Genomic DNA, 144,179 nt, shown 5'->3' with positions numbered 1-144,179 from the left:
AAACATGGTTTGCATGATCATTGATCTGATTACATAATCTTTATTACATTTGCTTTCTTTGCTGTTTTTTTTTTTACTTTTTTAATAAAATAGCACCATGAAGTGCCATTCCTCTTGTGTATTTTGAGTGTTCACTTAATATTAATATTATTTTAATTATATATATATATATTATTTATTTATTTATTTATTTATTTTCCTTCTATTGAGTCTAGTCTTACCTGTGGTCTGCCCGGTGCCACTCCCCACCTTTGCTGTATCAGACAGGAAGCTGGAAATTCAGCTGTAAGAATAAGGCTTAGGAGCTTCTGGCTCTCCATTGCAAGTATTGGATACAGGGAGAAGCACCCACGGGACTTTATGGGTTTTAAAACAGTTTGACTACTTAATAATAAAGTTTAGATTACATTTTTTCTATGTGGAGGCCAAAAGATGGATTGGATCTAGCAACATGCCTAGATTTTTGAAAGAACAGGCTGCGGTCAGTGTGTTAATTAATTGTTCGGATGCATTATTCTGATGCATAGTTGGGAATTTGGTAATTTATATAATTTAGTTACTGTTCCAAAGATCAATGTGACTCTTTTTTGTTATTTATGAAATGTTTATCTGTGATCCACTTTTCTACCTCTGTGAACTGGTCTTGGAGCACAGCTTCAAGCTGTAGTAGATGTAATTTGCTAGCTTAGATTATGGTGTTGTCTGCCTGCATGTGTACAGTTGAGGCTTTGCAGTTGTTGGGCAGATCATTTATGAATAGTGTGACTAGTAGGGGGCCAAATATGGATCCTTGGGGAGCACCACATGTGACTAGGAGAGGGAGGAGGCAGTGTCAGAAATGGACACATATTGTGATCAATCCGATACATGTGATTGAAACCAGGTTAGTGGATGATCATCAATACCCTGACTTTCTAAGTTTTTGCAATAGAATGCAATTGTCTATTGTGTCAAAAAAATTGGCAAACTCAATGAAAATAGCTTCCGCTAATTTGTTTCCTTGCTCCATGCCAGTTTGGATGTCATTGTAAACTTTTAAGAGGGCAGTTGTAGTTGAGTGATGTGGATGAAGGAATGATTGATCAATGGTTAGATAGTTGATAATACTTATGTAGTTGTGTGTAAACACATTTTTCCAAGATTCTTGACAATACAAAGAGCAATGATATCGGATAATAGATACCAAAGTATTGTCACCACTTTTATGGGTAGGTACTTTTCTTGCAGTCTTCAAAGTTTGAGTATGTATCCAGACAGCAAGGATTAATTGATTATGGTTGCGACAGGTTTAGCAATTGACAGCACACTGAGTTCTGGGGCGACCACGTCTGGCTGTCTGGATGACATGGTGAGAGCTGTGACAATCACAACATTTACCTATATACCTAATAGACCAAAAAAACTGTTTCATTTATACTTGTATTGAAACATTTAACCAAACATGTGTTTGATGAGACACTAGATTTAGTAAAAGGCAAGCAAATTCAACTCAATTTGCAGGCTGTTGCTATTCCAAAATTTTGTTCTGGTAATTTTGCTCTTTCAACAATGTAGCATATAATTCTCTAATTTGGTATCTGTTGGAAAACAAATTGTTTTACCTATGCAATGCTTAGTGAATATTCCCCTAGGCATACAGAGCTATTTATTTTATGTTACAGGGTGTCCGTCTCATGCCCTGCTTTCTACTTCTGTGTTTCTTATTACGTAGCTAAAGTATTACTGTATACATAGCTTGAAAGACCGAATGGTCAATAGACCTGATTATAATACAAGATACTCGTGCTTTGAAAAAGGTTAAACTCACATTTGTTAAACATACAATATTTTTGTGTTCTTGCACCTGACACCAGGTTTCACTATCTTCTATAACCATCCTGCACTTGAAAAAAATAGCATTCTTTCTAGCACCTGCAATTTTTAATTGTATTCCTAAATCTAAGACTGTCACGTGCATCAGTTAACAGGAGACTAACTAACAGCATTACGTCATGTTATATGAAGAATTATACTTTCGGGTTCTGAGACTCCCATGATTGTTATTGAAATATACACCCCTAGACAAACTGTGTTTTATATATATGATGTACTACGCATTAAACCTTTGAATGCTTATTGATAATCCATCTGAAATAGTGTGACTTTTTTAAGTATTCTCAGCAGCTGATTACAGAAACAAAGGGAAGCAGAAACGTGTTAGTGCATAAGTCCATAGCATCGTAAGGGTTTGCAGACCCTGTTGTGATTTCCAGCCTAACAATTGGGGGCTACGTCCTAGGGGCGGGATTGTGGTACCTAATGGTGAGTACAAATATATTGACTTATTTCTGTGTTTCTTTGTCTACTCACATGGGTGTCACAGTCTCCTGTCTTGAACCTGTCTTGAGCTGAGAGAGAGAACTGTCGGTTGGACAGAATCTCTGAGTAAGAGGTTGAGAACGTGATTGTCCATTTGCCTCTGAGGTTGATAACGGCATAGGCCATTTGCCTCTGTACCAGATTTAATATAGACTTAGGAGTTCTTGAGATCTGGTTGTTCAGAAGTGGGAACAGGATAGGCCACCCATCTCGACATCTAGTTAGTCAGGGAGACTCTATGTGAGTCTATATATGGAATTATTGTCTGTTTAGTTAGTCAGTAGGGGATTTATAAGCTTGGTAAACTCTGTCCCCTGGAATCAGTGGAGAAGTTTCTCCTACGTTATTGTGTATATTTCTTTCTGCTTTCCACTGTCTCTTATTATTTTAAAGAGCGTAAGATTTATGACTTGCAGTTGCACATTTTACCGAATAGGGTCTGATGCAATTGTACTACGAATGTATGATTTGTGTGTTTGTTATTAATAAACTCAATGAGCCCAATATTTTTCCTTTTACGTTGGGGCTAGGAATATATGTTTGCAGTGAAAGAATTTGTAATCTGAATGAGTGGTTACATTTTAAATGAGCCTGGTACATTTTTATGAGACCAGGACTTTGCCTTAAATTAGAAGAACACATTTAGGGATAGTTCCATAAGTCCAGCTATGTGGACAGAGTGATACACCAAACAGCACTCAAGATTGTTAAAGATCCCATTTTCCTGAAAATGTATAAAGACCCATAATGCTAATCCTCACTAAAGAAATCATGTATATTACAACTGTTGGTGTGTCACCACCCTCCCTTCCTGGGGCAACGGGAGGAAGACAGATGCCTGATGAAACAGGGGATAAAACATGATAAAATGAAAAAAATATTTTAACTTAAGGGTATGACATTAATAAGTTGCACAATACTAACTCCCCATTTCATTAGGTTAATTTTTTTAGGGAATACTCCCTCTTGGGTTGTAAAAAGGCCTACCACTAATATATCTGTGATTTAATGTGTTATTTTAAATTGTAAAAGTGGACTCAAATGTTGAAGGAGATTTGCTGAGGTTTTTATTCCTTGTGACCACAAGTGTAGACTCCATGTGCGTTAAGACTGAGGTTTTGGTTTGTAGTCTGGATCAGAAAAGCACGGGCAATGGTAGAAACTGAATTTGTCTGGCCCTTGGATACTCAACATGACTTGTCAATCAAAGGTCTGCCAGACTGTTTTAACATGGTGTAGCGCAAATATTTTGAATCTCTGAGAGTCCAGAAAAAATGCAGATGTCGCCTGTTCCAAACGTTTATTAGGTTGATGTAGCTTCATCTGAGAGAAATACATTTATTGATAGAGTACAGACCTTCTGTGGCCAGAACAGCCAGCATATATGCAATTGGTAAATAAAAGTTGAAATTAAAAATCAAAGAAAAAAGCACGCTATATAATGGGACCCATTCTTTTTTTTTTTTCATCTTTATCTAGACATACAATCAGATTCACATCATACAATCAAGTGTGTATGATCAGAATAGTTTACAACTGTTTAAATAATCATATAGTAGATAAATGTCAGTATGTATTGAAATCTGTAACCTTACAACAGACCATGTAAAAAAAAATAAAATGATTTTGGATGGTTACTGGATCTATCTGGAGCAGAGATAATTCCAACAGTATAGAGTCAAGTCAATATAAAACATGGAGAGGAGGGGAAAAAGGAGAAAACAAAAAGAATAAAAAAGAAAAAAAGGAAAAAAACTCCATCCTCCAAAAATTAATACATAATTAAGACTTTTCCTTTTTCCTTTTTTCTCACTATCTCTCAAGGCTCTGTAACTCTTGGATAATCTTGGGGCTAGTTCATTCACATGTTATATTAATCATTGATGTGGCCTATAACTTTCATAAAGTGAAATCCATGGATCCCATTTTTTTTGTATACACTTAGATTCTTTGTTTTTTTTTTATCAAAGAATAATTTGTCTGCCTCTCTCTGGAAATTTTGAATTTTAATTTTATTTCGATCCCTAGTGGAGCGGTGTTATTTCTCCAATGTCTAGCTAGACATATTTTCACTGCTGCAAAGATAGTAACACATAGGTATCTATCATATCTTCCTGTAACAGGTAAATTAATATGGAACAACATGCTTGTGGCTTAAAGGGACACTCCAGGCACCCAGACCACTTCTGCTCGTTGGAGTGGTCTGGGTGCCAATTCCCACTACTCTTAACCCTGCAAGTGTAATTATTGCAGTTTTTTTAATAAACTGCAATAATTACCTTGCAGGGTTAACTCCACCTCTAGTGGCTGTCTACTAGACAGCCACTAGAGGTCACTTCCTGACTCATAGCACAGATTATCTGTGCTAGAGCGTCGCTGGACATCCTCAGGCTGTGTGAGGACCTCCAGCATCGCTCAATTCCACATAGGAAAGCATTGGAAATCTTTTTCAATGCTTTCCTAAGGGGAGACCTAATGCGCATGCGCGGCATTGCCGCGCATGTGCATTGGGTCTCCTCGGTCGGTGGGCGGGATCAGTCTCGCCCACCGGCCGACGGAGACAGTAGGAGGAGCAGCGTGGAGGAGGAGACAGCGACGAGGGACATGTCGCTGCCTCTGGTAAATGACTGAAGGGGTTTTCACCCCTTCAGTAACCGGGGATTGGGGGGATGGAGGGAGAGGGGACCTGCAGTGTCAGGAAAACAGATTGATTTCCTGGCACTGGAGTTTTCCTTTAAGACTATATTCTAATGAGAAGAGGGCTATTAGCTGTTCTTCTACAAATATTTTGATAAGAGTCAGTCTCGGGCATTCACACCAAATGTGAATTTTTGTGCCTGGATAGTTTTGGCAATGCCAGCAAAAATTATGTGGATTTGAGTCAAACTTTGCAAGGTGTATAGGAACCATATACCATCCCTGTATTAACTTGAAGTATTTTTCATGTAGACTGATACAATGCATGGCGGTTCTCGTGATTCGCCAGGCATTGTTCCAAATCTCTAAGGAAGCAGTAAAAGTGCAGTCTCTCTCCCAGCTGGAAACAGCTTTAGATTTATTTGAGACAGTTCTCTCTAGAATTTAGAATTTTGCCAATTGTAGCAATTGTTTTAGAGTCAAGTTTTGTAGTATGAAGAGTGTCTATTATTTCTGGATGACTTATTAGATCTGAAGTAAGAAAATATTTAATCCTAATATATTATATATTTCTCGTGATGGTAGACCATACTTTTCCTGTAAGTTGGAGAAAGATCTTAAGGATTCGCTATCATAGTGTCACGATCTCCATTGTGACATATGGAAGGCAAGGTGTGCTAATCATCCTGGTGGCTTCAGGGGATTTGAACTCTGAACTCTGGTCCTGCTCTCTTACCTCTGAGCCACTCATCTACTCTTGGTTTTTGCCTATGTCCAGCCTTGCCTTATCTCTGAACTTTACTCGTGGCTGTTCATGTTTATCTAGCCCACCTGAAGCAGATGTTAATCACCTTGGTATTTAAGCACTGCCTCACCCTGATAACTTTGTCAGTTCATTGTATCCTGATTCCTGTTGTTCCTGACTGACTTGGTTTTTGACTCCTGTTTCTGTATATTCGCTATTGCCTGCCCTGATCTTTGGAAACTCGCCTGACTACTCTCCTGGATTTGCCCTTGTCTGTTTCCTCGTACCTGGTTATTGTTCCTGCACAGCCTCCGTGCACAGACTCACAGACCAGGTGAATTCTTACCTGACCACCTCGGTGTGTGTCTATTTGCAAGAGTGAGCACACATCTCTGCACTTCAGACTCCAACCAAGGTAAGACCGTTACACATAAAGATCTGAAATTATTTTTATATCATAATGTTGCCATTGTAAAATATCTAGGTCTTCTATATACAAAGGAAGAGACAAAATATGAATAGCTCTACTGTTATAATTTATGGTTTGTTCCTTTTCAGTAATCTTTCTGAATCTAAAAAAACAGGTCATCAATCCCGATATTATTTGATTTGATATTTTGAGTTGTCTAAAATGTTTATAGTCCAGCCAGAGGAGAAAATAAGGCTCAATCCCTCTTCATTTACTTCCTTTATAGATTGTTCCATCCCACATGTTTATGTCTTTTAATGTTTAACATAAATAGATGGAATAATTTTTTTGTAGGTCTGGATATCCCAGTCCTCCTGAGTTTAAATTTATTTTGAGAACATAACAAGGTACTCTTGGTTTTTTAGCACTTCAAACATATGAAGATAAAATAATTTCCATTTCTTTTATTAGACTAGATGGAACTGGGATCAGAATAGTTTTATACAGATATAGAATTTTTGGGAGAAGATATGATTTAAGTATATTTACTCGTTTGAGCCAAGAGATCGCTAGACCGCTCCACCTAAGATCTATCATTAAATCCATGTAGTTTTTATACATCGTGAACTTTGAATCTGAGCAGAGTATAATTCCTTAATTCCTAAGTATTGTATTTCTTTGTTGGACCAATTTAATGTTTCATAACTTTCTTTGACAGATAGATAATTAGTATTAGAAATGTAAAAGGGCATAATTTGAGTTTTTGAAAAGGTGAGCTTATAATTAGAAAATAGACTAAATGTCTGTGATATCCTAAGAACTTCTGGAAAAGAAAGTTCCAGAGAAGATATTGTTAGGAGAATGCCATCTGCATAAAGGGAAACCAGGTGGTCTTTTCGTCCATCCATTATTCCTTTAATTGTAGCTGTCTTTCTTAATAGAGCTGCCAAAGTTTCCACTGTAAGGACATAAAGGAGGAGGGCTGATGGGCAACCCTGACGGGTGCCATTTCAAATTTTCAAGAATTAAAGAAAGGGCCAGTAATCCTTGCAGTAGGAAACATGTATAGCGCCATAGTCCTTTCAGCAAATGTGCCTCTAAGTTCAAACGCTTGTGGAATCTAAGCCATAAATCTCCAATTTACCCTATCAAACGCCTTTTTGGAATCTAAGGCCATAATAATAGATGGAGTTTTCTTATAGTGAATTTCATCTATGATGTTAATGACTCTGCGGGTGTTATCCTCCCCTGATCTGCCTACTACGAAGCCAATTTCATCAGGATGTATCAAATCTAAGATAACTAGGTTTAACCCCTTAAGGACACATGACATGTCTGACATGTCATGATTCCCTTTTATTCCAGAAGTTTGGTCCTTAAGGGGTTAATCTCTGTGCCAAGATTTTAGAGTATATTTGTATGTCTAACTTAATTAATGAGATTGGTCTATAATTGGTCTATAATTGGTTACCATAGTAGGGTCTTTAACTGATTTTAAAATGGGTGAAATAGTGGCTTCAAGCATTTCTTCATTTAATCCAGGAGTAATCTTAAATTGTAAGATTTGATAAAAAAAAAGAGCTGTGAAGCCATCAGGACCCGGTACCTCCCCTCTCCCTTCCCCCCTACCCTTCCCCTTCATATCATTAATTGCATTCCTGATTTCTATCTGGGAAAAAATGTTTGTTAAGTATATTTCTTTTTTCTAAAGATAGTATTGAATAATACCATCTTTGTTTAAGATGTGTTAATGTAAAGTTAGTTTGTTCTTTTAATTTGTTCTTAAAGGACCACTATAGTGCCAGGAAAACATACTCGTTTTCCTGGCACTATAGTGCCCTGAGTGTGCCCCCACCCTCAGGAACCCCCTCCCGCCGGGCTCTGGGATAAGGAAAGGGTTAAAACTTACCTTTATTCCAGCGCCAGGCGGGGAGCTCTCCTCTCCTCCTCCGATCCTCCCATTCGGCTGAATGCGCACGCGCGGCAAGAGCTGTGCGCGCATTCAGCCGGTCTCATAGGAAAACATTATCAATGCTTTCCTATGGACGCTTGCGTGCTCTCACTGTGATTTTCACAGTGAGAATCACGCAAGCGCCTCTAGCGGCTGTCAATGAGACAGCCACTAGAGGATTTGGAGGCTGGATTAACCCATTTATAAACATAGCAGTTTCTCTCAAACTGGACCTGGCACCCAGACCACTTCATTAAGCTGAAGTGGTCTGGGTGCCTAGAGTGGTCCTTTAAGCTCTTGTTGAATGATTATTATTTCGCTACATATTTCAGGAGAAGGAAGTAGCTTGTTTGCAAAGCGAATATAGAGATCAGCTAATGATTTACCTTGTTTTTGTTTCATATAGATTTCCTGTTTCATCAAACACCCCTTAAGGAAACAATTCAACAAGCACCAAAGGGTGAGATCTGAGGCAGCTTTATTATCATTCTCTTGAAGAAAAACTTCAGCAGCCTTCAATAACTCTTTCTTATTAGACTCAGAAGTTAATATAACATTGTTTAATCTCTATTTTGAATGACTCTTATAATACGGATTATTTTTTAAAGACATAAATACAGGAGCGTGGTCTGACCAACTTCTATTCCCTATTTGTGAGTTAATACCAAGGTCTAAAGATGTTGCTTTCATAAAGAAAAAGTAGATTTGGGAATATGAGTCATGAGGGTTTGAAAAAAAAGAAAAATCCTTTACTCCAGGGTGTTGTTTTTGCCATGTCATATAAATTGTATCTATATATAAACTTTGCTAGGGCCTTCAATTGAGTCAGATCTCTCTTGTTAATTTTAGTATTTGTAATTAATCTCTTTCTGTCTAGTTGAGTACAAGCTATACGATTTAAGTCTCCTGCCAAAACAAGAGTACCCTTAGAAATCTGTTTGACTACTTACATCGGGGTAGTCAACCTTTTAATACCTACCGCCCACTTTTGTATCTTTGTTGATGGTAAAATTTCCTTACCGCCCACAAGTGCCACAGTAATACATTTTGAAGCACAAGTGCGATTTGATTTATTTGTTTATATTTTTTTGAAAGGAGGGTTTAAAAAAAAAAAAAAAAAAGTACTTAAATGTATCTATTATTTTTCTTCCATTTTCCCTCTTTTTTTCTATGTGTGTCTGGAAGGTGCGGTGTGTGTGTATGTGTATGTTTGTGTGTGACGGGTGTATGTGTGTGTGTGCGAGAGAGGTGTGCAGTTTGTGTGTGAAGGGTGTAGTGTGTGTGTGTGTGAGGTGCAGTGTGTGTGAGGGGGCACTGTGTGTGTGTGTGTGTGTGTGTGTAAGGGCTGCAGTGTGTGTAATGGGCTGCAGTGTGTGTGTGTGCGGGGTGTAGTGTGTGAGGAGGCAGTCTGTGTCTCTGTGTGTGTGGGGGGGCAGTATGTGTTTGTGTGTGAAGGGTGCATAGGGTCTGTGCTGTGTGTAGGTGGGTGAGATGTGAAAATCTATCTAAATGTCTTCACTAGTGATGTACCGAACTGTCCGCCGGCGAACAGTTCCAGGTGAACTTAGCGTGTTCGCGTTCGCCGCGGCGGGCGGACACATGCGCAGTTCGATCCGCCCCTATTCGTCATCATTGGGCAAACTTTGACCCTGTGCCTCTCGGTCAGCAGACACATTCCAGCCAATCAGCAGCACTCCCTCCCTTCCACACCCTCCAACCTCCCTCCCAGCATCCATTTTCGATTCATTCGGAAGATGCATGCTTAGTGAGAGGAGGGAAAGTTTAGCTGCTGCTGATTAGATAGGGAAATTGATAGCTAGGCTAGGGTATTCAGTGTCCACTACAATCCTGAAGGACTCATCTGATCTCTGCTGTAAGGACAGCACCCCAAAAAGCCCTTTTTAGGGCTATAACATCAGGCTGCTTTTTTTTTCCTGTGTAATGTAATTGCAGGTGCCTGCCTGCCTGCCAGCTTCTGTGTGAGGTTCACATTGGATACTGTGCCTATTTGCCCAGTGCCACCACTCATATCTGTTTTAACAATTGGTTAAGCTTTACATTTAAAATAAATATTTTTTTTTCACTGTAAGAGAAGAGCAGTTGCCTGCCTGCCAGCTTCTGTGTGAGGTTGGATGCCTTGCCCATTTGCACAGTCAGTGCCACCACTCATATCTGTTTTAACAATTGGTTAAGCTTTAGATTTAAAATAAATAATTTTTTTTCACTGTAATAGAAGAGCAGTTGCCTGCCTGCCAGCTTCTGTGTCAGGTTGGATGCCTTGCCCATTTGCACAGTCAGTGCCACCACTCATATCTGTTTTAACAATTGGTTAAGCTTTAGATTTTAAATAAATCATTTTTTTCACTGTAATAGAAGAGCAGTTGCCTGCCTGCCAGCTTCTGTGTGAGGTTCACATTGGATACTGTGCCCACTAGCCCAGTGCCACCACTCATATCTGTTTTAACAATTGGTTAAGCTTTAGATTTAAAATAAATAATTTTTTTCACTGTAATAGAAGAGCAGTTGCCTGCCTGCCAGCTTCTGTGTCAGGTTGGATGCCTTGCCCATTTGCACAGTCAGTGCCACCACTCATATCTGTTTTAACAATAGCTTAAGCTTTAGATTTTAAAGAAATCATTTTTTTTTCACTGTAATAGAAGATCAGTTAGTTGTCTGCAAGCGTCTGGGTGTCAGGCCTACTTCAGCGTGTGCTCTGCAGACCTGTGCCAGCGTGCTTTGACAGTTGCCAATCATATCTGGTGTCTCTTTAGCGTGCTTTTACAAAGAAAAAAGGTTTCCAGTGTAAGCTAATAGCAGACAGTCAGTGTCCTTCAAGCGGCTCTGTCAGGCCTTCCTTCAGCGTGTGCCCTGCACAACCCTGCCAGCGTGCTTTGACAGTTGCCACTCATATCTTGTATCTCTATAGCGTGCTTTTACAACCAAAATTTTGTTTCCACTGTAATAGAAGAGCAGTTGCCTGCCAGCTTCTGTGTGAGGTTCACATTGGATACTGTGCCCACTAGCCCAGTGCCACCACTCATATCTGTTTTAACAATTGGTTAAGCTTTAGATTTAAAATAAATATTTTTTTTTCACTGTAATAGAAGAGCAGTTAGTTGTCTGCAAGCGTCTGTGTTTCAGGCCAACTTCAGCATGTGCTCTGCAGACCTGTGCCAGCGTGCTTTGACAGTTGCCACTCATATCTTGTGTCTCTATAGCGTGCTTTTACAACCAAAATGTTGTTTCCACTGTAATAGAAGAGCAGTTGCCTGCCTGCCAGCTTCTGTGTGAGGTTCACATTGGATACTGTGCCCACTAGCCCAGTGCCACCACTCATATCTGTTTTAACAATTGGTTAAGCTTTAGATTTAAAATAAATATATTTTTTTCACTGTAATAGAAGAGCAGTTAGTTGTCTGCAAGCGTCTGTGTTTCAGGCCTACTTCAGCGTGTGCTCTGCAGACCTGTGCCAGCGTGCTTTGACAGTTGCCACTCATATCTTGTGTCTCTATAGCGTGCTTTTACAACCAAAATTTTGTTTCCACTGTAATAGAAGAGCAGTTGCCTGCCTGCCAGCTTCTGTGTGAGGTTCACATTGGATACTGTGCCCACTAGCCCAGTGCCACCACTCATATCTGTTTTAACAATTGATTAAGCTTTAGATTTAAAATAAATATTTTTTTTTCACTGTAATAGAAGAGCAGTTAGTTGTCTGCAAGCGTCTGGGTGTCAGGCCTACTTCAGCGTGTGCTCTGCAGACCTGTGCCAGCGTGCTTTGACAGTTGCCAATCATATCTGGTGTCTCTTTAGCGTGCTTTTACAAAGAAAAAAGGTTTCCAGTGTAAGCTAATAGCAGACAGTCAGTGTCCTTCAAGCGGCTCTGTCCGGCCTTCCTTCAGCGTGTGCCCTGCACAACCCTGCCAGCGTGCTTTGACAGTTGCCACTCATATCTTGTGTCTCTATAGCGTGCTTTTACAACCAAAATTTTGTTTCCACTGTAATAGAAGAGCAGTTGCCTGCCTGCCAGCTTCTGTGTGAGGTTCACATTGGATACTGTGCCCACTAGCCCAGTGCCACCACTCATATCTGTTTTAACAATTGATTAAGCTTTAGATTTAAAATAAATATTTTTTTTTCACTGTAATAGAAGAGCAGTTAGTTGTCTGCAAGCGTCTGGGTGTCAGGCCTACTTCAACGTGTGCTCTGCAGACCTGTGCCAGCGTGCTTTGACATTTGCCAATCATATCTGGTGTCTCTTTAGCGTGCTTTTACAAAGAAAAAAGGTTTCCAGTGTAAGCTAATAGCAGACAGTCAGTGTCCTTCAAGCGGCTCTGTCAGGCCTTCCTTCAGCGTGTGCCCTGCACAACCCTGCCAGCGTGCTTTGACAGTTGCCACTCATATCTTGTGTCTCTATAGCGTGCTTTTACAACCAAAATTTTGTTTCCACTGTAATAGAAGAGCAGTTGCCTGCCTGCCAGCTTCTGTGTGAGGTTCACATTGGATACTGTGCCTACTTGCCCAGTGCCACCACTCATATCTGTTTTAACAATTGGTTAAGCTTTACATTTAAAATAAATATTTTTTTTCCACTGTAATAGAAGAGCAGTTAGTTGTCTGCAAGCGTCTGTGTTTCAGGCCTACTTCAGCGTGTGCTCTGTAGACCTGTTCCAGCGTGCTTTGACAGTTGCCAATCATATTTGGTGTCTCTATAGCGTGCTTTTAAAACCAACATTTGTTTTTCACTGTTATAGATTGAATAGCAGTTACTTGTCTTCAAGCGGGTGTCTCAGGCCTACAGTGTGTGCTCTGCAGAACTGTTCCAGTGCACATTCCCAATCATATCTGGTGTCTCTATAGCGTGCTTTTAAAACCAAAATTTGTTTTTCACTGTTATAGATTGAATAGCAGTTACTTGTCTTCAAGCGGCTCTGTCAGTCCTTCCTTCAGCGTGTGCTCTGCAGAACTGTTCCAGTGCACATTGCCAATCATATCTGGTCTCACAGTAGCTTGCACGCATAGTACCACTAATCCCCAAAAAAATGACAGGCAGAGGCAGGCCACCCCGCAGGGGCCGTCGTGGTCGTGGTGCTGTGATTCCCTTTTGCCCTAGAATAATGCCCAGTTTTCAGAAGCCACGTACCCTGAACTTGAAAAGTTCGGAGGACTTAGTTGACTGGCTAACACAGGACACCCAATCTTGTACAGCCTCCGCTCGGAACCTTGACGCACCATCCTCCTCCAGCTTAGCTTCAGGCACCTCTCAAGATAGCACTCACCCGCCTGCCGCCACCACCAAAACTAGCACCACAGCCGCTTTACTTGGTATGTCAGAGGAGTTATTCACACACCCGTTTGAAGAAATGAGTGATGCGCAACCATTATTGCTAGAGGATGTAGATAACAGGGATATGTCTCAGGCAGGCAGCATTAAACACATGGAGGTACGGTGTGATGATGATGATGTTGTACCCGCTGCTGCTTCCTTTTCTGATTTGTCAGATACAAGCGAAGCGGTTGATGATGACGATGCGTCCATGGATGTCACGTGGGTGCCCGCTCGGCAAGAAGAAGAACAGGGCGAAAGTTCAGATGGGGAGACAGAGAGGAGGAGACGAGTTGGAAGCAGGGGGGGGTCGTCGCAAGGAGCTAGTGGCACAGTCAGACAGCATGCATCGGCACCCGGGGTCAGCCCGACAGCACGCCAATCAACGCATGCTGTGTCCACCACCAGAATGCCGTCATTGCAGAGCTCAGCAGTGTGGCATTTTTTTTGTGTGTCTGCCTCGGACAACAGCGATGCCATTTGCAACCTGTGCCAAAGGAAACTGAGTCGTGGGAGGTCCAACACCCACCTAGGTACAACTGCTTTGCGTAGGCACATGATCTCACATCACAAACGCCTATGGGATCAACACATGAGTACAAGCAGCACGCCTACTCTAAGCCGCCATCCTCCTCCTGCTCCAGCATCTTCAGCCACGTCAACCACTGCTGTCCTTCTTGCCCCCTCTCAACCATCCGCCACTCCGTCTCCCGCCTTGAGCAGTTCCCGCTCATCTGCCCACAGTCATGTGTCTGTCAAGGACATGTTTGAGCGTAAGAAGCCAATGTCACCAAGTCACCCCCTTGCCCAGCGTCTGACAGCTGGCTTGTCCGAACTATTAGCCTGCCAGCTTTTACCATACAATCTGGTTGAGTCTGAGGCGTTCAAAAATTTTTTAGCTATTGGGACACCGCAGTGGAAGGAACCCGGCCGGAATTTCTTTTCACAAAAGGCAATCCCCAACTTGAACTCGATTGTGCAAAAGGAAGTCATGGCATGTCTGGCACACAGTGTTGGGGCAAGGGTCCATCTGACCACTGATACCTGGTCTGCAAAGCATGGTCAGGGCAGGTATATCACCTACACTGCGCATTGGGTAAACCTGCTGACGGCTGACAAGCAAGGAATGCGTGGCATTGCAGAGGAGTTGGTGACACCGCCACGAATTGCAGGCAGTCCTGCTGCCACCTCCTCTACTCCTCCTACTCCATCCTCTTCCATAACCTCCTCGGCTGAGTCCTCTTGTGCCGCTGCTTCTTGCTCCACATCAACGGCACCCCCCCAGCTCCCCAGGTACTATTCCACATCCCGGATACGGCAGTGTCACGCCGTCTTGGGTTTGACTTGCTTGAAAGCAGAGAGTCACACCGGACAAGCACTCCTGTCCGCCCTGAACGCACAGGTGGAAAAGTGGCTGACTCCGCAGCAACTGGATATCGGCAAAGTGGTGTGTGACAACGGAAAAAATTTGATAGCGGCATTGAAGTTGGGCAAGTTGACACATGTGCCGTGCATGGCACATGTGTGTAATCTGATCGTACAACGCTTTGTGCATAAGTACACAGGCTTACAGGACGTCCTGAAGCAGGCCAGGAAGGTGTGTGGCCATTTCAGGCGTTCCTACACGGCCATGGCTCACTTTGCCGATATCCAGCGGCGAAACAACATGCCAGTGAGGCGCTTGATTTGCGACAGCCCTACACGTTGGAATTCAACACTCCTAATGTTCGACCGCCTGCTCCAACAAGAAAAAGCTGTTAATGAATATTTGTATGACCGGGGTGCTAGGACAGCCTCTGGGGAGCTGGGAATTTTTTTGCCACGTTACTGGACGCTCATGCGCAATGCCTGTAGGCTCATGCGTCCTTTTGAGGAGGTGACAAACCTAGTCAGTCGCAACGAAGGCACCATCAGCGACATCATACCATTGTGCTGGATCAGGCTGTAGATGAGCGTGAAGAGGAAGAGGAAGAGTTGTGGTCACCATCACCACCAGAAACAGCCTTATCAGCATCGCTTGCTGGACCTGCGGCAACGCTGGAAGAGGATTGTGAGGAAGAGGAGTCAGAGGAGGATTGTAGCTTTGAGGAGGAGGAGGAGGAGGAGGAGCAAGACCAAACACAACAGGCATCCCAGGGTGCTCGTTGTCACCTATCTGGTACCCGTGGTGTTGTACGTGGCTGGGGGAAGAACATACCTTCAATGACATCAGTGAGGAGGAGGAACGGGAAATGAGTAGCTCGGCATCCAACCTTGTGCAAATGGGGTCTTTCATGCTGTCCTGCCTGTTGAGGGACCCTCGTATAACAAGGCTGAAGGAGAACGACCTGTACTGGGTGTCCACGCTACTAGACCCCCGGTATAAGCAGAAAGTGGCGGAAATGTTACCCAATTACAAGTCGGAAAGGATGCAGCATTTGCAAAATAAATTAAAAAGTATGCTTTACACAGCGTATAAGGGTGATGCCACAGCACAACGGGAATCTAACAGGGGGAGAGGTGGAAGTCATCCTCCTCCTCCTCCTCCCACGACCACGCCGGCAAGGACAGGACGCTTTAAAGACGTGTTGTTGATGGAGGACATGCGGACGTTTTTAAGTCCTATGCATCGCCACAGCCCTTCGGGATCCACCCTCAGAGAGCGACTCGACCGACAGGTAGCAGACTACCTCGCCTTAACTGCAGATATCGACACTCTGAGGAGCGATGAACCCCTTGACTACTGGGTGTGCAGGCTTGACCTGTGGCCTGAGCTATCCCAATTTGCGATAGAACTTCTGGCCTGCCCCGCTTCAAGTGTCCTGTCAGAAAGGACCTTCAGTGCAGCAGGAGGTATTGTCACTGAGAAGAGAAGTCGCCTAGGTCAAAAAAGTCTAGATTACCTCACCTTTATTAAGATGAATGAGGGATGGATCCTGAAGGGACTGACACTGGGCGATACATTCGCTTAAAAAAGGCCTGATGAGATGAGCTGCCTTGGGCTAAAAATGGTCCACACGCTGCTGTATTTTAGCTCTGAATGACGTTTGACTTGCGTGACTTATCCGCCACCAACTAGGGTTCAAGCCGCCATGTTTTAGGGCACTTTCTGCCTGTGAAACAAACATCAATTTTTCTGGCCGCTGCTACAGCAGCGGCTGCAACAATACCACATTTTTCAGGCATGTGTACATGCCTAATTTTTAGGCCCACTGGTGCAGCACTGTGGCTTCAAAAACCAAACCAAAAATTAAAATCCTCCAAGATGGCACCAATATACCAGTGGTCTAAGCATCTTCCCACCTTGGCCTAAAAAGGGGAGGTGATTCAACAATTAAAAATCTCTGCCATTTACACGTCCACTGATAGGAGACGCAGAAGGTATTAAACTGATATGAACAATACTCCACTCCTATCAGTAGGTCCGTCCCATTTTGATTTATGCCCCCCACCCACCGCGCAGGGATGGGGGCCGGGGGGAGGAAAGTAGGCCCCCCATTGTGATTTATGCCCCGCACCCACCGCGCAGGGGTGGGGGCCGAGGGGGGGAGGACAGTAGGTCACCCCATTGTGATTTATGGCCCCCACCGCGCAGGGGTTGGGGAGGACAGTAGCTCCCCCCAGTGTGTATCAGGGGCTTTGAGGACAGGTGTCAATCCATACCTGCCAAGTGACCCTATGTAGGGGGAACAGTCCCTATTCTGCTCTGTGTCAGTGTGTATCAGGGGTTTTGAGGACAGGTGTCAATCCATATCTGCCAAGTGACCCTATGTAGGGGGAACAGTCTCTATTCTGCTCTGTGTCAGTGTGTATCAGGGGTTTTGAGGACAGGTGTCAATCCATATCTGCCAAGTGACCCTATGTAGGGGGAACAGTCTCTATTCTGCTCTGTGTCAGTGTGTATCAGGGATTTTGAGGACAGGTGTCAATCCATATCTGCCAAGTGACCCTATGTAGGGGGTACAGTCTCTATTCTGCTCTGTGTCAGTGTGTATCAGGGGTTTTGAGGACAGGTGTCAATCCATATCTGCCAAGTGACCCTATGTAGGGGGAACAGTCTCTATTCTGCTCTGTGTCAGTGTGTATCAGGGGTTTTGAGGACAGGTGTCAATCCATATCTGCCAAGTGACCCTATGTAGGGGGAACAGTCCCTATTCTGCTCTGTGTCAGTGTGTATCAGGGGTTTTGAGGGCAGGTGTCAATCCATATCTGCCAAGTGACCCTATGTAGGGGGAACAGTCTCTATTCTGCTCTGTGTCAGTGTGTATCAGGGCTGGGCTTTGAGGACAGGTGTCAATGTTAGGTGATTTCTGCCCTTTATGGATTAAAAGCAGACTCTGTATCAACTGTGCAATTCTCCATGGGAGTTTTGCCATGGATCCCCCTCTGGCATGCCACAGCCCAGGTGTTAGTCCCCTTGAAACAACTTTTCCATCACTATTGTGGCCAGAAAGAGTCCCTGTTGGTTTTAAAATTCGCCTGCCCATTGAAGTCAATGGCGGTTCGCGCGGTTCGCGCGGTTCGCCGGTTCGCGAACATTTGCGGAAGTTCGCGTTCGCCGTTCGCGAACCGAAAATTTCGGGTTCGCGACAACACTAGTCTTCACCTCCCTTCTTTTTACCTTTTACCAGGGAGGGGGGATATAATACTGCAAGCCCTGGTGGTCCAGTGTTGGCATGTTCACTTTAGCGTGCAGCTCCTCTATCTGCAGGCTGACTCTCCTGTCCTCCTGCGAGCACAGCACTGTACCAGAGTGTTGCCATGGTAACGCATGGCAACGCTCCAACCAGCCTGCTCGTGTGAGGAACACAGGGCATGCCAGGCCCTTACCTCCCTCTGCTGGAACTAAGTGCTTTGATTTCCTTACCAAGGCTGGCTCTGCATGGGCCGGCAGGGGAGATTAAATGATCTCCACTGCCGGCCTTGGTCTATGGCCATCGAGGCCCATTGGGCGTTTTCTGCAGAACCCACCACCGCCCATCTGAAATCCCAATTCGCCCACTAGTGGGCAGTAGGGACCAGGTTGACTACCCATGACTTACATGCTAGAATCTAAAAAAATAGCTGGATGGTCTGAAGGTGCATATAAGTTCAATAGGGTAAATGAAATATCATTGCTCTTACAAATTAAAATTAATTATCTCCTCATATCATCAGAAAAATGGTGAATATATTCAAACTTGACTCCTGATGAGATTTTTATAGCCACCTCATGTTTTTTCCTAACCAAAAAGCTAGATGTATAAATATTTGGATATTTACACTATTTCCATAATCCATTATCTGTATCTTTCCAGTGTGTCTTTTGAGTAAAAGCAATGTATATGTGGTGTCTAATCAAGAGATCTAAAAGACATGCTCTTTTAAAAGGCAAATTCAATCCCTGTGAATTTATAGTAACAGATTTTAATGACATTTTATCCCATTTGTCCCACCTTCTAGAGCCTCCTTCTCATATGAACCGCAAAACATTTTGACCAGTATCTGTCCAAAAATATTAACACTCATTACACTATGGTGTCTACACGTAAGTGGCATAGAAAATGTTCCATCTCGTGTTATAAAAGAACCACCAGAGACATTGAGTGGCACTGTGTCCGTGAAGAATGATAAGTGTATTATATGTAGATATTAAGATCAATCCCACTACTGCAGTGTGGTAAACCTAGCATAAAGAAGAAAAGGGAGAAGCGGAAAATGATTTTTTTTTAAAAGGCTTATAGATCGATGAAGAGTATTCCTACCCTTTTGCATATAGTATCAAAAACTAGCAAAAAGTTGTCATAGTACAAAAACTCAGCACTCCATTAAAAAAAAAAGTCCCCCTATAGGGCCATAAATTTATATCTTAAATAGTAGGAAAATGTTTTGATATTAGAATCATAGATTTAAAAATTTGATTTAATTAATATATTAAATATGTAAATAAAAAGTATATATTGAGTTGAAAAAAAGGGGGGAAACCCTCTAGAGTCATATATGGGAAGAAATATTCTTAGTTTTTCTCCTTTTTTTTCTTTTTTCTTTTTTCTCATTCCTGGGTTACCATACGGTCTCAAAGGCAACATTACCAAACTGGCAAATTTCAATGTGAAAAAAAAAATCAAATGAAAGCCTTATATTTGACTTTCCAAAACACCATAAAACCTGTACATGGAGGGTACTGATATACTTGGAAGACTTCACTGAACACAAACATTAGTGTTTCAAAGCAGTAAAACGTATTATAACAATAATATCATCAGTAAAAGTGCCATCCGTGTGTGAAAAATGCCAAGAACTTCACTTTTACTGAAAATATAATTGTTGTAATACAATTTACCATTTTGAAACACTAATATTTGTGATCAACAAACTCCATTTGTTTAAAAATACATAGGGATGTGGAAAGAGCGCAGGTAACTTTTTTCCCTTTGGTTTTTACTATCTGTATTTTGGCTGATGTGTACTATATATTAAATAATAAATTTACTATATAATAATGTTTAGCTGTTACATTGTTTCTTTTGCCAAGTGATGTTATATCTTAAGTATTGACTGTCTCTGTAAAGGTGTAATAGCTGTTTGTAAATCTAAATATGCATGAGTGTGTTAATGGTGAACTCAGTATATTGTATAAATCCCAATTCTGTTATCCCAACTGTGTTTTGCCCAAGATAGAGAATGGAGTATAATATTTAATTGGAGGTATTAGTTTAAGATTACATTTGTAATCAGTCACCTTAGTCAGTTTGTTAACTACCCTTTGTAAATATGAATATGTCCTTAGCATAGAAACCTACATTTTTGTCTTACTGTGTTTCATCTGAGAGATATAGAGTGTGTAATCTATTTACTTATTTTGGATTGGTTATGGTTTATCTGCATCTCCATGAATATGCTTTTGCATTGGAAACTCTGCTGGTTGTCCATAGTGTGTATCTTCTACATCTTTTGTTTTCTGTTTTGTGGGATGACAACATGAATCATATTGCAATGATTTTTAAAGGACCACTCTAGGCACCCAGACCACTTCAGCTTAATGAAGTGGTCTGGGTGCCAGGTCCAGCTAGGGTTAACTAATTGTTTTATAAACATAGCAGTTTCAGAGAAACTGCTATGTTTATCAATTAGTTAAGCCTTCCCCTTTTTCCTCTAGTGGCTGTCTCACTGACAGCCACTAGAGGCGCTTGCGTGATTCTCACTGTGAAAATCACAGTGAGAGCACGCAAGCGTCCATAGGAAAGCATTATGAATGCTTTCCTATGTGACCGGCTGAATGCACGTGCAGCTCTTGCCGCGCGTGCGCATTCAGCCGACGGGGAGGAGAAGAGGCGGATCGGAGGAGGAGAGCTCTCCGCCCAGCGCTGGAAAAAGGTAAGATTTAACCCCTTTCCCCTTTCCAGATCCGGGCGGGAGGGGGTCCCTGAGGGTGGGGGCACCCTCAGGGCACTCTAGTGCCAGGAAAACGAGTATGCTTTCCTGGCACTAGAGTGGTCCTTTAAGTATGAATTCTATGTTTTGTAATGAATTGTTGTGTTATATGTTCATGTCCATTGTCCATGAGTTTAAATAGTACAGTGAGGAATATTTGCATGTTATTAATGCAAGCCTGTAGTGTTTTTTTTGTTTTTTTTAACAGGTCACATGCTGTACAGCCGGCAAGAATGAAACCATTGCATGCTATCACTCCAGGAGATTTTTTGAGGATAAAAGCCTTTGCAAGAACAGTTACACCTTACATGAAAGGAGCCCCACAAAATGCAACTGATCAAATCGTGGATCCACATTTCCCATTGTAAAGTGACTAATCCTGAATGTGATTCTTTCATTGGAAACAGACTGGATGGACTAAGCGATAGCTTTCCCTTATAAAGAAGTACTATTATGGGGAGTATTGTCCAGCTCAGAGTTAACTCATTGCTTTGTTTGTGTCAAGAAGTATGTTATCCATATTGATTGGTGTAATGGCATTTTGCTTCACAATTATTCTGTACATTGCATTGATCCTTTTAATCTTTGTTACATGGGTATTTGGGTTTTAGGTACTAAGCAACCTTTCCTCTTAGGTGATAGATAATGGTTTTATTACTCAGCCACAGGCTTATAAATACTGTCATGGTCCTGATACCATTAATAAAAAAAAAAAAAAAAAGGTTAGTATGGTTTATCCAAAGTAAGTTCATCTACTGTACCTCTTTGATCAAAGCAATGGTGAAATTGTATTTTTTAATAATGATCAGAAAAATGTATGCTGAAATGAGTACATTTGTAAGTGAGGCAATGCTTATCTATTTAACTAGTGTATTATATTTGTATTGATAAATTAAAAGCATTTTGCTGGAAGACCTTATTAGATATTTCAGCAAAATAACCCAGACGAGGATAGAAATAAATAATATACTAATTTAACAAGGAGTGAGTTTGTTGTTTAGGTCATCTCGCCCTAGCACTATTCATTATTTGGAACAAAGGGCTGAAGTTAGGATTTTGTAGTAAGAGATTAATCATTTGTTCAATAATTTCTGAATTGTTATGAGGTTTAATAGTGCAGAAAATGTCTTCATATTTTTATATTGAGATGTGTTTATGTTTTTAACATTTGCTATATGAGTATTTTGAAAAGTTATAATTTTAGAAGTTAATCCAAGAGTATTAAACAAATTAATTAGCATTATTAAATCAAGGTTTAAGTTTAGGAACCAAGTTTTATTGGGATTTATCCCCATAAGTATATGTTAAGATTATGTACAGACTTAGTCTGTTAGTCACTTGCTTGAAACATTTTTTAGTACTCATACTGTCCATAAGCGTTTATGTAGAGTGAATGCGTCTCTCATCAATCGGTTTGGCTATTTGCACCTGTTTGCGCTAATAATTGCATGAATAGTGCGATGCGCACGGTTTCGTGCCTTTCTGCACGAACGGGCAGCTAACTGAAGCTTACCGTTCGTGTAGATTGGCACAAAAGAACTGACTTCGCCACAGTACCAGTCCATTTGTGGTTTTCTCCACCTAGGGTGTTCGGCAGTTTGGTCAAGTTAACGAATGTTCGTGAACTTTCTGCAGAACGCTTCACTTAACACTGTATTTCGTGACTTTCCCCGCTTTCGCAGGCTTTTTCCTGTCAGCCACCCAGGGTCTCTCGCAAGACCCGCGGTGGCCATTTTGTTGGTGAAGTTTAGTAGGAGTGCAAATCACAGCAGGCGAAGGCTCTCGTTTTGGACAAATTTCAAGCGGAATTGCAGAGGTGAAGTCTGAGTTGGACCTACACAGGTTGGTGCTATTACCCCTGGGGAGTGGGACTGCCAGTTAGGTATACACTAGTAGCCTGGCAAGGGGTGAGCCCCCATTTGGGAACTTCCCTAAGTGCTGCCTAACGGAACCTGTCCAAGCAGTTTCCAATCTCCTGGGTGAGCCCCAGTGTAAAGGAGAGGCGGAATCATCCGCCACAGCCACCATGCAGGAACAAGAAATATTCCTGGATGCCACGGGGCAGAGAATGTTTGACCCCAGGAACATTCAACACCCCTGCTCCGGGGAATGGGCCCCACAGGTTTATGCATTTTTGGATACGTAAACCCCTGGAAAAACACATCCGCAAGAGGATGAGGGCGCAGTGCCCCAGACCATCACTGCCAGACAAAGTGGCCCTTACACTGGAGTTCGACCAGCTCATGCTGACGTTCATGGAGCAAGGAGGTCGCGATCCGCGCAGGGGGATGGAAAAGTTTTAAAAGGGCGCAAGACAAGCTCCTGGACACGATGGGGCCACTATACCTGGCGAACGAGGCCTACGCCCGAGCGGACTCGTTTACAGCGGACATTGTGCGCGAATGGGCACATGCTATCCGAGAATGGACCCAGAGGGGTTTCTGTTTTCTCGGAAATACCAATACGGCCCTCTCAGCAGAGCGCCGCTGCGCAGCACTTTTCCGCATAGACCCCAAACTGGCTGATCTGGGGGTAAAAGAACTGGGCCCACAGGCACAGGGCAAACTCTTCGGTGAGGCCTTTATGAAAGTGCTGAATAAACATGTCAATGTATTTACCTCGCTGAACAGAGCCCACAAATCCATGTGCAAAGTCTTCTGAGGCAACTTCCTCAAGGGGTGGGTTTTTTCAGGGCTGGTCGGCATTCTGTCCATCAGGCCCTCGCATGGGACACCCATGGTAGTCGAGACGGGTACGTGGGGTCTAACGTAAGACACCAAGAGTTGGCCAGAAGATGAGACCCGGAGTAGGGACGTGACCTCTAAGTACTGACATAAAGTAGACACCACACAAAGTAGCGGGTCGGTAGGGAAAAAGGGATTGAAGACCGATGAGGAGTCGGATTTCGTACGACGCGATACTTGGAAGGTAACACCCTCTGGGGAGACCGAAAAGGCATCAATGTCGAATGCCCGTATGTCTGATACCCGGCGGAACGAGACTAAGCAAAGTAGGAGCGTCAGTTTGGCTGATAGCTGTCGGAGGGAGAGTCTGTGGTTATCTGGCCAGTTTCAAACTGTAGGACAATTTCAACATCCCATAAATGGGAATATTTAGGTCTCAGAGGTCTCTGTAACCGGATGCCCCTTAGGAGTCGGCATACCAGTGGGTCTTTCCCGACGGGTATCCCCAGAACCGGTACGTGTCCGCCGAAATCGCGGAGCGCACGACGTTGAGGGACCGGTAGGACCGGCCCGTGGAAAAAAGATGGGAAAGAAAATTCCGGATGGCTGTTATAGGTGCAGTAAAGGGATCGAGGTTCCGTTCACTGCACCAAGAGGACCAGGAGTTCCACGCTGACAGGTAACATCGTCTGGTTCCTGGTGCCCACGAATCCCATATGAGGTCTCTAGTCGTTTGCGATAAATCTTTGGTCTGCCAGGCACCCCTGAAAGAGTCCAAGCCACTAAAGTGAGGCGGTCTTCCAGGATGAGAGGTTGAGGGTTCCCTCTCGGGTCTGTGAGGAGCGTTGGGTAAGACGGTATGAGGAGAGGATCCATGTAAGATGATGCTAGGAGGTCCGGGAACCATGGTTGGCCCTGCCATAGGGGAGTGATGAGGAGCAGAGACCCGCGTTGAGTCTTCAGGTACTGAATCGTCCTCACTACCATGGCGAACGGGGGAAAAGCGTCCGCGGCCGTGGGCGGCAATGGTTGGAGAAACGCATCTACTGCCTTGCTCTCTGGGTCTGGGAGCCAGCTGAGGTACTCGGTTGTCTGCTTGTTGTTGCGTGATGCGAAAAGATCCAGGTGGAGGGAACCTCTCCTGACCGAGAGGCGATGGAAGATCGGTGGGTCCAGTCTCCAGTTGCTGCTGTCCCGCCAGTGGCGCGAGAACCAATCTGCTGAAGATTTCCTTCGTAATCTCTGAGAGGAGTCTGGACTGCTCTCCTCCCAAGCGGTTGAAGTAGCAAACCGCTGAGATGTTGTCCATCCGGAGGAGAATGCAGCAGTCTGTTCTGTTCCTCGCTAGGCTGCGGATTGCGAACGATCCCGCCAGGAGTTCTAGGCAGTTTATGTGAAGGTTGATTTCATGAGACGTCCAGGTGCCTCCTGTCGACCTGCCTTCGCCCGTGGCGCCCCAGTCCCAGAGGCTGGCGTCCGATTCCAGGACTATGTCAGGTGTGTTCCCGCAGATGTTCAAAGCTTCCATGCTGTCCAACCACCATCCGAGTTCTTCCTTGACTTCCTTTGTTACTGGAATGGTTTGATCGTAGGAAGGGTTCTGGCGAAGGAAGGAGGCCTTCAGGCGTTGCATCGGCCTGCAGTGGAGCGGACCCGGGAAGATTGCCTGAATAGATGCGGACAGCAAGCCCACTATCCGAGCCAGGTTGCGGAGTGGAATGGTACGGCAGCAGATGACTCTGCGCAGTTCCTGATAGCTGCGATCTTTGATGTCGGTAGTCGTAGTGTGCTGGTCTTGGAGTCTCGAAGCCCAAGAATTGTCCCGTCTGGGCTGGAGAGATTGCCGACTTCTGGTAATTCACCACGAAGCCTAGGGATGTCAGAAATTGTGTGGTATATCGTGTGTGTTGTGTCAGTCTGGACCTGTCGAGGAAAACAGTAGCAGGTCATCCGGGGCTGAGCTGAGGCTGAAGGGGAGGCATGTGAACTGCCAGGGTCGGCCTCGCCATTTGAATCTGAGAAATTGGTGGAAGGAGAGGTGGATGGGTACTGACAAATAAGCGTCCTTGAGGTCCAATCTCGTGAACCAGTCTCCGTCTTGGAGGAGGTCTCTCAGAAGGTGAATGCCTTCCATCTTGAAATGCCTGTACACTACGTAAGTGTTGAGCCTCCTCAGGTTTATGACAGGACGGAAGTCTCCGGATTTCTTTTCTACCAGGATTATGTTGCTGAAGAAACCCCTTTGGTCGTGAGCGGGTTCGATCGCTCCTTTCGACTTGAGCTCTCGTAGCTCGTTGTCGATTAGGCAGTGGTCCTCTCTGGAGCACTGTATGGGGTGCGGAGGGACGGTCTGGTATGGGTTTCTACGAAGTCGATGACGTAGCCTCGAACCATCTGGAGGATCCATGCATCCGCGGAGATGGTTGTCCAGTTCTGAAAAGACAGAGAGATACGACCTGCAGTATATGGGGTAAGTGGATCTTGAGACACAAGATCGCTTACCTGTGGGGAAGCGTGCTCTGCCACGGTTGCGAGGTCCTCTGCCTCGGTCAGCTCCTCTGGTGTAGGAGAAGGGTTGCCTGAAGCCCACTTTTGGGTAGAAGGGTTGAGGTCTATGTGAGCGGGGGCCAGAGGGCCAAAATCGGCTGGCTGCTCGGCCCCTGTGACGGCCAGCCCGTCCAAAAACACCCTGACTGGGGTAGCTCCTGAAGACTCGTTTCATGGAAGTCTGAGCCTTATTGAGGGACGTAAAGATATTAACGTGTTTGTTTAGTTCTTTCAGGAAAGCTTCCCCGAACAATTTGCCCTGTGCCAGTGGTCCCAACTCCTTGGTGCCCAATTCCACCAGCTTCCCGTCAATGCGGAGCAATGCTGCCTTACGCCTCTCAGAGGAGAGGGCTATGTTGGTGTTGCCAATGAAACAAAAACACCTTTGTGCCCATTCTCTAATGTCATGCGCCCACTCTTTTACCATGATGGCATCAAACTGGTCAGCCCTTGTAAATGCGTCGTCCGCCAAATACATAATGCGGGAAAGTGGGCCGATGGAGTCCAGCAGTTTGTCCTGGACTCCGCAGAATCCTTTCTCCACACCTCTCTGGGGATCACGACCACCCTGAGACTTGAAGGTGGTCATGACTTGGTCGAACTCCGGAGTTTGAGTTACGTGGTCTGCAGGGGTTTGGGATGCTTCCATAATGTCTTGGAGTGGGAACGGTATTGATCAAATATATATTTGGCACAGGGTGTAGGTTGGGCTAGGGGTCAGGCAGTTGTGTAAGGAACAACGTAATTGATGGTACCAGCGGTACCTGTAGAACCCCAGCAGGTTATAAGTATATGGAAAAAACTAAAGTATGAACACCCCAGCAGGGTGTGTGTAAATTAAATGGCACCAAATCCACCTGATGGCAGCAGAAATGAAAGGGCTTCACCCAGTTTATGTATTACTAGGTGGCACAAAATCCACCTGATCTGTTTTTACAGTGGTTAGCACTGAATAGGGCCAGCAGCCTCTATAGCAGATTAGTGTGTATGGACTAACCTGCTGACCCCTGCCAGGCTGGTGAGCTTGCACACAATAGTATGTGTGGGCCGAAATGAAGACCGGGTCATCCTCTGGAGGGTAGGTCTGTCCGTTTATCAGACCGGGAGGTTTGCGATCGGGTGCCGGCACTGTGGGGATCGCGTGTCACCTAAGATGGCGGCCGTGAATCTCGCAATGTGCGAGATCCAAAATGGTTGCCGGGGAGACGGGAAAGGGGTTTCCCAGCGTGCCGGCGAGATTGAGTGCGGTCAGGAGGCCGCGAGGAGAGCAGAGGGAGGAGGGTGAAGGTTACCCTCAGAGTATGTTGCTGGGAACCAGCAATACAAATGGAGAAAAGTGCCAGGAAAAAAGAAAAGTCCCTGAGGGCAGTGGAAGGAAGTAGGGGGGGAATCCTAGAGGGGAGAGAAAAAAACGGAAAATATAAAGGGGGAACAGGCAAGGACCCCAAAGGATAGATAGGAAAACAGCCCAGCACTAAAAGTCTATAGAAAAACACAATAAAAGCATATAAAAGATTACACACAATTACAGTAAGGGAAGAGCCTGAAACTCTGACCTGTCTGCTGATGGAGCAGTAAAGAAAGAGGGGGAGCAGCCTCATCACTGTGAACACTATACCTCCTATTGCATTTTGATTGGTTAATGTTTTCACTTTTCTTGCAAAGTTTAATGCAAAGTTTAATGCAAAATAGGAATCCTCCTGTCATGTGGTAAAATTACCTTTACAGGGTTAAGTGTCCTGGGACACTGCACCGAGACCCATTCGATAAGCTGAAGTGGCCTGGGTGCCTATAGTGTCCCTTTGATGATGTGTGCATGTATATGTAATTGATTTATGTTATTTGTATATCTCCAACTAAGGAAGCCACAAGAATATAGCAAAACACATTTTGGTGAATATTGTTTACTTTTTAACTTTGTTTTTAACTATTTTATTAACATTAATAATTGTATTTTGAATATTCTTACCTGTCAAGCAGTACAACTGTATCTCGCTTTAAGCCTTTTTGCGGTTGTGACTGATGATCAAACAACCTTTTATGTGATATATATGGTAGAGCCTCCTGGTTGGATCAAGATAATGTGAGGTGGTAATTATTAGACATGTGCAATTTGTTTAGTTCCGAATGCAAATTCGGCCGAATTTCAGAAATTTTCACATTTGGATGCTTCCGAATGTCCAAAGTGACGAATTGGCAAATTTCCGAAGTGCCGAATTACGGAATGCCAAACCAAACCGAAGTGCCAAAGTGCTTCGGATTTCTGAAAAGTGGCAAAACAGGAGCGTGTTGGGGTAGGGTTAGTGATTGGAGTAGGGTTAGTGTAGGGGTAGGGTAACCATAACCCTACCTCTAACCCTATCCCTACTCCTAAACTAACCCTACCCTAACCCTACCTCAACCCCTAACCCTACCTCTAACTCTACCCCTAACCCAACCCATACCCTACCCCTAATCTAACCCTACCACTAACCCTAATCCTACCCTAACCCTAACCCTAAACTTTCCTGAAGACCTGATGTCCCGAAGTGCAGAAGTTCCAAAGTGCCGAACCTAACTGATGTCCCGAATTTCAGAATGCCGAACAGAATATTTTTCCCATGCACATCCCTAGTAATTATTACTTTACAGTCAAGCTTTATTTCCAACAGTCTGCACAATCACATCATATATTTTTCCATGGACTTAGAATATCTGTTTAGTTAGAAGACAACTCCTGCAACATATATTGTAGTGACTCTGGGTGGCCACAATGTGCAAGCACACACACATACAAACAGAGACCAATACATAGAGACACACATACAAACAAACACACACACATACATACACACAGACATGTAGACACATACATACATACATACATACAAACAGAGACACATACATACATACATACATACATACAGACACACAGACGCATACACTCAGACACACATGCATACACAGAAACACATACACACAGACATACACACATACACAAATACACATATACAGAGACATACATATAGACACACATACACTAACATACACACACACACACACATGGAAAATGTTTAAGTCACCCTCCTGTTTCCTACCTTTTAGATGCAGGAGGGTGACTTCCCTGGGGTCCAGTGGTGGCTCAGCATGATGGGAGTCAGAGTTCCCACTTCTCTCTTCCTCCTGCGCGGCTCCCAGTCATTGCTGGGAGGAAGTGACAGGGGCAGTCATATCCTACTGTGCTCTGACCTCATCACAGGGGGCCCGGTCGCGCTGTTAAAGTGCCACAGCGCTGACCAGGCCCCCTGCTGATCAGCCCCTTAATGTGCAGCCCTGGCGGATCTACTGTGTGACCAGGGCCACAACACATGGCAGCGGGCACCCTGGAGTCACATGGGTCTGCAGGGCGGCCTAGCCTGTAAGGTAGCCTTGGAAGACACAGGGAAGAAGATGAAGGTAAATATGAAGGAAAATAAATCGTATTTACCTGTTTTGTCTGCCTTCTGAATGAAACCACTGTCTCATTCAAAGGTTTTGCCTTTGCGTTAGACAGTTGTCTCAAAAGTATGCATGCCCCTTTAATTAAAAAAAAACAAAACATAATGGTCTTCATTGTTTTACAGGGGAAACATTTTCTGTTGTCACCGAGTAAACCAATTATTCATGGATTAATATACACCTTCAACTTTTCTCAATTCATGAGCTGAAAACTTTGGATTAAGCAAATAGAATTACACCATATCTTTGCAGTTATTCCTGGTAAGGCTACATATGTTAAAACTGTTTAACTTAATTAAACTGGCATAGTTTATCCAAGTTATTTTGCATTTAACACGTTACCTTATGGAACCTTTTCACAAAGCATAGCACACACTTGTAAAAACACACACTTGTTTATTAAAGGAGCACTATAGGCACGCAGACCACTTCATCTCAATGGAGTGGTCTGGGTGTCATGCCCATCATTTTAAGCCTGTTATGCAGGAAAGGCAATGTTCACATAGCAGGCTTTAAACGCCTCTGTTTCAGGTGTGATCCCTAGATGTTTTAAAACTACTAGTTCCTGTGACAAACTCCCCTTTTTACAGGAGTTTGCCACGAGCTCCTGGAGGAGTCTGCTTGCCAGCCTCCTGCCCAAAGACTATGGACCCTGTGATAAATAATGTTAAAGTCTCTGTTCGTGCAATTGGGATTATATGGTTAGTTTACCGAACAACCGCACAAACCACCCTGGAGCTTGTTATCACCTACTAACAACTTGGAATGTTTCTCACTGCAGTGTTCTAATTGTTCGTCTGGGTGGACGCAGTTCCTATAGACAACCACGAGGAGGCGGCCATCTTGTTCACATGAACGCAGGCAGCGGTGTTTCGGCATGAATCTCATGGAACTGAAATCGGATACAGAAACTCCTGAACACCGCTGGACTTCCATCATCGCCTGCATTTGGTTCTATTCAATTTAGAAGGGCACTGTTCAGTGTGATCATTTGTCTAGATGAAAGGAACAAGCTCCAGGGTAAGACTATTGACTCTGTTCGGTAGTTTGTTCGTTTTCAAACTACCGAACTAGACCAACCACAGGCTCTGATTCCCTGGAACTGTTTTGGGCATGGTACCATACCTGCGGTCCATCAAATAAATGACTTCCATAGAAATTCTGATCTGGGTGATTTTTTTGTGGGAATATCATGTGGTTTGGGGTACTTTTGGGACTTTTTAGAAATGTATGTTTTTTCTGTGCTTGGAGATAATTGGATCAGTAACTGTACTAATTCTAATCCAATTATGTCCCAAGCAAAGTGGTGGGATTGTGTGTCATGTGTTGGGAGTGTTATTATTGGTTTGTAAGTTTGTGTCCCTGTCCCCAACAAGGTCCGTGTGGGCGTACCCCTTGCATGGGGATTGTCATATCAGGCCAAGTGTGGCACCATTAAAATCTATTCCAGCTTATACTCCAACACGGGTCTTCCTCTTATTGGAGGGAAATAAGATTTACTCCAGCTTGCAGAAGATTCAACGGGGAAAGTTCTTGTAAGGACTAACGCTCCCAGGACTGAGTGTCATCCAGTGCCTGGGGGTGTCTAGAGCTAATTCTCCATTCGCTCCAGGAGGGAGCGGTTCCAGAACCCCAGTCAAGCCACGGCGACTGCGGGCAAGAGTGCTGAGGTTTGTCCCCTGTTCCAGCTAGGAAGCAATCCTTGGCTGAGGTACCCAGCCTGGTTACAGGAAACTCCACTACATTTCCATTATGCATTGTCATTCTAAAGACATTCTAAAGGCATGCAAAGCATCATGCGAGTTACAGTTATGTGTGCCTATAGTGTTTATTTAACAATCTGGGTCTATTTGTTGGGTAAGGGATTTCAGGCAAAACATTTTTCCTGCATCTCACTACAATTGCTCAATGAAGGGGTGGAAAATGATTAAAGTGAAGCAAACCGAGGACTTATGGCTCACTATCCTATAAACATCTAACAACTAACACAATGAAATAAACAATTTGGAGCAATAGCACTAGGACCTTCTGATGATGGAATGGACCTGCATGTGTTATTTATTTTATGAGAGTGGAAGGCAGATATACTTATTATATACTTATGTTTTACAGTTCACATTTTGTGATTTGGTAAATCATAGTTAGCTTATAAGAGTTTAAGCATTGTAAAATATATTCTTATAAAAAGAAATTAGTATATTCTTATAAAAAGAAATTGTATTTTCCAGAAAGAAAGATGAGTAATCAATGGACGAGATATTTTTACAGTTGCATATTGTTGGGGTTCCCAGTGAATTACAGTTCTTAACTCCTTGACCTCCTGACCAGTTGTGTATTTTGGGTATGTGCTGCCCTAGGCATGACAGAACTTGTGCAACCCCTAATTTAAATGTTTCCCGCCCTTTCCTGCCAAGGCTACATCTCTTTCTGGTAAAGACTAACACACACTTTGACTGACAGACTCACACTCTCAGATACACTGACATACACACACTCACTGATTTGACACAATCTGATAAACACACACAATCACTGACTCACTTACAGTAACACACACAGTTACTGACAGACACACATACACTGACATACACACCCAATGATGCACACACACACACACTTACTCACTGACAGACGCACACACACCCACTCACAGACACACACACACTGACAGACATACACAATCATTTAGACAACACACAAACTCACTCACAGACACACACTTACAGAACCACACATTCACTAAGACACACAGGCTCCCTCACAGACACACACACATTCACTGACAGACACACTCACTCCCTCACAGACACACACTCACTCAGACATACAAACTTCCTCACAGACACACACTGACAGACAAACAGACAGACACACACTCACAGACACACACTGACAGATATACAAACACAGACTCACTGACAGGCAAACAGACACACACTGACAGCCAGACAAACACACTGACAGCCACACACATACATACACACATGTTTCCCACCACAAACACTCACAGATTAGTATTTTTATTTTTTTTATTGAAATCCACCCAGCTTCCCTACCTTTGGGAGAGCTAGGTGGATTTTTAACCTGGGGTCCAGTGGGGCTTCTGGCCGGGCTGTTTTGGCAGGAAGGCAGGCTTGCAGGCAGACAGGCGGCTAGTTGATCTCCAAGCGGGAGGTAGGGGAGGGCTGATATGTGAGCTCTCCTTGCTTAGCTCCCTCGCACACCACAGAGTGACGTCATATTTCGGCTCCTGGCATCCCTGCGGGTTACGCGAGGAAGCTGAGCAAGGAGAGCTCACATATCACCGCTCCCTGGCCGCCCTCCTGGAGCTCAACTAGCCGCCTGCCCCAGAGGGTCCAAAGGTGGGCAGCCGGCCAGCTCTTGGGCCCACTTAAAGTGCAGCTAACAAGGCATTTGCCTGGGCATTTGGGGGCAGCGTTTTTTGACGCCCCCTGTAAAGTGCAGCCCAAGGCAAATGCATTTTTGCTAGTCTCTATACCTTTTATGGCTGTCACCCTGTGCATAGAGTTTTCTCTTATCTGAGGGAGGGGATTTTCCCCTCCAGGCACAAAGAACAATTCCCTTAAAACCTGGGCATAGGACAGAATAGGCAGAGGACAATCATCTACAGCAGCCCATGAAGCCACACTACACAGAGTGAGAGGCCAGAGGAGGAAACTCTATGCACTCCCCTCCTACCTGTCACCTGGACATTGTGCCCCTTGAGTTGGTGCACAATAAGGCAGCTGCCTGTGCCTGCTTATGGTCGCCCCAAACCTCACTGTACAGTTAAAATCAAGGATAAGGAAAGGACAGTATGCTAAAATCCGTTATCCATATGGTATTTTAACATAAGGTACATAAGGTATAATGTAAATATTTCACATAGCACTAAATCTGTATGAATATGGAATAACGAATAATGTGGGGATAATTCCCATTAGTAATCTTTTCCTCTTGGAATGTAGAACTGAATACATATTTCTGGAAACACTACAGTATTTTTAGAACATTGCATTCTTTATAACAGTACAAATGAAATACAAAGGAATTCATCATGTTCTATCCTTGTGTTGTGTTAAAAAAAACAAGAGATAAATGTATTCTTTATATCTTGTGTTTCTTCAAGACACAAGTAACTAATTTGGATGTACAATGATGCATTCCCAGAAAATGCTTATTGGCAGAACATTTCCTAAAAAAAATATTCAATATGGGATTTGTTAGAGAAGTAGGAGTTGAAATGCAATAAACACAATTGAAGAACTATATAATAAGAAAATGAAAAAAAAAACTCTGAAAGCAGCTTTATTTGTATTTGTATTTTGCTAAAATGTAGGTGCTCCCCGTGTGACTGCCACAGCATGGTTAAAATATTTGACACCTGTTATGTCTAAATCATTATGTCTATCTCTATAATTAATCTTTTTTATTTTAAGACAGTATAATCTAAAACTTAGTAAGGTAGAGGTATTGAGAATCCCATGCTAGAGATCTAGATATACTTCAGTTTACTTCACTATGTCCTCTTTATTGTAATCAGATATTATGTTGCAAGAGTTGGACTACAGCCCAAGAATGATCTGGATTATTCTCATGTTTATTTGTAGTTATATCATGAACAGCTTTGTATTGCATATAGTTTTATACCCACTGTGGACTTTACGTCTCTTACAATGTTACTGAGCTTGGTCCATATTGGACTTTAACCATTTGTATAGCTGTACACTTGTTCAGTGAATGAATTCTTAACTTTTCCAGTATGACTAAAATTGTAATGCCATTAATTATTAACCCCTTGAGCATAAGGTAATGTTTTGCTTTGTGCACATAGAAAATAAGGCATTTTGTTGATTTGTTTCTGTCCTCGGTTTTATCTCCTCCTGTCCTCTTCTCCTTTCCATCTCATACTTTATGCTTTGTTATCTGATGGTATGTTGACCATGACTTTTCTTTCAGAATTTAATTTTATCTTCTTTTATGCAAGGTCATATGAGGTCACAACTTTAACAAATCTATATATATATGAAAATCTAGAAAACATTATTTTTGCATAAAATTATTCAAATAATAAAATATAAAAATATATTGCACTAAAACATTAGCGGGTGGATTATGCATTGCTTTACATGCAGGATTAATTCATGCAGGTTTCCAGAGTTCAGTGTGTGTTTGTCCATGGGATTTAGTCACTTAACCAGAATTGACAATGTAATTGTAGATTCTAGGTCAGGAGAGGTGAGCTGGAGTTTTTGTTTTCACTTTCTTAAAATGGCCAACTTGACACGGCGCCTTATTTAGTAGATAAAGCCTCATTTTATTTTCCTTATCAACCAAATAAGGCAATACGGCAAACCATTTTTTACTGGGACAGTTTAAGGGACATCTTTTTTTGTGTGTGTGTGTTTTTAGAATTGATATTGGTAATGAAGTGTAACTTTCCCATTGGTGACATTGAGGGGTGGCCTGACTATGTGTACTTCATGGATCCTAAGTTTTACTCAAACCTTTTAAAAATGGTTTAACACGGAATAGAGGGATGATGCCCAGGGACTACTAACACTCTGATCACTATGATGGGATGTAGTGGCTATAAAGCTTAGAATGTCCATTTAAAATGCAAAAGTAATCTCAGAATATTTTGTTGTATTGTCATCAATAAAGTATCAAATTGCAAAGTTGGTTAAAAATGTCAAGACCTTTCCATAATATTTTTTTTTTCAGAAAGATATTTAAAGCAAATTATTCCAAGGGTTTATTTTGTTAAAATTAAAGAAGTTTATATTTGCTTTCTCTTTCTCTTTGTTTTTTTTTTAATTTTAACTTTGCTAATGCATCGGGATTGTCGAAATCTGTTGGATATAGGATACAGCATAGTCACAACTACTTTCTAAATTAATGTACCACTGCAAATATGCTTTAAGAAAACTAAATAAATCTGGCAATCATAAACTAGAACTGGTGGAAGTCAGCAGTGCAAAACAGATGAGCAGAATCCTGCTACTGGCAGACAAATCTGTTTGCTTTATTTCAGTCCAAAGGTACTAATAATGTACAAAACAAATACGTTTCAGCGGCCATGTAGTTGATTTTCATCTTATCTACTGCCGTCAAGATTTGTTGATTTGTGTAAGCTACTTCAAGTATGGGAAACTTCCAAATGGACGATTTTGTAGCTGGTTGTCTTGGAGGTAGGTGACTTTGTTAGTGTTATCTCTGTTAAAATTTGCAGATAGATACAAATAACTGTTCTAGGAATTCTCATGCAGTTTGCCCTTTTTATCAAATTTTTCTGCAGGGGCTTCTAGTGTCATTGTGGGACATCCACTGGATACAGTTAAGGTATATATTCTTTCATGCTTACAAACATTAGTAGTTTCATACATCTGGTTTGCTTTTGTATACTTTTCATTTATTTAAGCAAGATTTCTGGCCGACTAGGACAAGGCAAGATTTATTTATATATTATCATGTTTACTTTGCTATTCTCTGTAAATTCATTATTATCATTGGGTTCCTCTGTGATATTTACAGGAGCACTGTAATTTATCAAACATATGGTTGACAGAGTCAGCTTCAGGTAGTTACATATGTAGAGTAATGTTACTCAAGGCATATCAGAGATTTGATTAACAGCCAGGGTTGTATTGACATTACAACCACCTGTAGACACTGAATTTGTATCCCCCTCCTCCTTCACACAATTTTCTAACCAAAAAGAGTACAACCTGTTTTTTTATGTATGATAAAAAATGTATGCACATAAACACAGAGTAGATGTCATCAAGAGTTTTATGCATAAGTATGTGTGTATGTCTGTGTGTCGATATATTGGCCAGTTATAGTAATTTCAGAGACTGGTTTGAGTACTTTTACTGACTTAGAATTGGTAAACCCATCCTCAAATTCCCATAGATTGTAAGCTTATTAAGCAGAGCATTCATATATCTCCTTTCTATAATTGTTATGCGCTGATGAATATGTTGTCGCTCTACAAATGCTAATAATAATAATTTGTTTCTTTTGTATGTATTTGTGTGTGCAGCAGTGTATGCAACTGTGTGGGTTTTGGTAGCAGGATGTGTAGTAGTATGTGTGTAGCTGTGTGTATTTGGGTTACAGTGTACAATAGGTGGTGTGGGTTTGGGTAGCAGTGTGGGTGTGGATATCAGTATTTGTAGGACTGTTTGTAATAGTGTGTGAGTGTGTGAGCAGTGTAGTAGTATGTGTGTGTACATGCCATGCTGTATACGAAGAGGCAATACTGACCCAAGATCTTTCCCCCTTTTCTACTCTATTTGTTGGAGATCACCATGTTAAGTCTGAGGAGTTAGTAGGCATCTGCAACATGCTGATATCAGGCATGTGCTTGCAGGCAGGTGTCTACCCTGCGTAAAGGGAAATCCCATATGTAACGGAGCTCCCCGTACTCCTACCGAGTACCCTCCGTTGATGGCCGCTTCCTAGCATGCGACGAGGACCATAAGCACCGCACCGGACACCACAACCACCGCAGACTCCGCAACCGCTGTAGCTTGACTGGAGTCTCGCTGTCTTCCTTCCACCCTGGATCAGCTTCTGTCCTCCAGGACCATGTGGGAAAGACCTCTTCCTTCCATCCTGTATGAACCTCCAGCATCCAGGACTGTGTGGGGAAGACCTCTCCTCCAAGGAGAGCGTATCAGGAACAAGCTCTTAACCTGCCTGGCGGTATTCCCGAGCGTGACTCGGGGTTAATTTTCGCTGCCAGAAGCGGTAACCCCGAGTCACGCTCGGGGTAGATAAGATTTACTTACCTCCGCCGCGATCCGCTTCGGGAGGACTGCCTCACAGCCCAGGCAGCCCTCCCACGGCAAATCAGGCCCCCGGGGGCCATGTGATCGCTCTCAAAGAGCGATCACATGGCCCTCTATAGCTGGCTGTGGATCTGCCAGCAGGGGGACTGTTTGAAATATCAGACAGTCCCCCTGCTGGTGGGAAGTATAAAAAAAATAAAAAAAAGACAAGTGTAAAAACAAATTAAATATATTTTTATATATATATATATATATATATATAATATGTATATATATTATATATATAATAGATGTACATATATATATATTATATATAAATACGTATAATTAAAATAATAAATTAATAAAATAATAAAATAAATAAATAAAATATTGAAACAAAATTTAATATAAATTATATATGCATATGTAATTTCATTCTAACTGTATTTTGTTATTAATATATATATATATCGGTAACAAAATACACTTAGAATTACATTCTATATATATCTATATATATATATATATATAAAATACAAATAAGCGCAAATATATATATATAGATAAATACATATAATTACATAAAAGATTACATTAGTATACACGTAGAATTTAAATACCTATAAATGCATATATATTAAAATTCTACATGTATATTTAAATAATCTTTTAACGTAATTTGATTGACATGCCTGACATGGGGGCGGAACTGGGCGGGTAATTCAAATGCAAAAAAATGGTACCGCTTTTGGTACAAAATTCCTGACATAATCATACCGCCAGGGAGGTTAAAAGAGCTAAGTGATTGAAGCTCAGAGCATGCAGAGCATAGCAATCCCCAGTGTGATTATAACAGCTCCCTCCAATAACGAGACAAGGCTACGTTTTGAGGGATCATGAAGAACTCTGGTTTAATTACACACACTCTGCTTTTATGCAATTCTCCCCTGCAAGGGAGATGCCCACATACAATTATACATTACCCAATCACACAATGGTTACATCCCAGAGATTCCCTCCCCTTAGCCTGAGAGGTAACCCAATTATACGTACAATTTAAACATACTTTTTACCCAACTTTCATAACTCTAAAACCATACATCCAATATTAATAACAGTTACATATTATTAATCAGCACATTCCAAATACAAACATACACAAAAATCATTTGAATCCGTTCAGCCGTTCGGGAGATAGGTATAAGTCCTTTATGACCGACCGCAAGCACATTTTCATGCCCAAAACAGTTCCATGGATTTGGGCTGTGCGGTCGGTCTATTTTGCACCGAGAAAAAGTCCCATTTGAACAAGCGTTCGAATCTTCGAACGGGACTTAGTCTCCAGCTGCGGTGTCGAAGAAGGTACGGGTCAGCGGTGTTCGTGCAATTGGGTAGCCGCAAACAGTTCCATAGATTTGGCTGCACACACCGCTGACCGCGTTCAAATAAGTTAAAATGGCCACCGCCACGTGTTCATTTGTCGAATGGCGACCACTTCGACGACTTCGTCTGCATTCGAAGTGCCAGTTTAAAAGTTGTAACCCTGCTCCAAAGCATTTAAAGGGCCAGGAACAGCATTCAAAAATCCATCATGCCCAAATGTAATTCTTACAGGGCAATACATTCCAGGGCCATAGTCGCAGGGCAGGAGGCTAGCAATAAGTCCTCTCCAATGCCCAGTGGCAAATGGCAGTTTGTCACATATCTCCCCTTTGGGGGGAAGACTAACCAGGCACCTGACCCTCTGTCGGTCAGTGCCTACGTTGTCGATCCACCAACCCACAATAAACCAGTGCCAGAGCAGCCCCCCCACAACAACAAAGTGCAAGAGCAGCCCACCCACAACAAACAGTTAATGCACCTGGGTATTTTGCTGTGGTGATGGGGCAACATGCTGTGGGGACTTGAGGGGCAGAAGCCAGCGGTGCACTGCCCTGATGCCATTGCTTCTGCTGGGGTGAAGGAAGTGCAGGCCAGTCCTTTAACAAGGGGGTCGGTAGGGCAGAGGCCAGCGGCACTCTGCCCAGCTGCCAGCTCTTCTGCTGGGATAGCCTACAGGACATCAGGCTCTGGACAAAGGTAGGGCAGAGGCCGCCTGCACTCTGCCCAGCTCTTCTGCTGGGATAGCCTGCAGGACATCAGGCTCTGCAGAAGGGACAAAGGTAGGGCAGAGGCTGACTGCACTCTGCCCAGCTGCCAGCTCTTCTGATGGGGTGCTGGGAACATAGTCTGGCTCAGTAGCAAGGGGAACATGGGAGTCAGTGGGGGTTAACATCTCCTCTGTTAACCCTGGGGCCAAGTTAGGAGTTATCTGGGGAGGGGAATTTGTACTTACCCCCTCCTCCTGTTGTCCCTGTGAGGGTTGTTGGGGATCTGGACAGGCTGTCCAGCATCCCTGTAGGTCAGGCACAGAGACCACGGTCCCATCTGCGCCGTCTGGGAGATTGGTATCTCCCCTTGGTAGGGTAAGCTGCCGCTGGGGAGATAGGGTGCTGTGCTCCTCTCCCTGAAGCACAGGCTGCCGCTGGAGAGGGAGACCGCCTGTCTCCACTCCCGTAACATTGTCCTGCTGCTGGAGAGAGAGACCAACTGTCTCTGCTCCCTGTAGGAGACACTGCTGTTGGGGGGGAAGGATGACACTGTCGGCCCCCTGGACTTCACACTGCCGCTGGGGTGGAAGGATGACACCTTCGGCTCCCTGGACTTCACACTGCCGCTGGAGACTGGGTGTCCATGTCCATACCATTGCCGCACTGTTCTCAGCACTCAGCTGTCGCATTACTTGGGAGACCACCTCGTTTGAAAGGTCTGGGCCATAGCAGACCAACCGCCTCTTTACCTCCTCAATGTAAGCATCGTCTTCATAGTGACGTATCATGTGGGGGTGCTCTTCGCAGGGCTCTATCCATGCCTGCTCCATGCTGCCGTAGGTAGGGACACTGCGCAGTGGCTAGCGTTGCCCTCAATTTATAACTCCAAACGTTACCAGTGTCTCTGAGCTGCTTCTCCTCGCACTAGGACGCCATCCCACTGCTGCCACCAATGTAACGGACGCCTTCCGTTGACGGATGCTTCTAGCGCTTCCTGAGGGCCACAAGCACTGCAGATGACACCACAACCACCGCAGACTCCACAACCGCCGTAGCTTAACTGGAGCCATGCCTTCTTCCTTCCACCCTGTATGAATCTCCAGCATTCAGGACCGTGTGGAAAAGACCTCTCCTCCAAGGAGAGCGTAACAGGATCAAGCTCTCAAAAGAGCTAAGTGATTAAAGCTCAAGGAAATATGCAGCGCATAGCAATCCCCAGTGTGACTATAGCTGTACCCTCCAATCACGAGACAAGACTACGTGTTGAGGGTCAAGAAGAACTGTCTAAAACTTTATTTTACTTGGGACTAGCCCATATGGTCATGACATTAACATTGCTGTGAAAACGCAATAAAATTACAAACAGTCAAATCATAGCAGGCAACATACAGTGACCTATTATAACACAATGGCATATTTTTAAAGGGGTGGGGGAGACAATTGTAGCGGAGAGCTGATTTCTCGCAGCTATTCTCCACTTTAGATCCAAGGAAGGCTCAGGAACAAGTCATTAGTAAATCCACAGCAGAGTTTCCAGCAGGTAAAAAGGTACAGCGAAATCCCCACAGCACTCCCAATAACTGGACGACACACAGTTTCAGGAGTAGAACTGACAATCGTTTATTCCAAGGTTTCTTATAAAGCCTGCTCCCATGCAAGGGAGGGAACTACAGTAATTAGGACAGTAACCAATACCATTCTTGTTACCTCCCACACATCTCCTCCCCTCAGAGTGAGTCATAATCCCCTTAAGTTGTACAGTAATTTACCCCAAACTTGGATGTACCCCTAAACCATCACATATCCTTAATATCAGGGTACCGCTAGGTAGCCCTGATCTGGGTGAATATAATATCCAAAATTCACCCAGATCGGACCAGGGGTTCGGTAGTTACAGGCAGGTGAAGTTTGACCGACCGCACACGAGTTGGTATCCGAAAAGGGTTCCATGAGAATGGGCCCTGCGGTCGGTCTCCGTTCGGCAGTTAAAACAGACATTTATAATTGCCATCCACATTTACATTCACCTGGATAGTGATTCCCTCATTCGGTACTTTATTACTACCGAATGGGGATTCGTTATGTTTCTCCGTTCGGCAGTTACGGAGCTCTGGAGGTCTCAGCGGTGTTTGGTTGTTTGAGTGTCCGATTTGAGTTCCAGGCACTCGACGACCAAACACCGCTGGGATTTTCATGCGTAAGATGGCCGCCGCCACGTGTACGCATGCCGAATGGCGGCCACCCAGATACAATGTTAATGAGCCGGTTAACTTGCGGTTGGAAAGAATGTGAACTTTAATAGCTGGCACCCTTCTCTCTGGGGTGGTCCCTCCGTTCGGTAGTTTCCATAAGTATATAGTACGGATGGAAACTACCGAATACCATACAATTCACATAATACACAAACGAATAGCAATTTCAACATAGGGAAAACATATACGAACACAGTCACACCGGCATTTTGCAGGACAGGCTCACTGCATTCCGCTACACTGCTCCCCCTTGCCCACAAGCCGGCATACACAGTCTGATCCCACACGGATCGGCTTGGGGATGACCGGGGGGCTCACGGATCATTTTTCCAGATCAGTTTGTCGCGACAACCCGTCGGCGTTTCCATTTTGCTTACCCGGGCGGTATTGAATGTTAAAGTCAAAAGGCTGCAGCGCCAAACTCCAGCGCAGCAGCCTGGCATTGTCCCCAGCCACCCGGTTCAGCCAGACTAACGGGTTGTGATCCGTGAGCAGCGTAAAAGCCTGTCCATACAAATAGGGTTGCAATTTCTTCAAGGCCCACACCACAGCCAGGCATTCCTTCTCGATGGCGGCGTAGCTTACTTCCCGGGGTAAAAGTTTGCGACTGATGTAAGCCACTGGATGTTCTCCGCCATCGGCCCCGACTTGGCTTAATACTGCCCCCAATCCAAACATAGAAGCGTCTGTGTGAACAAGAAAACGTTTAGTTGGATTGGGAGCGGCCAAGACAGGGGCATTAACAAGTGCATCTTTCAAGTGTTGGAATGCCTGCTCACACTCCGGGGTCCAGGTTACTTGGCGGGGAAGGTTTTTACGGGTCAGGTCCGTGAGGGGTTTGGCCAGGGCACTATAATTGGGGACAAATTTCCGGTAATACCCTGCTGTCCCTAGGAAGGCTAACACCTGGGTTTTAGTTGTCGGGGTAGGCCACTGTGATACTGCCTCTACTTTGGCGGGTTCCGGCTTCTGCTTACCACAGCCCACTCTGTGGCCCAGGTACTGTACCTCGGCCATCCCAATACTACATTTAGCTGGTTTTAGGGTCAAACCAGCCTCCCTGATCCTGTCTAGAACCGCTCCTATATGGGCCAAGTGTTCCTGCCAGGTATCGCTAAATATGGCAATATCATCGAGATATGCGCAGGTATAGTCTTGGAACCCATCTAGGAGGCGGTCCACCATCCGCTGGAAGGTAGCCGGCGCGTTCTTCATCCCAAACGGCATGACCTTAAATTGGTACAGGCCGAATGGGGTGACAAAGGCGGACTTAGGGATGGCTTCCGGGGCCAAGGGAATCTGCCAATACCCTTTGCACAGATCAATCGTGGTAAGGTATTGTCCCCTGGCCATCCGGTCTAGTAACTCATCGATCCTAGGCATCGGGTATGCGTCGGATACGGTCTTCTCATTCAGTCTCCTGTAGTCCACGCAAAAACGGGTCGTGCCGTCCCGCTTTGGTACGAGGACCACTGGAGATGCCCAGGGACTATCTGAGGGCTCAATCACTCCTAACTGTATCATCTCCTCAATCTCTTTGCGCATATTCTCCCGGACCGCTTCAGGGATGCGGTATGGGGTCTGGCGCATGGGAAGTTGACCGGGGGTGTCTACTCGGTGGGTAGCCAGAGGGGTGTATCCAGGTACATTAGAAAAGGTCTCCTGCTTTTCCTGCAGTAGTTGTTGTACCTCGATACGCTCCTGTGGGCTCAACCGATCCCCCAATACGACTGCTCCTAGATCTCCAGCCAGCTGTCCATCTTCTAACAGATCGGGGAGAGGTAGGCTGTCGCTCTCTTCAGAGGTGGGGGCGCAGATAGCTGTCACCTCCTCTGAACGTTCCTGGTAAGGTTTCAGCATGTTCACATGGATCATGCGTCGCCCCCCATTCCCTGCGCAGTGGCCAATTATATACGTGGTGTCACATCGTTGTTCTACCACTTTATAAGGGCCTTGCCAGGCGGCCTGTAGCTTATCGTGTCGGACAGGTTTTAAAATTAAAACTTTCTGTCCGACCTGAAAGCTGCGGTCCCTGGCGCCCCTATCGTACCAGGTGCGCTGACGCGTCTGAGCTGCCTGTAGGTTTTCCTTTACCGTCTTGGTGAGTGCTTCCAGGCGATCTCGGAGGGCCAACACATATGGTACAATAGGGGTACCGTCCACGCTACGATCTCCCTCCCAGTGCTCTCTAATCAAGTCTAGGGGTCCCCTTACCCTCCTCCCAAATAGCAGTTCAAAGGGGGAAAATCCTGTAGATTCCTGCGGCACCTCCCTGTATGCAAACAGTAAGTGTGGCAGGAATTTTTCCAAGTCTCGGTGAGTCTCGGCGAAAGTTCGGAGCATCTGTTTTAAGGTGCCATTGAACCGTTCGCAGAGCCCATTAGTCTGGGGGTGGTACGGAGCACTAATTATAGGCTTAATTTTACAGAACTTCCAGAGTTGTTGGGTAACCTCTGCCGTGAACTGAGTGCCCTGATCCAAGATGATCTCCCTGGGTAACCCCATCCGGGAGAAAATCTGCATCAGCGCCTCAGCCACCGTCTCGGCATGTATATTCGTTAAAGCTACCGCCTCGGGGTAGCGAGTGGCATAGTCCACTACGGTCAGGATGTACCGTTTGCCCGAGGGGCTAGGTTTCCGGAAGGGGCCTACAATATCTACGGCAACCCTATGAAAGGGTTCCTCAATTATGGGTAGGGGGTGCAGCCTCGCCTTACGCTTATCCCCCCTCTTTCCCACCCTCTGGCACGTGTCGCAGGTATTACAGTACCTGCGTACCTCCTGGCTAATCCCTGGCCAGAAGAAACTTTGGGTCAATCGATATCTGGTACGGCTGACTCCCAAATGTCCGGATAGCGGAATATCGTGCGCTATCCGGAGTAATTCGGTTCGGTACCTCTGAGGTACCACCAGCTGTCTTGTAGCAATGGGGTCTGACCCATCTATCTGTTTACTTGTTTCCCGGTACAATAACTGTCTGTCCCATACAAATCTTTCCCCCTCTGCCCCCGGTTGGATAGAGGTGACCTTGTCTCGGTATACCTGTAAGGTAGGGTCAATGGTTACCTCGGCTACAAACTCATCAGGAGGGGCCCAAGGGATACAGTCTAGGGAAGGGGAGGGATCTCTTACCTGGACCTCCGGCAGTGCGTTGTTTTGTTGGGTGCGGGCCTGTTGCCTGGTGACTGCTGGGTGTGCTTCTTAAGTAGTTTGTGGTTCAAATGCGGAGGTGAGTTTGCCCAGATCATTCCCCAGGACCACCTCAGCAGGTAATTGCGGCATTAATCCCACTTCCACATTCCCGAACCCCGCACCCCAATGCAAATGTACCCTGGCTGTGTCTAGCCGATACACGGCTCCCCCTGCAACCCTGACAGCCACAGTCTTATTCAGTTTGGCTTTGTCCGAAACCAAATGGCTTTGCACCAGGGTGATAGTGGCTCCCGAGTCTCTGAGCCCCTGCATAGGCTTCCCTTCCAGATATACGGTCTGCCTATGGTGCTGGCGGTTATCCGCCTGTGCCTGTAAGGGGTTGGCCTCATGTAGCACTTCCCACTGTTCCACAGTCGTGACTGGAACGGCAGAGCTGTAGGGAAGTGGTACCTCGTCCTGGTAATGATGCGCTGCTGCTCTTGGTGGTGGTGGTGGAGGTCCTGGTCGGATCCAGGTGTTGCGTTCCCTGGACTGCGGACAATCTCGCTGGTAATGTCCCCACTTCTGGCATCGGTGGAATTGCACAGAAGCAGGTGTGCGGTATCTCTGCTGCGCTGCTGCTGGTGCTGGTGGAGGAAGTTGCCTCATTCACCTGGATAGTGATTCCCTCATTCGGTACTTTATTACTACCGAATGGGATTCGTTATGTTTCTCCGTTCGGCAGTTACGGAGCTCTGGAGGTCTCAGCGGTGTTTGGTTGTTTGAGTGTCCGATTTGAGTTCCAGGCACTCGACGACCAAACACCGCTGGGATTTTCATGCGTAAGATGGCCGCCGCCACGTGTACGCATGCCGAATGGCGGCCACCCAGATACAATGTTAATGAGCCGGTTAACTTGCGGTTGGAAAGAATGTGAACTTTAATAGCTGGCACCCTTCTCTCTGGGGTGGTCCCTCCGTTCGGTAGTTTCCATAAGTATATAGTACGGATGGAAACTACCGAATACCATACAATTCACATAATACACAAACGAATAGCAATTTCAACATAGGGAAAACATATACGAACACAGTCACACCGGCATTTTGCAGGACAGGCTCACTGCATTCCGCTACAACAATATTTAACAGAAAATATCTCACGTGCTTGCAGAATTAGCAATATGCAAATCTACCCAAATATGCAAATGAACCAGTTTTGCCATTCAGGCAACAGCATATAGCTGTTGCTACCAACAGAGGGCACTAGACAAGCTCCATAGCCAAATCCACCTAGTTGGTAGCAAACCTCAGCAGGAGAGCAGGCAATACATTTCACAGTACACACACACACTATAAACAATTACATTACACGCACCCTGCACCTATAATGGGTACAGGGTGACTAAAACATAAGAGAAATAAAGCAACCTACATAAATAGTCTGTCTGAAGGTAGAATAGGGGCTTTAAAGCCAAATACATCAAAGAGTCATAGTCACAGGGGAGGAGGCTGGCAAGCAGGCCTCTCCAGGACCAAGTGGTGAAGGGCACTTCGTCACACCATAGATAAAACCAGGCACTAGGATTATACAGCAAACAAAACATGTACTATTCTTAAGGGAATGTTGGGGGTTTTCTTCAAGGCAAAATGACTAGGGGGTTCAGTTCTTGGGGTTTTATCCCTATTTCTCATATCCCCCAACCTCCTAAAGATGATATTAATCTTTCCAATGCCAAAGGTAATATGTAAAGCTTAGATACCCCCTCTACCTAGTAAAATCCCTTCCTTCAACACCAGATTACCAATATTGTTCTCCATATCCATCAGTCATGTCAGACATTCCCTAAATTAATTCTGTCCAGCTATACACTACAATTCATTCATTGTCACAGCCACATTTCACCAATAGTTATTTGCTCCACATGCTGGTGGTGGTGGTACAGGTGAGTTATTTACTTATTGTGCTCATCCTGCACAGGCACTTATGTAGGATTGCCACAGTCTGCTGTATGTATGCATGCCTGGAAGGTTCGTTTCAAGGTACATACCTCTGTGAAAAAGGTGAGCGAGTGGTTTCTCTCGAACCTCAGATTGGAAATCTGTAGAAGCAAATTGCAACACTGAGGTGGACTGACAATCTTGAAAAGGTCTTACTGCTCACTGAGCAGAATTTAGTGGGGGCATGTAGTGGAATGGGAGGTGATGAGACAACTGTGGAACAAGCAGGTATCTGTGTGGCAGTTGGTGAAGAAGGAAGAGAGGGAAGGAAGAGGGAGGGTGTTTCCAGCCCTGATTTTGAACACTTCAACAGATTTGCCGTCTAGAGTGAAGATGTTGGGAGTATCAGCTCAGGAGCGATTGTAGAAGCTACTCCTTCTGACCACTGAGAGACCAGCTCCTCTAGTATGGATGGAATACAGAATGCAGGAAAGGTAGTTGTGATGATAGAGGATACTGTTATTAAAAGAGTAGACAGTGCAAACAGCTGCTCTGATGACATCAATTGGACAGTTTGCCATCCCCCAGGTGCTGAGGTCCAGCATGTTGCTGATAAAGTGGAAGGATTATTGGGAGGGGCTGGGAATGACCCAGCTTTAAAGGTCCATATTGGTTCCAATGACAAAGTTAGAGGACTTTAAAGAATGATACAGAACTAGTGTGGCAGGGAGAGTGTGTCAGGTTGCTTTAATCAAGTGGGGGTTAACGCCTAGTAATAATAGAAATATTGGAATGGAGAGGGAAGAAGGATTGGAGGCAGATAAATGTTAGTACCCCCCAATCCTGACCTTCCCAAGGCTAGAAAGAAACCCAAAGATAAGTAATTAATAAAACATAACTTTTAATAAATACAATGTAAAATTGATTATAGAGTATACATCTCGTAATTAATCATAGAATGCTTGCCTACACCAGGCTAATAAAACCACCCAGTAATGTGAAAAAAAAGGAAAATAGAAACCAAATAATAAATCAAAGTAAATGAAATAAAAAATTACCAAGCAAGTTGAAGCAGAAATTAAGAGTGTACTGCTTTGGTAGGCAAATTGAAGTAAAAGGAAAAGAAACACTAACAACTAGTGGAAACAAATGTAACAGATGTAGTAACAAATAAATACATATCTATTTAGGGTGGTACTCCTAAGAAATAGAGCACATCCAGAGGAGAAATTAAACCGTAATGTAGGGAAGGGATAACCTATAGCTCCAAGTAGCTCCCTAACGTGCCTTCGTGTGTACCCCTTAAAAACTTCTAAACCTTACCCAGCTAAGGTGGAATGTATCAGTGCTTGAAATATGGCTGCTGGAACTTCCCTGGAACCAGAGTCTCTTCTTTTCTGGCAGAACGATAGGTATAGAAAGTAGTGTCAGGAAGCAGGGCCTGTAGTAGTCTTCTCAAGCTCAGTGAAATATAGGGGAGAGAGGAGAAGACACGGATACAGTGTAGTATGTTAAATAGCTTGATAGCGATAAATGAAGAAAAATTGCACTTACAATTTTCTGGAGCTAATATTCAGCTTTGGATATATGCACCTGGATGGTATAATCCCCGTCTAAGGATATGATGATGGTCCTGGTGTACTCTCAGAGGCTTCTTCTGGGTCAAGGTGTTCTGGTGTCAGTGCCAAAAAACGGTATTAAGCAGGGAGCAAAAGTAATATTGCTCAGTATAGGAAGTGTAGGTGGAATAATCCCCACCAAGGATATTACTTGCGAGTCCTCAGGTTCTTAATGATGAAATTGTGATGTTTAAAAGGATAGGCTGGGAGGCTCCCAAAAAGCTAAAATTTGCTATCTTTATTGGAGATTAGTAAAATAAAACAATATAGCAAAAAAGACTGTAGAAAACACTAACGCGTTTCACCTGTTAGCAAGACTTTTACAAAGTGTATTCAAAGTCAAATAATGTGAAAAAAGGAAAATTGAAACCAAATAATAAATAAAATAAAAAAAAAAAAAAAAAACAAGAAAGTCGAAGCAGAAATTTAGAGTGTACTGCTTCGGTAGGTAAATTGAAATAAAAGGAAAAGAAACACTAACAACTAGTGGAAACAAGTGTAACATATGTAGTAACAAATAAATAAGTATCCATTAGGGTGGGACTCCTAAGAAATAGAGCACATTGAGAGGAGAAAGGTAAACCACAATGTAGGGAAGGGATAACCTATAGCTTCAAGTAGTTCCCTAGCGTGCCTTCGTGGGTACCCCTTAATAAATTCTAAACCCTACCCGCTCCCCAGCTAAGGACTAGAAGCGCCTATAATTATGAAGTAAGTAAATATAGTAAGTACTCTAACTACATACACATGTCTGATAGTAAAATAAAAATATTACATTAAAGTTAATAAAGTCATGGTAAGGTGAAACCATAGAGTGGTGGCTTATCTATAGAGTCATAATATGCTGTAGCATCATCCCTAATCTAGCCGCCAACCACTACACTAAGCTGTGATAATTTTAAATGTCTACTTGCTAATGCAAGAAGTTTGTGGGAGCTTGAGATGTTGGCATACGAGGAACAGTATGACATAATTGATATCACTTCGGCTTGGTGGGATGAAATAATTGAGTAGGCTATTAATTTAAATGGATATATATTATTTAGAAAGTACAGAAAAATAGAAAAGGGGGCAAGGTATATCTTTTTATTAAAGCTGATCTGAAGTCACCTTTTAAAGAAATTGTGATGTGATGATGCAGGTGAGATTGTGAAAGCTTTGTGGGTAGACATATGTAAAGAATGAAACAGGGGATATCAACTAATAGTAGGAATATGTTACAAGCCCCAAAACATTATTACTGATGGGGAAGAGCAACTGCTATCTCAAATTAGTAAGGCTGCACAAATGAGAAGGCTGGGTCGTTATGGGAGGAGTTACCCGGCCTATAAATAAACAGACATCCCCTTCCTCTGGGCTGCGACTGCCTGGTTCAGTACAGATCCATCTACTTCCGGTTCAAAGATCATCAATACAAACTGCCTAAACTCCAAACAAGCTAGTCTTGCCTAGTGTGATCAACGCAAGTGTTCATTTTACCTCACTCTTGTAAAAAACAGCCGCCTTCTTCGAAGCTCATGGGGCACTGCCGCATCTGACCTAGCCGTGGTTTTTCCTGTTGCTGTTTGTGCGTTTATTGCAAAAACAACATAAGTTTGTTCATTCAGCCCGCATTGGGCCATGCTGTCCCTGACATTCAACATGTATTTGCCCCATGTTCAGACTTTTACTAACTAAGGAGGCATTCACAGTTCAGTGCGTATTCTGCCCTCATTCGGATATGGCGATATCCACTACTTACGCAAACTTGCCCCATTTTAATCATACATAGCATCATAGTGATACTCTGATTCAGTTCATGCATTCTGCTTACTGTATTTGGCCCTCATATGGCCATATTCATTTTATCATATGCAATTAATTTAGTCACCCTGCATTTTAATGTTTAATGCTATGCCATATATTTTGTTTTTCATATTTGCAGATTATTATTGTCGGCCCATAAGGCCTTGGTTATACTTGCCAGCTTTGAACAGATCACTATTTGTTACTTATGTTCACCCAGCCTCTTCCAGCCTCAGTACCTATATGTATTCTATATGTCTGCCATCTGGGTATTCAGGCACTCATTGGGCCCACGTTGTTTAATAACTATATGGCTAGGTGTTGCTACTGACTGTCTAAATTTATGTCAGGCCCAAACAGGGCCAGTGCAAGGATTTTTGCCGCCCTATGCAAAAAAAATTTTTGCCGCCCCCCCCCCCATTTGTCCTGCCCACCATGTGACATCACAATGCCCCGCTCATATGCTCTGCCATATGGGCCAACGTCAGTCTTCACAAAGTGTCTTTTATCTGAAAAGACTGTTTACATTAAAAAGCCTACAGGCACAGGCTATAGACACCAGAACCACTACATTATGCTATAGTATCCATTTAATGTGAGGTAAATTATAGATTAGTGCCACTAATAATATATTGGATTGCCTACTTACAACCAGATGAGGACAAGAGGCTGATGATGGGCTCAGTCTGGCTCCACAGGTGTGGTGTAGAAGAGGCTCTCTGGAGACAACAATTAACGAACAGGGCCCATTACACAGCTCAAGGTCTGGGCCCCCAGGGCTTGACCGTGAGTATGCCTACAATGCCCACCCATAAATACCTACATGGCCCACCCATGAGTTCTCTCACAGGAAGTGGAGTGTATGTGTGTAGGGGATGTTTTATGTGTTCTTGTAGACTGGATGAATGTGTGTGTGTTCTTATGGAATGTAGTGTATAGGGATACCAATTTGTGTAAGGGATGTAGTGTGTTTATAGGGGATGCAGTGTGTGTTTGCGTGTAAGGAATGCATTGTATGTTTCTGTGTGTGTGTGTGTGTGTGTAAGGGGTGCAAGGTGTGTTTCTGTGTATGTAATTGAATGTAGTGTGTGTATGTAAGGGGTGCTTTGATTGTGTAAGAGATGCATTTTGTTTCTGTGTGTAAGAGAATGAGGGTTTGTGTGAACGTAAGGGATGCATTGTGTGTTTCGGGTGTGTCTGTGTGTGAGTTGGAATGCATTGTATGTTTCTGTGTGTGTGTGGGGGGGGATGCATTATGTATGTGTGTAGTGTAAAAGAGAGGGTTTGTGGGGTAGGATAGGCACTGAGAGGGGAGCAGCTCTTTATTTTTTTATTTTTTTTATTCAGTGCTCTCCCCTCCTGTCAGTTATTGCTTTCCCCTTCCCTCCTGTCCCTCCGTGTTCTCCCCTTCTGTCCCTTAGTGCTCTCCCTTGGCCCCCTGTCCCTCTGCAGTCCCCCTTGGTGGTCTTCTCACTCCCCCTCCCAAACCCTTTAGTGGTAATCTCCCCCCTGCCCCCCAGTAGTCATTACTCTCCCCCCCCCCTTAGTGGTCCTTACCCTCCTCCCCTCTCCTTAGTGGTCCTCCCTCCTTACCCCCCTTTGATGGTCCTTCACCCCCTTAGTGGTCCTCCCTCTCCCAAACCCCTTAGTGGTCCTTACTCCCCCCCCCTCCCCTAGTGGTCCTTACTCCCACCCTCCACTAGTGGTCCTTACTCCCCTTCCAATGGTCCTTACCCTCCTATCTGCCTATGTAGCGTGGCGCGGAACGCGGGACAGGAACTTCTGTTTCCTGTACCCGGCCGCCGGCAGACTGAAGGGAAGTGCTCTCTCAGTGAGCACTTCCTGTCATTCAGCCGGCGGCTGGGTACAGGAAACAGATGTTCCTGTTCCGCGCCGCCCGGCCACGCTACATTAAGAGACCGGCAGGAGGGAGCGCTCTGCACCTCCCTCCTGCCGGTCACTCAAACCCGGCCACCCTCCACACAGCAGTGCTGCGCCGCCTGGGGCTTGCTAAAGCGCTCAGGCGGCGCAGCATGAGGAGCCGCAGCGGGAACTCCGGACACAGGGATCCGGCGCCCCCTGCTAAGGTGCGCCCTAGGCGGCTGCCTAGGTCGCCTTACAGGTGGCGCCGGCCCTGGGCCCAAACTTGGGCCTTTACATGTGCTTAGCATTTATAATACTGCCTGTTAATAATCTTATTTCCCTGTCCATCACTACTTACATTTTTAAAACCCTTTCTCATAGGCCTGGTCAAGTGTACCGTAACATAATGTTTGCCATACTAATGTCTGTTCTATGGTTATATGGACATATTCACGGCCCTTATCTAAAAAAAATATATAAAAAGGCACAACTTTTCATGAAAAAAAGAGGTGAAATTATTAAGTCCCCATGTGAGATGCAGGATGTAACGGAACGCCTGGCACTCCGACTGGGTACCTCCGTTGATGGATGCTCCTAGTTCTTCCCGAGGGCTCTAAGCACTCCACCAGACACCATAACCACCGCAGACCCCACGAACCGCTGCAGCTTGGTTGGGGTCCCGCCGTCTCCTACCCACCCTGGACCTATGACAAGGCTCCAGGTTCCAGTGGGTGAACATCTCTTCCAAGAGAGCGAAGCAGGAACAAGCTCTTAAAAGAGCCTAGTCGTGATTATCCAAGGGAGTATGAAGCTCATAGCAATCCCTTGTAGTGATATAGCAATCCCCCCAATAAGAGACAAGAAGCAGGAACAGAATGCACTGAGGCTTTATTGCTTCTTATATACACATTTCCCCACAAGGTTACCACCCACGTGGATCTTGTTGTGCACTGAAAACACAAACTCAAAACCAATCATTTATAGACACACGGTTAAACACTCCCATTCATTACAGTAAATTCCTCCCCTCTGCTTGGGAGATAATTGGGCTAATTACGGTATCAGCTCAATTATCTCCAAGCGAAAAATAAACGTTTTACACAATTTCTATAACTCACATTTGCATAAAATCGGTTCAGTGGATCGGGAGATAGCTGGAAGTCTTATTTGACCGACCGCACGCACATTTTCATGCCCCAAACAGTTCCAGAGAATTTGGCTGTGCAGCCGGTCTATTTATCATATTAAATGTAGTTCAAATAGACGAACGGCAATTGTTCGTCCAAATGTCAATGTTAAAGTGCCGTTCGAATTGTTGAACAGCGTTCGACTCTAGTAGAAGAGTTGAGTGTCCAATTTGAGTTCCATGAACTCGACAACCAAACACCGCTGAACACATTCGAATGAATTAAAATGGCAGCCACCACGTGTTCGTATGTCGAATGGCGGCCACTTCAACTACTTCGGCACTTCGGCTGCACCTGAAGCACCATTTCAAAAATACAAATCCTTTCCTATAGTAGTCAAAGGGGCAGGAGCAGTGTAATAAAATCCAATATGCCCAAATAACGCTTTCAAAGGGCAATACATCGCAGGGGCCATAGTCACAGAGCAGGAGGCGGGCAAGCAGGCCCCTCCAAAAACTCATGGCAAACTCCCTTAGAAGCGGGAGATAATCACACAGGACATCACACATATACGTTTGTATTAGGCTCTCACTTGGCCTACAACAACATATGCTTCATATGGCCCTCAGTGGGCAACCTACTACAATCAGTGCCATGTTACTCAAGTGTCTCATTATTATCATCTCTAATTAACAGTCCTACCTTTTCGGACCTCTCACGGGTCAAGTTGGTTATATACACATTATGATATGGAGCAGGTCTGCAATTTTGCATCACTGTGTAAATTGCAACTGCTCCACAGCTCAACAACCATTAACAACCATTAACCACCACATCATATCACTTCATACACCCACTAATTCTCATACTGCCCTTAAATGGCTACTCATGAATCGGAATGAGCTCTCTCGGCCTTCTGCTCCTATACTTTGACACATGGATCTCACTAGGCCATCACTTACATAAGCTTCATACGGTCCCAGTTGGGCTTACAGCTAAAAACTAAGTTAGGCATTCTTGTTGCTCTGGGGTTATATTTTGCCCTGTTTTACTGTGTTTAAGTACACCACTCAGTGTAAAAATGAAAATAAATAAAACCAGATCGAATACCAGAGCATTACTACTGTCCGTATGCAATTCACAGTCCATTTCTACAACTTTTAGTGGCAGAATTAAGTATTGGTTTCTTGCTGGGGCTCTTCTGACAACCTCTTTATTTGCGGTTGCACCTACCATATTAGCCTAATTAATAGAAATCCATTGCTCAATCTTATTATCTATTACTCATTCTTTAAATTTCCCAGCATTAGGACATGGTATTTGGCGTATCTAAAGTGCCACAGAAGCAGCCTGACTAGGAAAATGCCATATTCCTCATTTTCAAGTTGCTCCCAGTGCATCGGTCCCAGTGGCATTTGCACGATATTTAGTGAACTGAGCATTCTGCTTTGCCTACTCGTCTTACGTTTGGAGCGGAGAGATGCCCAAACTATTTAATATAGTTGCATAATCTCTCTGTAGGCTCCTCTTGAATGTCAGTACTGTCCCTTAGTACTACATTCTCTACATGAGTGTAACTGTCAATACCACCTTTTCATGCAGGGCCGGCGCATCCATAAGGCGGCACAGGCGGCCGCCTTAGGGCGCACGGGCTCTGGGGGCGCAAGATTTCAGTGACCGGCAGGAGGGAAAGCTCTCCCTCCTGCAGGGCCACAATCTCGGCCCCCGGTGCGGCGTGCGGCTGTGCTGTAATCAGGCGCGGCGAGGGAGCTCTAACCTCTCTGCTCTGCTCCCTCGCGCGCTGTCTGCTGATGCCGCGGGAGCCGGAATATGACGTCATAGTCCGGCTCCCGCGGTATCAGCAGACAGGGCGCGAGGGAGCAGAGCAGCGAAGTTAGAGCTCCCTCGCCGCCCCTGATCTCAGCACAGACGCACGCCGCCAAGCAGCCCCACTGAACCCCAGGGAAGGATTCAACATCCACACCAGCTCTCCAGGTAGGGAGGCTGGGTGGAAAATATTTATTTATAAAATAATTAGTGAGTGTATGTGTGTGTGTGTGAGTGTATGTGTCTGTGTGTGTGAGTGTATGTGTCTGTGTGTGTGTCTGCCTGTGTGTGTGTGTGAGTGTATGTGTCTGTGTGTGTGTGTATGTGTATGTGTGTGTGTGTGAGTGTATATGTCTGTGAGTGACAGAGTGTGCGTCTGTGAGTGACAGAGTGTGCGTCTGTGAGTGACAGAGTGTGCGTCTGTGAGTGACAGAGTGTGCGTCTGTGAGTGACAGAGTGTGCGTCTGTGAGTGACAGAGTGTGTGCATCTGTGAGTGACAGAGTGTGTGCATCTGTGAGTGACAGCGTGTGCGTCTGAGAGTGACAGAGTGTGCGTCTGTGAGTGACAGAGTGTGCGTCTGTGAGTGACAGAGTGTGCGTCTGTGAGTGACAGAGTGTGTGCATCTGTGAGTGACAGAGTGTGTGCATCTGTGAGTGACAGAGTGTGTGCATCTGTGAGTGACACCGTGTGCGTCTGAGAGTGACAGCGTGTGCGTCTGTGAGTGACAGCGTGTGCGTCTGTGAGTGACAGAGTGTGCGTCTGTGAGTGACAGAGTGTGTGCGTCTGTGAGTGACAGAGTGTGTGCGTCTGTGAGTGACAGAGTGTGTGCGTCTGTGAGTGACTGTGTGTGTGTCTGTGAGTGACAGTGTGTGTCTGTGAGTGACAGTGTGTGTCTGTGAATGACAGTATGTGTCTGTGAGTGACAGCGTGTGTGTGTGAGTGAGTGCATCTGTGTGTGCATGTGAGTGTATGAGTGTGTCTGTCAGTGTATGATGAGTGTGTTTGTCAGTGTATGAGTGTGTGTCTGTCAAATCAGTGAGAGTATGTTTGTCATTGAGTCTTTGTGTGACTATCAGTGTGTCTGTCAATGACGTCTGTATGTTTGTCATTGAGTGTGTTACTTTCAGTGTGTACAGAGTGTAGCGGAGCGGAGCGCGGTACAGGAGCTTCTGTTTCCTGTACCTGGCCAGACTGACAGGAGGTGCTCACAGAGAGAGCACTCCCTGTCAGTTCGGCCGGGTACAGAAAACTGAAGCTCCTGTACCGCGCTCCGCTCCGCTACACTCTGTACACACTGACACACCAGGAAGGGGAGTGTGACCACTAAAGGGGTGTGGGGTGCACCAAGGGACAGGGAGGGAATGGGAGAGAAACACCAAGAGACAGGGAAAAGAGGGGGGAGGGGAGAAGAACACTAAGGGACAGGGAAGGGACCCTTAATGGTCGGGGAGGGGAGATGGGCTGGTTAAGAGGCACATAGGTGAAGATGTTTTTTGAGAGGGTGGGGGGGGGGGGGGGCGTAAAAATGCATCTTCGCCTATGTACCTAAAAATCCAAGCACCGGCCCTGTTTTCATGTGCTGGACTTTGGCCATTTTCAATAAACTCACTTCCGCATATCAAATCATCAAACCATACTTATTTGATTCCATGGCGACATTCACATATTTTTTTCCACTTCAACCTTTAACTAGCTCACAACACTTAAAGTGTATCTAATACAACCGGTGCAAGGATGCAAGGATTTTTGGGTACATAGGCGAAGATGCATTTTTCCGCCCCCACCTCCAAAAAAAACATCTTCACCTATGTGCCTCTTAACCAGCCCCTCTCCCTTCCTTGTCCCTTAGTGTTCTTCTCCCCTCCCCCCTATTTTCCCTGTCCCTTGGTGTTTCTCTCCCATTCCCTCCCTGCCCCTTGATGCACACCCCATCCCTTTAGTGGTCACACTCCCCTTCCTGGTGTGCCTCCTACCTCTCTTGTAGCATTGCCGAGTGGAGCAGATCCCCTACAGGAGCTTCAGTTTTCTGTAACCAGCCGGACTGACAGGGAGTGCTTTCTCAGTGAGCACCTCCTGTCAGTCTGGCAGGGTACAGGAAACAAAAGCTCCTGTACCGCGCTCCGCTCCGCCATGCTACACTCAGTGGTGTATACACATTGACAGTCACACACTCAATGACAGACACACAAACGTCACTGACAGACACAGACTCATTGATCTGACACACACTCATTCATTGACACACACACACTGACAGAAACTCATTGACAGACACACTGATAGTCACACATAGACTCAATGACAAACATACTCTCACTGATTTGACAGACACTATCAAACACACACTGACAGACACACTCATACACTGACAGACACACTCATACACTCACATGCACACTCAGACACTCACATGCACACTCAGTCACAGACACAAACACTCACACACACAAACTCACAGACACACACACACTCTGTCACTCACAGACACACACACACTCTATCACTCCCTTGCCGCCTCTGATCACACCACTGCTGCACAGCGCGCCGGGGGTCCAGAAGGTGGCCTGGCAGGAGGGAGAGCTTCCCTCCTGCCGGTCACTGAAATCTTGCGCCCCCAGAGCCGGTGCGCCCTAAGGCGGCCACCTGTGCCGCCTTATGGACGCGCCGGCCCTGAATACAACCGTTAACATTTTCAGGTCATTCTAAAAGAATATGCGCTGTTCCTACTACCTCTATACTATAATTCGCCCACAAATGGGAAATTGTGGGAGGAGTTACTCAGCCTATAAATGCACAGACCTCCCGTTCCTTTGGGTCGAGACTGCCTGGTTTAGCCCACCCACCACTCCCTTTGTTAAGCCATTCATCTTGGTGGGTCGCCTTTAACAGGTTTACCCGAACGTCGGTTCTGGCACACCACAACCGACTTACACCACCATTACTATAATTCGGCTTATTATATACGACCACAACTGGTAATTTGTTAATCATGGCAGATTTTAATTATCCAAACATTGATTGGGCCAGAGGGACAAGTAGTACAGTTAAGAGAAACAGGTTCTTGAACCTGATAACTGATAGTATCATGTCTCTATTAGTAGAAGCACCTACTATAAAAATATGCTTTTCTGGATCTTGTCAAAAGTAATGTTTCATTTTCAAGTTAGGAAGCACTTGGGAAATAGTGATCGTAATATGGCATCATTTGAGATTAACTCAAGAAAGTAATATTGTATAGGCTGTAAAAAACACTTAATATTAAAGGCTAAATCCAAAAGGAAAAGGGAATCTTTACACCTAATTGACTGGCAGGAAATATTCACTGGCAAAACGACAGAGGAAGATCTTTGCACAAATTCTACAAAAGTACATTTGTGTGCCACTCGGAAACATATAAAAGAAGCTGTGACAGTAGTCACTGTCACTGGGAGCAGAAGATGAATTGTTCTTATGTTTTAGTCACCCTGCATCCATTATAGGTACAGGGTGTGTATAATATAATTGGTTGTGGTTAAATGTTTTGTGTTTTCTCCTGTCCTGCTGATGCTTGCTTCCTACAAGTTAGATTTGGCCGTGGAGACTTTAGAGTGCCCTCTGTTGGTAACCTCAGCTACATGCACTACCTGAATAGCAAGGCTTGGTAATTTGCATATTCAGATAGATTTGCATATTGCTAATTCTGCAGGCAGGATAGATATTTTGTGGTAATTATTGTCTTCCCAACCCCTTCATAAATATCTTTCCTGTTCATTGTAGTATGATAACTATAGGTTGTGTAGGCTGAGCCCTGCAACAAAGTGGTTTAAGGGATACTCCGTACCATGCTTCAAGGTGCTTCAGTGTGAATATGGCACTTGTGCTATACATAATAACATGAACACTTTTTAATTTTTAGAAGAGAAGATAGGATCAGAATCGTGAGGAAAGAAGAGAGAGGAGCAGTAGGTAAGAGGTAGTTGGTGAGGGGGGGTGAGGTGTGGGTGGGAAAGAAGAGCGACCTCAGCCGGGGCAGGGAGAGCCATCAATTCCGCTGTCCTGCAGTCTTCAACCACCGATGTAGTCCTCCCATGGTTGCCAGATTTTAGTGAATAGTGTTTCTGTGTGTGTGTCTCATACTTGTGCTGTGAGTTTGTCCATGAGATGTGCAATAATCATGCTGTCTAATCAGCATCTTGATATGCCACATGTGAGGTGGATGAATTATCTTGGCAAAGGAGAAGTGGTCACTAACACAGATTTAGATAGATTTGTGAACAATATTTGAGAGAAATAGGCCTTTTGTGTACATAGAAGAAGTCTTAGATCTTTGAGTTCAGCTCATGAAAAATGGGGGCAAAACCAAAAGTGTTGCGTTTATAATTTTCTTCAATGTATGTCCACTTTTCCGACTGTTTTTGGCAGTCCTTGGAGGGTCCCGGTGATCCAGTAAGTCGGGCTGGTGTTGGCTTCTGCACCTCGCATTGTAGGCCTCTGCATGGTGAGCATTTCTGCCACACAGATGGCGTGTCCCCCTGGCCTTTCTTGGCAGGTTTATGGCTGGACATTGGTAGTGTTGTGTTCTCCATGGCTTGGTGCTGCACGGGAGTCGGTTTCTGACACTTTTTGTTAGGTTGTAGCTGGTTACAAGGCAGATTATGTAGCTTTGGGTGCAGAGCGCTGGAACTAAGCAGCCATTACGCTCGGCAGTCAAACTCCACCCCCCAGTGACTCCTTTTCTAATGATACCTCCTCCCTTTGTCCTGTTTCTGTTGGAGTCCCCCAAGGCTCTGTACTTGGTCCCCTTCTATTTTCTCTTTATACTGCCTATCTTGGCAAACTTATTACCTCATTAGGATTCCAATACCACCTGTGCTCTGATGACATTTAGATATACCGCTCCTCCCCGGACTTCTCCCCTGCCATCCTGCAACTTGTCATTGCTTGCTTGCCTTTCTTTCATCTCTGATTGGATCTTCTCCCGTTTTTTGAAACCCAATCTCTCTAAAACTGAACTCCTTGTCTTTCATACTCCTAATACTGATCCTCCTCTTTCGCTCTCCCTTCAAGTTAGCGGTACCCACATCAGCCAATCCTCCAAGCACGCGTTCTTGGAATTATACTTGCATTCTGGCCTCACATTTGAGCCTCACATCCAGTCTGTTACCAAATCCTGTAGCTTCCACCTGTAAGATGCTACTAAGGAGCTTGTCCATGCTCTAGTAATCTCTTGCATGGATTATTGTAATACTTTATTGTAATTTATTGTAATTATTGTAATAGGTCTTCCCACAAGTCATATTGCCCCGCTACAGTCTGTAATGAATCCTGCAGCTAGACTGATTTTCCTCTTGTCACTCCTCTCACACGTCTCCCCTCTGTCAGTCCTTACACTGACTTCCTGTATCTTATTCAAGGTCAATTCAAGGTACTAATCCACACCTATAAAGCACTGACTGGATGGGGCAGAGTCAAACGCCGACCAAGATGGCCATGTGAGACTGGAGCTTCATGCCAGGTGGAATTAGATTAAGCGCCCAACTCAATTACCACTTGCACAATTAGGCAAACTTCTACCGGGAACAATGTCCCACCACAAGTGGAAAGGAAAAGGAGACCATGCGTCTTTTTTCATGGTCAAAAGCCACAACAAACAGCCGGCGCTTGAAGTTGGACTCCAATATGGCTACCACGAATACAGAGACAGTCCGGACTCATGCTCCCTCCTGCCCCTTCACAAGATGGCGAGGGTCACATAACAACAGTCATCCTACACACGATGCTGGATGCCAATCTAAGCAACTGTTAGCTCACTTTCAAGCTTCAATCACTGAGCTGAAACACGAAAAACGTGATATAGGCGAAAGGACAGCACATCTTGAAACCAAAATGGACCAACAAGTGACCACCCACAACTCTCTCATCGCTAAGGTCCAATAAAGAGAGACGGACATGTCCTCCCACTATGCCAAATTTGCGGATCTTGAAAACTGATCCCACCGGAATAACCTAAGGATCAGGGGGATTCCGGAGTCCGTGGTGGTGGGAGACCTGCGGGCCTTCGCCTCAGACCTATTTTGAACTCTGTGCCCAGACATACCTGTGGCAATGCTCCTCCTAGCCTGCATTCATATGGTGGCCAAGGCACGCACAGCACCGACTTCGATGCCTAGGGATGTACTACTTAGCACACACTACCATCACATTAAAGAAGAGATACTACGGGCAAGCAGAAACGCAAAATTTCTGGCTGCAGCATATCAAGACATACAAATCTTTGCAGATATATCTACTGCAACATTACCCGTGAGGAGGTCCTTTGCCCCTGTGACTACAGCCCTGTGGAAGAATCAAATCCCTACAGATGGGGATTCCCCACCTGGCTTTTAATTACCCGCAACGGGCAGACATCCTCGATACTTAATCTGGAAGACGGCCTACTCGTATTGAGTAAATGTGACATCAAGCTTGCTACTACACCAGGAGCTTCTGATGAACTCCACACGCTTCATCCCGAATTGCATAGATCGAGATGTTTATTGGAATATGAAAGCTGTATGTAAATAGTTACCGACCGTTGATACAAGCTCACTGAGGCACCGCCGATTATCCTTTCCCTCCAGAATCTGAAATGAAGTCAACTATTGCCTTTGTTGCCTAAAATGGGAGCAAAAGGTATTCTGGACAGGGCATGCTGTTGCGTGGTTCCCCATACTCTTCAATGATCCCTGTCATACACAGGCAAGATCACTCAGAGGCATTGCTCATGCTGAGGATATTTACCTCCCATGGAATTACATTGCCACAGTAAGTACACTTCAGGATGACCCGTGGCTTACGTACTCACTGCTTGATGTTCTCCTACAGGCGGGTGACCACAGCCATATACACTGTCATAAGCTGTGATGGTGAAACAGGGACCCTGCTAATGTATGCCTGCCACACAGGATCTCCTCCACAACATCTGACAGGTATAATCTTTGATTATTCTGCTCCCTTTGGGGAGGGGGCAGAGCACCTACAGTGCTGTAGAGGCACAGGTAGCATGTTTTCACTTAATCATCGGTTCTTATGCTTATGTTATGTTGAGTTCAAAGATAACTTAGTTGTGAAAGGCAAGGGGTCTAAGACCTCAGTGGGGACATAGACCATAATTACCTGGGCCTAGCCCTACTAGCTTAAAGACCAGAGGTATATCTTGTATATTTGGATGACCTGAAACACATCCCCCTTACACCCAAAGGGCATGAGATCCAGCAACCATATAATGTAACCATAGTGCCGATTTTGCGTTGACAGAGGGTTTACTCACCTGGTTACATGACTCTCAGCGCCACATCCCTAACACTCCCCCCTTTACACCCGCACCTCCTCTCAACCCTCCCCCCCATTTCCCATCCTTATCCTTATCAAAAGGACCCATACAACAATGCGTCTATACTAGAGCGACCACGACGCACTTCTTCGGGCCACGTATGGGGCCTCCGTAGTAATGAGCAGTAAGGGCTGGAAGAGGCCATGCAAAGGTAATGGTACATGTGGATGAGATGTTTTACTAGTTAGAAACAAAGGTGACTCAATACCATATCAAGGTACTTTCTTTCATGATGTGTTTTAAATTGTTATGTTATGTGAAGTTAAGTTTAAGTGTGCTACTGGACCTCGAGTTGGGACAAGTTAAGGATATTGTTATGAGTACAGATCAAAAGGAGTGTCGACGCTATTTAGCAACCAACTCTAATTTTCCTTGATTAAAAATGTTGCAGACCCTCAGTGGGGGGGGGGGGTTTAATTATAGTCACATACACGATAGCCAAAGGGACTTTCTCACCAAAGACCTAACGATAACCAAAGGGACTTTCTCACCAAGGTCCTGTCAAAAATCAGCTTTACAATATATTGACTGGCATAAACTCTTTAGGGAAAAGAACACTGATGATAAATGGAACATCTTCCAACAAATATTAGAAAGGTACATTTCTCAGTATGTACCATTGGGTAATAAATATAAAAGAAACAAATTAAAACCAATGTGGATTAGTAGAGAAGTAAAACAAGAGATTAAAAATAAGAAAAGGGCCTTTAAAGCATTGCATCAGATGCATCCTATAAAAGATATAAGGAAGCCAATAATGCGTGCAAAAAGGTGATTAGATTTGCTAAACTTCAAAATGAAAAAATGATAGCCAAAGAGAGCAAAACCAACCCAAAGCATTCTTTAAGTACATAAATTCTAAAAAAAAAATAAAAAAATGAAAGTGTAGGTACACTAAAAACTGAAATGGGGGTGTTGGTTAATGAAGACCAGGAAAAGGCAGGAATTTTAAATAACTATTTATCCTCCTTATATATTAAGAAAGAACCCATGGCAATAGATGTCCAAATGATTGCTACTAAAAACTTGCAGAATAACTGTAACTCCATACAAAGTGCTGCAGCAACTAAAGAAAGTTAAAGGGACACTATAGTCACCTGAATAACTTTAGCTTAATGAAGCAGTTTTGGTGTATAGAACATGCCCCTGCAGCCTCACTGCTCAATCCTCTGCCATTTAGGAGTTAAATCCCTTTGCTTATGAACCTAGTCACACTTCCCTGCATGTGATTTGCACAGCCTTCCATAAACACTTCCTGTAAAGATAGCCCTATTTAGGCTTTCTTTATTTCAAGTTCTGTTTAATTAAGATTTTCTTATCCCCTGCTGTGTTAATAACTTGCTAGACCCTGCAAGAGCCTCCTGTATGTGATTACAGTTTAATTTAGAGATTGAGATACAATTATTTAAGGTAAATTACATCTGTTTGAAAGTGAAACCATTTTTGTTTTCTTGCAGGCTCTGTCAATCATAGCCAGGGGATAAACAAAGCTCCAGGGTTTGACGGTATTCATCCACGAGTACTTAAGGAACTAAGTGTAGAAATGAGTGAACCTCTGTTTTTAATCTTTCAAGATTCTTTTCTTTCACAAAGTGTTCTGGAGGATTGGAGGAAGGCACATGTGGTTCCTATATTCAGAAAGGGTTCAAAACCCTTGCCTGGAAATTATAGACCTTATTATAGCTTAACTTCTGTGGCTGGGAAAATATTTGAAAGGTTATTAAGGGATAATATTCAAGAATTCCTTGAGAAGAACATGGTTTACAGCAAAATTCAGCATGGTTTTATGAAGCACAGGTCATGTCAAACTAACTTGATTGCATTCTACGAAGAAGTAAGTAGAAATATAGATCAGGGTGTTGCAGTGGATGTGATCAATTTGGATTTTGCCAAGGCATTTGACATAGTTCCACACAATAGATTAGTGTTCAAATTCAAGGAAATCGGTGGAAGTCAAGATGAAAATGCTTGTTCTTGGGTAGAACATTGGCTTAAAAATAGTGTACAAAGAATTGTCATTAATGGTACATTTTCAAGCTGGACAGAGGTGGCAAGTGGTGTCCCTCAGGGTTCTGTTCTGGGACCCCTTCTATTTAACATTTTTTATAAATGATCTTGAAAAAAGCTTTGTAAGTCATGTTTCAGTGTTTGCAGAAGACACAAAACTCTGTAAAATAATACAATGTGAGCAATATATTACTTTGCTGCAGAGGGATTTAGATAGACTGGGGGACTGGGCACTCAAATGGCAGATGAAATTTAATGTTGAAAAATGCAAAGTTATGCACTTCGACGTAAAGAATACACAAGCAACATATACCCTTAATGGAAGCGAATTAGGGATAACAACACACAAAAAGGATTTGGGAATTGTTATAGACAACAAACTATGCAACAATGTGCAATGTCAATCAGCAGTGGCTAAGGCCAGTAAGGTATTGTCATGCATGAAAAAGGGCATTCATTCTCAGGATGAGAATATAATTTTGCCTCTTTATAAATCACTGATTAGACCACATATTGAATATGCTGTGCAATTTAGGGCACCTGTTCTAAAGAAGGATATGGCACTAGAAAAAGCACAGAGGTGGGCTACAAAATTAATAAAAGGAATGGAACATATCAGCTATGAAGAAAGGTTAACAAATTTAAACCTATTTAGTTTAGAAAAACGTCACCTGAGAGGGGATATGATAACATTATACAAATATATTCGGGGCCAATACAAACCATTGTGTGGAAATGTATTCACAAATCGGACTTTACATAAGACACGAGGTCATGCGTTTAAACTGGAAGAAAGAAGATTTTGTCTAAGGCAAAGGAAAGGTTTTTTTTACTGTAAGAACAATAAGGATGTGGAATTCTCTGCCTGAAGAAGTGGTTTTATACAGATGTTCAAACAGCTACTAGATGCATACTTGCAAAAACAGAATATTCAAGGATATAATCTTTCAATGTAGGGTAATAACTGCTTGATTCAAGGAGAAATCTGACTACCATTCTGGGATCAAGAAGGAATTTTGTTCCTAGCTTGTTGAAAATTGGAAGTGCTTCAAACTGGGTTTTTTTTTTTTTTTTTTGCCTTCTTTTGGATCAACAGCAGAAAACAAATGTGAGGAAGGCTGAACTTGATGGACGTAAGTCTCTTTTCAGCTATGCAACTATTTATCTATGTTAGTGGCCAGATGCGACTAAGGTGCTGGTCCATTCCACTGTCCTTTCTCGCCTTGACTACTGTAATCCACTTCTCAATGGTCTTACGTGCTCCCAACTTGCGCCGTTACAGTCCATAATGAATGCGGCAGCGAGGCTCATCTTCCTGTCCGCCCGCACCTCCCATGCCTCACCCTTCTGTCAGTCCCTACATTGGCTTCCTATAAAATATAGAGCTCAATTTAAAATTCTGGTTCTTGCTTTCAAATCTCTACATATTGCTGCTCCCACCTATCTATCCTCCCTTATACACAAGTATGTTCCGTCCAGGCCCTTACGATCTGCTGAAGACTTACGTCTATCTTCTGTCCGTACGCCCACCTCTGATGCTCGCCTTCAAGATTTCTCGAGGGCTGCACCGTTCCCGTGGAACTCGCTTCCCTCCTCCGTTAGATGCTCACCCAGTCTCCACTCCTTCAAAAAATTGTTAAAAACACACTTCTTCATAAAAGCGTATCAATTAAACTGTTAATAGCTCCCAACTGATTCCTCTTCTGCAACTGTCACTAGTCTAATACTATCCTTACCTTTTTGTGTAATTTTACCCCACTCCCTCTAGCATGTAAGCTCATTGAGCAGGGCCCTCAGCCCCTCTGTTCCTGTGTGTCCAACTTGTCTGGTTACAACTACATGTCTGTTCGTCCACCCATTGTAAAGTGCTGTGGAATTTGACGGCGCTCTATAAATATCATAATAATAATATGTTAATATGTAAAAATCTATAGTATTCAGCAGGGTGTGCTGGTCCTGGGGGGCGACTTCAACTGTGTTTAAGACCCTATACTAGACTCCACATCTGACAAAACTCCTGTGAGACTGAAAACACTACAAAAGCTGGCCAAACGACTGACTTCCCTCTTCAGCTCATACAATTTCTACGATGTCTGGAGGTCACGGAACCCATCAGACAAATCATACACATACTACTCCTCAGTGCATAACTGTTATGCTAGGATAGACAGATGCTATCTAAAAGGGCCGCACCTAGTTCAGGTTCGAAATAGAAAATATTGAGTGGTCGAACCACGCACCGGTTATCTTTACAATAGCTGACAAGTTTACATTAAAAAACAAGCCCCCCTGGCGATTGAATGAATCGCTCCTCCGAGACCCCCAATTCTCCTTGACTATGGTGACAGAGATTGAACACTACTTTTCCACAAATGACACAGCTGACACACCCATAGACAGCATATGGCAAGCCCATATGGCAGTAGTCAATGGCTTATTCATCAAATGAGCCGCACACATCAAAAGGTTTCCCCAATCCAAACTCAAAAAGTGGAGCAAGAAACTCAGAGACCTGAATTTTCAAAATCAGAAACACTTCACCAAAATCCTTAGAAATCAAATACTACAAACTCAAAAGAAAATTTTGAAGAGGCGCACCTGCACCAAACTAGTTTTCTCATGAACAAAATAAAGCTCTCTCACTACAATAGAACACTACAGGGAAACAGAGCAGGAAAAAAACTAGCTACAGCGCTGAAAAAATTGCAAGCTAAATCTAGAATCCCATACCTCACATCTGACGCAAATACAAAACTTGTTTCCCTAGAAGCCATTAGCAATAAATGTGCATCCTTTTACGAAAAGCTTTATAATATACAAAGGGACACTAAGCAACACCATGCTACTGTAGGGGAATCCACAGCATACCTATAACACATCCACACAACCACACTCAAGCCCTACCAGAAGTACTTACTGTTTAAACCAATATCCTGGGACAAGGTCGAGGCAGCAATACAACTCCCCTCCAACAAAACACCAGGCCTGTCCAACATTTTCTATAAAAAATACTGTAAACACTTAGCCCTTCACTTACCCTGTCTGTTTAATAATGCAATTCTACATTCCAAATTGCCCAGATCCATGATTGCAGCCATAGTGATGACCCTCCCTAAGCCAAACTCCCCACACATTGTAAAATCTTCCGACCCATCTCCTTACTAACTTCAGATGCCAAATTATTCGCCAAAATCTTGCGAAAGCAGGGGACCAAAGGGATTATGTAATCCCTTGACACTGAAAAGGTGTTCGACTGCTTGAGGTGGAAATTCCTTGAAGCGGTCTAAGGAAATACAATTTTCCAGACAAGTTCCACTCTGTGGTTCGAGCACTTTATAATGCACCCACAGCCAAAATGTTATATGAGGGCTTTATTTCGGAGTAATTTGCCATAATGAATGGGATGCATCAGGGCTGCCCGCTCTTCCCCCTCCTATACGTCTTGGCCCTTGAGCTATTGGCGTTGCAAATTCGATCCAATTCGGCGATACGAGGGGTTCCAATAGGACAGTCGGAGCACAAAGTGAGCCTATTTGTGGATGATGTCCTCCTCACCATTAGAGACCCTGGAACATCCCTTCCCGCACTCACGGAGGTCTTGGGGGAACACAGGTTATGCCTCTCAACCTCAACGACAACACCATATACCAACTCAAAACATGCCATGACTTTGACTGGCGGGACGACCATATAACTTACCTTGGCATAAAACTTGGCATAGCCTCTGAAATCTTATCCTCTATGGATAAATGGAAAGGTAAATTACTATCCTGGTTGGGCCACATAGAGACTTTCAAAATGATGCAACTCCCCAAATTGCAGTTCGTGTTCCGCTCCCTGCCTGTGGACGTCCCAAGGATGCCCCATACTTTACTTAATTGCAAAGACACATCGACAGGTTCATTCCTAGTCACTGCAAAGCTCGCATCTCTAAATCCACAGCCACTAGGATATCGGGGGATGGAGGAGTGGGAGACCAGATATACGTATCAATCATGCTATTGGAACACAAAACTCCAAATCCAAACCCCCATGGGTAGAAATTGAATCCCACAGGTCTTTGAAGGAGGTGATCCAGTATGTTTTGTGGATACCCAAAACCTTGGGTCCCAAAATGAGCAACATACTACTCACCACATCTAACATGCTGCATGCTTGGGACAACCACAAAGCTAAGTTCTCCTCTTGGAGTTCGGTTTCGTTAGCTACACCAATCCATGTTTTAAATATTTCATCCCTACATTTGACAGCAGGGGGTGGGGAAGCAGGGATTAACATTTTTTTTATGACCTGCCCCAGACGACGTACTTACATTACCTACAATTACAATCCCTATTGAGACACTTCAACAAAACTAGGTCAGCTGAGATACCCAAAGTGCAACAGATATCCAATATTAAAAAAAATGTGCATGGGTTTTGCACTGCAAACTAAGATAATATCGGTCTGTTATGACACACTATTGTGGGACGCCACACTCCCGACACCCAAGTACACTAAGGAACGGGGGAAGGATCTGGGCTGGGAGATTCCTGATACCGCCTGGAACCGGGCCTTTATGATCAACAAATAATTAACTCACATGTAAAACTGATTAGGAAAATTACTACCAGATGGTAGCTCACACTGACATGGTTAACGCACATGTTCCCCAACACATCAGACAAATGTTGGAGGTGTGACTCAGAGAGGGGAACCATGTTACTCATCTGGTGGGAAAGCGCAATAATTAGAACCTTCTGGGAACAGATATCTAGGTTAATCTCTGACGTTCTAAAACAGCCAATACAGGCATCCGCAGAGTTTTTTCTCCTGTTTTTGTTCATAGAACACATGAATAAACGTCAAGGGACCCTAGCATTTCACATACTGATAGCCACACATTTGTTGTTGGCTGGGAAATGGAAATCCACAATAAGGGATGTGGATTAACAGGAGAATGGCCCACCAGAATTCTAACAGAGCTAATAAGAGATTGAATGTGTGGAGTCTATGGGAGGAATGGTTAGGGGGTCAAATTATACCACAACGGAAATTACCCACGATACCACAGGCCAGAGACCAACAGATCAAGGGAAAAGGCAGACACCACCCACTTAGAAATGTTCACAGGTAGTTGGCCCCCAGGTTCGTCCGCCTTGACCCTCATTAGCCCACATCACCACAACGCCCCACAGGGGTACATCACCTGTTTGAACACACCTGCTACCTTCTATTCTCTACTCTTTCTCCACTTCTTGCTTTTCAACTATTCTTCTTACTGTCCCCCAATACAGCAAGCACTGGGTTACCCCGAAAAATCCGGTGGCCTACACTTGGCCTAGTGTGCACATCCCTACCCATGGTGATATGTGATTAGCAGGGAAAGGCAACCATGGAACCAAATATGCACCACATAATAAACAAATGTGTTAACAATATGCAGCCTGTTCCACAACTGTATCTACCGTTGTCAAGCGCAGGTTCTGCCAGTATAAAAATGCTGTATCTTGTGATGCATATGCTTTAACCCTGCGTTTATGTTTAAGTTCAAGTTTTTGCTCATGTATATGCCTCTGTGATTACATGTCTCTAATATGTATGTAACTGAATCACTGGAATAAAGAAATAAAATAATAATAAAGCACTGACTAATACTAGCCCCTCCTATATCTCTTCACTGATCCGCAGGTATGCCCCTTCTCGATCTCTCTGCTCTGCCCGTGACCTTCTCCTGTCTGCTGCTCGCACCTGTACGACCAACTCACGCTTGGAGGACTTCTCGTGGGTGGCTCCTTTCCTTTGGAATAGCCTGCCCATGACCAGCAAGCTCTCCCTTAGTCTTCAATCTTTTAAAAAGTGCCTCAAAACCCATCTCTTTACTAAAGCGTATGGCCTCCCAGCGTAACCTCTAACTCACATACCTGTCCATTGCTCTCTTCTTTTTTTTATAATTTGTATTTTATTGAATTTTCATGAGTAAGACAGAATTTGCAGTATTGCATGGGTAACATAAACATGAGTAAAACACAACTGTGCCATTATATATAAGATATTAGTGGTTGATTTGAAAGTCTCTGAACATCGCTATCGTGGGGTCTTCAAGTAGGTAATACCGTAACGTTGCTGTAGCTGTAACTGCTGCAGCTGCTGTAACTCAGCGCCAGGATGCAGCCCCCTCTGATTGCTTTGCCAGTTTCTGAGCCTGTCTCTCTACTGCCTGCTTTCTATTGTGTGGCGGGCGTCTCTGTCCTTGTTGTGGGCTTGCTTCAAGGAGTTTGTACAGCTCTTCGGGGTCATCTGCCGAGGTCATTGTATAGGTCGTGTCGCCAGCTGTCACCTCTAGGGCTCCTTCCACTCCCCAGCGGTATTTTATCGAGCGGTCTCTGAGGTTTCTTGCCACAGGTGCCAATTTGCGTTGTTCTGCCAGCACTGTGAACGGGATGTCGCTGTAGATTGCCACTGGGTTCCCTTCATGGGTTACGTTCCCCTGCGTTCTGGAGGCCGTCATTATCGCGTTCTTGACTGTGATATCACGTGTCACCGCTATGACGTCTCTAGAGGTTCCCTCTGGTGCCGCCGGGGATTTCCTGACTCTGAATACCGAGGAGATCATTGGTGGATTGGACTCCCCCTTGATTCCCAGTGAGTCTATGAGGGTCTGTGTGTATCGTAGCAGGTGCTCTGTGCCTATGTTTTCTGGTATCCCCCTTAGGCGTATATTTCGGCGCCTATGGCGCGTTTCTAGTTTTGTCACCGTGCGGTGTAACTGCTGCACCTGTGATGCTAAGCCCTCCATCTGTACCTTGGTCTCCCGCATCTGACTGCTTCTGGCTACCTCTTTAGCCTCTATAGCCCGGATTTTGTTTCGGACCTCTCCCACCTCTTTCTGGACTTTCTGTAAGTCCTCCCTCCATACCTTTCTGAGGTCTAGCAGAAGCCTCTTGATGTCTCCCTTTGTTGCAGGGGCTGAGTCTTCGTCCGACTCTGGTGTGTCGGATTCTCCACCTGACTGTGGTGTGGAGATTACATCCTCCTCGTTGGAGTCCTCCGACGTCCCCTGTTCTTTGTCTGCCTCCGGCGCCATTTTGTATTGCAGCCGCTGCACGGGCCTTTCAAAGGAGATCCTTATATCTTGGGATCGGGGTGCCTCCGGACGCTGAGCCTTCTTATTTTTTCGCCCCATTATGTCTGCTGTTGAGGGGTGAATTGTGGTTGCTGGTAAAATCTTATATTTCGGCCAAAGGGCTTCGTTATATTTTCTGTAGCACGGAGCCCCGCTAGGAGACGTCCGTTCAGTCTCGTAGTTGGCCACGCCCCTCATTGCTCTCTTCTAAGGGGCAGCACTCTATTCTCTCATCCAGCTCTGCTTCACTCCACCTTGTTTGATTGTTACCTCCTGTCCTGTTATGTTTTAAGCCCCACCTCCTATAGACTGTAAGCTCATTTGAGCAGGGCCCTCTTCAACCTATTGTTCCTGTAATTTTTAAATTTTATTTTTGTATGTATTTGCATGTTATATATTCACAAATGGCTCTCAGACATAGTAGAAAAATAGGACTTCTCTTTACTTCAGCACACACACATAATGACATAACACAAGAGACACTAACACAACAGAACAAGTGCATAACTTCACTATGCTGCCATCTACTGGAAGGTGGACTGCATAACACCCCAATATATAACACTCCTCCTGTCAGGGTACCTGAGGCCTCTACCTCTAAGGGAGGTAGAGACTTGGTGGTGTATCCGTCCAGGCGAGCTGTTTCCTCCGTTCCTCGCGGTTCATCCAGTCACTTAAACACCGGCCGCGAGGAATCCACGTCCTTTTCTAGCAGGACGCTCAATACGTGACGTCATGACGCTATCACGAGCAATCTGTCACTCAAGTGTCCGATATCCAATCGGTACTTGTCAGAGGCGTGATTTCCATCCAGAGCCAGGGTATTTAAGCTTACTCCTTACTTCAGCTCATTGCCCTGTCGTGGTTCTAGCTTGTCTAGTCACTCAGTGCTCTGGTATTCTAGTTTGCTCTTTTGGTTTTGACTCGGCTCGTTGTACTACCCTGTCTCTCTGTTATCCCTTGACCCGGCTTGTCTCTCGCTTATCTGTCTTCTCGTTCCCTCGACCTCGGCTTGTCTCTGACTATTCTTTACTCTCGGTACGTTAGTCCGGCCATTCTAAGGCCCGGTATACGTACCTTTCCACTCTTTGTACTCTGCGTGTTGGATCCCTGTCCCGATCCTGACATTACGACAGGGCCAATGGATCCTGCAGGTACAAACAGTCAGCTTGGTTCTTCGGATCCCAGGTTTGACGCCATGGAACATAGGATGGATCAGATGGCTTTGGCACTACAGGCACTTTTGTCCCGTGCTAGTAATCCACCTGAGGAGACACGTACTCCTTCTATCTCTCCTGCAGTCTCAGGTCTAGAGGTAGCCACTGTAGGGGCTTCTTCCCGTATTACCCCACCAGTACGTTATGGCGGGTCACCGGAGAAGTGTCGTGGCTTTCTAAACCAGATTAGCATCCATTTCGAATTACAACCCCGCTCTTATCCTACAGATAGAGCAAAGGTTGGATTTATTATTACTCTGCTCATTGAAAAAGCTTTGAGATGGGCCAATCCTTTATGGGAGAATGATAATCCACTAGTCTATAATTATAATGCCTTTGTAGCTGCGTTTAGAAGAACTTTTGACCCTCCTGGCAGAAAGGTCAATGCAGCTAGATTAATGTTGCGCCTTAAACAGGACAATCGAACACTTGTGGATTATGCACTAGAGTTCAGATCCTTGGCGGCAGAAGTTAAGTGGAACGAACAGGCTTATATAGATGTGTTTCTGAATGGGTTATCAGATGTAATTCTTGACGAGGTCGCTACTAGAGAACTCCCTGAAAATTTGGAGGATTTAATTTCTTTTATATCTCGTATTGATGAACGCTTAAGAGAGAGGCAGAACACTCGAGATAGGACCCGTAGACCCTCCTTTAAACTAGCACCTACCTTTCAAATCTCTGAGTTCGAAGACTTACGTATTCCTGAACCTATGCAGATAGGCAGTACTCATCTCACTGAAAGGGAGAGACAGTACAGGAGAAGGGAGGGTTTATGTATGTATTGTGGAGTCAGGGGTCATTTACGCCTAAATTGTCCCAATCGTTCGGGAAACGCTCGCACCTAAGTTCCTCTAGAGGACAGGCCTTGGGTGTTTCTACTTTGTCCTCTATTCACAACTACAAGGAGCTCAGGCTTGTGTTACCCGTTTCTTTAAAGTGGGAGAAGGGAGTAGTTAAGACTATGGCACTAATCGATTCTGGAGCTGCTGAGAGCTTTATAGATCAGGGTTTTGCTGCCAAGCATGCTATTCCATCCCAGTTAAAAGAGACACCTTTGGCTGTCGAGGCCATCGATGGTAGACCGTTACTTGAACCTGTTATTTTCCATGAGACCATACCGATTAACTTGACTGTTGGCATCCTGCATAAAGAGGATATATCCTTAATGCTCATTTCTTCTCCGTCTATTCCCATAGTCCTGGGGTACTCCTGGCTGAGGAGACACAACCCTATTATTAATTGGGAATCAGGGGAGATAGTTTCGTGGGGAGAGAATTGTCAAGAAAAATGCTTGCGGAAGGTCTTACCTCTTGGATTAACTAATACATCGAATACCTCTGACAATCCTACAGAGACACAAATTCCGTCTCAGTATCTAGATTTAAAGGCAGTATTTGACAAAAAGAAAGCCGATACCTTACCCCCACACAGGTCCTTTGATTGCAAAATTAACCTACTCCCTGGTACCATGCCTCCCAGAGGTCATGTATACCCATTATCTATAAAGGAGAACTCAGTCCTAGAGGAATATATTCACGAGAATTTAGACAAGGGATTCATCAGGAGGTCCTCCTCCCCTGCCGGGGCTGGATTTTTTTTTGTTAAAAAGAAAGATGGTTCTTTGAGACCTTGTATTGATTATCGAGGCTTGAATAAGATAACCATTAAAAATGCCTACCCGATTCCCTTGATCACCGAACTCTTCGATCGTTTGAAGGGCTCTACAATTTTCACCAAGTTAGACCTCAGAGGGGCATATAACTTGGTGAGAATCCAGCAGGGACATGAGTGGATAACGGCATTCAATACTCGATATGGCCACTATGAATATACTGTCATGCCTTTTGGGTTATGCAATGCGCCAGCGGTATTCCAAGATCTGATAAACGAGGTTCTTAGGGAATTTCAGCAAGAGTGCGTCATTGTATACCTGGATGATATACTCATTCATTCTAGTGAGATTGAGATTCATCACAAGCAAGTCAGAAGGGTTTTGCACAAGCTTCTCCAGCATGGCTTGTACTGCAAGTTGGAGAAATGTAGCTTTGATCAAACTCAGGTAACCTTTCTCGGCTATGTGATCTCTGGGGAGGGATTTAAGATGGATCCGGATAAACTCCAATCCATTCTAGAGTGGCCTTTACCCACAGGTCTTAAAGCCATACAGAGATTTATTGGTTTTTCCAATTATTATAGGCGCTTTATTAAGGGCTATTCTTCCATTATTGCACCTATCACTAACATGACCAAACAGGGGGCTGATACTAAGAATTGGACTACTGAAGCTCTCCTTGCGTTCAAGACTCTCAAGGAGCTTTTCGCTTCCGCTCCAATTTTAGTTCACCCTGACACTTCTCTGCCTTTTTTGCTCGAGGTAGACGCATCAGAGACTGGTTTAGGTGCTGTTCTATCTCAAAGGTTGGGTGTTGATAAACCATTACATCCATGTGGATTTTTCTCTAAAAAATTGACCGGTACTGAAAGCAGGTATGACATTGGTGACAGAGAATTACTAGCAGTTATCAAGGCTTTGAAAGAATGGAGACATTTATTGGAAGGTACATTACATCCTGTTACCATTCTGACAGACCACAAAAACTTGTCCTATATCGGAGAGGCCAAGCGTCTGTCCTCCAGGCAGGCTCGTTGGTCGTTGTTTCTTACCCATTTCAATTACGTTCTGACTTACAGACCTGGGTCAAAGAATTCTAAAGCCGATGCGCTATCTCGCCAATATGAACCCTCTGCTTCAGTTGAACCACTTTTGTCTTCCATTGTACCCAAATGCAATATTATTGCTAATACCAGTCTCAAAATTCATTCTCCGCTACTTGACCAGATCTTGAAGTCACAACATCTAGCTCCCGGAAACACTCCTGAGGGAAGAAACTTTGTTCCTCCTGAACTTCATCTGGAGCTCTTACAATGTTTTCATGAAAGTAAAATAGCTGGTCATCCTGGTATTCGCAAGACATACTCTCTGATATCCAAGGATTTCTGGTGGCCTTCACTTCGAAAAGATATTGAGGAGTTCGTCGCAGCTTGTGAGACTTGTGCCAAGACTAAACTACCTCATGCATCCCCATGTGGCCTGTTACACCCCTTGGACATTCCTGAGAAACCTTGGTCCTGTTTGTCCATAGACTTTATCGTTGATTTGCCTGCTTCCAAAAGACAGACTGTTATTCTCACGGTGGTGGATAGATTTACTAAGATGGCCCATTTCGTGCCATTACCTAAACTTCCGACTTCTCCTGAATTGGCGGAGATTTTTGCGAGAGAAGTTTTTCGCCTACATGGGATTCCGTCAGAGATTGTTTCTGATAGAGGTTCTCAATTTGTCTCACGTTTCTGGAGATCCTTTTGTTCTCAAATGGGCATCAAATTGAACTTCTCCTCTGCCTATCACCCTCAGTCTAACGGAGCTGCTGAACGTACTAATCAAAAGATCGAACAGTATCTGCGTTGCTTTGTTTCCGAACACCAGGACGATTGGGTCGGTCTGATTCCTTGGGCGGAGTTCGCACACAATAACCTTGTTTGCGATTCAACTCGCTCTAGCCCTTTCTTCATGAACTATGGCTTTCATCCTTCAATTTTTCCTTCGGTTTCCTCTTCTCAGGGGATACCGTCGGTTGATGATCATGTCGCCAACCTGAAGAAATTATGGGATCAGACTCGGCAAATTCTATTACATAGTTCCTCGCTGTTCAAGAAACACGCTGACAAACATAGAAGAGCGGCTCCTGTTTTTGTTCCTGGGGATAGGGTGTGGTTGAGTACTAAGAATATTCGCCTAAAAGTTCCATCCATGAAATTTGCTCCTCGCTACATAGGCCCTTACAGGGTTCTCACTCGTATCAATCCGGTTGCGTATCGCCTTGCTCTGCCACCTGCCTTACGCATTCCTAACTCTTTTCATGTCTCCTTGTTGAAACCCCTCATTTGCAACAAATTCTCCTCTAAGGTCTCCTCACCTCGTCCTGTTCAGGTGGAGGGTCGGGAGGAGTACGAGGTCAGCTCCATCATTGACTCCAGAATTTCAAGGGGAAAACTGCAATATCTGGTCAACTGGAGGGGATATGGTCCTGAGGAGAGGAGTTGGGTACCTCAGGAGGACGTCCATGCTTCTCGCCTTCGCAGAGCATTTCACCTCCGCTTCCCATCTCGCCCCGGTTCATTCCGCCCGGTGGGCGTATCTGAGAGGGGGGGTACTGTCAGGGTACCTGAGGCCTCTACCTCTAAGGGAGGTAGAGACTTGGTGGTGTATCCGTCCAGGCGAGCTGTTTCCTCCGTTCCTCGCGGTTCATCCAGTCACTTAAACACCGGCCGCGAGGAATCCACGTCCTTTTCTAGCAGGACGCTCAATACGTGACGTCATGACGCTATCACGAGCAATCTGTCACTCAAGTGTCCGATATCCAATCGGTACTTGTCAGAGGCGTGATTTCCATCCAGAGCCAGGGTATTTAAGCTTACTCCTTACTTCAGCTCATTGCCCTGTCGTGGTTCTAGCTTGTCTAGTCACTCAGTGCTCTGGTATTCTAGTTTGCTCTTTTGGTTTTGACTCGGCTCGTTGTACTACCCTGTCTCTCTGTTATCCCTTGACCCGGCTTGTCTCTCGCTTATCTGTCTTCTCGTTCCCTCGACCTCGGCTTGTCTCTGACTATTCTTTACTCTCGGTACGTTAGTCCGGCCATTCTAAGGCCCGGTATACGTACCTTTCCACTCTTTGTACTCTGCGTGTTGGATCCCTGTCCCGATCCTGACACCTCCCCCCTAAACCTCAAAGTCTTTGAGATAACTGGGAGGGTGAATATTTCTTCTTGGTCGCCCCAAAACCATGTTTGGAGCTGCTTCACCTGGACCTTCAGTTGTAACCATCCCTCTAAAGTAAAAACCAGCTTCTCCTTCTGGAGAAAACTAAATATTGTAGATGCGACATGATTGCTTAGCAGGATTCATGTAAGTTGTCAAACTGTGATAAAACAGTGGACTGCAAAGGTTATGGTGCTTGGAGTGTCTCTTTAACATGTTTGCAAAATATTTTGAATCACTAAATAATCTTAACATGGAAAATAAAACTCTGTGCCCATCAAGAATTCATTGACAAATTTTTCAGCTCTATAAACACCATCAAAAATAGTATTTGGCTTGTTTTGTAGGTAGGAGTGAGGCTTTATAAAATGTGGGAGTTCATCCGAGGGCACAGTTTCTGAGACCCCCTGAATGTTAACATTCTTTCTCCTACATCTGTCATCTAGCAGGCTAAGATACTGGGTGAGAGAAGCCAATGAGGATTGCAGCTGGTTCAGCCTGCCACATTTGTTGGAGATTGTGTTGGAGTCCAGCTAGCATGTCCTGGATGTTCTTTTTAGTCACAGGGGCAGATTCTCCTGTGATCTGTAGGGCCTCCCAGTTTGAAGTAGCTATAGCCAGACTGTGTACTGAGTCCCCATCAGCAGACTTCATAGATGAGGTCTATGGGGAGTTGGGGTCAGAGCCGACAATGGCAGTTGTAGCATGAGGCCAATGTCCCAATTGACTTGGGTGTGTGAGGCATCGCTCTTTGAGACCTCTGTCCCATCTTATCCTGGGTGCAAGGGTCAGTTGTCTTGACCTGTGTGCCAGACTTGATCCACGTTAGTTCTTGCGGTCGACCGCCCACACGGTAGGCCGTAATGCCTTTTCTGCAGCGTTTTGTGCCTGAAGAGAGAAAAAAAAACATCTGCAGGTTGAGCAGAATGCCCAGGGTAAGTGTCCAACCTGTTTATTAGCAGATGGATCTCATTCGACTGATATTGATCAGATTCTGCTCTAAGCTGTTAGTGCTGTTGGAGATGTGTAAACAGCAACTGGTTTAATACTTACAAAAATATAATGTTCGGGGATACCATTTTAAATATGTTAGGTTGCAGCTACTGGATCCAAGGAGAGATCTGACTGTCATTCTATGGTTAAAAAGTTTTTTTTTTAGTTTGTTGCAAAATGGAAAGCAAACTTCAAACTGGGCTTTTTTGACTTCTTTTGGATCAACAGCAAAAACAAATGAGAGAGGGGCTAACCTCGATGGACACATGTCTTCTCAAACTATGTAATAAATGCAGATTTTAAATCTCTCACTGGTTACACATTATAAAAGTGCATTTGGTGGTGACTATAACCCCATATACACATATGGCAGGATGCCAGCACACCATGGAACTCCACTTTAGACATTGTAGGAAGAATTCTCAAAAAGAATAGGGCAACCTACAGTCAATAACCCCACCATCCCACTGTCATTTACTCCTGCTGCTCCCCCTCTTTCAAATGCCTTCCTTTGTAGTTGTTTTACCCTGTCTGACTGACTGCAACCTCCATAGAGACAGTTGGGAGAAGCTCGAAAGAGCAGTAGAGTTGACTGTTTTGTGTTAGCAAAGTTTTGGCAGATTTGTGTTAGGATCAGAATGTTGTGTAAAGTTGCAAAAATATTGTAATCACTAGCAGAATATTCCTGCTGATTCTATTGACTTACATGGGGATTTTTAATGATTTGAAGAATTTGTACCACTTTTTAGAATGTGAAACTTTGAATTGCCAGTCTGTTGCCCTAAAACCAATATTTTATATAATTAATGAATGCATCAAACCACTCAGCTCTCATAGAATCCTTGGTGAAATTTCCTGGCAGGTCACATTATATGTTAACATTGTATGTTATTCCTGATTCACATATGAAATTACTCTCAGCTCTGACAGCAAACGTCTATGTTTCATATGTTCTCAAACTCGCTAAACTTTCTCAAAATGTATTTCACTCATGCTATGTCAGGTATTGTTTGACATCACTCTTCAACAGTCTTTTCTTTTTTGCATTTTAATGATCAGCTTATTCTCAAAAATAGCTTAAGTATATATAGTAACCATAAAAAAGTATCATGTTTTCTAGGATTGTCTTAGCTGACTAACAAAACACAGATAAGTAGGTAACTGAAAAAAATCACTGCAATTTATTTATAAGATTCAATTCTCAAAATGAAGGGGAAATAGGAAGTAAATAATAGCTTAAGAGGTTTGCATAGCAGCATATAGTGATAACTAATGTTTTTGACGTTTGCACAGGCTCGATTACAAGTTGGTAAAGGATATGGAAACACATTTAATTGCATATTTACAATCTATAGGAACGAACATGTGAGTATCATGCTCTTTAAATATAATATGTGGGAAAATATGAATGCATGTCTTTATGAAACTTCAAACTGGTATAGACAGACTTCAAAGCAAAACAATTTGTACAAAATGTGTTACATTCATTTTTGTTTTTAACCCCTTCAGGACGGAGTCAATAGTGCACGTTCTGATCAAAACAAAACGTAATCAAAAACTGGAATTTGCGCTAGCTATATGTCTGTTCAACCGTAATTCACCGCTGTCACATTAAGTGCCCCCACACTTATTATATATAATTATGTTCAGGAGAAACAGGGCTTTAATTTATCATTAACTATTCATATATGAAACATATTTTTTTATGAATAAAATTTTAAAAAATGTGAGAAAATAAGATTTTTTTAAATAATTTATATTTCCATCGACATTTTAGCTGTGAATGTCATAATACTGCACAAAAATGCACATATTTGTAATCAGCGATGTCTCACGGGTACAACAGTAGCCCCCATTAACAGGTTTTATGGTGTTTTGGAAAGTTACAGGGTCAAATATAGAACGTTCCATTTTCAAATTGAAATTTGCCAGATTAGTAATGTTACCTTTGAGACGGTGTGGTAGCCCAGGAATGAGAATTACCCCCATAATGGCATACCATTTGAAAAAGTAGACAACCCAAGGTATTGAAAGTGGGGTATGTTTAGTCTTTTTAATAGCCCCTTAGTCACAAACACTGGCCAAATTTAGCGTTCATATTTGCTTTTGTGTGAAAAAAGCAAAAAACTAATATTTGGCCAGTGTTTGTGACTAAGTGGCTACTAAGAAAGACTGGACATACCCCACTTGCAATACCTTGGGTTGTCTACTTTTGCAAATGGTATGCAATCATCGGGGTAATTCTCATTCCTAGGCTACCATACGCTCTCAAAGGCAACATAACCAATCTGGCAAATTTAAATGTCAAAAAAATGAAATGCAAGCCTTTATTTAAAAAATTACCATATTGTGATCACTATTTCCCAAATGCTCCCCTACTTGAATGCTGGTCAAAAGATCAACATTGTTTGTTATAACAAGATCCAGACAAGCATCCTTTTTAGTTGGTGCTTGTACCAGTTGTGACATAAAGGTGTCATTTAACACATTCAAAAACCTGATTCCCCTTGCTGAAGTACTAGTCACTCTATCCCAATTTATGTCCGGGAAATGAAAATCTCCAATAATTAATGTGTAACCCTGATTTGCAGCTTTCCCAATTTGCTTTAACAGCTGTTAAGGTGGAGTCTAATTTCGTAGGACAGGCTCCACAGCATTTAGTGTAACGACCTAGTTTAGAACACCCACGAAGGTGTTTATTAGCAGAAGCAAGGGAATTAGAGATAGCATAGGAGATCTGTTAGTGTCTTTTTTGTGACATTCTGACTTTATGTCAGTCACTTTTTACTTGGACTCCGTTATCTCCCTCTGTCTATCTAGACACCTACTACTCCTGTCTATCCCTCTGCTAATTTTAAACGTTTGGTCTAACACCCTTCATAACTCTATAATGTGTATATCGAGTTATTTATCTCGAAATTGATTGAATACACTAAAGGATTTTTTTGAAGGTATTCTGCTGTATAGGGGCCTATTGCCTATAACCCCCTGTGTAATAGCACTCCGATAAATGGATTTGCTTTTGGTACCAAGGGTAAAATTATAGGCAACTAGGGGAACCAGAGAGTTGTCATTGATACATAGTTGCCATAGTATCTCTTTCTCTTGAATAGATTATTAAAGTCTGTATATATTTTTTGTGGATTTGGAGAGACTTCTTACGCACTATAGTTATCATACGTAACATCTCTCTGATACCCATCTACCCACTGGACTCCAGATTCTAAGATTCTTTTGGCATAACATCTATGTGCACACATATCTATACCAGCCGGCTTGGGAGTTCTTCCCTTTCTTTTATGGGAGAACATCCAAGCATCTCCTTGTGTTTTTTTCATTGACATAACTTAAGGGTTCATGCCCAATTTGGGTGTAGCTGGTATCACCCACCCTGACCATTTTTTCCTAGTCGGAGACTTTACCTTGTGTGAATCTTTAGACTAAGGAGAAAATATCCTCTCTTTTCATATTTCATTATCAATAAAGGGTTTAAGACCCATATTTTTGGTCAGAAGGGAGACTTCTTTATATTTAAACCATTGACTAATGGCGGGCTTCCTAGCTAATAAACCCAATGCCACCAAATGGTGCCAAGATGCCGATTTAATCTTTTCAGAATCTGACTTACAACCAGATGACCTCAATTATTCCATGACATCAGGTTTCAATTCTCTCACACAGCTATATAAACAACAGATAAGGTCGAGCTGGGAGATAGCCTCTCTAGAGAATTATCTAAAAAAAAGTTTAATACCGAGAGGACTAAGAATACCTACAACCCCCAGTTCACACATTGACGAAGAAGAATTCGTCAAAGAGTGGGAGGAAGCCGCAGGCCAATGTTCTATACGCTTTATGCAAATCATATGTAAATTTGAGAATAAAAAACTAGCAGAAATCGAAAAAAAGATCGAGAGCGAAGTAGAAAAAATCCAACAACATAAAACTGACCCAGCATTCAGTCCGAATGAGAACAAGTTACAAACTAACTTAGAAAAATATCAAAGTATCATAAAACAAAGAAAACATCAAAAATTCTTAAGAGATCACAAAGACTTTAAAAACGGGAACGTTTATAAAAGATTCAGTAATAAGAGGAGGGTTGACAGCGACCAAGCTTCAACCTCAGAATACGAATCTAGCGGCTCCGATACTGAGATAACATCAAACCCCTCCACCTCTAGTGAGAACAATAGAGGGATCCTAAAGAGAGGGGTCACCTTTTTAGACAATACACAGGGGGACAATCGCCCGTTCCTGAGGTCCAGATCCAAAAAGCAATACAACCGGAAAAAACGGTTTTGAAGAACAGACAAATTGTCAACTTATCTGAATATATTCTCACACAACCAGAATTAGATTTGTTGGCAAAAGGTCTGTCTTTCATTCCCACACCACGTTTTGATAAGTTTACATGGGTTAAGGATGTTCACTTGTTCGCAAGAAAGCTCATTCTACACAAAAACTTCCTTGTAAGTGAAGAGAAAAAAGCTAAAAATCTAGGCCTAGATCTCAAAGATTATCGCATGACTATGATTTTAGCAGACCTGTTGGAAGAGAATGATAACTCCTTAGGACATAATTACCCTCTAACTAATCTTAAGAACAAGAGCCACTATTGCCCCAAGCTAGGAGACTCTAAATACGTAGAGACCTTTGTTGAGTTGGTATGTGAAGAAATTGAAAAAGTTGCTTTTAATGAAATAAGTCACAAGCCAAACTCCAACCTAACCGCATTAGAACACCAAGCAGTAAAGACACTAAAAGAAAATAAGACCATAACTATAAAACCCTCAGATAAAGGAGGCAATATAGTTATAATGGATACCCCGAAATATGTGGAGATGAATAAAAAGATACTAACAGACCAAATGACTTACAAAATCTTGAAACAAGACCCCTCCAAAATATTTGCCAATAAGTTAAAAAGCATCTTGCAACAAGGCCTAGATGATAACCTAATCTCTAAGGATGAATATAACTTTATGGCCATTAACAGTCCTCGTATCTCGACCTTCTATAGCCTGCCAAAAATTCATAAACAACAACAGATCTTGACAGGCAGGCCCATTGTCTCTGGCAACAACAATATGACTCAAAATGTAAGTGTCTACTTAGACCACATCCTAAAACCGCTAGTCACACAACTCCCGTCGTATCTAAGAGACACGAAACAACCCTAGCGGTTTTGACAAAAACCAGATTACCACCTAACTCTATTATCTGCAGCTTGGATGTGGAATCACTGTACAGCTCAATTCCACACTCGCTGGGCTTGAAACACACAGAACACTTTTTAAGGAGTAGAGGGACGTCCCTAGATAAACACAGCGTATTGGTATTAGATCTTCTAAGGTTTGTCTTAAAACACAATTTCTTTTTGTTTGATGGAGTGTACTATCACCAGGTGCAGGGGACTGCTATGGGGACGTCTTGTGCGCCCTCATATGCAAACCTGCACCTGGGATGGTGGGAGGAACAAGTTGTTTTTACATCTCCCCCCAAAAATCCCCTGACCCAGTACATATATCTATGGAAAAGATATATAGATGACTTTATAATCATCTGGACTGGGTCAGGGGACCAGTTCAGACAATTCACACTCAGCCTGAACACAAATGAACTTAACCTTAAATTCACAGCAGAAATAGGCACTCCGTCCCTAAGCTTCCTCGATTTGATGGTGTCTCCACAAGAACTGGGCACCATTAAAACAAACCTTTTCAGAAAGAGCACGGCTACCAACAACCTTCTAAATTGGAAAAGTTATCACCCGACACAGCAGAAATGGGGAATACCGACGGGCCAATACTTACGTTTAAGACGTAATTGCTCCGATTTGGAAGACTTTAAAACACAAGCAAGAGAATTGCGCCACATGTTCAGGTCCAAAGGATACCCCAACAAATGCCTGAAGAAGGCATACCATAGGGCTCTCCTATCTGAACAGGAAGATCTAGTAAGAGAAAGGGAAATTTCCCCTCCACTAAAAAATACAGACCTAAAACAACTTAGGTGTATTGCCACTTTCGACGCGGGTTGGGACCAAGTCAAAGCAATTATGAACCGCTTCTGGCCTCTACTAAAACAGGACACACACCTTAGGGATGTCCTTCCCTCCTATGCAACCCTGACAGCTAGAAGGGGCAACAACTTGAAAGATTTACTGGTACATAGTCACTTCCAGCCCTGTAAACCACCAACACATTGGCTATCGGAAAAAATCAAAGGCACCTACAAGTGTGGCAGGTGCAAAGCATGTGGGTATATTAATACCAAATCAAAGGACTTTAATAACAGCTCCAACACAGAAAATTTCAAATCACTTTCCTTTTTTAACTGTAACTCAAAGGGAGTGATCTACTTAATCACCTGCCAATGTCACATTATGTATGTAGGCAAAACCTTTAGACCGTTCAAGAAACGCATTCTTGAACATGTAAATTCCATAAAAACAGCCAGACATATAGAAACATCGGTCTCCAGGCATGTGAGAACCTTTCACAATGGGGACCCAAAAGTTCTTAGATTTCAGGGCATCGAACTAATTTAACAGGACCAGAGGAAGGGCAATTGGGACCAACGTCTAAGGAGACGTGAATGCTATTGGATCTATCGCCTGAAAACCCTGTCCCCCAAAGGTCTCAATGAGGGTTTCTCGTACTCCCCATTTATTTAGAAGTCTCCATAAATATATAGTGCACTTGTAAATAGCCTTCATTTCTTTTTATCTTAGTTTTTTGTATATATTTTTGTCTGAGAATTTTCATATCACTATATTTCACCTTATTAGGCGTTTTCAACAGAGGGACACTTAACCGTCCCCATTACTGCCGCCCGACTATAAATTCCTCCCTTCTGCCTCTAGTATGTCCCTAACCCTAATACAGGGCTCAGAATTGGACAGATATAATTACCTACTAAGGACGCTGCTTAAACCCCCCCCCCTTTTTTTCATTATCAGGACATTCTATTTTTTAAATAAACTAATCATAATGCTACACTTTACTTTCACACTACAGTGGCTATCCCATATCGAACAGAAATGTTCTGAAAATCCAATCACATATCGACATAGATATTCATATATATGTATATATATATATTTTTCATGCCACTTGTAGCATTATGATTCATTATCATTAGTGTGTCCGGTCCTTTCCATACCACTGTTCACGTCCTTTCTCATTTTTTTGAATCGCTGTGGCTATTTCTATATCAACACTGTCTATTACCTAACTCTACACTCGGAGATACAATGTTACACATCTACTTATGGCCCAATAAACATGGACACAGTGTAACAGGATTAGCTTGACTAAGACGGATGCCTCGGACAGCTCTAACTTTGGAAGGCTTGCTTCCACACAAGGAGTTCACAGCCTGTCAATCATTAGACGTCATGGAAGCTAACTCCACCCCTATAGAGTTTAAATTAACATAGCGTCACGTCAGCGATGACGACGTGAAGCACCTTTCCCTGATTGGCCAGCAGCGATTTAAATACCGGGAGATTCTGGGCGGCAATTCCGGTCCCTGACGAAGGAGTTGCTTACTCCGAAACGCGCGTCGGATCTCATCTGGGGGGATTCCCGAGTCACAGCACTCGATCACTGCACTATGCACCTCTCACCACGCACTGAGGAAATCCTCCCCTCTACTGTTCACCTTTAGTTATGATTTACCATTTTTTCTAATTTTTCGTTTTCTCACTATTACTCTCTCTGGAGTCTAATTTCGTAGGACAGGCTCCACAGCATTTAGTGTAACGACCTAGTTTAGAACACCCACGAAGGTGTTTATTAGCAGAAGCAAGGGAATTAGAGATAGCATAGGAGATCTGTTAGTGTCTTTTTTGTGACATTCTGACTTTATGTCAGTCACTTTTTACTTGGACTCCGTTATCTCCCTCTGTCTATCTAGACACCTACTACTCCTGTCTATCCCTCTGCTAATTTTAAACGTTTGGTCTAACACCCTTCATAACTCTATAATGTGTATATCGAGTTATTTATCTCGAAATTGATTGAATACACTAAAGGATTTTTTTGAAGGTATTCTGCTGTATAGGGGCCTATTGCCTATAACCCCCTGTGTAATAGCACTCCGATAAATGGATTTGCTTTTGGTACCAAGGGTAAAATTATAGGCAACTAGGGGAACCAGAGAGTTGTCATTGATACATAGTTGCCATAGTATCTCTTTCTCTTGAATAGATTATTAAAGTCTGTATATATTTTTTGTGGATTTGGAGAGACTTCTTACGCACTATAGTTATCATACGTAACATCTCTCTGATACCCATCTACCCACTGGACTCCAGATTCTAAGATTCTTTTGGCATAACATCTATGTGCACACATATCTATACCAGCCGGCTTGGCAGTTCTTCCCTTTCTTTTATGGGAGAACATCCAAGCATCTCCTTGTGTTTTTTTCATTGACATAACTTAAGGGTTCATGCCCAATTTGGGTGTAGCTGGTATCACCCACCCTGACCATTTTTTCCTAGTCGGAGACTTTACCTTGTGTGAATCTTTAGACTAAGGAGAAAATATCCTCTCTTTTCATATTTCATTATCAATAAAGGGTTTAAGACCCATATTTTTGGTCAGAAGGGAGACTTCTTTATATTTAAACCATTGACTAATGGCGGGCTTCCTAGCTAATAAACCCAATGCCACCAAATGGTGCCAAGATGCCGATTTAATCTTTTCAGAATCTGACTTACAACCAGATGACCTCAATTATTCCATGACATCAGGTTTCAATTCTCTCACACAGCTATATAAACAACAGATAAGGTCGAGCTGGGAGATAGCCTCTCTAGAGAATTATCTAAAAAAAAGTTTAATACCGAGAGGACTAAGAATACCTACAACCCCCAGTTCACACATTGACGAAGAAGAATTCGTCAAAGAGTGGGAGGAAGCCGCAGGCCAATGTTCTATACGCTTTATGCAAATCATATGTAAATTTGAGAATAAAAAACTAGCAGAAATCGAAAAAAAGATCGAGAGCGAAGTAGAAAAAATCCAACAACATAAAACTGACCCAGCATTCAGTCCGAATGAGAACAAGTTACAAACTAACTTAGAAAAATATCAAAGTATCATAAAACAAAGAAAACATCAAAAATTCTTAAGAGATCACAAAGACTTTAAAACCGGGAACGTTTATAAAAGATTCAGTAATAAGAGGAGGGTTGACAGCGACCAAGCTTCAACCTCAGAATACGAATCTAGCGGCTCCGATACTGAGATAACATCAAACCCCTCCACCTCTAGTGAGAACAATAGAGGGATCCTAAAGAGAGGGGTCACCTTTTTAGACAATACACAGGGGGACAATCGCCCGTTCCTGAGGTCCAGATCCAAAAAGCAATACAACCGGAAAAAACGGTTTTGAAGAACAGACAAATTGTCAACTTATCTGAATATATTCTCACACAACCAGAATTAGATTTGTTGGCAAAAGGTCTGTCTTTCATTCCCACACCACGTTTTGATAAGTTTACATGGGTTAAGGATGTTCACTTGTTCGCAAGAAAGCTCATTCTACACAAAAACTTCCTTGTAAGTGAAGAGAAAAAAGCTAAAAATCTAGGCCTAGATCTCAAAGATTATCGCATGACTATGATTTTAGCAGACCTGTTGGAAGAGAATGATAACTCCTTAGGACATAATTACCCTCTAACTAATCTTAAGAACAAGAGCCACTATTGCCCCAAGCTAGGAGACTCTAAATACGTAGAGACCTTTGTTGAGTTGGTATGTGAAGAAATTGAAAAAGTTGCTTTTAATGAAATAAGTCACAAGCCAAACTCCAACCTAACCGCATTAGAACACCAAGCAGTAAAGACACTAAAAGAAAATAAGACCATAACTATAAAACCCTCAGATAAAGGAGGCAATATAGTTATAATGGATACCCCGAAATATGTGGAGATGAATAAAAAGATACTAACAGACCAAATGACTTACAAAATCTTGAAACAAGACCCCTCCAAAATATTTGCCAATAAGTTAAAAAGCATCTTGCAACAAGGCCTAGATGATAACCTAATCTCTAAGGATGAATATAACTTTATGGCCATTAACAGTCCTCGTATCTCGACCTTCTATAGCCTGCCAAAAATTCATAAACAACAACAGATCTTGACAGGCAGGCCCATTGTCTCTGGCAACAACAATATGACTCAAAATGTAAGTGTCTACTTAGACCACATCCTAAAACCGCTAGTCACACAACTCCCGTCGTATCTAAGAGACACGAAACAAACCCTAGCGGTTTTGACAAAAAACAGATTACCACCTAACTCTATTATCTGCAGCTTGGATGTGGAATCACTGTACAGCTCAATTCCACACTCGCTGGGCTTGAAACACACAGAACACTTTTTAAGGAGTAGAGGGACGTCCCTAGATAAACACAGCGTATTGGTATTAGATCTTCTAAGTTTTGTCTTAAAACACAATTTCTTTTTGTTTGATGGAGTGTACTATCACCAGGTGCAGGGGACTGCTATGGGGACGTCTTGTGCGCCCTCATATGCAAACCTGCACCTGGGATGGTGGGAGGAACAAGTTGTTTTTACATCTCCCCCCAAAAATCCCCTGACCCAGTACATATATCTATGGAAAAGATATATAGATGACTTTATAATCATCTGGACTGGGTCAGGGGACCAGTTCAGACAATTCACACTCAGCCTGAACACAAATGAACTTAACCTTAAATTCACAGCAGAAATAGGCACTCCGTCCCTAAGCTTCCTCGATTTGATGGTGTCTCCACAAGAACTGGGCACCATTAAAACAAACCTTTTCAGAAAGAGCACGGCTACCAACAACCTTCTAAATTGGAAAAGTTATCACCCGACACAGCAGAAATGGGGAATACCGACGGGCCAATACTTACGTTTAAGACGTAATTGCTCCGATTTGGAAGACTTTAAAACACAAGCAAGAGAATTGCGCCACATGTTCAGGTCCAAAGGATACCCCAACAAATGCCTGAAGAAGGCATACCATAGGGCTCTCCTATCTGAACAGGAAGATCTAGTAAGAGAAAGGGAAATTTCCCCTCCACTAAAAAATACAGACCTAAAACAACTTAGGTGTATTGCCACTTTCGACGCGGGTTGGGACCAAGTCAAAGCAATTATGAACCGCTTCTGGCCTCTACTAAAACAGGACACACACCTTAGGGATGTCCTTCCCTCCTATGCAACCCTGACAGCTAGAAGGGGCAACAACTTGAAAGATTTACTGGTACATAGTCACTTCCAGCCCTGTAAACCACCAACACATTGGCTATCGGAAAAAATCAAAGGCACCTACAAGTGTGGCAGGTGCAAAGCATGTGGGTATATTAATACCAAATCAAAGGACTTTAATAACAGCTCCAACACAGAAAATTTCAAATCACTTTCCTTTTTTAACTGTAACTCAAAGGGAGTGATCTACTTAATCACCTGCCAATGTCACATTATGTATGTAGGCAAAACCTTTAGACCGTTCAAGAAACGCATTCTTGAACATGTAAATTCCATAAAAACAGCCAGACATATAGAAACATCGGTCTCCAGGCATGTGAGAACCTTTCACAATGGGGACCCAAAAGTTCTTAGATTTCAGGGCATCGAACTAATTTAACAGGACCAGAGGAAGGGCAATTGGGACCAACGTCTAAGGAGACGTGAATGCTATTGGATCTATCGCCTGAAAACCCTGTCCCCCAAAGGTCTCAATGAGGGTTTCTCGTACTCCCCATTTATTTAGAAGTCTCCATAAATATATAGTGCACTTGTAAATAGCCTTCATTTCTTTTTATCTTAGTTTTTTGTATATATTTTTGTCTGAGAATTTTCATATCACTATATTTCACCTTATTAGGCGTTTTCAACAGAGGGACACTTAACCGTCCCCATTACTGCCGCCCGACTATAAATTCCTCCCTTCTGCCTCTAGTATGTCCCTAACCCTAATACAGGGCTCAGAATTGGACAGATATAATTACCTACTAAGGACGCTGCTTAAACCCCCCCCCCTTTTTTTCATTATCAGGACATTCTATTTTTTACATAAACTAATCATAATGCTACACTTTACTTTCACACTACAGTGGCTATCCCATATCGAACAGAAATGTTCTGAAAATCCAATCACATATCGACATAGATATTCATATATATGTATATATATATATATTTTTCATGCCACTTGTAGCATTATGATTCATTATCATTAGTGTGTCCGGTCCTTTCCATACCACTGTTCACGTCCTTTCTCATTTTTTTGAATCGCTGTGGCTATTTCTATATCAACACTGTCTATTACCTAACTCTACACTCGGAGATACAATGTTACACATCTACTTATGGCCCAATAAACATGGACACAGTGTAACAGGATTAGCTTGACTAAGACGGATGCCTCGGACAGCTCTAACTTTGGAAGGCTTGCTTCCACACAAGGAGTTCACAGCCTGTCAATCATTAGACGTCATGGAAGCTAACTCCACCCCTATAGAGTTTAAATTAACATAGCGTCACGTCAGCGATGACGACGTGAAGCACCTTTCCCTGATTGGCCAGCAGCGATTTAAATACCGGGAGATTCTGGGCGGCAATTCCGGTCCCTGACGAAGGAGTTGCTTACTCCGAAACGCGCGTCGGATCTCATCTGGGGGGATTCCCGAGTCACAGCACTCGATCACTGCACTATGCACCTCTCACCACGCACTGAGGAAATCCTCCCCTCTACTGTTCACCTTTAGTTATGATTTACCATTTTTTCTAATTTTTCGTTTTCTCACTATTACTCTCTCTGGAGTCTAATTTCGTAGGACAGGCTCCACAGCATTTAGTGTAACGACCTAGTTTAGAACACCCACGAAGGTGTTTATTAGCAGAAGCAAGGGAATTAGAGATAGCATAGGAGATCTGTTAGTGTCTTTTTTGTGACATTCTGACTTTATGTCAGTCACTTTTTACTTGGACTCCGTTATCTCCCTCTGTCTATCTAGACACCTACTACTCCTGTCTATCCCTCTGCTAATTTTAAACGTTTGGTCTAACACCCTTCATAACTCTATAATGTGTATATCGAGTTATTTATCTCGAAATTGATTGAATACACTAAAGGATTTTTTTGAAGGTATTCTGCTGTATAGGGGCCTATTGCCTATAACCCCCTGTGTAATAGCACTCCGATAAATGGATTTGCTTTTGGTACCAAGGGTAAAATTATAGGCAACTAGGGGAACCAGAGAGTTGTCATTGATACATAGTTGCCATAGTATCTCTTTCTCTTGAATAGATTATTAAAGTCTGTATATATTTTTTGTGGATTTGGAGAGACTTCTTATGCACTATAGTTATCATACGTAACATCTCTCTGATACCCATCTACCCACTGGACTCCAGATTCTAAGATTCTTTTGGCATAACATCTATGTGCACACATATCTATACCAGCCGGCTTGGCAGTTCTTCCCTTTCTTTTATGGGAGAACATCCAAGCATCTCCTTGTGTTTTTTTCATTGATATCCCAACCAATAATTGATTTTCCTTTGTTTGCCCCAAGCAGATTTTAACCCATAAAGCTTCCACATTTTCCTCGTCACACTCCACATGCCTAAGATTTGACTTTAACTCATGGTTGACATACAAACATACCCCACTACCGTTCTTGTTTTTCCTGTCCTTCCTAAATAACGTGTACCCATGTAAGTTAACTGTCCAGTCATGTGTCTCATCCCACCATGTTTCTGTTATGCCTATAATATCATATTGTTTAGTGTATGCTATTTCCTCTAGTTCCCCCATTTTGTTATATAGAATCATTGCATTAGTAAGCATGCATTTAATATTATCATGAGTCTTTTTTAGATTTTGTGAATTTTCATCAATATTACATACCTCCTCTGTTCTGAGTTTTCCCCTCCACCCATCTCCACCACCCTTACACTGAGCTAAAGCCCATCTCTTTTCTATCCTATCTCCATTTTCTAGATTGCTTTGACCCTCCCCCCTACTACTAGTTTAAAACCTCCTCCAACCTTCTAGCCATCCTACCCCCAGCACAGCAGACCCTCTTCCGTTTATGACTATACAGATTGTACCCAAGCTCAAAATCGTCCTAGCGCTCTAAAAACCCCAAACCCTCTTTCCTTCACCAGGACTTCAGCCACGCATTGACCTCTCTAATCTCCAGCTGCCTTTCTGCTGTAGCGCGTGGCACAGGTAATATTTCTGAAAATATTACCTTGGAGGTCCTTTTCTTTAGCATACTTCCTAGTTCACTGAACTCATTCTTTAGGACCTTCCATTTTCCCCTGACCTTGTCATTGGTACCAATATGAACCATGACAGCTGGGTCATCCCCAGCCTCTCCCAAAAATCCCTCCACTCTGTCGGCATAATGCTGGTCCCGAACACCCGGGAGACAGCAAACTGTCCGGTTGAGATGATCAGAGTGGCAGATTAACCTATCTACTCTCTTAATAATAGAGTCCCTTACCACCACAACCTGTCTAGCCTTCCTTACCCTCTCAACCCCACCCGTACTAGAGGGGCTGTTCCCATGGCTGTTAGAAGGAACAGCTTCCTGCAGTACAGCTACTCCTGAGCTGATGCTCGCAACATCTTCACTCAAACGGGCAAATCTGTTAGGCTGCACAAGATCACTGTTACCCAGCTATGTGCCTGCTCACCAACTGTCTCATCTCCTCCCACTTCACTACCTGCACCCACTAAACTCTGCTCAGGGAGCAGCAGACTCTCCAATTTGCCTCTCCAGATCTTCAATCTGAGCTTCCAGAAAAGCCACTCGTTCACACAATTATGTAAAAGAAAATGAAAAGAAGCAAAATATCACTTCAAACCACCTTATTATAGAGAAAAAAAAGTCATAATATACTGTGCCAGCAACATGAGTACAAGGGCACAGGAACAACAGCAATCTCTTTGTCTTTGTGTTCTGTGTGTGGAGAGGATGGGCAAGTATGGGAAGTGACATAACATCTCATGCACTCTCCTCACACAGAGAACTATGAAACTGCATTCCTGCAGAGAGGACTGCCTCATATGCAGTACAAGGGCAGGTGATGACACACAAGGGGTGGGTGTGACAAGAGCAGAAATTGCATTATAATTGTGAATGTGAGTGTGTGAAGGCCCTATTTGCCTTCCCCATAGCCATTTTCCTCCTCAGTTCGGGAATCTGTTTAAACGTTCTTTCCTTTATCCTCCTACCATTCGGGATTATAATGTACCAAACACCGACTACCTCTCTGGCTCATTAAGTTTAAAAAAAACACAAGAATGAAATGCCCTCTGTGTGTGGCCAATTAACCGAACGCCAACATTAAAGCAGGCAGCGGGACTTGGCCGCCGAGTGTCTGCAACTCCGAGGCAGACACTCGATGGCACGAACACTGGTAACACTATGCAAACACTTGCTTCTGTTGGCGGCAAGCCAGGAGAGCACTGTTCGGTAGGTTTGCTTGGATGGACCTCCCGAACAAACGCTACCAATGAGCCAGGGGAACTATTCACCTTTTAGTATGTTTTGGAACTCCTCATGAGAGGTCGGTTTTTGTTTTTGGAGGCGCCTCATGAGAGGTCGGTCAAAACTTCACCCCGGTTGCGATTCGGATGTGTTCGTGGGATCTGAGTGCTTTTCGGATATGTTGGGCGCTCAGATCCAGGCTATCCGGGGATGTATAAACTATGGGGGTTCCTGTATGCGAATTATGTATTTTTTGTGTGTTTTCAGTAAATTGTCATTTTTGCTTAGTCATGGTGACATGGCATTTTGTGGACATTTTGTGGATGTGTTTTTTGTGTCTTCGTACTATATACAAGCAGGCCATTGAGCCTTGATTCAACGGAACAGTTTACCCCTTCATAAAGTCTTGGCTCAAGGGGATTGGGAGCTATATTTACTATAATCGCTACTGCGCTTGGGACTTGGGAGATTCTTCACGGGTATACTCAGCTGGGGTATTGGGATCCGTTACAGAGTGTATGTGTCTAAATATAATAATAATAATAGTGTATTTGTGTGTGGCTATATATCTGTGTATTGATGTGTGTGTCAGTGTGTGTGCATCCAGTGGCGTACATACCAGGGTCGCAGGGGTCGCGGCTGCGACCGGGCCCAGCCTACCAGGGGGCCCGGCCGCCCCTGCGACCCGGTATGTAGCCACTGGGCCAGCTTCTTCTCCTGGGGGGCCCAGGAGCCGGCCACCTCCGGGCCCCCCCGAGGCTGGCCCTGCTGTCACCCGGCTGGCCGGTCCTGCGGGCGCGCGAGGGAGCACTCTCCCCTAAGTGCTTCCTTTTCAGCTCCCTCGCGCACCGCAATGATACCGGAGCCGGAAGATGACGTCATCTTCCGGCGCCGGTATCAGTACACGGCGCGCGAGGGAGCGGAAGAGGAAGCACTCAGGGGAGAGTGCTCCCTCGCGCGCCCGCCAGCCTGACTGCCCGCCGGGTGACCCCCCCCAGGAGCCCAGCAGCACCACTGGACCCCAGGGAACCCCTCAGCACTCCAAAAGGTAAGGAGGCTGGGGGATTAAATAAATAAAATTTAAAAAAACGTTAGTGTTAGTGTGTGTGTGTTAGTGTGAGTTAGTGTGAGTGTGTGTGTTAGAGTGTTTGTCTGCTAGTGAGTGTCAGTGAGTGTGTTACTGTGTGTGTCTGGTACTGAGTGTGTTTGTGTGTGTGTTTGTGTGTGTGTTAGAGTGTGTGTGTCTGCTAGTGTCAGTGAGTGAGTGTGTGTCTGCTAGTGTCAGTGAGTGTGTGTCTGCTAGTGAGTGTCAGTGATTGTGTTACTGTGTGTGTCTGTTACTGAGTGTGTTTGATGTCTGTTAGTGAGTGTGTGTTTGTCAGTGAGAGTGTATGTTTTGTAAGTGAGTGTGTATGTATGTCTGTCGCTGAGTGTGTCTCTGTCAGTAAATGTGTGTGTCTGTTAGCTAGTGTGTATGCGTCTGTTCGTGAGAGTGTGTGTGTGTGTCTTCAGCACTTACCTTTCTCCAGCGCCGGACACCCTTGGCGCAGGGGATCCCTCCGCCTCTCGGCTCCGAATGCGCATGCGCGGCAAAAGCGGCGCACGCATTCAAACCGCCCATAGGAAAGCATTACCCAATGCTTTTCTACGGACGTTCAGTGTCTTAGAATCGCGGAAGCGCCTCTAGCGGCTGTCAGTGAGACAGCCACTAGAGGCTGGATTAACCCTCAGTGAAACATAGCAGTTTCTCTGAAACTGCTATGTTTTCAGCTGCAGGGTTAAAACTAGAGGGACCTGACACCCAGACCACTTCATTGAGCTGATGTGATCTGGGTGTCTGTAGTGGTCCTTTAAGTGTGTGTGCATCTGTATGCACTGACGTACATACCGCGGTCGCAGGGTTCGCAGCCCTGCAACCCCTGCGACCAGGTGCCCGCCGCAATGTGTTGCGGCCCCGGTCCGCCAGAGTAAGCGCGGGGGGTTGGGGGGGGCCCACGGATCAATTTTCGCACCGGGGCCCCATGGGTCATGTGTACGCCACTGTGTGCATCTATGAAATATATATATGATTGTGAGTGTGTTTCTTTGAGGGTGAGTCTGTATATGTGTATCTGTGTGTGTGCCTATGTCTCTGTGACATTTGTGGTTGTTTTTGTATTCTTTGAGTGCATATATGTGTGCCTACATGTAACATTTCATTTGAAGGAACAATCTATGCACCAGAACCACTACAGCATAACCCTTTTAAAGACGGTGGGCGTGCTATGCCGTCCTTGGAGACCCGGCTCTAAATGCCAGCTGGCGGCCTAGCACGTAGTAATGTACTTACCCGCTCGCCGGCAATCCCAGGCCTGTGAGCGCGGTGGGGGGGACTCACCTGGCATCCCAGGGAGTTCCCCTGCTGCCTTTCCGGCCCTCCTGGGCCATGTGATCACGAGGTCCTTGCAAAGACCTCACGATCACATGGGCGGCATAGACATCCATAGCAGTGCCAGCAGGTAGTCCCCCTGCTGCCTGAAAAACAATAAAAATAAAGTTTAAAACAGTTTCAAATAAAATTATATATATTTAGATCTCATATATATATATGTATATATATATATATATATATATATATATATATATATATGTATATATAAATATTATATATATTATATATATATATATATATATATATATATATATATATATATATATATTTACACATACACTGTCTAAGTGTATTTTAATATCAATATATCAGACGGGGACAAAAGGGACGAACCCATTGGACCCAAAGGCAAACCACCAGCCTACAAGTAGTTCCTGTATTCAATCTGTCTATAAGAAATCTGTCTACAAAGGAGTCTCAGGTATTAAGTACAGGCTTGTCCTTTATTCCTACCTCTCCTCCCAATTTATTCCAATGGGAAGTGGATCTATTCAAATTTGGCCGCTCACTGAGACTGAAGGAGTTTTTCAAAAACTCCCCAAAACTGACCACTCCGATGGTCACAACTCCATATCAATTCAAAACTCCGAGCAACTTTGACCCTCCTTCTAACCAGATATCCACCAAGTCATTCCTCTCCACGACTAAATGGCAAACAGAGAGTATACTGCAAAAACATCATCCGAGGCACTTTAATCTATCAAAAGATGAATATGCCGTGATAAAGAACTTAGCAGCAGACCCAATAATTGTAATTCGACCGGCAGACAAGGGAGGGGGCATAGTCATCCTCAATTATGACACCTATGCAGATGAACTAAAACAACAATTGAGTGATACCAAAACATACAGACGCCTTCAGGAAGACCCAACAGATATGATTGCAAAAACAATCGAAGACACATTAATGTTTGGCTTACAAGCAGGCCATATTAATTTAGAGCTTTTCCATTTTCTCCTCAAAAAGCACCCACGGACCCCAGTCCTGTATTCTCTCCCAAAGATACACAAGAATCAGGAGCATCCCCCTGGACGACCAATCGTATCAGCAACCCAGGGCATACTGGAACCAATCGCCAAGTATCTAGATTTTCTGTTCAAGATTCCTGTGACATCCTTAACCACTTGCATTAAAGACACTCCTGACCTTTTGGTATGTTTGAAGAAGGTGGGTTCTTTTAAAGGCATTCTAATCACTATGGACGTGGGCAGTCTTTACACCATCATCCCACATGACACAGGGATACAAGCAATGAGAAACCTTTTGACTCACTCTTCAAACTACCAAGGTCCATCGGTGGAATTCGTATTGGATCTATTGGGCATAGCATTACAAAATAATTATTTGAGACCGACTGGTATTTACAAATAGCAGGCACGTCCATGGGGGCGGCAATGGCCCCCATGTATGCGAATGCCTTCTTGTACGAGTACGAAACCGAGCACATACTCACACAGTCCAACCACCAGATCGTTGAGTACTTTCGGTTCATTGATGATATTCTGATTCTGTGGGGGGGGTCCAAGGACGAGGCTCTACAATTTGTTCAAGGGCTAAACAATCTTCCCACACCGGTAAAGATGACAGCCATCATTGACGAACACAGTGTCCAACAGTGTAATGAACAACTACTCCTGATGTATGAAAAATTTCAGTCTAGGGGTTATCCACGGGTGGTATTGGACAAAGCTTTATCTGGAGCAAAAACATCCTTCTCCTCCCCCTTGCAAACACCGGTGAAAGACAAGATCCACCGTCCCATCTTTCCAATGCTCTACAATACAGCTAACTCAGAGTTGACGTCAGCCATTTGCACCAACTGGCATACACTGGAACTAGACCCATCCCTCCCTGAGATCTTTCGCCATAAGCCGATGCTTTGTTACCAACATAACAAGAATTTAAGGGAATTATTAGTGAAAATGGATCCCCAATATTGCTACAGTCCAAAGAAAAAAGGCAGCATAAATGTAGGGTGTGTGAGGTGTTTGGGATGTGTGACTTGTGGCCACATCATCCCTTCCAAAACCTTCACACACCCACACACCGGCAGAAGGTACAAGATCCACCAACGTATACATTGCTGCACAGACTTTGTCATTTACAAACTGTCGTGTCCTTGTGGACTTAACTATATAGGCAAAACAGAGACAGCACTCTGTGAGAGAATCAGAGGCCACAGGTCTAGCATCCGGCTTGCCTATCGTGATGGCAAGTCGGACAAGCCAGTGGCCAGACATTTTCTAGAGTCCAAACATCAACTCTCAACACTAAGATGCATCGCTATTGAGCATGTTCCCATTCCAGTACGAGGGGGGAATAGAGGTCTAATGCTTCTACAGAGGGAGTGCTTCTGGATTTTTCAGCTGGGAACTTTGTCACCTAGAGGCCTGAATGAGAAAAACTCACTTTCAGTGTTCCTGTAGGAAATTTTCTAGAGACTATAAATTTAGTTAGAGTATCCTCTCTTTAAAGAGAGTGATATCAATCATCTATGGCAGCATGGAGAGTTAGTTAAGGTCCTCATATTGAGAGGGATGATATCTTTAGTAACTTTGTAACTTTGTGTTTTTTATGCAGTCTGTTCCTTTTTTTAAACACTAAGATTTATATGTAGATATTTGTCCACGGATGATTCATTTACAGGCGTGTTTAACTTTCTATTTTTTTCTGTACAGGGGACTCCTTAGCTTTAGTTTAGTTTATTATTATTTTTATGTGTTTTCATATTATAATTATTTTTCCACTTTTTATTTGCTCATTAGCCCTTAATTTAGAATATACAAACTGGCTAATTCTTCGCTTCATCCTCATCACTATCACTGTAAATATACAGCACATACTGTGTCACACATACAGCACATGTAGTGGAATTAATTCTCCACTCTTTACATAATTAAGAGGACACAAGTTATATTTTAGATATTAGACTGTTCAGAATTCTATTTGCTCTATTAGAATACACTGTACTTATTTCCACAAATCTACATTTAGTATTCAGCTACACTTAGTGGTCCCTTTTTAGTATATGATTCAGCCTGTATCGTTCTTCTTTAGCCCCTGGGAGCGTCCTGGTTGCCTGGCAACCCTCACTGTAACAACACATTTTTTCGTACGAAATTTTGATTTGATCCTCAACAGCCCCAGTACATGCGGGGGCAGCCAATTAGACGTGTGCGTCTATGGTTGCCTCGGCGACATGTCACGGCTATCCAATAGCATTTCATTTTTTCCGGAGTTCCGGGTCATGTGACTATGAACCCAGAAGTGTTAGGTGAGCGCGCCGGTTACCTGGACGCGCGGGAAAGGAGAATGTAGAACATCTGTGGGTAAGTAATTATCTGTAATTTTTTTAATTGTTTGTCCTATATAAGCTTCTTCATTGTAAGTGAAATGAGTATCCTGATGAAAGCTCCCAAGCGGAGCTGAAACGTTGATGTGGTTTTCTCTGAATAAAGAAGATAATACTTTGAAAAGCCCACGAGTGCCGGTATTTTTTCGTGGGATATATATATATAATTATATATATATTTATATATACATGGTAGTTTGAAAAGCACTCCAAGGACTTCATATAAGGTGAAAATAAACTTAGCTTTATTCTGCAACAACCAAAGGTGATCGACGTTTCAGTCCTACAACAGGACTTTCATCAGGATAACAGTGAATTCAAAATGTGACAATATATATAACAAACATAATAATACAAGTACATTGGTTACAGCTGAGTCTTACCTGAGTTTGTGTGTGCACCAGTGTCCTGCCCGCCGAAAAAACGCGGGCAAAAGCCGAATTCTACATGTTGTATTCAGCAGCTGTTGCTGCTGTGAACCTCTGCGTGCTGGAGGTTGTCATGGCAACCGGCCGAGACGCTAAGAGGCGTGTTTACATTTGTTACTATGATCGCAAGTGCGATCAGTCATCCGTCTGCGGCAGCACCACACAGCTCAGTAAAGAAGAAAGCTTTACACAGGGATTCAGTGTGATCAAGTGACCAATATTGTACAGATTAGCACAGTATGTAGGAGGGGGAGCAAGGTATTAGCTGGCCCCGGTCTGCAGACTATATACCGAAGGGCAACTTAAAGGAATACTTAGGAGCAAATAATAAATATATAAATATATGAATATATACATAAAAATTCGAATAAATATTCATGCTCTGGGGGCTTACAGCGCAGTATGCCCATACACTCTAGTATCCTCTATAATAGATAGTGGTTGAATGGCTGCTACTGGGTGCAGCTAACTGCATAACCCAACTTGGTAACTCTGGAGTTTATTGGGGTGATGAAGTCACTTACAGCCACCCTAAATATACACATATCTATAAACCCAGGTATTCTATAGTCGGTAAGTCTGGAACTAAATATGGTATGGCCAAGTTGCTAAAGGATTGGTATCATATTATGCATCCATACTGTACAATGTGTCAATGGGTCGTATCATAGGGGTTGATATAGTGGGGTAGTACCTGAGAGAGACATAGCAGGAACAAACTAAGGATAATGGTGAACAATTACAGTGTAGTCAAAAGTATATACATCTATCTACATATTTATAACTGGAGCTCCTATAAGTACCAATATATACAATACCAAAATGGTTAATCATGCAAGTTTGCTTTGTTTCTATAGACATTTGCCATACTTAATAAGGTGTGCATAATGCACAAAGTATAAATGGTAACCCACAATTCAAGGCTTATACGTAGAGAAATGTCCATACTGAATGTCTTGTATAGGTCCTATAGAAAGATGCCCAGACTGTATTTCTCGTTGAGGCCCCTAGGCTGCACCGTGTCCAAAGTCCTAATCCAGTGCAGTTCCCTCTGGAGCAGAATTTTCTTGCGGTCCCCTCCTCTCATTGGTTGCGGGACGTGGTCAATTGCAATGAACTTCATTGATGGTAAAGGATGGCCTTTCTCCCAAAAGTGTTTCGCCACTGGTTGTTCAGATCCTTGTCTCTGTATTCCACTCGTATACTCGATCGGTGGTTTCGCATTCTCTCCCTCAAGGGTAGGTCTGTTTTGCCCACGTATGTCAATCCACAAGGGCAGACTAGTTTATACACTACAAAATCACTGGTGCACGTAAGTCTATGCTTGATGGTGTAAGTCTTGCCGGTGTGAGGATGGGTAAAGGTTTTACTTGGTAGCATATGGCTACATGTAACGCACCCCAAACACCTGTAACACCCCAGATTCAGATGGGGTGAAGGTTGATTGTAGCAATGAGATGGGTCTGTCTTGACTAGTAGGTCTCTCAAATGCTTTCCCCTCCGGTAACACATCATAGGCCGATGTTTAAATTGGCTTGGTAGACTGTTATCATTAATCATCATCCGCCAGTTGCTGTTAACAGTTTCTTTGATATTATCTGAAATGGTAGTGTATGTCATGGGGAATATCAATCTCTGCTCCTTAGGTGGTTGTAAGGGCCGATCTTCAAAGCATTTACTGAGTGCTAGTTGCAAAACAGATGGGCTGTATCCACGGGCCAAACATTGTCCCACATCAAATTCAGCTGTAACTTGGTGTTAGCCTCGTTGGAGTTGTTCCTAATGACTCTCATGAACTGGGATTGTGGTAGAGAGTTAATCAGATGTCTGGGGTGGTAACTGTCGGCATGAAGTATGGTGTTTCTGTCCGTGGGTTTGTTGTACAGTGTGAAGGCTATTTTCTCATTCTCCTTATATAGGCGTACATCCAGGAAGTCAATAGACTGGTCATTAGTGACCATGGTTAGCCGGACTGGTGTGTTCAAATTGTTTATGGTTTCAAGCATCTCTTCAGGCGATGTACCTTCTTTTTTCCACAGTATGATGATATCGTCGATGAAGCGCCTGTAAAATAATATGTTATTTTGAAATGGCGTGAGAATGTGCTCCTGCTCGAACACATACATAAAGCCATTGGCATACATAGGTGCCATGGCCGCTCCAATCGAAGTTCCAGAGATATGCTGGTACCATGTATGTTCAAACCTGAAGTAGTTTTGATTAAGTCACTCCTTTCTCCAGGTGGGTAAATTGTTTAAGTTGGGTTAGCAGGCTTGGGGTATCCTTGATGCATGTTGGTAGTCTCTCAATTGGTTCTTTGAATAGTGAATCCAGCCACTTGGCAATGGGTTCTAGTACCCCTCCAATTGCCGAAACAATAGGTCTACCAGGTGGTAGAGTCGGGTGCTTGTGGATTTTAGGTAGTGTACATATTATTGGTGTTCGGGGTTTCTCCTGTAGTAGAAATTGATATAGTTCTTGTGTGATATAGGATGCATCTAGACCTCGTTGTAGTATCTGTTGAATTTGAAGCATGATTGCCTGTGTTGGGCCCGCTGTCAACTTTAGATCGGTGGTTTTATCTCCCAGTTGGGTCAGTATTTCCTGTCTATAGTCACTATAGTTCATCAGGACAATTCCTCCACCTTTGTCTGCCGGGCGGATAACAAGGCTTGGGTCGTTGGCCAATGATGCGATGATCTGGCGCTCTTCTTTCATTATATTAGGTCTGGGTTTGTGGCCGTGTGTTAGGTGGTGTTGTGTTTCTTGGTTCAATGATTTCAAGAAAGTCTTGATGGTGGACTGGTTAGGTAGTGGGTCCCAGGTGCTCTTAGGTTTAGAGTGGCTCATTGGTGTTGTCATAGTGTCGTTGTTTTTAAAGAAGTCTTTAAGTCTTAAAGACCTCCCAAATTTGTAGTTTTCGACTTCTTGGGTAAGCGGTACAGGGTAAGTCGTGGGCACAAAGGTGAGACCTTTCGTCAGCAGTTGGATCTCCACAATGTTGAGTTTCCGTGTGGATAAATTGAAGACCGGGATTACTTTCGTCGAGGTGGTCTCCCACTCAGTCCGATATGTACCACCTCGCTGTCCTCGTCTAGTCATGAAACGTTTGGTTCTTGGTCTTGTCTGGCGCGTTGTCTTGTGGTTATTCCTGCTGTTGTAGTCCCTCTCTCTAAAAAATGACCTGGTGCTTGGCTCTGTGCTGGTCTTTGTTGGTTATCAGAGTCTGTGGTGGACTCCCCTGAAGTCCTGTCAGGGGAGTCCACCACAGTTTGTTCCTGCTATGTCTCTCTCAGGTACTACCCCACTATATCAACCCCTATGATACGACCCATTGACACATTGTACAGTATGGCCATACCATATTTAGTTCCAGACTTACCGACTATAGAATACCTGGGTTTATAGATATGTGTATATTTAGGGTGGCTGTAAGTGACTTCATCACCCCAATAAACTCCAGAGTTACCAAGTTGGGTTATGCAGTTAGCTGCACCCAGTAGCAGCCATTCAACCACTATCTATTATAGAGGATACTAGAGTGTATGGGCATACTGCGCTGTAAGCCCCCAGAGCATGAATATTTATTCGAATTTTTATGTATATATTCATATATTTATATATTTATTATTTGCTCCTAAGTATTCCTTTAAGTTGCCCTTCGGTATATAGTCTGCAGACCGGGGCCAGCTAATACCTTGCTCCCCCTCCTACATACTGTGCTAATCTGTACAATATTGGTCACTTGATCACACTGAAGCCCTGTGTAAAGCTTTCTTCTTTACTGAGCTGTGTGGTGCTGCCGCAGCCGGATGACTGATCGCACTTGCGATCATAGTAACAAATGTAAACACGCCTCTTAGCGTCTCGGCCGGTTGCCATGACAACCTCCAGCACGCAGAGGTTCACAGCAGCAACAGCTGCTGAATACAACATGTAGAATTCGGCTTTTGCCCCCGTTTTTCCGGCGGGCAGGACACTGGTGCACACACAAACTCAGGTAAGACTCAGCTGTAACCAATGTACTTGTATTATTATGTTTGTTATATATATTGTCACATTTTGAATGCACTGTTATCCTGATGAAAGTCCTGTTGTAGGACTGAAACGTCGATCACTTTTGGTTGTTGCAGAATAAAGCTAAGTTTATTTTCACCTTATATGAAGTCCTTGGAGTGCTTTTCAAACTACCATGTATATTATTGATGCCGACAAGCACCGGGCTATATAATTTTGACTATACTGGAGTGCAAGCTTTTGGACATAGTTTATATATATATATATATATATATATATATATATATATATATATATATATATATATTAATATCAAAATACACGTATAATGATATTAATTAAATACATAAATATATATATATATAAAATTATATATTTATATAACATAAATAAATATGTAAATATGTAAAAAAAAACTAATGATTAATATATATATATATATATACGTGTGTAATTTTGTTCTGTGTTTGATGTTAATATATATTTATTGACATCAAAATACACGTAGAACGAAATCATATATATATATATCTATATATCTATATACATAAGTATATACTTATATATCACTATATATATATATATATATACCAATATATAAATAACATTTTTAAAAAATTACATATGTATATATATATATATATATATATATATATATACCAATATATAAATAAAATTGAAAAAATTACATATATATATATATATATATATATACACACATACGTGTGTATATATATATATATATATATATATATATAATAATAATTCTACGTACCGTATATACTCGAGTATAAGCCGAGTTTTTCAGCACATTTTTTGTGCTGAAAAACCCCAACTCGGCTTATACTCGAGTCAGAGTCTGTATTATGGCAATTTGCATTGCCATAATACAGACTGGGGGGAGAGGGGGGCTGGCAGAGCTGTACTTACCTTTCCTGCAGCTCCTGTCAGCTCTCTCCTCCTCCGCGCCGTCCGTTCAGCACCTCGGTCAGCTCCCAGTGTAAGTCTCGCGAGTGCCGCGGCTCTCGCAAGACTTACACTGGGAGCTGACAGAGGGAGCTGCACAGACCGCGCGGAGGAGGAGAGAGCTGACAGGAGCTGCAGGAAAGGTAAGTACAGCTCTGCCAGCCCCCCTCTTCCCCCCACTGAACTACCAATGACACTGGACCACCAGGGAAGGAGCCCCCCTCCCTGCTATGTATCAAGCAGGGAGGGGGGACGCAAAAAAAATAGAATAAAAAAAAAAATTATTAATAATTAAATAATAAATAATAATGCAAAAAAAATAATAATATAAAAAAATAAATAATAATAATAATTAATAATATATTAAATGCCCACCCCCACCAACACATACACAAACACACACTGCATCACACACACTGAATCACACACACTCACACTTCATTCATATACACACACTGCACTCACACACACACTGCACTCATACACACACTGCATTCATACACACACTGCACTCACACTTCATTCATATACACACACACTGCACTCACACACACTGCACTCATACACACACTGCATTCATACACACACTGCATTCATACACACACTGCACTCATACACACTGCACTCACACACTGCACTCATACACACTGCACTCATACACACACACACACTGCATTCATTATATACACACACTGGAAATAAATATTAAATTAATATATACGCACACACACTGCACTCATACACACACACACTGCACTCATACACGCACTGCACTCATACACTGCACTCATACACGCACTGCACTCATAGACGCACTGCACTCATACACGCACTGCACTCATACGCACACTCTGCATTCATTATATACACACACTGTAAATAAATATTCAATTAATATAATTTTTTTAGGATCTAATTTTATTTAGAAATTTACCAGTAGCTGCTGCATTTCCCACCCTAGTCTTATACTCGAGTCAATAAGTTTTCCCAGTTTTTGGGGGTAAAATTAGGGGCCTCGGCTTATATTCGGGTCGGCTTATACTCGAGTATATACGGTATATATAAATGTAATATCTTTACATAATAGTAATTGTATTCAAAAGAATTGCTGTTGCTTCCAGTTAATTCATACTGAAGTGTGTCATTTTTATTTTTTGCTTCAAAGTCTGTCAAAATGAATGCTTCCAATGAACCAGTACTGTAACACAAAAGTACGTATTTCTCAAACTGGGGATCCTTTAAAATGTTTTACAGCGGAAGGAAAGATAATCTTACCTTTTTATTAGCCACTTTGTTTTTGTTTATTTTTTTTGGTTTTTGTTCCTTGTACTAGTCTTATAATATTTCTTTATATGAACATGAATTATATATTCTTGTACTTTTCCAAAGGTTCCTGTTAATGTTTAAAATGTTTGTCAGCCCAGGACATACATGAAAACAAAAGAAATCTCAAAGTATCCTGCCTGGTAAAATATTTTATAAATGAATTTTAAAAAAGATACGTTATTTTAACAGATTTCCATTGTTTGTGCTGATCCTGTAATCAAAATCTTTATTCAATATGCGATCAAAACAAAGTCCGAATAAAATACGCATAGTCGTTCAGACAATAACGCCAATCGAGAAAAAGTCTATTTTTCTGGTTGTATTGTATATGAAAGGAAACTTTACTTTTCAATCCTGAATCAGAATGTTTTTTCGTTTTTTTAGATTACATCAAGGCATATATATAAAAAAAAAACTAGCCGTTTTCTTTAATGCATCACATTATTCTTATTTACATGTCATACTGCAGAGTAAGCTATAATACATCTTGCATAGCCAGGGTCTTTCTCATTCTTAACAGATGGTAAAGTAGGAGTTAATATTAATGATACAGCTATTTTTAATGGTCCTTCATGTTAAATAGGAAATAAATCCCCTCCTGAAAGCTATTATGTTTTCCTGGGAGAGTTTTACCAAGGTCATGGCCTCTAGTATACTTTTATTTTTTTACCCTTTTTTAATATTTAATTGTTGACTGAGGCCTATCTTGAGCTAAGATTCCCTTGCCTTGTCCATTCTACATCATTTCTGATTTAGTGAATACAACCAAAAAAAGTTTACATTTATTTCATAATTTACTTCCAGAGCTAATTTTTATAGGAGAACCCATGTTGAAGCTATGATTTAGGGAATCGCTTACTGAACAGTGACATGTAAGGAATTGGAAAATGAATTGCAAAATTAAGTCAAAAATAATAGGATTAGATAAGTAAATAAGACCTTAACTTTATAATCTACATATCAAATATATCTTAATATTGATGCTCCTGCCTTGTTTTTCCCACCGACATGTATGCTTAACTATACGGCAGTAATCTACAGCAATGCAGTAATTCATCATTTATGTTCAGCCTGTTATTATCTAGTTTGTTTATGTTTAAAAAGTGCACACACTCACGCCAATGTTAAGCCTGTATGCATCTATATGAACGCTGTTGTGGCGCTTGACAAATACCTGTAATCAAAGAACGAAAATGCTCAGATATCTGTGCCACTGTTAAGCATGTTTAAATGCACGTGTACGCTGTTGTGGCGTTTGTCTATGTTTTTGTACTCACCTGCGCAACAAAAATAAAGAATTTAAAAAAAAAAATGTTGACTGAGGGTAAAACGTATGTCTAACAAAATGACTAAAAAGTAATGACAAATGCATTAAAAGTATGAAAAGTTTAGTTAATTGATTTATTCTTTTAACTGTTTTTTTCCAGGTAAAACCAAAAATACACATGTGGCTTAGTAACTGACAAATATATGTGTGGGTGTTTTTAATTTAGATTATTCTTCTCAAAGAGATTCCCAGAAAAATAATGCAAGAATAGCAATTTTTTATTTTTTTTTGCATTACATGTTTAAAATATATAATTTTAAGAGCATGACATTATTTTACATTTATTTAAAATTTAAATGCGGTACCAAGGGTCAGCCCAAATACAACTACTGCAATATATTCTAATGATTAAGGTTTTAGGAAGATGTCTTTGAAAATTTAAACTGCAGATCTTTACATCTTACTTATTTTATTCTTCATCTCGGCCTCCCAGACTTCTCCCTGGTCCTCTGTACTATCATTGCTTTAAGCACTTTTATAATTCAGTCCCCTCTCCGCCTCTCATTATGTGCAGCTCCCTCATTTACAGTAATAATATGAACAGTGGTGTGAGCCAAGCATGGAACTGTGCGTGTGTTTAATATATTGTAGTGCTTATGATGCTTGCGTCATCTCCACCATACTTGACTTAAATGTCCCCATTTCAATATGTCACATTCAAATAAATAACTAAATAAATATATTTTATATTGCTGTCAGGTTGCCGGATTCTATAAAGGAATGTCTTTCCCCTTGGCCAGTATTTCAGTCTACAACTCTGTGGTTTTTGGAGTTTTCAGCAATACTCAAAGATTTATTAGTGAGCATTGGAACAGAAGCCCTGGGAATTCTCCTTACCTATTAGACTTGACTATCGCAAGTAGTTTGACGGGATTTATTTCTGTAGGGATTGGTGGACCTGTTGACCTGGTGAAGATAAGACTGCAAATGCAAACTGAGCCTCTAATCTCTGGTAAGTACGGTATATATACCTTTTGCATATAGTTTTATAGTATGGTTGTGAGCTCTGTAGATTTTATTTTGCTGTAAACAATCTGATGGATATGTGAACATTAATAACTTATGTTGCCTGTATGCAAGCATGCACGTTTCACAGTCTCACCGTCCTTTTAAAGTAGTAGAATAGAAAGCAGCAGTCCTTATTTGAACTGTGTATTTTTTTTTATCTTACTTTACTTCATAAGTCATGTGTCTCACCTACACACAAGGCTGGATTAAAGGTCACTATAAATTCCAGAACAACTTTATATCATTGTAATGGTGAAGGTGCCTAAAGTACCTTGGTCCCTATTTCTATGTCAATATTGGCTTATGATATAATGATTTGCAAATGTAAGACCATAGATCAGTATTTAATCTGAAACAGCTGCTATCAGATAATTCAGTAGCTTCACTCATTATGGGATGAGTGAAACTGTGTCTGGGCTATAGATTACATATTACACAAACGTCTGCTGGATACGGATCGATGAGTTAAGAAAAGACTGGAAGTAGCCTGTCTGCTATTTCTGCATTTAGAAAAAAACAGGCGGGGATTATTTATCTACTGGATAATGCCTGTAGTAGTTCTCCCCCTTACTCCATTTAATAAAGATTTCTAGCTGTTCCATTTGCAGGGCTGCTGTGGAAAATGTTATGTGCAAGACGGGGTAGTCTATAGAAGCAGCCTCTCAAGTGTATGATCCCTGAGACAAGAGTCATTTTAGTGACTATATCTTCCCCAGGATTTTGGTTTCAGTAGGAGAATCTCCATGAAGTGATGCTCTCCGGGTGGTAGTCAGTAACAAGTAGTGGGTTGTGGCTATGCCTGAGTAGGAACAGAGCTCTCTACCCACCAGAGCAGAAAGCTCCAGTAATATTGTTCCCTCTGCCTCAGCATTGCCAGCCAACCTAGGTAGGAACTCACCTCTCTACCCACTGTAGCTGATCCGTAGAAGTCAGGTTATATAAAATATAACTAACAGGTGACGCTCCACATGGTCCACAGCCAAATCCTTCTAGTAGATACTGAGCATCAGCAGGACAGCACAAAAGAAATGTATCAAATAAACATTGCAATAATGCACACCCTGCACCTATAATAGACACAGGGCAACTTAGATATAAGAGACAGCTAGAGAACCACATGAGGATTTAGACATACAAAAAGCCACAGTTCTATAACTCCCAACAGCAAACCCAGTGCCACTTAATCACAAGGTGGTGCAACTCTGAGTGTAATGGAGGCTAACCATAAATAAAATAGTTGCCAAAGAGAAGGGCAGAGTTCATATGGTCCCAGTTATGAGACTTACTATTACACCAGCACCTTCAGTGGGCACAGATACATTTATGGTCTGCATTCTTTAATTTTAATACATAACTTTCGCTAGTGGCTGCATTGCTCTTCGTTCATGAACATTTGAGAATGCACCCAGTGGCACAGATTATGCCCTATCTATTGCTTACTAGGTTCACAATTGATATTAAGACATTAATAAAGCTTTCTTCCAAAAGGGTAGAGAAGGGTATATACTAGACTTGTGCAAGGTTAAAATGTTGGCTCTTCTAAACGACTTCAGCAGCAATAAAAATAAAATAAAAATAAGTCTACATAATTTAGTTCAGTTTTTGCAACGCCAATTCTGAATTTGACTAGTATATCTCTGGATTTAAAAAAGGGAAGTAAGAGATGTAGTTACTGATTGTTATTCAAGATTTTACTAGCCCTTGTGGCGTCAGAAAATATCGATTTGATTTAAAGACAGGAGGGGAATATTATGCAATAGTCTTTCTTGAATACTGACAGCAACAAAAGGGTAAACAAATATCATATGTAGAAGAGAAAAAACATCAGTACTAACATCAGTTTCTAAATGTAGGTCTTGGGTAAAACTTGAACAATCTTTTCAAAGAGGTGAAAAGTGCATAGGGTTCCCAAATTTCAAAACTTAAAAAAAAAAAAAAAAAATGAGAAATTGACGATTGAGATGCGATGCAAAAAGGTTGAACTCAAGGGATCCCCATAAAATTTCTATCCAACAAAAAATTGTGGATCTATTTTTCAATCGCTGAAATCATGTTCAATAAGGCCAGAATGTACTTTACTTGCAGCATGATGTCTCTGAGATAAAAATGCTAAAAGTCTTTTGCAATTGTAACGGACCGTTTCGCTCAGAAGAGGATAAAAACCGTTTAGGCGATAATCCCCTTTTCCATAGACCAGCAGCTACTGCAAGCACCAATCTCCTGAACTGCAAACTGTACGAAAAGCATACAATCCGCTTACACTCCTGGCAGTCAGCATACAATCCAATTCCCCCAAAAACGAGACGACACATCGGTTTGAGGGTCGAGCAGAATCTGAGGTGCTGGCACACCCAGACTGGTTTTTATTGCAGTTGTTACAAATACAGGTCCGCCCACAGGGAGGTATAAAACAACCACTCACACATCAGTTACATCCCACATATTCCCCCCCTTATCCTGAGAGGAAACTCAATTATACATACAGTTAAAACATACATAAAGTCACCTTTTACACATAACACACAGACATTTCACATATCCCCAGATAGCTGGGATCTGAGCGCACAAAACTACCGAATAGCGCGCAGATCCTATCCACACAGTTCAATTGCCATGGAGCCGAAGTCTTTGACTACACGAATGGGCTCCATGGCATAGCTATCTGGGTTAACACATTCACATAAAGTCGGGTCCATAGTCCAAAGGCAAGAGGCGGGCAAGCAGCCCCCTCCAAGGACACGTGGCAAGGTCGGTTTCGCCACAGCAATACAGGCCAGAAGTTTTGCTTTTGTACCTCCTAACCTATTTACATATTGCACTACGGAAATGTTGTCTAGTCGCAGATGGATACAATAAGTTTTGTCTTTTGTAACCACCATTCGAGTTCCTCCCTGGTTTTTGGAGAAAGCTACATTTAATCTGAATATTTTAGATCATCTCTCAGGCTTTGTGCTTTTAAATGTTAACAGGCACATTAGTGAAGGGGGGCAGGAAAAAATGTTTGAAAAGAGGCCAAAAGAAGGCTTATGTTTCGAGCAATTGAGAAGAAATATATATTTTTTTTTCACATCTTGTATTATAACAAATTGAAAGCAAGAATAATTTTAAGTTGAAAAAAGGTGATTTATCAAAAAAATGAAAGAATAAAGCCAGTGGGCAAATAACTATCCATTCACCCCTTCCACTCTGGGAATAGCAAAGGCTTTCCCACATATCCAGTCTGTAAGGTCACTGACTGTCCTGTGGAAATAATACAGTGCCCTATCAGTGTCTTCAGAGGTAGCAGATACAGCAAAAATACTACAATGAAAGTAATTTGAAAAAAAAGAGTGAACAGCAGCAGGAGTGATTAAAAAAAAACATGATTTATGTATTTATGTAAAGGTGAGTGAACAAGGAGATGGCCACAAGCAATTCCACCAAATTTTGAAATATATTTTTCTAAAAAAGTTTTAAAAAAAAGACCTGCCTCACTAAGTGCAGACAGTGTTCACTTTTCCAGTAAACTAGACTCTCACTGTGTATATTCTGTGTACATTACTAATAGAAAAAACTTGCATATTCCAAAGCACAAGCGATGGCACAGAAGCACACAGCAAACCAAATAATCCATGTCTAAATTAATAAAATAAATAAATCACAAATCAGTAAAACAATTCTAAATCATTAAATTAAAATTAAATGTAACTGGCAGTAGCAGCTATGCAAGATTCATTTTTGTTCCTTTTTTTTTCAATTCACCAAGGTTTAGGGTTGTAGGGTTCAAATGTTCCTATCCAACCTGACACTATCCATACACCCTGCTCTGTCTAAGGGCAAGTAGTCATGGAAGAGGTAGTGCTGATGGTAGGTTGTAAGAACTACGCAGAATCAGAAACAGCACCAGTGGACCTGCTGCCTGACCTAGTACTTTCTTGATCTGCTTATTTATTTATTGCTTCATATTTTACTATTCACTCGCCTTCTACTCACTTTATTGACACAAAATTTGCAGTTTGCCTTTTTGAAGGCATTCAAAGTGATCCCAAACCTTACTTCATTAGTGCAATACATTAGAACCCACCCTTTTCAAGATGCAGATGAATTTGCATTGGTGGCAGTGGAACCTGTCGCAACGTAGCCTGTACTCTAACACTTGGTTGATAATGCTAATAAAATGTTGATGGTGATGGTACTGGTGATTTTGATAGTGGTGGTATTAATGGTAGTGGTAGCGATGGTAACATTGACAGTGAATGAGTAACTTGTGCTAGTGGTAGCAAACAAGCTAAAGAAGTGTTTTTAATTAAAGGGTTAACTTTAGGGTTGGGTAAAAAGGGGCTTAGCCTACAGGTATGTGGAATTAGAAGGGTTATTTGCAAAGAACGCACCCTCCTATGATTGAACTGCAAGACCTATTATGCAGTGTGTATCACTCAGTACTGTCCCTGCTCCTACTGCAAGATATTTCAGATGGGCAGATGGGAAGTAATCCCTTCCAGTTGCTGTCTGGCCTCACACAGAAAACCTGGAGGAGCTGGGACAGCGTTTTACACTCTGCTGCAGCTCTTTTATCAAGCATAGGAGGCTGACTAGACTTCAAAGGCTCCCAGCCTACTTAAACTAAAAGGTACATTATAAGTGTGGTGAATAGGCATACCCTACAGGCAGGTGAAGGCGGGTGCCTACTCTGCCTAAATGAGAAATCCCACCCAGTACACAGTGCTCACACACTTGCATATCATACGCTGGACTGAAAAGAACAGAAACTAAAATAAAGCGTTCAATCTCCAAACAGTTAACAAAAGAAAAATGCAAATAAATAAAAGTGTGTATATATATATATATATATATGTAATAATAACATCTATATATTGGGAAGATAGTCTCACACTAGGATCAATGACAAAATGTTAATCTCCTTGTCACGGGTTTGTGAGTCTATTGCTGTAATTCCTTCAATCCTCCACTAGTCCTAATTCCAGATGTGCTGAATATAGTGAAAGTATTCCCTTTGTGTAGAGTTTCCCCAATATAATGGCTGCAGCCAGTCATATTGGGTAAAAGCAGCAATCTGAATCTTATTAGGCCACACTCTGCTTTTTATGCAGTGCCCCTAGCATGGGGTTTCCAATACAAAATCACAGGGACTTCCTTCCCACAAGCTATTGTGCTTGAGAGATAATTAAACTCCAATTAAGCTAATTCAATTATCTCTCAAATAGGAAAACTTACATACATTGTTTACATATCTCAAAAATATATGACAACAGCATCGGAACCCCACAAAAATATATATTCCGAATAGCCCCGATATGAGCGCACAACATATCCAAAAAGCACTCAGATCGGTTTGGTAAAACAAAAGTTATAATCATGCATATATGAACTGGCTGCCTGTTAGAGTTGGTATTGTCAATTTCAAAAGGGGTTAATTGGATTGAATGGGAGGTCAGAGCTTACAACCTAAATACCTCTTTGAAGCTGGTACCAAGCAGAGCGACTCTGTAAGATGTGAAAAGTCACACATAAGTGGCCTCGAAGTCAGGTTTCAGTATAAACAAACTCTCTCATTTGCCATATATTTTGATTCCCTCTTAGATAAGGAGTCCTTTGATATGAACAAGCCTTGTGTTCCAATATCATATCCAATAGAGAAATTAATACCTATCCAAATATTAATACTCAAGCCTCATTTTTATCATATCTAGAATGGGACAAGCACAATCTTCTAATCAAGCCTAAACATGATTTGCGAACAAGGGGACCCCACATAATCTGTTTGGTAAACAAATAGAAGGGATCAATTCCATTAGAATGCAGGGAAACATTAGACGATACAAAGTATAATTAAGGGAACACGTACTAGGAGTCCCATCTCTCGGGACACTCATATTTCCCACTCACAGTTACTTCAACTGCCTCTGGCAGTAGCTATATAGCTAGTTACAGAAACAAGCTCTTAGATTAGAATCAATGACCTGGGCTACCGCCCACTCCCACACAGGTACAGCAAGGGTAAAACACACTGCACTCTCTAGCTACAGTCAAAGTGTCTGAAAAAATATTGCTTGGAAGTATGCACTTTTTTGCTGCTCCTCCTTTTTCACTTTATTGGTCAGTTGACACTTGGTCTGTGAATAAAATCAACATTTACTGTCTGTCCCGTAAATCATCTTTTTCTTGCTACCTCCTGATTTGACAGTAGATCGTATCAATATGGTTGTGCAGACCTCTTGTCCTTCATGGCAAAATAATTTGGCTATTTGCCCCAAAAAAACAGTCTCTTCTCCATTCCATCACTCTTTTTTTCTGGTGCCAGGAATGGCAATGGGAATCAAGAATATATTCAAGCATGTTCAGGCTAATGCAAGTCAGTTTCTCTGAGATTCTGGCATGTGGCAACTTGGAAATCAACAATTCCAATTGTTAAAAATTCGGCTGAATTGCAGTTTTGCCCTAAACAAATCTCCTAGTCTAGTAGAATCAGAGAAAGGGTAAAGAGAGCACAGTTACTAAACAGAAGTGGGATAACCAAAACTGTGAAATTAAGAGTCAATAGAGCAGGATAGTGAGTTACCAGAAAGTGTATGTAGATATGGATTGTCATGCAGTACATAAACCACCAGACTGGGATAGCTAAAAGACAGATGTAGGGGAGAAAGTAAGGTAATAACTATTATTTCATGCATTCTTATGTTTAATTAGGTTATTTTCAGGACAATATTTAACATTTGGATTTAAATCATGTGCCAAAAGGTAGTTGGAGACTCCTCAGGAGGCCATCTGGTAAGAGACATTACTCATCTTCTTGTACCACCTTCCTGTAATCAATATTTCTGGCAAATATTTATTTTGGATGAAAATGAAAACGAAACAGGTCACATTACAGTGGCACAATAGGACAATTGTTATCATCAGGTATCAAAGACATCGTACAGCTGACACAGAAATGTTCGAGTCCCCAAGTGTGTCGTTGCATAGGATCTTACTTTCTGCTTACTGTAAACTCAGATCAAACTCCTGAGCTAGGAAGCAAATGACTGTATCCAAAGGTCATCCAAACTACCAGTGGAACCAAAGAAAAAATTCCTATCCGATTTGTGGATAAGAGCATATTTATCAAGGTGGTGAGTAATTAGCCAACTTTTTATTCAGGACTTCTCTAGAGTAAGTGTGGCATGATGCCAGTCTGTCCCATTTTCTGAGTTCATCTACAGCATCATGTACTCTCAGTCTCTTACAACTGGGCAACTGGGCCAATAGCATTCCCATAATAAAACAAGGCGAGTAAAATACATACTTGTTTTCTAAAGTTACAGACACTAAAGTCTTGCAGCGGAGACACCCAGTACAATTGCTAAACAAGGCGATACATAATTAGGCTCCAAGCCTAAACACCTGAAGGACATTCACGTATTAACTGGCTGGCTATTTACTTTTGTATTTACACTAAGTTTCTTGCAGATTCCCATTGCTTAAATGCTGTGGTATTCATGTGACTTCATCACATAGAAGACTAAAATATGTACTTTTGTAAGCAGATTTCTTTTTGTTCAACCAATGATGCACCATATCTTAGTAATAAAAAGATAATGGTGAATGTAGGGAGCTGAAATTACATGTTATAGAACACAAAGCGTTATAAACTGTGTAAAACATTTTTATACACTAAAACCTAATTTAAACAAATATATTTCTAACTGATAAATCACACCCCATGCAACACCAAACATGTTTAGCATTAACACATCAAACTTTCCTTTTGTGAGCTGCCATCAATTAGGGGATGTATGCTATTTATTGGATTTTTTAGGTACATATAATATTGCACTATATTTTTTATGTTTTTCTTTTAGGAGTTTATATTGATTTATGTTTGGCTATAAGTATTACACAAAATTTCTTTTTGCGCACCTCTTCTTTTGTTATTTGTTTGCTGCACTGTATATTGCCAAATCGACAATATATTAAATACAAAAGGACAGAGCAGTCTGGGAATCCTGAAAACTGTGCTCTGAAACCTTCACAGGGTATTGGAACAGCGAGGGAGGCATTATTAGATCTAGCATATTATTCCTTCTGTACTGTTTTAGTGCTTAGTGAGGAATTCAGATCATACACTCCACCACCAGACCACCAGTACACTGTTATTAAGATCTCTGGACCACCAAGGGTTAATTAGTACCTTCCACTGGATCAAGAAGGAAGATAGCCTGCTCCTTGCAATGAAAGCAAGTAGGAGAGGAAATAAAAGTTTTTTCTATTTTTTTCTATTTTTTATTTTATTAGTGCAGTAAAATTAAAATAAACACTTACCACACATATCACACATAGCCTGACCTCCATTTTTGTGTTCAACTACAGTGTTCGCACTTTGAAATAAATAGGCTCTGGCTTTCTGTTTGATTTCTTACCTGGCAAATCCCAGGTAAGAAATCAAACCATTCTAAAACAGTTTGACTAAATTCGATTAGGGGCACCTGGGCACTCTTAGCACCATAACCAGTAGAGTGTACTTTAGGTTTCTAGTGCATGTTAGTACAGTTATTAATATTCCTAACAACTAGAGTACCTTTTGTTATTCATATATCCTATGGAGCTCCCCAAGCATGTGATTTTCCATGTCATCATTAGCAGCCCTGACTTTACTGGCTTAGAATTGGGCAACTGCACAAGTTCCCTCAAAACAGGAGCTCCCGCAATTGACAATCCCAGATAAGAATGTTTGAGATATCTACCAAATCTCTACTTACTAGGAGTGACTTATAGAGACAGGCATGGAACATGTGGGAGACCCGAAAACATGAAAATAATCGAACAAGGTTTATAAGAAAGACATTTTACTTAGAATCTTTTTTATCTATAATTTTTCTTATCTGTATCATGTTTACAATAAATTAACTGGCACTGGATACAATACGTACATCATAAAGGATCTCTGAAGCAAAATGTATGTGAGTTTGGAGCGGAAAGTACCGGACTGGGTCTAATCATGGCTGTTGAGATGTAATCCCCACTCCACTCACCAACATCCTTATCCCTCTCCCCCCTACCCACTTCCTTTAATGTTTGTTCAATTTATGTTACAATGATGTTAAAGACTCTGTAGCAAAGAGTTACGAATGAACAATAACATTTATGAGATATGAAACAACACTGGAACCAAATGTTCATAATGTGTATTAGGCAGATTACAAAAAAATTGTTATACCTGTGCAATTTAGATTTTTATGTAACCTCCTCATCAACCAAAAGTACAACTCGATTTAAAAAAAAATGAGGCCTAAAGCCTTCATTTAGTATTTTTGGATAAACTTTTCAAATTTTTTTTTTTTTTATTATTATTTAAATTTTTTGATGTACGATATATTTTTTAAAAAAAATCAAAATATTTTTTTTAAAAAGGTTATCCAAAATAATTAAATAATTTTAAAAGCTGATCCACAAAAATAAATTGAAGCTTAAATGTTACATCAGGTATATCAGAAAACAAGCCCAACATGAATTTCGCAATAGTTCCACACAAAAGTCACTATTATAGGCATTTCCCTCTGGGTGTGGGATGGTATAAGTTTCTTGACTGTTTCAGTTATTACAGTGTCAGCTAATATGTTTCTAAACTATTGATGATTGATACACTAGGCTAGGAAATTTTCTGCATTACAGAATCTTTCCTGTTTTTTTTTGGTTTTTTTAAGTGCACAAATTGGGTCAGCCCCATGGCAGCCCTAGTGCAGCCCCACTGGCAATCAGTTACATGACTTTTATGCTGCTGGTACGTTTCTATTTTTTTATGTGGTTAAATACAAGCAAATGCCCACAGTAACGTTCCAAAAGTAAGCGGAAAGCCTTCTCAGAACAGTAAAGGTGTTTATCTTAGTATTGGAAAAGACTACTTCACAAATCACAGATACAACTTGTACTAGAGATTTTCAATTACTCAAAAACATACTTTATCATGCTTATACTTTATTTATACATTGCTCTAATTATTATTAGAAACTTGCATGTATCTAAATATATTTTGTCTCTGGAAAACAGTAAATAGTGACAAAGATTTCCTGACATTCATAACCCACTCCTCAAAGACATTCTCAAATGAGCTTGACTCCATCAAATAGTTTATCGATATTTAAGGCACAACAATTAGAATAAACCTGATCGCACTGGAATAACCCAGCTTTTATGTTATATTAGTCTTCCTCCCGACATCACCTCTATCTATTTAAAGATGAATTTTACTTGATGTAATTTACATAATTGGATAAAACAACAATGAAAATCCCTTGTGCTAGCCTTTTTCATGAATTAAAAATTAATATTTAGCAAATTACATTATTATCCAGTTCAGAAAAGGTTGGATAAAGTTAAACTGAGAAAAACATAGTGAGGTACCTTTTCTGAAGTCTTTTTTACATACATTTTGGTGAGGTTTTTTTGGTTCTTTTTGTCTCTCTTAAAATAATGGTACCTCACTACTTAGCTTGCTGAAGTGCTTTATATCTTAAGAGAGTGTCATCTTTAATTGCAAAAAGTTCAGATTTCAGTAGAAATTGGCATCTTTATAAATTAGCGTTGCTACGCCCCCTTGATTTTCAATCAGGCAACCGGTCCTGTTACTTACTGGTAATTTAGCTCAGTGAAGCTAAACTCAAGTGACAGGAAGTTTCTTAGAGTACCTGCCTTTTAAAGACTTAATGAGCTGCATTGTGAAGTCTGTGATTGGACAGCCACAGATAGCCTGTCTGTGCTGGGGGAGAAGGGGAGGACATGCAAAGGCTGCAGACAACAGATCTGCAGCATTTGCTAGCTGTGTTTATATATACGCCCAATGAAAAAAATGCATATTTAAATGCACACATGTTTTCATTGGTGTAATATCTACAAAATAGTTTTTTTTTTTATTACAGCAGTGGAGTGTCCCCTTAAAGGGACTGTATAGGTAACCAGAGCGCCATGTCTCTGTCTGTTTAACACTGCAACTGAAAACACTGCTGTTTTGCAGGAAAGCATCTAGTCAGGAAGACAGCCACTAGAGGAACTTCCACAACTTTAACGGAGTTAAACTTGGTTGAAGCTCAAATAACTCTTATTGACAGCATTTGATTGGCACATCACTATGTTTTGCAGTGTATGTGCACTAGCCTTACCATGCTATCCTATGGGGAAGCAATGGATTGGCTGAGATCATCATAATCAATGATTTCAGATAGGGAGGTGGTGCGCCATTATGAAGACCAGCAAACCATGGGATGTATGCAAGTTAAATTTACATGCAAATAATAAGGGCAACACTAAAGCATTATGAATACATATTATGTTGGCATTGGGTCTTACCAAACTATTAAAAGTAAATACAAATGCACAATTTTAAAAGTCTAGTATTTAAACCACCCATTTGGCTTGATAGACTTTTTTTTGGTATTTTTAGTGTGCAAGGTCATGTGTGTTTTTTTTTATATTTATTTATTTATCTGCCTGTCTATCTATAATTTTATCTGCCAAGTTATTATATCTATACATGGCTATTTACCTGCAAATTTGGGGATCAATAAGCACCACCTAGCTTTAAAGTGTTTCTGTAGCATTATGTGAAAAATAATACAAGTACATTTCTGACCTAAATACTTGCATTAACTTTTACATTTTAGAAATCAAGTCCATAAAAGACAAATCACCATTTCATCAAAACCCAACAGTGTACAAAGGTCCAATTCATTGTCTGACTTCAATCATAAAGCAAGATGGATTTGTTGGCATGTATCGTGGTGCGGGTGCAATGATTCTAAGGGATGTTCCTGGTTATTGCTTGTACTTTATTCCCTATACATACCTATGCGAATGGTTAACTGAAGATTGTCATACAGCACCTAGTGCATCAAGTGTGTGGATAGCAGGTGGAATTGCAGGTTAGTAAAATACCTTTCTTAATTACTTGCTGTAGTTCATCACGCATTGCAAATATTACAAAGCACAAAAAACAGGCTGCACTGAACACTGTGTATATAAAATCCTATAAAACAATCCTTTGGAAGACTCTGGCTTGGAATCGTCCATGCATCAGTTGGTGATGAGGATATATAACAAAACAGAAAATAACCAATAATAGTGCAGATAGTCAAATACTTAGTGTAGGACACACAACAAGGATGTGTGGGATCACATTTGCATTTGTTAGAGCTATAGACCAGTTCTGAGTAAAACAGCGTACTGCGGTATAAGTTCTACTGCTGAATATGTAGCTTTTTAGGGGTAAGTCTCACAACATCCAGATTAATGTAAATAAAATGAAACATAAAAAGCAAACAATCGTGCTTACTGCGAAACACCAAAAACAGGTAAAAATATAAATAGTAATCTACTCACATTTAGTAGAGCAGTAAAACCGCTCAAGAGATAGCGCTTGGGTGATATGATCCCCACCAAGGATATAATGTTGAGTAGATTCACCTGAAGGCAATCCTTGTCAAGGATTGGATGAAGAATAGGGTAGATACTTCAGGAGTTTTAAAAGTAACAGGAACAATACAAAAAAACAAGTTAAAAGCAAACTCAGCACCAGCATGTTATTAAATTTGCTTGTGCTGCGCAGAACAAATACAGGGCCTTTTTCTCATGCTAAAGCTCTTTAGCAGGGCTCTGCGCATTTAACCAACATGCTCACTTTGAGAGGGGGCATGCTTGTCATTAGTGATCACAAAACACACCCTCTCTGGCCCCACCTCCTTCGCAGGGGGCTGCTGTGACTGAAAAATGCCCAGGCTGAATTTTTTTCCCAGTCTGGCCCTGATGGCAGCTAATGATGTGGCCTTGATGAGATCCTTCACAGAATAAAGATGCATCTATGTAGAGTTAATGCTTCTTTGTTTGCTTTTCCACAAATCACTGGGATACAGTCAACTCAAATACATTGGGGTACCTGCAGCTGCAGCATTTTTGTTCAGCCATTGAACTAAAGATCTTGTTCGGAAAACCTGATCGTGCCTCCATTCACTCCCAGGCACTATGTAGGTGCCTAAGTAGCCCTCATAGGATCCAGTACTGCATCATTCATTTTTTCATCTTTTTTTTTTTAGTAACATTGTCTCCATACTTTCCTTTTTATTTTTGTAGCTGCCTTTTGATAGAATAGCTAACAAACATGCTTACATACACAGGAAATCGTCAAGCTGCCCTGCAAATTTTTTGCAAAACTAAGATTTATGTTGTATAAAAATGCAATTAACAGCGCTCTTAAATTATGATTAAGTGTGGTGTGGCAGATAGCAAGCAAGGATCAATTTATAGTGTATATTTTATTATATTTTTACTATTATTTTGAAGGAGCTATTTCCTGGGGCACTGCTACACCAATGGATGTAGTGAAAAGTCGGCTTCAAGCAGATGGTGTACATTCTGAAAAATACAAAGGAGTGACAGACTGTATTGTGCAATGTTACAATAAGGAAGGCCTTAAAGTAAGTAGACATATTACTATTTTTTATAATTCTGTCATTGCTCTGAATTTACTATGCTTTACAGAACTCTTTGTCAAAATGTTGCACTATTTGTTTGTGACGTAATGTAATGATTTCACAATAGAGACCCAATAAAAAAAACAAAAGAGTAGGTGTGTGCTTTCCTTTCTCTCTAGCTCATAAACAAGAATCAGATAGAGCTCCTATACAGTGTATGCTGCAGCGGTACGCCTGCTTCTCCTGCACCTGTTGAGCTATTATTTGGGGGCTATAGTAAAATGTTCCTGCCCACAAGAAAATTGGTATTAAAAACACAATATGTAGTGACTTTAAGATATTTGTTTAACTTTGAAATAGAAGTGCTAGAAATCTATCTACAGTGCCTTGCAAAATTATTCACCCCCCTTGACTTTTTACCTATTTTGTTACATTACAGCCTTAAGTTACATACATAGTTACATAGTTACATAGTTAGATAGCTGAAAAGAGACTTGCGTCCATCAAGTTCAGCCTTCCTCACACCTGTTTTTTGCTGTTGATCCAAAAGAGAAAAAAAAAAAAAACCCAGTTTGAAGCACAATTTTGCAACAAGCTAGGACAAAAAATTCCTTATTGACCCCAGAATGGCAGTCAGATTTATCCTTGAATCAAGCAGTTATTACCCTACATTGAAAGATTATATCCTTGAATATTCTGTCTTTGCAAGTATGCATCTAGTAGCTGTTTGAACATCTGTATGGACTCTGATAAAACCACTTCTTCAGGCAGAGAATTCCACATCCTGATTGTTCTTACAGTAAAAAAACCTTTCCTTTGCCTTAGACGAAATCTTCTTTCTTCCAGTCTAAACGCATGGCCTCGTGTCCTATGTAAAGTCCGGTTTGTGAATAGATTTCCACACAATGGTTTGTATTTGCCCCCGAATATATTTGTATAATGTTATCATATCCCCTCTCAGGCGACGTTTTTCTAAACTAAATAGGTTTAAATTTGTTAACCTTTCTTCATAGCTGATATGTTCCATTCCTTTTATTAATTTTGTAGCCCGCCTCTGCACTTTTTCTAGTGCCATGATATCCTTCTTTAGAACAGGTGCCCAAAATTGCACAGCATATTCAATATGTGGTCTTACCAGTGATTTATAGAGAGGCAAAATTATATTCTCGTCCCGAGAATGAATGCCCTTTTTCATGCATGACAATACCTTACTGGCCTTGGCCACTGCTGATTGACATTGCACATTGTTGCATAGTTTGTTGTCTATAACAATTCCCAAGTCCTTTTCGTGTGTTGTTATCCCTAATTTGCTTCCATTAAGGGTATACGTTGCTTGTGTATTCTTTACGCCGAAGTGCATAACTTTGCATTTTTCAACATTAAATTTCATCTGCCATTTGAGTGCCCAGTCCTCCAGTCTATCTAAATCCTTCTGCAGCAAAGTAATATCTTGCTCACATTGTATTATTTTACAAAGTTTTGTGTCATCTGCAAACACTGAAACATGACTTTCAATGCTGTCTTCAAGATCATTTATAAAAATGTTAAATAGAAGGGGTCCCAGAACAGACCCCTGAGGGACACCACTTGCCACCTCTGTCCAGCTTGAAAATTTACCATTAACGACAACTCTTTGTATTCTGTTTTTAAGCCAATGTTCTACCCAAGAACAAGCATTTTCATCGAGACCGATTTCCTTGAGTTTGAACACTAATCTTTTGTGTGGAACTGTATCAAATGCCTTGGCAAAATCCAAATAGATCACATCCACTGCAACACCCTGATCTATACTTCTACTTACTTCTTCGTAGAACGCAATCAAGTTAGTTTGACATGACCTGTGCTTCATAAAACCGTGTTGATTTTTGCTGATAACCATATTCTTCTCAAGGAATTCTTGAATATTATCCCTTAATAACCTTTCAAATATTTTACCAGCCACAGAAGTTAAGCTCACAGGTCTATAATTTCCAGGCAAGGATTTTGAACCCTTTTTGAATATAGGAACCACATCTGCCTTCCTCCAATCCTCTGGAACACTTCCTGAAAGAAAAGAATTTTGAAAGATTAAAAACAGAGGTTCACTTATTTCTACACTTAGTTCCTTAAGTACACGTGGATGGATACCGTCAGGCCCTGGAGCTTTGTTTATATTAACTTTCTTTAGTTGCTGCAGCACATTGTCTTGAGTTAACCAATTACAATTATTCTGCAAGTTTTTAGTAGCAATCATTTGCACATCTATTGCCATGGGTTCTTCTTTAATATATACGGAGGAGAAATAGTTATTTAGAATTCCTGCCAAGTTCATTGTTTTATTAATCTAAATTTTATGTGATGGATCAGAACACAAAGTCTAAGTTGGTAAAGTGAAATGAGAAAAATATATACATAAAACTATTTTATAGAAATAGAAAACAGAAAATTGGCATGTGCGTATGTATTCACCCCCTTTGTTATGAAGCCCTTAAAAAGCTCTGGTGCAACGAATTACCTTCAGAAGTCACATAATTAGTGAAATGATGTCCACCTGTGTCACATGATCTGTCATTACATATACACACCTTTTTGAAAGGCCCAAGAGGCTGCAACACCTAAGCAAGAGGCATCACTAACCAAACACTGCCATGAAGACCAAGGAACTCTCCAAACAAGTAAGGGACAATGTTGTTGAGATGTACAAGTCAGTGTTGGGTTATAAAAAAATATCCAAATCTTTGATGATCCCCAGGAGCACCATCAAATCTATCATAACCAAATGGAAAGAACATGGCACAAAAGCAAACCTGCCAAGAGACGACTGCCAACAAAAACTCACGGACTGGGCAAGAAGGGCATTAATCAGAGAGGCAGCAAAGAGACCTAAGGTAACCTGGAGGAGCTGCAGAGTTCCACAGCAGAGACTGGAGTATCTGTACATAGGACAACAATAAGCCGTATGCTCCAGAGATTTGGGTTTTATGGCAGAGTGGCCAGAAGAAAGCCATTGCTTTCAGAAAAAACAAAATGGCACGTTTTGAGTTTGCGAAAAAGCATGTGGGAGACTCCCAAAATGTATGGAGGTTGGTACTCTGGTCTGATGAGACTAAAATTGAACTTTTCGTCCATCAAAGAAAATGGCGAAAACCCAACACCCATCACCCAAAGAATACCATCAGTACCAAAAATTTGATCTGGGAAACAAAATCAGACAAACCAAAAGAGCACGGAAATAATACTAATACAATTATATAATATTATATACATATATATTTTGCAGTACACTGCCACTAGGTTAGCAGATCAAGTGAGAGTAAGTAAACAATAAAGGAAAAAATATAAATACATAAAAAAATCTATTTAAATATTATAAATGTATTAAAAATATTTTTTTTCATTGTGCACAAGTCAACAGTCACTTATTTGTACAAAAAAACAAGTCCTGCGCTCGAACTCCCATCACTCCTTTGAGGCTGCAATGATCATAGTACACATCAGCCCTACATGTAGGGATGTATATATATATATATATATATATATATATATATATATATATATATATATATATATATATATATATATATATATATATAAATACCCCTTTCTGTCTCATTAGAGATATCTTTGCCAGAAGCTCAAGGAAGCAAGGTGCAAGGTTAGTGTAGGACCTACACTTTGTCTTGACATGGCAGGTGGGCTAAAGTCTCTCATGGCCATTGAAACTAAATAACCTCCATTTGTTTAAATATGCATAGGGATTTGGGAAGAGCGCAGGTAACTTTTTTCTTTGGTTGTCACTTATGCAATGCTGTTTGAAATTATGATTCCTTTTATGTTGCGTATTAACATACCATGAAATCAAGTATTTGTTTACATCATTCTAAAACTGTCATATAGTGATTTGGAGTTGCGGAATTCAAACAACTTACTGATCTCCCAAAGCTAAGACAAATAGCAAACATCTACTAAACTGTCTTTTTGTGATTGGGATTTTGTGTATCAAGATTACTTTGAAATCAATTAAACCATATTTTTGTTTAGGTGTTTTTTAGGGGCATAAGTGTTAATGCAATGAGAGGTGTTCCAATGAGTGCCGCTATGTTTCTCACATATGAGCTGTCACTGAAAGCTATGAAAAAGGCTAAAGTGGAATCAGATACTTGATAAGCAAGGTAAAGTAAAAAAAAAAAAAGATTTTTTCTAATTTTAGTCGAATTTCCTAGAAGTACTTTCACACAATGACAACAGTTTGATGTGGGCAGTCCGCTTCCTAGAGACTACACAGTGACAGACTTATTTGATGTCATGGAAATGCAAAATGAAAGAATTCTTAAAAATGTAAAAGTTGAAGGTAATTTTTCATGGGCTGCAGGAGAGTTAACTAATCAAGCACTAATGCATTCAGAAATACAATAGTCATCATATTAAAAAAAAATCTACCTTTTGTTTTTCCAACCACACATCTGAAAAAAGCAGAAAGAACGCTGCAAAGAACGCTTATAGTGTTAATAGCAATGATAATATGGACAAGAAATTATCAGTGCCAGTGAGGGGCACTGACTGTTATCAAATATCTTATATGTACTTTACTTGTTCCATTTTACTCTAACTTTTTATTCATGTTATCTTTAAAAAATATAATTTCTAAACACCCTCAATTCATTCCAAATTCATAAGCATGACATACTGATTATGAAGAATTGCCAGGCTTCCCATAGTTATAAAGAAATATAGAAAGAAATATTAGGTAAAGATTATGTAAGAGCAGATACTCTGTTTTTTTTTTTTTTAATATGATCACAGCAATGAACCACAATTCTGGAGCAGGCAGAGACTACTCAGTACACTAAATAGCAGGTAACTCACCCACCTTCGCAGAGAGAAAGTTAAAGGGACACTATAGTCACCAGAACTACTACAGTTTAACATAGTTGCTCTGGTGTCTACGGCCTGGTCCTGCAAGATGAGCACTGTAAACGCTACCTTTTCAGAAAAAAGTCAGTGTTTACATTGCTGCCTAGAAACACCTTCAGTTGCAGTCACTCAAACAGAGGTGCTAGAGCTGCTTCCTAGTCCAGTGATGCACAGTGCTCTGCATAATAAATGTTGGAGCCTGTTGAAAATCAGTATTAGCCATCTGCATTTTTTTTTTTATACATGGATTCATAATTCTGAAAATTATCTCTTGGCTTCCTTATGTATATAAAGCAAATTTAGGCCCTAATTTAATATTTTTGGATACGCTTTTCAAATTATTTTAATAGTTTTGGATAAACTGTTCAACTGAATTTTTTCTAACTATTAATATATCAAAAAATGATACTTTTAAAAATATATTGAAAAAAATCTAAATGTTGCAATAAAATAGCTTAGAAAAGTGTATGCAAAATATTAACAGGATAATTTATCGGATTTAGCCAGAATGAACAATTTCCTGTGAAAGTGTCTGAATTCCGACTGCATTGGCAATTCTCATATTTACTAGAGCCAAATGTGGTTGGAAATTGGTCAGTCCAAGAGAAAATTCAGCAAATGTGCATTTGGTGTCCAGATTAAAATCAGTGCTTTCCCAAAGATCCGGTTTTAAACAGAACAAGGACCAAATGCAGTAGTGTATTTTGGATCTGTGCTGCCCTAGGCATGATGGAACTCAGGCACCCTCTAATTTACCTTTGCCCCATCCCTTCCTGTCAATGCCACGCCTTTTCCTGTTAAAGACTAACACACACACTTTGACTGACAGGAACACACTCTCAGATACACTGACATACACACACACACGCACACTGATTTGACACAGTCTGACAGACACACACAATCACTGACTCACTCACACACACTGACAGACACACACAATCACTGACATACACACACACTCATTCACTCACAGACACACACACTGAGAGGCATACACAATCACTCAGACACACACACACACACTGACAGACACACTCACTCAGTTGCTCACAGTCACACACTGACAGACACACACAATCACTCAGACACACAGGCTCCCTCACAGACACACTTACAGACAGACAGATACACACACATACACGCAATCTGACACACACAATCACTCAGACACACACACATTCACTGACAGACACACACTCAGTCACTCAGACACACAGGCTCCCTCACAGACACACGCTGACAGACATACTCACTCTCACTCACAGACACACGTTTGGGAGAGCTGGGTGGATTTTTTACCTGTGGTCCAGTGGGGCTGCTGGCCAGGCTGTTTGGGCAAGAAGGGAGGCAGGCGTGCAGGCAGTTCGGCAGCTAGCTGAGTTTTCAAGGCGGGTAGCGACATCATATTCCGACTCCCGGCATCACTCCGCGGCGTGCAAGGGAGCTGAGCAGAGAGAGCTCACAAATCAGCGCTCCCTCACCACCTGCCTTGGAACTCAGCTAGCCACCTGCCACCAGGCTAACAAGGTATTTACGAATACAAAGAAAACAAGTCCTGCGCTCAAACTCCCATTACTCCTGGGCGGCAGCAATGACCTTAGTACACATCAGCCCAAATACATACAGTAAAAACCAAAGAAAAAAGTTACCTGCATATTTGCCTGGGCATTTGGGGGTGGAGATTTTTTCCACCCATTGGAAAGTGCCGCCCTCCCGGCAAATACGTCACTGACCGATTGAATCCATCAAGGTGCACATTCGCAAATGACCATTCACTTGATTACTGCATGTGAAGGATAATTTGAAGTACTATTTGCCCACTGGAACTGCTAGCAGCCAAAAAAAATAAAAGTGAATAAATTCCCTCTACAAGTGGATAGGGTTCTCAAATCCTCTACCCATTCCCTAATATAAATAAATAACCCTACCAACCCCCCAATAATAATAACAGTAAAGGGGAGCCATTAATCTAATTTCTGTGAAAAAAAATATATACTTACGCCCCTAATAAAAATTCAAATCTGATCACAAAAAAATTATACTGCAATAAAAATAAATACATCTTCACCCATGAAGAGCTCTAATAGTGGGGAAAGTCCTTATATAGGCTTCCCCATGCTATCATAGCTGTTTTAAAACTTGGAAGGATTCCCATGCTCTGCAGCAATGTTCCCTCTAATGAATGAATGCACTGAATGTTTTTACGTATGTAAACCTGAAATTGTTTTTTGATAATTCTTGTAAATCGCAGCCTATCTCTCACAGTTTATAACACTACATTACAGTAATGCTAATGTAGTATTAGTAGTTACACAACAGTCTTACTGTAATGTCAGCCATTCAGACAGACAAGCCTCTCTGCTAATGTCCACTTTGGTCTGTCAGACTGTCCATAGAAAGCAATAGGGGGTAACTGCACAGACAAGGATAAAACACAATTACAATGTTTCAAGAAACATTTTCTCAGCTTCTTGAATTTATACTGCACCATGAAGCTTCAGCCCCACCTTCATCACAGTAAATAGCAATTTAATCCATAAAACAAATTGACCTTTCATTCATCCAAAAGATAATATTGGTAGCTTGTTGACTGTATTTGGCCAAGCATTGTAATTCCCCAACATGTGCAAAAAGCATAGGTGTGCGCACAAGGTGTGTTGGGTGTGCCTGGGCACACCCTAATCCCCGCGGCCCGCCTATGGATTGAGACCAGCAGGGGAGATCTCAGGATCTCCCCTGTCGGCTGAAGCAGAGCCGGCGCTATCTGAGCCGGCTCTGCTCAAAGCCTCCATGGGCCGGTGGGGAGATCAAAGAGGGAGGCAGAAGAGGACCCAGGGGGCTCTGGTCAGCAGCTCCGCCTGGTTCCTCTCGCGAGATCTGAGTGTTGCCGCGGCAATGCTCAGATCTTGCGAGAGTGAACTCTAGCCCCACAGGCTAGAGTTCACTCTCCACTGGGCCACCAGGGATGGCAGATGGCAGCAAGGATCCCCTCTCCCTACATAAGGTAAGAAGGGAGGGGGGATATTTACTAATTTGCCCCCACCTCCACCCCCACAATCCCTCCAAACATAAAGCACACAAACAGCACCCCCACACACACAGCACCCACACACACACAGCACACTAACAGCACCATCACAAAACACACACACACACAGCACCCTTACAAACACTCAGCACCCTCACACACAACACCCACACACACATCACACACACAGCACCCTCACACAGCACACTAACAGGACCCTAACAAACACATACACACACAAACACCCTCACACACAGTACACTACCAGCACCCTCACACACAGCACACTAACAGCACCCTCACAAACACTGTCACCCACATTGCACACTACCAGCACCCTCACACACACATCACACTAACAGCACCCTCACACACAGCACCCTTACACACACAGCACCCTCACACCACCCTCACACAGCACACTAACAGCACACACACACACACATACAGCAGTATGTGTGTCACTTCATCCTGAGGAAGGTCCCTGTGCGGACCGAAACGTTGATTTACATGTTATATGGAATAAACACCTTTTTTGATATCTAAAGTTCGTGAGGGCAGTCTACATTTCTACACTGGTATATATATATGTGTATATATATATATATATACATACATATACACGCGGCATATGTTTGTGCTTTAGGGTGCACATCCTAATGCAATAGGCTGCGTACACTTATGGCAGAAAGAGTGAATGCAGTCTAATAAATGGTGATTTATACATAATAAATGCTTCTTACACATGAATCAAATTCAGCTAACACAATTATAGCAGACATTAGAGAGGAGGAGAGATTTCATGTCACCATATAATTTGCAAAAGGAGCTATTTGCACAATAAATGGTGAGATATACTCCTCTTACTGCTTCTTAAAAACAAAAAAATTATTGTGATATGATGAGATATGTCCAAAGCACACAGGAGAAACAAACAACCCAATTCAGCAGACACTAATAGCAAATATTATATGGAGAAATGTTACCCATAGTTTTTTTTAAAAGGAGTCAGTGCCCAATAAAAGGTGTCATATACATGAAGGCTTCTTAAACACACAGACACACAATCTCACTTATTAAACACACACACACACACTGACAGACACACTCACTGACAGACATTATCACTGACAGACACTCTCACAGACACACAAAAAGCCTGACACCCTCACGGACAGAGATACTACCAATAACAGACACATAATCTCACTGATTTGAAACACTCACTGACAGACACACTCACTGACAGACACACTCACACACAGACACACTCACACACAGACACACTCACACACACAGACACACACTCATAAATTTACACATTCTTGCACACATACTCACAATTTTATTTTATTCCATGGGGTCCCGTGGGGGTTTTCTCCCTGGGGTCTCGTGGGGGTATTCTCCATGGGGTCCAGTGGGGATCTTCCCCCTGGGTTCCAGTGGGCATCTTCCTCTTGGGTTCCAGTGGGAAATTGATCTTCCAGTTACTCTCGGCTCCCTTGCACACCATCTGGGGCCAAAGTGATGCCATATTTCAGCTCCCTGAAGCTCTACAGAGGATGGGTGAGGGAGCAGAGAGGAACTGTAAACACACCAGTGATACCTCTGCACCCCTGCTGTCTGCCTCTTCTCTTCTCTTCCACTTCGTGGGGTGCCCTAAGGTGGTGGGCCAGCCACCTACTGTGCGCCCTGTGACAGGTTTGCTCCACGCGATGCCTCTCACCTTCTGGCAGGTGCCACAAGCAGCTGTGCACAGCTTCATACCCTCTGTTCGCTCGCTCAAAAAGGTGTGTGAGCGTCCACATGCCCACACCTTAGAGGCAACAATGCTCTGCAATATAACCAAAAGCCAGTCAAGCAGAGCATTCTGACAGCATAGTCTTGAAAAGTCGCACTTAGCTGTAAATCGGGGGCCTGTATTGTTTATTGTGCTAAAAGTTTTTTTCCTATGGGTAATACCTCCCCTTTAAATCCATGTCACATAGGTTCAGAGCATTTCCCCCTACTGTTTGAGTAAACAGCAGATGAAACATAAAATAAAAGCAGTGACTTTTGACTAAAAAGCCATTTTAGTTGTACTCCTATTTTAGTCATCTGAATTATTATTTTTATTTTTTTTCAGACTTGTACCTGCCCTGCATACATTTTGTATTTCTTATGTAGTACGGGCCTTTGTGCAATGTCATCATCAATATCTTGCAGGTCTATTAGTCTTACTAATTCCTCCCACCCGGGTACCCCCCTATCTCTATGTTAACTCTTGGTATAAGTTTTTTTTTGTCTATCCACTTTATTCATCTGGTCTTGGAGAGAGCAAGAGCCTCTTATATCCTATATGGTTTCTATATTTTGTTAATCTGTTTATTTGTCTGCCCGGTTTAGGGTAATATCTGGTGGATTAAGTAACCAATCAGAGAGTTATGAGTCAAATTACACAGTGTGGGAAAATTCCAAAGAACTTTCCCACGCTGTGTAAAATGACACAGAGCACTCTGATTGGTGGATTCCAAACCAACCAATCAGAGTGCTGTGACGGGTACCTGTCAGTCTCTTCATTTACCTGTCAGAGCACTCTGATTGGATGGCTTAAACCCACCAATCAGAGTGCTCTGAGCCTAATTGCAGGGCAGAGCAAGGCTTTATAAGCCTTCCCCCGCCCTGCAGAGCTCAGTCTGCGTGGAGCCCTCCATGGGTGAAGATGGATTTTTTTTTTTCGCACATTTTTTTTTTTTTTATAATTGCGTCGGTTATTATGTTTTTTTATGTGCCATTTTTGGGGTCTGAAAAAAGAAGATTTTAGAAGAAAGAAAACATTGAATGGTAAGTTTTATTTTTATTTTTTTACGGGTACTTAGTTAAAGGTCCCCCCTTCATTCGTTTTTAAGGTGAGGGGGGTAGGTAGGGGGATCATTTGTATTGGGGGGAGGGGGTGACTAGGGGTTTGGGGACCCCTAGTCACCTGGGGGAGGACATTTTTTTAGGGCCCCCACCCGCCGCTCAGGGGTGGGGGCCAGGGGGGTGGACCTTAGGTCCCCCCCTTATTAGTACTTAGGGCCCCCACCCGCCGCTGAGGTGTGGGGGCAGGGGGGAGGACACTAGGTCGCCCCCCCTTATTACAATTTAGGGCCCCACCTGCCACTCAGGGGTGGGGGCCAGGGGGGAGGACCTTAGCCCCCCCCTTATTTTACTCTAGGGCCCCCACCCACCGCTCAGGGGTGGGGGCCAGGGGGGAGGACATTAGGTCCCCCCTTATTTTACTGTAGGGCCCCCACCAACTGCTCAGGGGTGGGGGCCAGGGGGAGGACATTAGGTCCCCCCTTATTATAATTTAGGGCTCCCACCCACCGCTCAGGGGTGGGGGCCAGGGGGGAGGACATTAGGTCCCCCCCTTATTATAATTTAGGGCCCCCACCCACCGCTCAGGGGTGGGGGCCAGTGTGGAGGACATTAGGTCCCCCACTCGCCGCTCAGGGGTGGGGGCCAGGGGGGAGGACAATAGGTCCCCCCCCATCATTTTACGTTAGGGCCCCCACCCGCCGCTCAGGGGTGGGGGCCGGGGGGGTACCTTACCTGTCAGTCTCTTAATTTACCTTTCAGAGCACTCTGATTGGATGGCTTAAATTGCAGGGCGGGGCAAGCCTTTATAAGCCTTCCCCCGCCCTGCAGAGCTCAGTCTGCGCAGAGCCCTCCATGGGTGAAGATGGATTTTTTTTGTTGCGCACTTTTTTTTATTTTATTTTTTTATAATTGCGTCGGTTATTATGGTTTTTATTTGCCCTTTTTGGGGTCCGAAAAAAGAAGATTTTAGAAGAAAGAAAACATCGAATAAGTTAGTTTTATTTTTATTTTTTTACAGGTACTTAGTTAAAGGTCTCCCCCCATTAGTTTTTAAGGTGAAGGCGGTAGGCAGGGGGATAATTTTTATTGGGGGGAGGGGGTGACTAGGGATTTGGGGACCCCTAGTCACCTGGGGGAGGAAATCTTTTTTAGGGCCCCCACCCGCCGCTCAGGGGTGGGGGCCAGGGGGGTGGACCTTAGGTCCCCCCGTTATTACAATTTAGGGCCCCACCCGCCACTCAGTGGTGGGGGCCAGTGTGGAGGACATTAGGTCCGCCACCCGCCGCTCAGGGGTGGGGGCCAGGGGGGAGGACAATAGGTCCCCCCCATCATTTTACGTTAGGGCCCCCACCCGCCGCTCAGGGGTGGGGGCCGGGGGGTACTTTTTTTTTTTTTTTAAATACAGTGAGCAGTCACAGGCTGCTCACTGTTTAATAGACATGCCCCTACTCGCGATATAGCGAGTAGGGGCAAAATTTACTAATACTAAGTAATTTTTTCTTAGTATTAGTAAATTTGGCTGAAAGACCAATTTAGGTCTTTCAGCCTTTTGGTAGATAACTCCCTAATACCATGGGAATTAGGGAGTTATCTACCAAGCGGCTGCAAGAGAAGTCCCGAGGTGCAAAATGGCGAAGTTGCCGAATTTCCGAAGTGTCGAAGTGCCGAAGTGCTGACGTGCCGAAGTTCCGAAGTTGCCGAATTTCTGAAGTTCCGAAGTGCTGAAGTGCCGAAGTTCCGAAGTTGCCGAAGTTCCGAAGTCTTGAAGTGCCGAATTGCCGAAGTCCCGAATTGCGAAAATCCAGAATTTCGGAATGCCGAACCGAACCGAAATGTTTTCCCATGCACATGCCTATTTTTTAGTTTATTTAAGGAGTTTATCCATTCTTCTTCGTCTATATGTACTTGTAATTCTTTTTCCTATTTATTGATAAGTGCTATTGGTTTACCATGTCTGCTACTATATACAACTTTAGCACATTTTGCCAGTAGGTTTTTATAATTCTTTAGTTCAAATAGATGTATACGATTTATGGTATTCTCCCCCTTATTTTTATAGAGGTGTTCTGCTAAAAAGCTCTTAATTCGCAGATAGTTAAACGTTTCACTGGAGGGGATGTTAAATTCCTTTATAATTGTGTTGAAGGGTTTAAGATTAAATTCCACCATTATGTTTTTGAATTCCTTTGTCCCTTTTGACGTCCATATATCTGTTTTTATGTTCTGTAGCATATCTGAGATATGTGCAAATGGTAGTGCATCAATTATTTTGTGTCCTTTCTTGTTTGTAAATTTATCCCACCATCTCGTTAGGTCTTTAAGTATCTGAGATTTGATTCGTGCCTGTCTGATACATTTTTTATTTGCCTCAACAACCCAAAATAATAAAGATAAGTTTCCAACCCCCGTTTTAGCTTTTTCCATTTTATACCATATTTCTTAGGTTGTCGTCTTGCTTTGTGTGAGCATTATATGGCATAGTCTATTGGCCTGGTAGCATTGCAAAACTTCTGGGCACCCCAAGCCTCCGTCCTCTCTTGATCTAGCCAACACTTTCATTTTAATTCTTGGTTTCCTGCCCCCTCAAATAAATTTAACAAAAGATAAGTGTAGTAAGGACAGCCAGTTTTCTGGGAAGTTAATGTGAATCATTCTCCACATGTACATCCATTTTGGCAAAATATATGCTTTTAGGATATTAATCCTGCCCGACCATGAAAAACCCATGCCTTTCCAGTCCCTTAAATTGTTATTGGTTTGTTTTAGTAGGGGTAGTAAATTAGCTTCTATTAAATATTTTAGCTCTGTAGTTATAGTGATACCCATATATTTTAGCCTATCGCTGTTTTCGGGGGAGCCCAGTAACCTGCACAAGAAGTTTAATTGTCCTGTTGCTCATATTTTTAGCTATAAATATCAATTTCTCCAGGTTTATTTTGTATCCTGAGACTTCAGAGTAGTTGTTTATGTCCTTCAGTAGTTCTAGGACCGAGATGTTTGGTTCTTCTAATGTTAATAGGATGTCATCTGCATAAATATTTAGTTTAGTTTGTCCTAGTGAATTAGTGAATTCTTTGACTTTTTTATTCTGTCCTATTAAGATCACCAAGGGTTCTAGCACCATTATATACAATAAGGGGGAGAGAGGACACTTTGTCTGGTCCCCAAATTGTGTGTCTAGATGTCTGAGTAAATCATCATATTCACTTCTTGCTTACCTTTGACTTAATTCTTGAGTTTCCTCCCTTTGTTTTTTGTTAATGCTTTATTCTAAAGGGAAGTTAGAGAGTGTCGATTCCTCCAGGTTTGTTTTTTCTATTCTGTTTTCCAGCTTATTTTCTTTTCTTAGATGCTTGCCATTGTTTGTCTTTTTTGTAGCCATTTTGTTTATATATATATATTATTATTGTTTATATATATTATTATATATAGGAAGAGAATAAACAAGCCATTTTATTTATTATATAGCTTGTTTATTCTCTTCCTATATATAATATAATTAGGAAATTGCTTTCTTTCCTTTTCTGTGCCTTTATTTTTTTGTTTCTTATGTTTTTTCAACCTAAATGCTTATTTTTTACACCCTTACCTCTCTATCCTGGCACACCTTTGTATTTGATTTTTGCTATAATGGTATTACACAAGGAAGTTAATCACTTGCCCACTAGTTAGACACTGAGATTGACACACTCATTACATGCCAATTAGCAATCTAGTCCTTATTATGGGAGAGAGTTAAATTACATTTTTTTTATTTTATTTTTTTTATCAATTATTGCCCTCTGTGTGCTGCTTCCTATTTACCCTTCGTTTCCACCTTTCTTTTATGGATCTGTTAGCTTTATAATAGCCCCTACATTATAAACTCACAGTGAATGCCTAAAGTATTGCTTCTATTAACCCCTGCTGTATAGCTTAGCAGTATGTGGAAACAGATAGCCTTTTATTGCCACTTATCTTATGGGGTTCTGTACCAACTCACAGTCTCCATCTGTTGCCGGTTTTTATCCTCGTCTTTTGTGCAATCTTCCCTGCCGGGCTCCCTTCATTCTATCCACCATATTGACCACCTGCAGTTAGCCCAATGTCTCCTGCTCTTACAGTCAGCTCAGGTCCTCCCCTCACAGCGCTCATAGAGGAATCCTGGATAGCACCGCTGCTTGTTCGGGACAGATCCTTTCCTCCGGTTTGGCTCCCCCAGTCGATCCCTCAGCCGTGTTCCACGAGGACGTAGCCGTACGTCCTGTCATCTCGCTCCAACCCCCGAGTAATTTTTTATTTTTTTTTGTCTAGTTTTAGTTTACAAAATCTAGAACATTGTTAGTCGACAAAATTAACACTGGCAATGAGTACTACTATGTGCAGATAGTCTCATCTAACTGCATAAAAAACACATTTCAATCCTTATAACTAACGTGTATAACAGTGAGACTCTCCCCTAAATTATGTAAAATGCTAGAGAAGGATGGACCTTACACGTAATATAAGGATAAAAGCTTTTAACACAATATGCTTTCATTTCAAATGATAAAAAGCATAAAAATCTAAGGCTTCGGTTTAATATTGTTCAATAAGCTTTCAAAATAATGAAATGATTTTTTTCAACATTTCAAAATATCAAAAATATATTATATATCAAAATATATTTAAAAAAATCTAAATATTTCAATGATATATCATACACATAACATGATTCTTGTTTTGATACTGATTATGTATATCTGTTATCTAAAAGTTCAGTGTGTGCAGGCTTTGATTCAATGTTCTATAGGTATAAGGTCCTATCTTTGTGTACAGGTGCTTTGCAAATTCTCATTTATCTTGCTTTTGTTAACAAAACAACATTTTCTTATAATGAAATTTAGATGGAAATATAAGAAAATAGTTTTGGACTAATTTAATTCCATAAAATTCCATACTAGTCCATGGAACTTATAAGGCAAGCTATAAGTTCATTAGTGCTTTTCAGAAAGATCAGATGATTGTCACCTACATCAAGTAGCTTTTAAACGATAAGATTTACTAAATTCAAATATAAAGATCAAGGTAAAAATTGGACATCCTTGCATTTTAAACCTCCATTTTTAATGTGATTTTGTATTAGATTTGTTAGGCACATATATAATTTCTGATGCATAAAGTGCCCTAAAAGGATCCTTTTACAAACTCTAAAACACTAATCCTAGCCCAAAATGTCATGTGATATAAAAGATACCAAACTTTAATATTTAAATAATGTAAGTGCAGTAGAAAGAGGGAAGTGCTCATGTCATTGTACAGAACACTGGTGAGACCTCACTTGGAGTATTGTACGCAGTACTGGAGACCATATCTCCAGAAGGATATTGATACTTTAGAGGGAGTTCAGAGAAGGGCTACTAAACTGATTCATGGATTGCAGGATAACACTTGCAAAGAAAGGTTAAAGGAACTTAACATGTATAGCTTGCAGGAAAGACGAGACAGGGGGGATATGATAGAAACATTTAAATATATAAAGGGAATCAACACAGTAAAGGAGGACACTATATTTAAAAGAAGAAAAACTACCACAACAAGAGGACATAGTCTATAATTAGAGGGGCAAAGATTTAAAAATAATATCAAGTATTACTTTACTGAGAGGGTAGTGGATGCATGGAATAGCCTTCCAGCTGAAGTGGTAGAGGTTGACACACTAAAGGAGGGATAGGCATAAGGCTATCCTAACTATAAGATAAGGCCTTGTTTGCATGAAAGGAGGCAGCGGGACTTAAACTGGAACTAAAATCGGACACTCGAGTTCCCGAACGTCTGCTTTTTTTTCACGAACAGCTAGGAGAGCGCGATAGTTTACTGCCCACGAACAAGGGGAACAATCGCTCCTATGAGCCAGGGGGCTCCGTTCGTGTTTTCATTAGTTTATTTGACTTTATCGGAACTCATGAAACTGTTTTGGGCAGGAGCCTCGTGTGCGGTCGGTAAAATTAGACTTCCATACAATTTGAAAACCCCTGAACTGATCTGGGGGATTTTTGAATATGTTGGTCACACAGATCAGGGCTATCATGGGATATGTCATTTTAGGGTACTTTCCAAGTTTTTGGAAAATGTTTTTTCTGCCTGGAGATAATTGGGTTATCCTTTAGTTGACTTAATTATCTCACAGGCAGAGAGGAGGGGATTGTATGTTTGCAATGGGAGTGTTTCACTTTGTCAATGTAAAATGATTGGTTGTAACCTTTGTGTCCTGGTGCCCAACAAGGTCCATGTGGGAGGTCCCCTTGCATGGGGACTTGCATAAAAGCCAGTGTGGCATCAATAAACCATTATTCCTGTTGTACCCTTCATGAAGTCTAGGCTCATGTTTGGGTAACTATCTACTCGCTGGGCAGAAACTACTTGGAAGCTGCATTCATCTAGAACTATTCGTATCTACACCCGAACTGCAACTATAATCACTAATGCTCAGCAGTTCGGGAGGAATAGGCGAACAAGGTACTATAACTACCAGCGTTTGGAACAGTTAGCTTCAGTGCTTTTCCAATTATTTTGCATTGCTGCGAAGGCCATGGGCGGAGGCCAACCAGAGACTGACTCTAACTGAGCACAAGAAGAGGGTTCCACAGCAAGCCTAAGGATCCCCTCACCAGCCAGCCTTCCGTACCGTCAGGGGACTCATGGATTGTTAAACCATAGAGCCCCTTCCCACCCCACCCCCACAATACAGCCCCTATTCCTCACAGTTCAGCCCCTCTCCCCCAGTGGTGTATCCTGGTTTTGTGCTGCCCTAGGCAGCACAAAACTCAGGCGCCCCCCCCCGCGCTCTACCCCCACCCAACCTTTACCCCGCATTCTAAATACACACACATTCACTGACACATACGCATACACTCGCTAACAGAAACACACACTCGCTAACAGAAACACACACTCGCTAACAGAAACACACACTCGCTAACAGAAACACACACACACACTAACAGACACACTAACAGACACACACACACACACTCACAGGCAAGCAGACACACACACACTCACAGGCAAACACACACACACACACACACACTCACAGGCAAACACACTCACAGACACCCACACTCACAGACACCCACACTCACAGACACCCACACTAACAGACACCCACACTAACAGACACCCACACTAACAGACACCCACACTAACAGACACCCACACCCACACACACTAACAGACACACACTAACAGACACACACACACACACACACACTAACAGACACACACACACACTAACAGACACACACACACTAACAGACACACACACACTAAGACACACACACACACTAAGACACACACACACACACTAAGACACACACACACACACTAAGACAGACACACACACACTAAGACAGACACACACTCACTAAGACACACACACTCACTAAGACACACACACTCACTAAGACACACACTCACTAAGACACACACTCACTAAGACACACACACTCACTAAGACACACACACTCACTAAGACACACACTCACTAAGACACACACTCACTAACAGACACACACTCACTAACAGACACACACACACTAACAGACACACACACACACTCACACTCACTAACAGACACACACACACTCACTAACAGACACACACACACACACACTCACTAACAGACACACACACACTCACTCACATTAACACTTTTCTTTTTTTCTTTTTTTACTTTAACCCCCCAGCCTCCTTACCTTTGGGAATGCTGGGGGGGGTCATCTTTCTCCCTGGTGGTCCAGTGGCTGCTGGGCGGTCGGGCGGCGCTGCTGGGCAGGCGGCGAGGGAGCACTCCCCCTGAGCTGTCTGCTCAGCTCCCTCGCGCGCCGCACAGTGAGGCTGGAAGGCGGAGCCGGAATATGACGTCATATTCCGGCTCCCAGCCTCACTCTGCGGCGCGCGAGGGAGCTGAGCAGACAGCTCAGGGGGAGTGCTCCCTCGCCGCCCGCCCAGCAGCGCCGCCCGACCGCCCAGAAGCAGCCCAGCATGTCTGTTAGCCGCAAGGCTAACAAGACATTTGCCTTGGGCATTTGGGGGGCGGCTTTTTTTGCCGCCCCCTGGAAAATGCCGCCCAAGGCAAATGCCTTGTTTGCCTCGCGGCTAATACGCCCCTGCTCTCCCCCATAGACACAGTATAGTCCCTTTCCCCTCACAGTAAACGCCCTATCCCCCATAGACACAATGTAACCCTTATCCCCCACAGTGCAGTCCTTATCCACACACACACAACCCCACATGCACATAGCACCACAGGTAGCTGACTCCATACACTTTAACACCACAATAAATCTGGAAACAGACACAACACCACACACAGTCTCTACCACACACACTAAAGGGACACAATAAGCAACAAAACAACTTTAACTTAATGAAGTCATTTTGGTGTATAGATCCTGACCCTGCAGTCTCACTGCACCAATACAGTCCTTGTCACACCCTGCATGTGACTTACACAGCCTTCCTAAACACTTCCTGAAAAGACATTCAAGTTTTCTGTATTGCAGAGTGTACAATTTCTTATCCCCTGCTCCAAGACACTACAGGAGACTCCTATATGTGTTTCAAGTGTAATTTACAGGAGATACAAACCTTTAAAGCAAGTTATCATCTAATTGAAAATGAAACCTTCAATGAAATGAAACAGCTTAATGTATTTGTTTTGGTTTGTATAGTATGTCCCTGCAGGCTTTAATATGTCTCTGATGCCTAGAGACACCGCTAGTGATAGTCACTCACCTACTTCCTGAGTCAGTGCTGCACAACGTTCAGCATCTCCACGCTGTGTACCTTTCTCTCCGGAGGTAAGGGGGGTCATGGGCTGTTATTTAGACATATAGGGTCAGGAATACACACTTGTATGCCTCACACTATAGTGCTCTTTTAAATCCTAAATGGCAGAAAATTGAGCAATAATATTACAGGGGCATAATATGTATATCAAAACTGCATCATTAAGCTAAAGTTGTTTTGCTACCTATAGTATCCCTTTAACACCACAAGCAACCTCCAAAATGAATACAACACCGGAAACAATCTCTCACCCTGACACACACATTCTACCCTTTTTGAATCCCTCTTTTTTCCCGGGTGTGTGTCCCATTTGTGGTAAAACCAGGGACAAGTCACCAGCAAACCATTAGAATCGCTTGCACTGCGTTAAACACGTGAGAGTTCTTCAGCAGGGCTCTGCAAATGGGCAGATATGACACAATATGCCCCATCCTAATGGACTGCTCAGCCTTAAAATGCCCAAGACAACTTTTTGTCCTAGTCTGGCCCTGAAGGCAAGCATTGTATTTATGTTTCTTCAAAACAAAATTGTCATTCTGCAGACAAAAATTAAGCTTAACCCCTTAAGGACCAAACTTCTGGAATAAAAGGGAATCATGACATGCCACACATGTCATGTGTCCTTAAGGGGTTAAATAATGGCATTCTTATAATGACACATACAATTTTGCTATTTACAGAAAAAGAAAAAAAATATCTTCCAAACACAAAAACAAATGAAAAGAATATATTTTTTTGGTGAAATCCAATACTGAAAAGGCAACGCCATCCAAAGATCAAAGAAATATGTACAGAGAAAACTGACCAATTTTGAAAAACAGGATGAAAGAAAAAAATATATGGAGCAAACAAGCACAAATTGATAAAAAAAAAAGGCAATAGATTTAAAAAGAATGTGCAATTTAAGTAAATGGTTGAAGTTTTTAGAAAGATATTGTAATGTATAAAAATGTCTGTTGATTTACGCAAGAAAAATAAATCTGTTTTTAATAAATCTATGAAAAGTCTTACCGTGTGCATGCAGTAAAATGACAGTCATCAGTGTCCCCAAAATACATTAATTACTATATATATATATATATATATATATATGTATATATGTATATATATAAATATGTGTGTGTGTGTGACAGAGCTCTGGCTGACTACCTTTGTTTATAGTTCCCTGTAGTTGGATAATGGCACGCTGTAGTGATTATAGCTAATCCCCAAACAGTGTGTCAGGCGGTGATCTATTTAAATCACAGCTTTTTTCAAAACCAAAACATGTGTTACAATTCGAAAGAACCAGGGATCAGAAACCAGCCATGCACAGTACACTTTTGTCCTTTTTTGGGTCAGCATTGCATCAATTTTGGTCTAGTGTTAAAGCCTCTCTGTGCAAATATAGTTAGGGTCTAAATAAAATATTTTTTCCTGCTCATCCTTTTTTTCCTTCTATTAATCACTGCTCACTCAATCTGTAAATAAAATCAAAAATTAATGGCTGTACCCGATCTCTTTTTGGCACCATGGATGAAGCTCCAAATCACAAATCAAACAAAACTGATCATCCATTGTCCATTTTGTTTTTTTTGTGATTCTGTCATTAGGCATTTCAGAGTTACAGTATTCAGACGACCCACTGATCGCCCACATATTGTTTTTATATACAAATATATTTTGGAGACTAGGCAATAACATAACATAACACAGCATCCATAACACTGCATCATTCCAGGGCTCTATTTAACCTTGCACTGCAGCAAGCCCCAGGAGGAAGGATTTCCCAGGTGAGTGAGTTAATCTCCTAAAGCATGCATTAGATTGGTTGAATAAGACCTGCAAAGAATATGGCACATTGGCATGGTGGCAGGTTTATGCAAACTATGATCATATAATGTAACAAAATCTCTTGTTTTTTGCCTAGGTCAGGTATTTAAAAAATGTTTTGTCAGGGACATCACAGTATATACAATGCCCTGTACAGATAATTCAAATCTCAGTACTTTATTAATTTCTCATGTCAAATCTACCCTTAGTGGCTCTTGCCTATATGTCGGCTTGAGAAAGGGACCTGGGGCCCCCAGCAGATCATACAGACATTAGCAGATATACGGAATGCTACAGCTTCCATAACCGTATTATGGACACCCTTATAGACTGAAGTCTCACAGCTCTCCTCCAGATTATTACAAGTAGACATCCTCATGTACCCTTGTGTTTGACTATTGTCCAAATAATTTGAGGGGATTACTAGAGCAGAAAATAAACTAGCAGCAAAGGTGGCTTTAGCCACAAGTAGACATCATCATGGACCCTTGGGTATGGCTATTGTCCAAACCATTTGAGGGGATTACTAGAGCAGAAAATAAACTAGCAACA

The 144,179-nt window shown here is 42.3% G+C and overlaps 1 protein-coding gene across 6 annotated transcripts; it reads left to right on the top strand.

Moving 5' to 3' along the window:
- Positions 1–34,400: 34,400 nt before the first annotated feature.
- Positions 34,401–126,389, top strand: SLC25A48 (solute carrier family 25 member 48). Of its 6 annotated transcripts, none has more exons than XM_063447457.1 (8): positions 34,401–34,459; positions 35,822–35,865; positions 79,552–79,588; positions 79,725–79,796; positions 108,495–108,747; positions 120,437–120,694; positions 122,109–122,242; positions 126,260–126,389. In XM_063447457.1, the coding sequence occupies exons 5-8, from the start codon at positions 108,516–108,518 to the stop codon at positions 126,380–126,382; spliced, it is 747 nt and encodes a 248-aa protein (XP_063303527.1). In that variant the 5' UTR covers positions 34,401–34,459; positions 35,822–35,865; positions 79,552–79,588; positions 79,725–79,796; positions 108,495–108,515; the 3' UTR covers positions 126,383–126,389. The 6 variants fall into 6 exon arrangements, with proteins under 6 accessions (XP_063303527.1, XP_063303524.1, XP_063303526.1 ...); XM_063447458.1 differs by lacking the exon at positions 34,401–34,459 and adding an exon at positions 35,697–35,714; XM_063447454.1 differs by lacking the exon at positions 79,552–79,588 and having other exon boundaries at positions 34,407–34,459.
- The last annotated feature ends 17,790 nt before the right edge of the window (positions 126,390–144,179 follow it).

This window comes from Pelobates fuscus, chromosome 3, assembly GCF_036172605.1.
Source record: "Pelobates fuscus isolate aPelFus1 chromosome 3, aPelFus1.pri, whole genome shotgun sequence".
NCBI classification, from domain to species: Eukaryota; Metazoa; Chordata; class Amphibia; order Anura; family Pelobatidae; genus Pelobates; species Pelobates fuscus.
This window is presented reverse-complemented; position numbering and strand designations above follow the sequence as displayed.

Bases quoted from the DNA above. Each gene is read 5' to 3' on its own strand.
- SLC25A48 (XM_063447453.1), top strand. From the start codon at position 35,669: ATGGGAAACTTCCAAATGGACGATTTTGTAGCTGGTTGTCTTGGAG. The intron at 35,866-79,724 runs GTATATATTCTT...ACGTTTGCACAG, and splicing joins ATCCACTGGATACAGTTAAG to GCTCGATTACAAGTTGGTAA. The intron at 122,243-126,259 runs GTAAGTAGACAT...ATTTTTGTTTAG, and splicing joins ACAATAAGGAAGGCCTTAAA to GTGTTTTTTAGGGGCATAAG.